Source organism: Mirounga angustirostris, unplaced genomic scaffold (genome assembly GCF_029215605.1).
Source record: "Mirounga angustirostris isolate CCGP_5_RB_7025 unplaced genomic scaffold, mMirAng1.0.hap1 SCAF_11, whole genome shotgun sequence".
Taxonomy (NCBI): Eukaryota; Metazoa; Chordata; class Mammalia; order Carnivora; family Phocidae; genus Mirounga; species Mirounga angustirostris.
In genome coordinates this window covers 83230060-83374238 of record NW_026991719.1, presented here as the reverse complement: position 1 = coordinate 83374238, position 144179 = coordinate 83230060, and the positions used below count along the sequence as shown (strand labels likewise).

General features: G+C 41.5%; 5 protein-coding genes and 1 long non-coding RNA gene across 11 annotated transcripts in view; 3 read left to right on the top strand and 3 right to left on the bottom strand.

Moving 5' to 3' along the window:
- LOC123833941 (glycine receptor subunit alpha-4) overlaps positions 1-10050 on the top strand; it is a 20096-nt gene extending 10046 nt beyond the window's left edge. The window contains exons 7-9 of the mRNA XM_045862774.1: positions 1-214; positions 3852-4001; positions 9760-10050. The exon at positions 1-214 is cut by the window's left edge and continues 1 nt beyond it. Coding sequence (XP_045718730.1) covers positions 1-214; positions 3852-4001; positions 9760-10050 — 655 coding nt within the window. The remainder of the gene's footprint in view (positions 215-3851; positions 4002-9759) is intronic.
- Positions 10051-27676: 17626 nt separating this feature from the next.
- Positions 27677-40016, top strand: MORF4L2 (mortality factor 4 like 2). Of its 2 annotated transcripts, none has more exons than XM_045880925.3 (4): positions 27677-27810; positions 30567-30655; positions 36984-37088; positions 38466-40016. In XM_045880925.3, the coding sequence occupies exon 4, from the start codon at positions 38490-38492 to the stop codon at positions 39354-39356; it is 867 nt and encodes a 288-aa protein (XP_045736881.1). In that variant the 5' UTR covers positions 27677-27810; positions 30567-30655; positions 36984-37088; positions 38466-38489; the 3' UTR covers positions 39357-40016. The 2 variants fall into 2 exon arrangements, with proteins under 2 accessions (XP_045736881.1, XP_045736872.1); XM_045880916.2 differs by lacking the exon at positions 27677-27810 and adding an exon at positions 29061-29196.
- A 29133-nt stretch (positions 40017-69149) lies between these two features.
- TCEAL1 (transcription elongation factor A like 1) lies at positions 69150-71114 on the bottom strand. Of its 4 annotated transcripts, none has more exons than XM_045871199.3 (3): positions 71052-71114; positions 70539-70616; positions 69150-70181 (listed from the first exon to the last, which is right to left on the bottom strand). In XM_045871199.3, exon 3 carries the CDS (start codon positions 70167-70169, stop codon positions 69690-69692), a length of 480 nt encoding a protein of 159 aa, XP_045727155.1. In that variant the 5' UTR covers positions 70170-70181; positions 70539-70616; positions 71052-71114; the 3' UTR covers positions 69150-69689. The 4 variants fall into 4 exon arrangements, with proteins under 4 accessions (XP_045727155.1, XP_054362675.1, XP_054362676.1 ...); XM_054506700.2 differs by having other exon boundaries at positions 70527-70616; positions 71052-71100; XM_054506701.2 differs by having other exon boundaries at positions 70527-70613; positions 71052-71096.
- On the top strand, positions 70501-107541 carry LOC135361949 (uncharacterized). The gene is made up of 3 exons (XR_010406223.1): positions 70501-70635; positions 73523-73686; positions 107307-107541. It is a non-coding gene; the product is annotated as an uncharacterized LOC135361949 (long non-coding RNA).
- Positions 107265-113627, bottom strand: TCEAL3 (transcription elongation factor A like 3). 2 transcript variants are annotated; one of them, XM_064574429.1, is made up of 3 exons: positions 109462-113627; positions 108515-108564; positions 107265-108153 (listed from the first exon to the last, which is right to left on the bottom strand). In XM_064574429.1, the coding sequence occupies exons 1-3, from the start codon at positions 109468-109470 to the stop codon at positions 107523-107525; spliced, it is 690 nt and encodes a 229-aa protein (XP_064430499.1). In that variant the 5' UTR covers positions 109471-113627; the 3' UTR covers positions 107265-107522. The 2 variants fall into 2 exon arrangements, with proteins under 2 accessions (XP_064430499.1, XP_064430500.1); XM_064574430.1 differs by lacking the exon at positions 108515-108564 and having other exon boundaries at positions 109462-109583.
- Positions 113628-119178: 5551 nt separating this feature from the next.
- On the bottom strand, positions 119179-121496 carry TCEAL4 (transcription elongation factor A like 4). The gene is made up of 3 exons (XM_045880902.3): positions 121347-121496; positions 120693-120762; positions 119179-120362 (listed from the first exon to the last, which is right to left on the bottom strand). The coding sequence occupies exon 3, from the start codon at positions 120333-120335 to the stop codon at positions 119355-119357; it is 981 nt and encodes a 326-aa protein (XP_045736858.1). The 5' UTR covers positions 120336-120362; positions 120693-120762; positions 121347-121496; the 3' UTR covers positions 119179-119354.
- Positions 121497-144179: the final 22683 nt, after the last annotated feature.

The following is a 144179-nucleotide window of genomic DNA, read 5'->3' as shown; positions in this document are numbered from 1 at the left end:
GAAATTCACCTGCATTGAGGTAAAGTTTCACCTGGAGCGGCAGATGGGCTACTATCTGATTCAGATGTACATCCCCAGCCTACTCATCGTCATCCTGTCCTGGGTCTCCTTCTGGATCAACATGGATGCCGCCCCTGCCCGTGTGGGCCTAGGCATCACCACTGTGCTCACCATGACCACTCAGAGCTCTGGCTCCCGGGCCTCTTTGCCTAAGGTGAAGAAAGATGCAAGGGAACTTGCTTGCCATAGAGCTCCCCATTTCCCTTTCATCCCCTGTTCTCTTCTGCTCACTATTTGCCTTAGATTTAAGGTAGACGAGAGCCATTGAGCAAGAACAGGTGGCCAGAGTTTTCTCTTCCCCTACAACATACGGCTAATGATATTGCTAAAGATGTGGAAGCTGGGGTTGTGGGTGTTGTCTGGCTAAGAAATGAGTAGAGACAGTGCCTGACTAACTCTGAATTTCATCAGGAAATACTAGCATGTCCAAAATCAAAAGACCCTTAGCAAGTAGAGAGTCCCACTCCCTCATGGTACAGATGAGGTAAATACAGCCCAGAGAGATAGAACGACCTTTTCAAGGTCATGCCCCATAAGAAAAAAATATATATATAAGGATTTTAAACCAACATCTGTCTCTTACTATGTCAGAAGCTGGACACGATTACAAAGACCTCTAGAGATAATGTCCATTCTTTTAGGGTGGGGAAATTTTGAGGTAGCAAATAGCAGTTAAAGTCAGTGGACTCTGAACATCTGTGGCCACAGAGAGATTTGTGCTTATGAGACTGGGCCCAGGTTCTTCCTGCTTTGTGCCTTCATGTAGGAAATTTAGGGGTCACGTCAATGTCCTTACACTCAGCAAGGCTCTGAGAAATCAGGGAGTAAGCTTATTCATTCATTCAATAAATATTTATTGAGCATGTACTATGTACCAGGCACTGTTCTAGGCCATGGAGAAATAATGGGAAGCAAAAACAACATAGTTCCTTGTGGATCTTACTGTGAACATATGCCCTCTCATTTTGATTTGATGGGAACCAGGCCCTGTGATCTCCCATCTCCCAGTGCTTATTCCTAAGAAGGTATTTACGGGGGACTTAAACAGGGGGTAATCTGGGCATCCATGGTGAATTTACAAATTTGCCACGGGGGTGGTGTAGTGGTTAAGAGTAGGAGATTGGAGTCAAGCAGATTTTGGTTTAAGTCCCAGCCTCAACATTTACCAATGGCAATCTTAAGTAAATTCCTTAATGTCTCAGTCTTTTTACCTGTGACATGGGAATAAGAATATTATCTCTTCCATAGGGTTATTGCAAGAAATAAATAAGATATTGTATTAACACAGACAACAGTGTTTAGCACCTAATAACCACTCAATAAATGTTCGTTATTGTTATAATTGTTAGGTGTTTGGGTGAAAAGAATGGAGTGGTGGACCTAGGGCTAGAGCAGCCAGTGAAGTTCCCAATTATTTTTGAGTTGCTGGGAAAATTTTGAGGTAATCCAAAGCCTCTAGTAATAAACAATGACAAAGCTCAGATTAGGATCAGGTGTCTCAGAGGAAGTTGTCAGAAAGTATTTCTTATAAATGTGTTTCCTAAATGGACAGGGTTATTGAAGAGGCTCTGAAAGACAGATGGGGCTTAGGCAAGGACCAAAGGACCAGGAGGGGCTGTGATGGCCGTGGTGTGGTAGTAGCCTTGTAGGAAGACTAGAGGCAGAAAAGTAGTTCAGATCTTAGAAATGTGTCCTAGTTTATTGCAGCTGCCACGCAAGAAGGAGATTCTTCTCTAACCCGGGGAGGTTGCAATTAGTGCCTTATTCTTGCCAAGAGAACTTCCTTTTCCAGTCCCCTCCTGTGAACAAGCACAATCTGTCTGCTCCTAGGACTCACTTAGTTTCCTCATTCGGAAAAAAATGGACTTTGTTGGAGGGTTGTTTGTTTGCAGTATTTGGTGCCTTCTCATCAGATTTTGATGACCTTTTTGTGGCCTCATTGGCCAGTAAGCAAAATACGTAGGCATTCACCCCAAACTAAATAGACTCGTTGGCCAGCCCACAAAGCAAGGGACTGAGTAAGTCAGGGAGCTTCTGCTCCCTTGAGTTTGTACATTAGATTTAGTGGGAGCCCTAAGGAAAGAGATGGGACAAATTCAGAGGCTTCTGAAAGGTACAGCAATTTCACTCCCCATACAACTCCATTATTGACACACTCATTACTAATAAGATTTTATTTCTACTGCTTCAGGTGTCCTTTTCTTTTGATGGTCCAAAGCCCTTTGTGGACCTCCCTTGTCATTACCTCATTATGGATTTTCATAGCACTTACTCAACACAGTGAGACTGGGAGATGATGAATGAAATAGGTTGCCCTCTTAATAGGTGGCAAAGTGGAAACACCAAGGGATACTTAATCAGGGGTGCCTAGCAACCCACCACTACCACCTTAGCGGAACTGCCTTAAAGGAGATAGAGCAGGTTTTCTCATCCTTAGCACTATTGCCATTTTAGACCTTATAATTGTTGTGTGTATGTATGTGTATGTGTGTGTGTGTGTGTGTGTGTCAGGGGGGAGTCCTGTGCATTATAGGATGTTTAGCATTGTCCCTGGCCTCCATCCACTAGATGCCAGTAGTAACCCTTCCCCAAATTGTGCAACCAAAGATGTTTCCAAACATTGCCAAATGCCACTCAGGCGAGGAGGCGGAGTAGGGGGGCATTGCAGGTTAAGAACCACTAAGGTGGAAGTGTTATCCAGTGAGACCTGCTCCTTACCTGGAGCCTGGAGCACCCTCACTGCCCAACATAGCTGGTGAAAGAGGTTGTCTGTCATGAAACCAACTCCTACTGGGGAGCCCTATGAGGTGGGCTCAGCAGCTCAAAACTATATAGGGAGTCCATCTGGCTGAGGAGGTGAAAGGACTTCATAAATCTAAGTTCTGTACCTCTCCCAGCCCCATCCAGCTGAAGCCCCATTCTAGGAGAGGTAGGTGTTCAATCTTCATGAGGGAAATGGGAGAGAAAAGTATTTAAAGGCTTCCAAGGCAGGTAGTGGGAGGAGAGCCCTAAGAACCAGATAGGTAGATGCTAACAGTGCCTTGAAATTAGAGAAGTGTCCATAGCCGGGGGTTGGATGGCACTCCCTTGGGCCACTGAGTTCAATTCTTCAGCAGGGCCTCTCATAAAGATCAGCAGGAAAAGCCACAGTCAAGAGAATAATGGGGGTGGAGGAGGGAAAGGAAGGAATTCCTAGTCTGATACTGAGACTGCAGCCTAGGTGAATGTCAGTGCCACTAAATTGAAAGCCCAGAGCCCCCAAATCCTAGTGCCACCTCCTCACTGGGTAATCTCGGCTAAGACTTTTCCTCTATAGGCTTCAAGTGTCCTCACATGTTTCACATGGGAATAACAAACCCCGCCCAATTTCCATCAGAGCTGTGAGGACCCTAGGAGATAACAGAAGGCAAACAAATGCAGTGTTCATGTTCGTTGCTGTTTATTGAAAGAAGAGAATCAGAAGAAGAAAAGAATGAAAAGAAAAATAAGAAGCAGAAGCAGGGACAGAAGTATGAAAAGAACAAAGAAAGAAAGGAAAAGAAGTATAGGGAGGAAAGGCAGATAGAAGTGGAGGGTGGAGAGTGCAGAGAGGTGAAGGATGATGGGTAGCCCAATCTCTTTGACATGGGCCCTCAGGCAATGGGACATATCGTGGAAAGCTTCTTTGAACACCAGAAGAAATTCAGGATGAAACTGAAGAATAGCAGGCAGTTGGTATGGGCTGGCGAACCACTGGATGGGCCATGGAAGGGCTCCAAGAAGGTTGATTGCTCTGTTGGTGGATGTTACAGGTGTCCTACATGAAGGCAATCGACATCTGGATGGCTGTGTGCCTGCTCTTCGTGTTTGCTGCACTACTGGAGTACGCTGCTGTCAATTTTGTCTCTCGTCAGCATAAGGAATTCATACGACTTCGAAGAAGGCAGAGGCGCCAACGCATGGTAAATATAACTAGGGAGGGGCCCACTTCCTTTCTCCTTTGGACTCCTTCCTCCCTATTACTCCTCCCACAAACCAAGACTCTATATAGGGCTACAAGGACTAAAAAGGCAATCAGGAACCCTGGATTCTAGTCCTAGGTTGGTCATAGATAAACTAAGTACTTTAACCTCTTCGATTCCATTTCTTTATCTGTCCAATGGGACATTAATCCCTGTAGGGCAGTCTGGTAAAGTGATTAAGAGCATGGACAAACAGAGGCCCTGGCTGGCTCAGTCAGAAGAGTATTCGACTCTTGATCTCAGGGTCATGAGTTTGAGCCCCATGTTGGGTGTAGGGATTACTTAAAAATAAATAAATAGACTTTTAAAAAGAGAGAGAGCATGGGCACAGTGCCCGGCACATAGTAAGCACTGAAAAAAAGGTTAGCTCACATTAGAGCCTTATCAAGTTAGTCAATATGAGATTATTTTGAGAATTAGTAATGGTTGTTCCTGGCTCTCCCCTTACCCAGGAGGAAGATACCCCAGGTTGCCATACACTGATTGGTGGTTAAGAATTCAAGAGTCAGGCACGGGGACCTTTCTAGGGGAGCATTGTAAAAGGGTCCCTACAGTTAAGCTGGAATTGGAAAACCACTACTTGCCTCTTCTGGCCGTTGGATTTCTTCGCCTTGTTCTTCATTGGGCACATCAGAGTTGTTGGGTGTATCAGAGTTGTTGGGTGTGAGTTGTTGTTCTCCCTCACTCTTGTTTGTTAACCCCATTTCTTCTACAGTAGAATGATCACCTGGGGAAATAGAGAGCTTGATGCCCTGAACAACAGGCAGTTGGCCCCTCCCCATTACCCAGACAATGGGTGCTAGGTATGTTGTCATGACAACAGAGGTGCCTGGGCCACTCACCTAGAAGCAAGTGCCCAATTATAAGCAAAGTCAAAAGCCTTTGCTGAGCTACATACTGGCCCCTTAATCATCAGACACAGTTCTGGTCTACCTTGAGCTCTGACTCCTTGTTTTCTGCCCAACCTGGAGGCTGTCAAGCCAGAGGAGATGCACTATGACTTCTGGGAGGTAGAGAAAATGATGATCTGACCCTGCTGGCTCCAGCTGGGGCCACTCTAGCACTAAAACTTTTCTCTCTTCCTAACACACACCTCCCACCTCAGCTGTTCCTGGGGTGCCCCAACCATATGTCCACACTAAAAATATCTTTAAAACTACCTCCGGGAACTCATGTCCCTGGCTAAGATGCCTTTCTGGTGAGAGCAGGGCTCCTGTCTCATCTATTGGTTTATCGGAATATATCAATTCTTGCCTGGACCTTAGTCAGGCTCTGTGAAACACGCCCTCTAGTGGATTGATCCACAATGGCATCTCCTTGAGTAGGACTCCTTCAAGAGCCTATTAAATAAAGGCTTTCTTATCCCATGCTGAGGGTTACAAAAAATATACACAGACTTGACAGAAGGGAAAGAAAAGAGAATGCTCCCTTTTCTAAGCTAACTCTCCACCCCCTCTTTAGCTGTGTTAAACCTGCCTGCAGGTACCAAAATCTTCTCTTGATAGGGGTTCTGATCTTGATGCCTTCTCAATGCCTACCTTGAAAAAGAAGAGCAGGCTGCCAACCAGTCTCCAGTGTCCCTTTGCCAGCTAAATTGCCTGTGTGGGTGTTCCAGCAACAGCAGGCTGCTGCAGTTACTGTAGAGCTACTCCAGGTTGACACTAGTCTCGCCCCCTCCCCGCACCTCTCCAACCCCCAACTGCCTACAGTTCATCCCCTCCTGGTCATATATAAATAAGCTGATCCTGATATCATAATGGAGTCTGTCATAAGCAGTGCTCAATTATTGCAAAGTTGTAGCAGCGGCCTAGGCCCTGCTTAAGCTCTTGGATCCTGCCAAAAAGTGGGCTGGGCTTATTATTAACGTAAATACAACCTGAAAATCAAAACCTGTGCCATTAGCCCATGTCCCTTTTCGAGTTTCTTTAAAGCCATTTCCATCCCAGTGGAACTGGAGCAGGAGTCCTGGAGGTCACTGAGCAAGCTGGAAAAGTTGATGCAGAGTTCATCTATTTCTAGAACCTCTCTCTGCGCCCTGCCATTCCAGCTAGAAAAGCAAGTCTTTGGTCTGAGAAGAGCCTCTTAGGGAAGGGGAGAACATCCATATGATTTTCAGGGAGCCTTTAGCCAAGAGCAAATTAGGAGTATTTTAGGAGCCAGCCAGCTATTCACCCAGCTCCAGGTTTAATCATGTTCTTCTCTAATCTCTCCTCAACCACCCATCTCCACCGCATGGTGGTTTCCCTCCATGTCACTGTCTAAAGTAGTTTAATTTCTTTTCCATATATATCTGCTTTGTCTTCCCAGCTAGCCTATATGCTTCACAGGGAGGGGTCTCTCTTTTTTTTATAACCTCAGCAGGCCTTTGCATCAGGCTCTGAACATAGCAGCCACATTACCTACTCCACCAATCTTTGTAGGCTCATTGGCGAAGGCTCTCTTTCAAGCTGGACAGAGAGGAAGCCTTGCCATTATCAACAGAATAACTTGAAAAATGGAAGAAATTTCAAAATACTGCCGAGTCCTCTCAGGGGTTTGGTCCCAGAACCCTGCTTGCCTCTCTCCATCCCCCCAGCACCCCCCATTCTTCAATCTGTTCTTTTTATTCACTTCAATACATATCACTGAATACCTATCACCCTTTCCCATCTCCACACCTTACCTCCCACACTGTGCATTCCTTCCCCAACTTGGCTTTGGACTATCTTTACTCTCTAGTTCCCCAGCCCTCCTCCCTATACATAGCTGCAACAAAAATATTCTATTTCAACAGCCATGGAAGCCACAAAGTGGTGTTTAAGTCTCCATTGTCTCTCCCCAACAAACACACACACACACACACACCCCTCAGAATTTGGCTTAAATAGATAATACTCATATCCAGAACCCCCACCCTTGGGTTTCAGGCCACTTGTCTTTGCTCTCCCAACTGCAAATGGTACAATATGTTAAAATTAAAAAAAAAAGCCAAGGGCAGCTTACTCTAGTGGTCACATTTTTTCTCCCATGTGAGATAGCTTTTTTTCAGCCTGGGAAATATTTCTAAATAATTCCCTTTAGATTTACTATGATTGGAGAAAAGGAAAAGTAATTAAATCTATAGAAACAGAAACAGCAGTTGGATTCAACTTTCTCTTTCAGAGCCTTTTGCAAACAAATATATTCCACACTTTTATCCTCTAGCTGAGGGGCTGAGGAGATCAGAATGAGCAGTGGGGAACTGGGGGTGTGAGGGACCCTGAAATGGAAAACAAAAGAGGAAATCATTTTATTTACTCCCTCATTTTTCTTTTTTTTAAATATTTTATTTATTTATTTGACAGAGAGAGAAAACACAAGCAGGGGGAATGGCAGAGGGAGAGGGAGAAGCAGGCTCCCCACCGAGCAGGGAGTCCGACAGGGCTCCATCCCAGGACCCTGAGATCATGACCTGAGCTGAAAGCAGACGCTTAACCAACTGAGCCACCCAGGTGCCCCTAATCCCTCATTTTTCAATTACTTGGAAGATATCTTGTTTACCTCTGGTTCTTCATTTCTAAAATGGGTCCAGCACAAACTATGTAGGAAAAGTGTGAAAATGAACTAGAAAAACCAGGTGAGATGAGCCAAGGCCTCTGGTGACAGATTATGGAAGTAATTTTGAGCAGAGAGCTAAGGCTGCCCCAACCACAACTCAGGGTCAAAGCACAACCACAGTAGTGAATTGCCTCTGATCTACACACATACAACTGTCTCCACAGAGATTGGCAAAATTAAAGATCGGGTAGCAAAGCTCTCTGGTTGGCTGACTTAGATTCTTTCCTATGCCAAAAGTGCCACTTTTTCTAGAGGCTAACGGGCATCAGGCCATTGTGCAGGGGTGGGGCAAGGAGTGATCGTTTTTCCCGCCAAGCACTTTGTAACTGAGTAAGACTCTCTTCTGAGTAGACTCTTCAGTTTGAGACCCTGAAAGGATGCTGGCTTCATGAGAACAAAGCCATTCCCTGTCCTATATTCTGAAGCATGTGGCTCATCAGTCCATTCATTCATTCAACTGATATCTACTGGGTGCCTACTAGATGCCAGGCACTGTGCTGGGGACATGGCAGTGAACAAGACCAATGCCCTTTCCCAGGTTTGTCCTATGAGCCCACAGGAAGCAGAGAAAGAGATGGGATCTGTTGGTGAATCTGTGGCCTGAGCTTGCCTGCCCCCTGATGCCTAGTGACAGGCTCAACCTTCTAGCGATGTAATAATCAAGGGCTACTGGGACCCACCAACATCAATATCTCACCTACGAAGTCACTTTTCAGTGTGTTACCATCGTTGCAGAGGTCCCATTATAAAGACCCTATGATGTCCTTCTAACTGCACAATGTGTGTAAAACCTACTTTATCCACATTTTATGTGTATCTATGGCATATCTATTCAATATACATGTATACCATTCTGTTTTAGCGCTGAATATCCTGAGTCTCAGGAAGCACTCAGTCCTGGGCAAATCAGGAAGGTAGTTGGTATCATCCCACAAGGCGGCATTTCACTTCAGGTGATTTCTTAGCTAGCTGAAGCTTTTACTACTGTAAACATCAACACTTTCAAAAATTGTAACCATCTTTGAATGAAGTATTTTTAGGTTCTGGTATATATTTACCTGTCCTATGTCTAATTTCCAGGCTGTGAACCATCACTTCTGATGGCAATGTGTGCTTTAGAAGTAGACAAAATTAGGCATGTCTGGTTTGTATATAAACTAAGAGTAAATAGGCTCTGAGTGGGGGCCTGAAGGCTCTCATATGAGTAAAGCTCTCTCTATTGATCACTCAGGGGCTTTGATCCTTTTTTTCCTCTCTTTATTTCTATGTCTCCCGTTCCCTCTATTTCTATCTCTGTCTCTGTCTTTCTGTTCTTACTTCCTGGCTCTCCAGCTGTTATAGCTACTTAAGGTTGTCAGCTGACTACTGGATAAATGAACTTTGTGTAGTCTGCTACATTTCTTAATGCTGATATAAAATTTACTTCCTCAGTGTGAATGTGTTCATTATAATGCATATATTGTACATAAATGGAATGTGTATTGGGTAATAAATGTTACCTTAGATGTACTGACCCCTTTGTCAAAATCTGCTAATTTGCAGAGAAGCACATGTATTTGCAATAGATTAATCAGCTTTACCCTAATTTGGATGACCCACTAGGTTATTTAAAACTTCTGTAATTTTCAGCTTTGAGTTGAGATAAACAATTTTTTAAAAGATACTGTATACAAGGAGAATTAATTCTGCAGCTTTTGAAAGTCATTAAAGTCAAGTTCACCAAGTCTAAATAACTAAGCTGTGCATTCTAAAGGTTTTATTGTTCTGTTTACTCTGTTGGTTACCAGTCAGAGATAACTTGAATTGAGATATCTTTCTGACAGTGGGTTGGCACTTCACTGGGTTTTAGATGGCTGTAAATGATGTTATGCATTTTAAAAAGGCAGCCCGGGGCTTATCTGCAAATGAAATCATAATATATACTATATGTACCATGTATAGCTGCTTAGCATACATCTATCGAATGAATAGTTCTGTGGCCATAAAAAAGCATGCAGTGGGCCTGTGTACCTAACCACCAGTCTGCATAGCATCACCTATGAGATATATGTGTGTGGCCTGGTCTCTATCCTTAGATAGAGCTGTAACCTCAAATTCTGTCTTTTTTTCCATTTAATTTCAGGAGGAAGGTATCATCCAAGAAAGTCGCTTCTATTTCCATGGCTATGGCCTGGGCCACTGCCTGCAGGCAAGGGATGGAGGTCCAATGGAAGGTTCTGGCATTTATACCCCCCAACCTCCAGCCCCTCTTCTAAAGGAAGGAGAAACCATGCGGAAACTCTACGTGGACCAAGCCAAGAGGATTGACACCATCTCCCGGGCTGTCTTCCCTTTCACTTTCCTCATCTTCAACATCTTCTACTGGGTTGTCTATAAAGTGCTACGGTCAGAAGATATTCACCAGGCACTGTGAATAGGGTGAGGGCTAGGGAGTCCTGATGTTGGCTTCCTGCTTCCTCCTGGGTGGGCCTTCTCCCTCCATTAGATTCCATCAGGGGCTTGGACAATTCATTTCTGATCTCCCACTCAGAACCTCAGTGGCCAGTCCCAAAGCTATGTGGGTCTACACTGCATGGTGCCAATGGTGGCTGTACTTAGAAAGATGGCTCCTCTGCTCTAATCTGGTTTTTCTCCATGCTATCCCATTTCTCATGAGAGTAAGGTTTGGCCATGTTCCTGGGGCAAGGATGACCTTCTTCCCTTGCTGGAGCCTCTCTGTTTTCCAATTCTCCAGTAGAGAATATTCAGATCATTGCTACTATATTCTGCCATTTGTTATCTTAACCTGCACCATTCTTTGCCCTGCCACCCCCACCCAGAGCCTGGCTTTACTCTGCTCTCTGTCACTACTACCACAGGCTCAAATAGGGAGTCTTTCCCATCCACAAGTGCTGCCCTGTGTGACCCAGTCAGTTTTCCTTGACTGTGGGAGGAAGGCAAGGTGACAGGTTCCCCACCTCTCAGCAAGGTTGGAACAGTCATGAGCTGCACTGAGGTAGGGCATTGGTATATGACTCAACAGAGAGGTCTTCAGATCTCATAGGATACTCAACACTGTCAGAATGGGGGCAGGAATCTTGGACTCTCAAAAAAGCCACCCTTCCACATCCATCTGAACTTCCAGGTCTCAGAAATATTTGTTTTGTTCCCTACCTAATATGGTGACAAAGTGTGTTTGGCTGTTGGGGAGTGTAAAAAGAGAAAAATGCTTACTCTTTAAGAAACTTCTCAACAATGCTATAAAACTTTCAAGAAAAGTGAGATCCAAGGTAGTAGGACCCAGGAGGAGTAAAATATAGAAACTATCCTTGGAGAATCTTTTGTTGGCTGGACTTTCGTTTGTTTTTTCTTTTTCTCCAAAGTCTCCTTATTTCCCAGGGCCCCTCATTTTTAACTTGCTCTGTAACCTTCTTTTAGTGAGCAAATAATAGTGCCATTCAACCTTGTCCAGGATAAAGTGGGCTTCAAGCTTCCCAGAAAGGAACTAGGCATATAGAGGACCCCTATCCTGGACAAACATTGGCTTGACCAACCTCAGGGTAGTAGTTGTAGAAGTTAAAGAGCCATAAGTTGGAGTTATTTCTTTACCCTTCTCTTGTTTCCCTTCTCATTCCACAGTGAAGAAGGGTGCCAGTCAGTTGAAGCTACCAGAAATGTCAGAATAGAAAGGGTGTGGAAGAGCCCATTTCAGGCCTAAAATACCACTGGGACATGGGGAAGCATGGGCCTGGTATGCTGAATCTTTTGAAGTGACCCAACTATGAAGAACTCAAAAAGGGAATATTAAAGTACAGGGCTAACAGCTGGAAGACAGGTGATCAAATTATCTCTTAAATATCTTGCCCTTTTCTCTGGACCTAGAATAATTAACTATGTGAGTCCAATCTCTCTCCCTCCCTCTCTCCCTCTCTCCCTCTGCTTCATTCCTCCCTCCCATTTCCTCCCTCTCATCCTCAAAATTGTGTTCTAAGTTGAAAGTAAATAAATCCAATGACCAAAGCAAATTCTGTAGTCAAAGCAAGCATTCGCCTTTCTTTCCCCTTTGTCCTATTGAGCTTGTCTGCTCTTTCCTGTTCACTGAGATACTCCTCTTGTCTATCTCTTGGCTTTGAGGAGAGAATTCTGGGCTGACCAGGGTAGCTGGACCAGGAGTTAACCTTGCTGATGATATTAATTATAACTCTGGTGCCAATGAGATTCAAAACTAAAGGACTGGCTTAAGGGAGGAGATTAAATTAAGAGGGCAGAGAGTCCCTGTTTTCCCATTTCTGCTCAGGTAGTGCCAATCAATGAGAGGCTACAAGCAATACCCCTTTGAAAAGAGCAGAGAGTATCTCTTTGATACTCTCCATGGCAGGGCTGGAGTGTCAGGCTGCTGCAGCCCGAAGGCGGGGGTAGTGGGGGGTGGACTATGGAGATGAGCTTACTGCACAGAGCTCTACTTGTTATAGATCTTGTCCAGATGGGCCAAACTGCACAAATCTGCCCTGTTGGAAGTCTCAAGAACAATGCCCTGGAGACAGCTACAGCACGGAGCAATAGAGCCTGCCCAACTGGGACTCAGATCAGGGCATCAGCTGGTGCTGGGAGCCAAAGAAGCCAAAGTACCAACCAACATAATAGCCCAAAGGAGTCCACAAAGCTACTCAGAGGCAATGCCAGGTGGAAGGTACTGTCCCTTCCCATCAGAGCCCCCAAGGGGAGAAGGGAGACACATGGCGTCAGAATCAGGTGCAAATGGCTTTCATTTTCCTCCTCCTTCCCACACATGCATGGGGGGAGATGGGAAAGCTGGGTCCCACTGGAAACATCTGACACCTAGCAATCCATTCAATCATGACATTCTTGAACTTGGACCCTTTTCACCACAGTGAGTTGGCAGGAGGTGATAGAAGAGACTCACCTGAAGGTCACTTCCATTTACCCTCATAGTACTTACCCCTCCAGAGACCTGGAGGAACTACTGGAACCTACTTTCTGACTGAGTCACATATAAAAGTGATTTTAAGTTTTAAAACAACATTTTTTTCTTTTTTCTTTTTTTTTAAGTAGGCTTGCCATCTAACATGGGGCCTGAACTCATGACCCTGAGTTCAAAAATCATGCTCCACTGACTGAGCCAGCCAGGCACCCCAAAACAGCATATTTTCTAAAGGGGAAAAAAAACTTCCTACATAAATAAAGTGTTTTAGGTGTTTTCACTAATTCATTGTTAATCTTTAATGTCAGTTAAATATTTTATGCATATATTTTTTCAGAGAAGAGACTTTATTCAGTTGTTATTATGGCTATCTGCACCTCCATCTTCCCTTCAGTTTGCTCCACTCTTTGGAAAACCAGTGTTCTGTCTTTCTCTTTCCCCTCAATCCACTAGCAAGACCTCTTGCTCTCCCAGAATTCACAGTCAAATCAAAAAGAGCTTTTCATGTGGAAGAAAGGTAGTGAATACAATTTATTCCTTTTACTTTCTCCCATAAGCCTTTCCCCCCATCTATCACCAAAGAACTGATACTCTTCTAGTTGAAATATTAAGTTGACTCTTGAAATTATATTCTCTTTTCACTGAGCCATGCAAATATACCAACTTTGTCCAGAACCTATCACCTCCTGGGAATCTTTATATGTGTCCCCACTTTCCTTTCTTCATTCTCAATTTACTATTATCAACATTGTAATTATTATTATCTTATTTCTGGCTATCAAAATCTTAAATTCAAATCCACTATGTTGAGATTAAAGATCTTCCTAGGCTCTACTGCTGATGAAAGACAAATCAGCCAACCAGGAGAACAATAAGGGATTAGGAACCCAGGTAGTATTATCACTTGCTGAATGGAAGAAATGTAGAATAAGGTCTTTGACAGCAGGGACTGCATTTTATACAGCTTTTTAGTTCACACAGCTCCTGATACATAGAATGCTCAATATGTATATATAGAATGAAAACATGACTTCTCACGTGGTTTATTAGAGACCACATTTCTATTCATTCCCTTTCCATTAACCTATTGATTACAGAAAAAATAGACCTGGAAGGGGACTTATCAAAACAGAGAGAATTCACACACACATGTGCATGCACACACACCCAAGCTGGTCCTTGGATATAACAGAACCAAAGTTAAGAAAACATCAAAACCTGGTAAATTACATTGTTGAATAAAGAATGATAATGATCTGATTAAACATTAATACTATTCCAAATATGAAGACTAGTGTCAAGCTATGTTTCAAAAACCAACCAACAAATGAAAACTCTGGCAGTAACAAGTGAGTACAGAAGTGGGGATTTGGGCAGTACAACAATATGCCTCTCCTGATCCACATGCTGTTCCCACCAGAGAGCCAGTCATCCCTAAAGGGATGTTCTTCCCAGCCCCACACTGCTTGCTCTATTATACTTCACATCTAGGATAACATTTACAGTCTATAGACTTGGGCTAGTGGCATCAGAACAGCTTGTTAGCAAATCTTAGGCCAGGAGGAGGAAAGACACCTGAGCCAGGAGCTTTCTCATTCAGAGTATTCTCTGCACGGAAGGACAGAAGTATGGCTGCTGAAAAGGCCACCTGAAAAAGTCACATGAGAACTCAGCTGTTGCCACTCTACCCAAGTAGTTCTGGTTTTTTTCAGTCTCTGCTTTCAGCATGAGGCTTTCTACAAATGCCCAGCCTGCATTATACTGTGTGGTACATTACAAGGAAGTACTTACTCTCACTATCAATTCTCTGGAATAAGGGCAATTCTTAGGACCACTTAAATTCAAGGAACATTTTGCCTTACAGATCTGGATCTAGAAAAATATGCACATATTCTTTATTTTAATAGCTTCCATTCATGACAGTGAAGTGATTAAAAGCATGGTTTTGGTACCAGACAGAGCCTGGGTTTGCAATACAGGTCCAATCCTCACTAGATACAGGGCTCTTGAGCAAATGACTTCACCTCCCTCAGCCTCAGTTTCCTCTTCTAGAAGGTCATTTGAAGGCTCTGAAAGATCCAGCACACAGTAACTATGTGGCCTTGAGCAAATCATTGAACATTCTGTTAATCAATGTCCACATCTGTTAAATGAAGGTGATTAATAGTGTCTGCCTCATAGGGATGTTGTGGGAATAAAAATGAGATAACTCAGGCGAAGTGTTTAACTCAGGCGAAGTGTTTAACTCAGTGCTTGGCACATAGTAAGCGCTTAATAAAGATTAGCTATTATATGAGCAGGCCGCATCATCATAGTTTCTCTTTTATACCTGTCAAATTCCTAGCATATGGACCAGATTGGAACTTCAGATTTCCATTTTGTGTGTCTCATTTTGCTGAGTCCACACTCACAAAAAGGGTCAAGTTAAAATCACCTCTCTTTTATATTTTCAATCTCTACTGTCACTGGGTTCTTCCTGCTAGCATATAACAGGCTTACAAATTATGTAACCATGACAAGTTGCTTAATCTCTTTCTGAGCCTTAGCTTTTTCAAAGAGAGAGAAGAAGAAGGAAGAGGAGGTGGAAGAAAAGAAGAAGGAGCAAAGCGGGGAGAAAAGTAGGGATGAGAGGGGATGGGAGGGGAGGGGAGGGAGGGAAGAGAAAGAGGGAAAATCTCTCCCATTTAAAATGAAAAATAGGGGGGTTGTCTGGCTGGCTCAGTCGGTTAAGCATCCAATTCTTGATTTTGACTCCGGTCCTGTTCTCAGGGTCAAGGGATTCAGCCCCGACTTGGGCTCCCCACTCAGAGAGAGTCTGCTTGAGATTCTCTCTCTCCCTCTGCCCTTCCCCCTGCTCTCTCTCTCTAAAAATAAATAAAAATAAAAAATCTTTTAAAAATATAATGAAATTAAAAATCGGGGCACCTGGGTGGCTCAGTTAAGCATCCGACTTTTTAAAAAATTTAATTATTTGAGGTGCAGGGGGTGGTGCACAACAGGGCAGAGGGAGAGATAAACACAAGCAGACTCTGTGTTGAGTTCAGAGCCCGACACAGGGCTCGATCTCACAACCCTGAGATCATGACCTGAGCCAAAACCAGGTGCCCCAAGCGTCTGACTCTCCATCTCAGCTCAGGTCTTGATCTCAATGTTCTGAGTGCAAGCCCCATGTTGGGCTCCACACTGGGCATGGCTCAGTCAGTAGAGCATCCAACTCTTGATTTCAGGGTTGTGGATTTGAACCTCACATTGGGTGTAGAGATTACTTAAAAACAAAATCTTTTTAAAAAATGAAAAATAAAATCAAAACCACCCTTCATTTGACCCTGAGTTTCCCTATACCCATTGATCTATTGCTCTCTTTCCATTCATCACCAAGTTTCTTAAAAGGGTTATCCTTATTAGATGTTTCCACATGCTCATGACTACCATTTACCCCTTAAAACACTGTAATCTATCCTCTGCTTCCTCCCCTTAACTCCCTCCTGAAAATGCTTTTCCCATGTTCTTCACTCTGCCTTCTTAATTGCTATGTCAAGTCAATACTTCTCTGTCCTAATGTTTCATGACTTCCTGTAAGATTTGTCAGAGCTGTCACGGCTTCTTTGAAATTCTCTTCTTCCTTGGCTTTCATTCTCCAGTTTCTTCTCTTGCTCCTCTGGCCATTGCTTCTTGGTGTTCCTTATTCTCCAGGATTTTATCTTTGACTTTCACCTCTCCTTGTTGCCCACTTACTGCTTGGCTGTTCTCAACTATTTCCATGGCTGTGATAACCTGTATGCAAATGATTCTTGAATTTCTGCCTTCAGTTCAGACTCTCCATCAATCTAGTCCTATTTTCCAATTCTCTATTTAATCTTTCTACTGGATATCCCGCCAATACTTCAAATTCAACATGTCTATAGCCAAACAATTCACAATTTCCTTCAAACTTCCTCCTCGACTCCCTCTCCCAATCCTTCCAATCTTGATCAGTGGGACTACCCAGTCACCTAAGCCAGAAACCTGGGAGTTATCCTTGACAACCCCCTCTTCCATAGCCCTCAGATCAAATCAATCACCAAGTCCTGTTGAGTCTACCTTTCAAATATTTTGAAGTCTGTCCCTCTTTCTCTATTCTCCTGACTCATCTTGGTTCAACTCTTGATTCCAATATTACTTTGTATCCTTCACACTATTGCCAACTTGACCTTTCTAAAACATAAATCTATTTATGACACTTCCTTACTTTGAATCCATCAATAGCTCCCTATTGTCCTCAGGAAAAAAGTCCACATTCCTTAAATTGACCTCCAAGAGATTTTTTTGCTCTGGCCCCTGCCAGTTCCTCCAGCCTCTTCTCTCATCAATCCCCTTGCTCCCTAAATGCACCCTGCATTTGGCCATGCCAGTTCACCCACAATTATTTGAACTCAGTAATTCATCCTGTTTAATGTTCTGTGCCTTTGCTGTTCCCTAGGCTTTTAAATGCCCTCCTATGACCTCTTCCACCTGAGATCCCTACTCATCTGTCAAGACTAACCAGATATCACATTTTCTGTGAAGCGTCTCAAACCCTTGTCACCTCCACACCCAGACAAATTTGGGTTCTCCAATAACACTCTGTACATAGCTCTTTATTTATACTTGTAAGATTATATATTACTTGTCTGTTTCCCTCACACATATATATGAGTTTGAGGTCAAGGATTATCATGTACTTATTTTTGAATTCCCCACACCAAGCTCACAGCATGAAATGAATTAGTGTTTGCTAGATAATTTCTTTTAAGTAGTGAGCACTGTGGTTCTTCAAAAAAAATTTTTTCAAGCACCCAATTGCAGCATCAGTTCTCACCAACTATACTTACTTTGCACGGGTTGTCATGAGAGACTATACTATCAAGGTAACAAGCATGCTTGTAGTCTTTTTCTTTTCAAAGAAGTTAGGTGGTATGTCATTCTCAAAGTAAACCTTTGAGGTAAAATAACCATGTATCCATGCAAGAGATGAAGAAATGAGGCTCAGAGAGGCCAAGTGACTTACCCAAGTCTCACGATGAGTTAGTGACAGTGGCAAAACCAAAATACAGGTTTCCCATTTTTCAGTTCAATGCCCCCATTTACTGGGCAAGGGATTTTCAAAGTCAGCTTCAAGAAACCTTAGAACAGGCAGTCCCAGGAGCACCTGGGTGGCTCAGTCAGTTAAGTGGCTGCCTTCGGCTCAGGTCGTGATTTCAGGGTCCTGGGATCAAGCCCCCCATCGGGCTCTCTGTTCAGCGGGGAGTCTATTCTCCCTCTCACTCTCCTTCTGTGCTCTCTCTCTCTCAAAGAAATAAATAAAATCTTAAAAAAAAAAAGAACAGGCAGTCCCTCTTCTCCTCCCGCCACACACTATACACACATTTTAGTCAGACTAACTCTACTTTCGGCTGATATATTTAGTTCACCATAATATTTTGTTTGGGGTAGGGATAGGGGAAGCAAGAAGAGAGGTTACTCCTGCTTATAAAAATATGAGAAACAAAACTACGTCATCTACAACTTTCAGAGGTAATTCATTTAACAGGTCAAGGGGTGTTAGAACTGTATTATTTGAATAATAGTATATAGGAAGACTTATTTTTTTGAGAATAGTCCAAAACGAAAGACAGTCATGACAAAGGAATCTAGCAATTGGGCATCTTTCTGATTCTACGCTGTCCTTCAAATTATCAACCCACAGAAGTCCTGAATCTTTATTAGCCTCCCTCCCCTTTCACTTACTGATAATGTTTTGCTGACTGATCATAGTCTTATCAGTCTTCAATTTAGCATTAATCCTAACTACTTCAGGCAGTGAGAATCATTATTATAAAGACAGCCCTGACCATCAGAAGGGCAAGAATGCTTGGGAACTTTGGTCACAGCAGCACATTTGCTATCTTGACTACATTTACCACTATTCCCACACAGAGAAACAAACAATTGGCTCTTTTAGAAAACTAATCTCTCATGGGATTCCCCATAATGCAACTGGGTCAATGGATCACAATGTCTTGGAATCCCAGAACCTGGCACAACAGAGCTTGAAGGGCCTTCTCAGATCATTTAGTCTGGTCTGCTTATCAGACAACATGGGGACACTGAGGGCCCCCAGGCCCTAGGTGTAATTCCTTTTTTTTCCCAACTTAATTAAGTTATAAAGGGAAAGAATGGAATAGAAAGCGAAGGACCGAAGTGTGTCATATCATATCAGCTTCAGAGGCACATTTCTGAGACTGCTGTGACACATAGACTACAGACGATTTAAAGGCCAAAGGTAGGGTGCCTGGGTGGCTCAGTTGGTTAAGTGACTGCCTTTGGCTCAGGTCATGATCCTGGAGTCCCTGGATGGAGTCCCGCATCAGGGTCCCTGCTCGGCAGGGAGTCTGCTTCTCCCTCTGACCCTCCCGACCCTCCCCCCTCTCATGTGCTCTCTCTCTCAGTCTCTCTCTCAAATAAATAAATAAAATCTTTTAAAAAATAAAAAATAAAGGCCAAAGGTAATCTGTAGCTGAAGAAATGGCCTTTGTGATGACCATTCAATCCTCAATCTCTGCCATGTTAATCATTGGCTGATACCCATATTAGATATCCACAGTCCCCATAGAAAGAGGATAGCTCAAATCTTGGCACCTGTTAGGCTATGACAGGTATAAAATTGTCATGCCAAGGGGTGCCTGACTGGCTCAGTTGGTAGAGCATGTGACTCTTGATCTTAGGGCTCTAAGTTTGAGCCCCATGTTGGGTGTAGATATTACCTAAAAATAAAATTATTTTTAAAAATGGTCATGCCAAGCTCCAAATTCTACAAACTCATTGTCTTCCAGGGTTCCCTTGTGAATTTATTTGTGAATCCCTTAGGCTTATACTTCTTTTAGCCTTTCCGTAGAAGAAACATAACCTGTTATGACCACTTAAGTGGCTTAAGCTTCAGGTTTGTCCTTTAAGGAAGGATACAATATGGTTTCAGAATACATTGCTATCCTTCTATGAAATATACTCTACTGACTTCTTCCTGCCCATCTCTTAGGATTTCAAATTCCAGATGTATGAACCCTCTTTATCCAAGGCCACCTAACAGAGAAGAGCAATGAATTATGGACATTTATCTCATTCATGTCTATCTGCTACTTCCGTATTCTCTCTCCCTGATAGCCTGGTGATGGATTCATATTCAGGGTAAAGGATTTAAGGGAGAGAGAGTCAAAACCAATGAACGTATTTTCAAAATGTTACTAATACCATTTTTTGATATTATCCCTCAACCAAGAGATAATCAGTTAGGACTACAACTACAAAACAGTTTCCCTTTCTTCCCTTTACTCTTCCTTGGAGCAGGGCAGAGGTGCACTGCCTTTCCGACATCCCCATTTGCTATCTTCCTAACCATTTGGGAAATGAATCTAAGATGAAAAGCAGCCATCCCCTGGCATTCATATCTACCCCAGGGTGAGGGTGGGTACTTTCTGATTATCTTTGGAAGGTTTCTTGGAGTGATATTTTTGTTTCAGATCCCCTCAGGGGACAGAACAACTCTTCAATTTTTATGGGAAAATCTAATTCATTTTCCTGTCATTCCTTGAGTTTCTCCACTCTGGTTCACTCAAGGGGTACACCTTGGAGACCTGTTTGCTTTATTAGGTCCAGCCTCATAAGGTTAAGGAATGGCTATTCCCTGGATGCCCTTACAGACATTCTCCACCCTGCCATTTAGTCTCCTCATGGAAGGGTAAAAGTCTAGTGTGGGTCGGCATAAGCATCCATTCTCTGAGTGTGACTCCTGGTTTTACAGAGGATCTAACCCGGAGATTCAGGCTCTTAATGCCCTGAAAAGTCTCCCTAATCGAGCCCAGGTAAGGCAAAATCCCTCACTAGAAATTTGAAGCTATGAAATGAGTGATCAGTATGAAGAGTGCACTCAGTTGTGAACTCCATTAAGGTAGGAATATCTTCTTCTTCTGTAACTAAGAGCACAGTGCTTAAAACAATGGAGGTGGACAATAAATATCAGCTGAATGAACAAACACAAGTGTTAAAGTAAGTGCTTTTGGTTCTAGTGCCAAATCTCTCTGGTTGGAATAATCAATGAGTAAGTTTTCTTGTGTTTTTGGAGGAGTAAGTGGTATCAGGACCAGGTATGAGAGAATATGAGTCACAAGATAATCGGGAGGCTAGGGCTTGGGGTAAGCTGAGGTTGGAGCTCTTTGGGTTTTGTCTGAATAGTTTTTTTGTTGTTTTTTAAAAGTCAGTGTTATGTAATTATTTCTTCATTCCATAATCAAAAACTTTTAAAGCGTTCTCTTTGCCCCTAGATGTAAGAACAATCTCTTCAGGCTGGCTTTCACCTACCAATATTGCCTCATCTCCCTTGGATTCATTCATAAATTTTTGTGGAGCACCTACCACAATATGCCAGGCATTGTACTAAATATAGGGCAACACACAATGAAGAAGAAACATAGCCCTGGCCTCAGAGGGCTTATATTCTGGTGGGGGAGACAAACTTGGACTGTTATTAGAGAATAATAAAATGGAGAAAATGTGGAAGTATTATGGAAATATTTAAGAGAGGGACTTGACCTAGTTGTGGTTGAATTTTGGGGAAGGGATGTCCTGGAAGGCTTCCCTGAGACAGAGACATTTAAGATATGACCTAAAGGGAAAGTAAGAGGGTTGGAAGCAGGAAGGACATAAAGGGAGGCAAAGGAGAATGAAAGGGTCGAGGAAGAGAGTTTTAAAGAAGGAAGTGTTGTAACAGATTTGCATTTTGCAAAGAACATTCTGAGTGCAGTGTGGGAAAAAAATTGTAGGGAGACAAGAGTAAGTCATTAGTTGGAAATAGTCATAGCTTAAAAAGTGGAAAGTAGTGGGTGCTAGAGGAACATAAAGCAAGGGTACTTAACCTGGAAATCAAGGAAATCTTCCTGAAGATGTGACATTTCAAGTACCCAAAGTCTGGGTTAGCTATGGTGATGAGTTCGGGGGTGAGGAGTTGAAGAAAGTCTCTGACACAATAACTTTTTGCTTTAGCCAAAGCAGTCCTCATTTTTGTAATGCTCTGGCCCCAGCCTGGAATGCCAATTTCCTTTTCGTTCTAGGCAAATCACGTCTATCATTCTAAGGCCATCTCAAATCCCACCTTGTCTGATCATGCCCAGATATGGCTTCTCTTGCTTCTAAAGTCCTATCCCATGTTTGTCACTTAGCATTTAAAGATACACTATTTAGTATTTTTACTTAACTTTTCACATATCCCCAACTCCCTGTAAGATCCTTGAATTTATGAACTGTCTTCTATTACTTTGGCATCATCCTGGGTACCTAGCCCAGTGATGGGTACATTATGTTACTCTTATTAAATGAATGAATGGCTGGCTCAGTCAGTGGAGCATGCAACTCTTGATCTCAGGGTCATGAATTCAAGCCCCATATTGGGTGTGGAGCCTACTGGAAAAAAAATGAATGAATGAATGAATGAATGAATGAGTGAATGAGGCACTGTAGTCCCTGCAGGGCTCCTTTAGTAACTCACTATTATCTGTGAAGCTGACATCGAAAGGGGTCTGCTTTCTCTGAAAGATTTCTGTCACTTGCATCCAAAGACCTAAGATTTGAAATCGACAGCTCCTTCCCACTGGTCACTGCTTCTCACCCCCTTCCAATCCTGCCCCCCTCCCACCACCACCACCACCACCTTCTATTGTTTCTTCTGTCTTCTGGTTGTCAGCCAGGATGAGAAAATGGTCTAGCTGTCCTCAGAGACTTACGCCAGCCTGGACGGCTCTGCAGTGCCATGAAGGGCCAGGACTTTTGTTTACAGCTGGGACCATGGTGAGGTGGTGAGCACAGCTGACAGCCCCACTCTGAAGCAAACATCAATCTTCCTCTGTCCTCCCAGCCAAGTTTCACAGACCAGCTCTATTGAAAGCTGGCGGCACCCGCCTGGGTCTCACTGATGACCCACCCACAACTCTGGCCTAGGAGCCGCTGGGTGAATCTCGGCTTTGTACCTTTTTAGGAACTGCCCTTGCTCTCTTCTCTGTCCCCAGTTTCTAATCATGTTACCTCAACATTCAGGGCCTTGAAAGAACATGTCCTCCTAGGTCCCCACACCTTAAACAATGCCCCACCTCTCCAACCATGTCTCACTCCCAGCAGTGTACCAATACCCTTCTTTGCTCAGTGGCACAGTAAAAGCACAACGACAAGAACCAAACCACATAGTTTTCAATCTGTACTTTATGGAGCCTACCTTTCCAAGCTCAGCAGACAGGTTCCAGGTCCTTGGGTATGAGTGCATGTATGCGTGCGTGCACATATGTGTCTGTGTGTGTGTGTGTGTACTCTGGAGTCTTCAAAGAATACCTTTTGAGATTCTAAGTGGGGTCTTCTTTGCCACATATTCTGCTCCCTGGGCCCCTCCTTTCTTGGTAGGTTTGCCCTCTCCAGCACTCACCTGGGATGAGAATGAAGCCTTTTTATACTACTAGCTGTCTCTTGCCCCCAGGTTCCCTTTGCCTGTGATTCTCTGCCTGCTGGCTAACACCGCTTCCATCAATTACCTGATGCCTGGTTTTCCATGGTTTTCAAACTCCCCCTACTCCCAAATGCCCAAGGGATATGATACACTTCTTTCACTAATAGTGGCTGATTACAGCAGCTTCTTCAGGGGTCTGATGGAGGGGGACTACAGGCCAGAGGAGGTTCTCCTTCTTAAAGATCTTATCAGAATGTCTGATGCACAGGCCTTTTCAATTTAAAATCTCCCCTCCCCAGATTTTTACATGGCACATCACTACCAATGGGGTGTATATTCCACCCCACCCCTAGGTTAATTAGTACTCTTCTAAAGAGAAACCTATGTGTGTTCTCCTCCTGAATGATGGAGCACTTTTTTGTTGTTGTTTTTAAATGTTTTATTATGGAAGACTTCAAAAAATACACAGAAATAGAAATAATAGTATAACGAACCCCCATGTACACATCATAAAGCTTCAACAATTTGAAGATGCAGCACTTTAAGTACTACTGGTTTGTCCTCCTTAATATGGCAGCTGAAGTTTTCAAAAGACATAGCTTTCTTCATTCCCAATAAAATGGGGACTGTGGGTGCAGGTTATAAGCATAAACAAGTTATCTCTGGAAAACTGGCTCAAGGCATCCTCTTGAGGCAATGATCAGATTGTAGGAGTCAACATACACTGGTGATAATCAGTCCTCATCTCTGTTGGTTGATGTGTAACACGGATAACTTAACATGATGATTCCAAGTAAAGCCTGTGGTTCACAAAATCACAAATTTCAGTATATTGCATGCTAAACTACTGACTCAGGAAGGGGAAACCAAGGCATTATGTTTAGGGTCACCCAAGGACTACATTGGTTAGATTTAGGGTCTCAGTCATTTGAAGTAACCTCTTTCTACTAAATGGATGGGTCAGGTGAAGCAGGGGTGGGTTGATTGTAGGAGGAGACAAGAGCTAGAAGAGAATACCTTAAAAGGATAAAATTTTCCCATGACTATTTCCATCCTTTGCCCTGTCATAGGCTAGCAAACTAGACTGATGCAGAGTAATTTGCTGAACTGGTTTGTGAAATCCCTATGGAATGAGGCAGGTATAAATAGATAGAAAAACATTATTATTAAAGAAATACCATTTTGCTTAGCCTTGAAATATTAAGTTTTTTTAACTTTTAAATTAACCAAAGTCTTTTAAAAATCATCCAATAAACTAGTAAGAACCAAATGAAAAAATATCAAAATAACCTAAGAATGCAACAATTTCATCTACTATCCAGAAGCCATGAGAGGATACTGGTGACCCTATCTACTCTCTCCAGAAAAGACTGACACTACCTTTCAGACCTAGGAAGGCTCTTAGCCACCAGGTAAGGGCAACAGATACCGTTAGGCAGGGCAGGGTGCCCCCTGCACAAGGGTACCCAATGAGAGGAAACACGCAGAGGTTGAAATTCATTCTTCCACTGCCCTGGTGGGGCACCACCCCTGAGAAAGAGAGATATTTTATCTCCAACACCCCTGAGAAAGAGAGATATTTTTCTCATTGTTTCACTGGAGTGGACACTTCCCTACAATTTGTCTGCCCCCAGGTGGCTCAGGTTTCTAATGAGCACAAAGGCATTGTATGAGCAAATGGGGATCTTGAAAATTAACGGAGAGATCTTGGAGCCATTTGGTGTTCTCTCTGAAGGCTGGGACTGTAAACTCTCTGTCTGGACTTGGGTCTTGAAGCCAAACAAAAAGTAATTTCAGCTATCTTTCCCTTCCAGTTGAAACGGATTGTGAAGACAATGGTTCAGCTATAAATGCAAAAGGAAGAAGAGTAACTTGCATTTTCTGAGGACCCACTAAGAAGCAGGAATCTGCTGAAGCTTTATCCTACTTAGTAAGTGGAAGGGGCAGGAGAGTTTTCACATTGCAGAGGGTAGCATTGCATAATGAAAACAAAACAAAACAAAACATGGGCTTTGGAGTCAGAAAGAAGTCTGAATGCTTGTGAATGCTTGCTCTGCCATTTACTAGTTGGCAACTTGAAGTGAGTATTTAACTTCTCTGGGCTTCAGTGAAGATTCCCTAAGATAATAAATGTAAAGAACTGAGCACAGTGCTGACTGGCACATAGAAGGCATTCAGCTCCTGTCTTTTTCTGCTACTACCCTGACTCCAAACTTAATTCACATTATTCACATCCTCAGCCTTGAGATCTCATTCAACAGAGTAGCACATAAGGATGGGTCCATTAGAGAGAATATTGGAGTGAGAGTTAGGAGATGTAGGTCCCAATGCCAGACATATCCTCTGTTACAGTACATTGAGTAAGTTACTCCCTTCTCCTGACTCCGTCAATAAAACAGGAGAACATACCTAGCCCTAATGCTGAAAGGAAAGAGCAAAGGAAATCACTTTTCTTGGGCACCTGCCATGAATTATACATTATGCTAAGTCCTTTTACATACTTTATATACTCTAAATCAGCACTGTACCATAGAGCTTTCTGGGATGGTGGGGATGTTTTGTATCTGTGGATGTCCAAGATGGTACTAATACTAGCCTTAAGTAGCTATTGAGCCCTTGAAATGTGGTTAGTACAACTGAGGAACTGAATTTTTAATTTTACTTAACTTTAATTCAAATTTAAATACCCACGTGTCTAGTGGCTACTGTTTTGGATACTGCAACTCTAACATTATGAAGCAGGAATATTTGCTCCCACTTAATTTATGGTAAAACTGAGGCTCAGAAAAATTAAATAACATGAAAGTTACATAAACAGTAACTAAACAAGATTCAAAACTGAGCAGTAGAAAGTTTAGCAAGGTAATACTGTCAGATATACAAGGAATTACCCAGACTCCACCACTTACAAGTTGTATGACCAAAGAAAAATAATTATAGTCTCTAGAACTCACTTTCATCATCTATAAAATGATGATAATCATCACCTAATTTACAGGCCTATTGTTGGGATTAATGTGTATAGAGCTATACAGTGTGGCCCATAATAGGCTTTCAACAACTGTGTTTCCTCACCACCTTGATTTCTCTCCCACACTTAGATAAGGTTCAGACATAAACTAAAAAAGAGAAGTGTAGAGAGAGCATTTGGGAAATATAAAAGCAAGAAGGAAAATACTCATGAGCTTTACATGATATCTTATTATAGAACAGATATGTGGGAGGGTATGAAATCATCAAAATATTTCCACTTATTTGGTTTGCTTTCCTGCCCTGTTCTTGGCGCTCTAGTCAATGTTATCCAAAGCAGGGAACAAGGTATCTGTTACATATTTTGAGGCCCAGAAAGACAAGCTATTATAGCTGAAAAACAGAGTACTGTCAGGGGCCTGGGCTTGAGAAGCAGGTAAAGTTCAAATCCTGACTCCCATACTTGTACACACCAAGAAAACAACTGAACACCTCTATACGTTATTTAATCTTAAAATGGGTCTGATAACATGCAGGATGCTGTATACCTGAAACTAATATAACATTGTATGCCAACTATACATCAATGAGAAAGGACAAAAATTTTTGATAAAATATGCAGGGTGTCTCAATAAACAGATCATTTATTACCTCGCTTTACATTCTGTAGCACCCTCTAGTGGAGTGTACAAAAATCAGCATGGCATTTCTGCCTTCCAAAACCGTGGTTTTAAACTTCAGTGTACATTGGAATCACCAGAAGAGTGTAACACAGATCACCAAACCATAGGATTTCTTATTCATTAGGCTTGAGGCGGGGCCTGAGCATCTGAATTTCTGACAACTTCCCCCAAAGTGATAGTAATGCTAGCGGTGTGTCTCAAAAACACTCTTTGAGAACCACAGCTCCAGATCTCGCCCCTCCCCTCTGTGTGTGCATGAGCACATATGCAGGCACACAAATGTGTATGAATGGCAATTGAAAGATATACTAATTGTTGTTTTTTGAATTTTATTCATACCCATCTAATAAGGATTTTGTGAGGAATAAAAAAATATCCATGTAAAGGATATAACACAGCATCTAAAATATAGAAAGCATGCAAGAAAATGGAGTATCACAGAACATAAATCGTTTGCCCAAGGTCTCACAGCTAATAAGTGGGTAATCAAAATTAGGTCTCTAACTCCAAAGACATAACAAAGTGTAGCCATACCACTACAAAAAATAGGGTGCAAACACACATATTTAATAAAAATTTCAAGAGAAAAAGATCAGTTTTCCATAACAGGGTCCAAGTTTTTATCTGTCTTTATTGACTAAACAGCCACCTATATTTTCCACTGGGGAATGTTGTTAGCATTGGAAAAGAAGATGCACAGAAAGGATTCAGATCATCAGCAACAGGGCCTGGGGTCACTCATCAATTCTGACCCCCCCAAAAAGGCAAGGAGAGGACTGGAGGGGGGAATTTTTTTTTTAAGAAGCAAGGAAAAACATTTGGATCTAGGGCCATAGTCCTCTGCCTGGTTGGGCTATTTTCAAAAGTTGATTTGATTTTTTCCTTAGCAATTAAAGGTATACGTGATCCCTATACATTGTTTGTGGAGTTCAACAAATCAGGAAGAGGGGAAACAAAATCCCATAATTCCAGGAACTAAACAGCCAATCCTTTGCTGGGATTTGGTGGCATCTAGTGGCAGACTCAAGAGGTATAAACCTCACCCAGAGAACTTTCTGGAAAACTAGCTGTGTGCGTACTTGCCTGAAGGACACTGTGCTTGGAGATCAGGACAAAAAGGTAAGAGAGCCTAAGCCCCTACAGAAATTCGGAGTCTGTGTGTGTGTGTGTGTGTGTGTGTGTAAAGAGAGAGAGAGAGAGAGAGAGAAAGAGACTGGAGGGGAAAGCTATCACATTATATTACCGGCAGAAAATTGTGTTTGTGCCAAGAGAATGGCAGGCCACTTTGGGTGGGGGGGGGAGGATACCAGGGAACAGGAAAGAAGCTGCACCTTGGAATTGCTAACATGGGGATGGGAGCGTTTGGCTCTTAACTATTGGAAGGCTATGGTTTAGAACAGGATTTTGGCAACAGAGAAAAACGTGGGAAGAAAGAGTATTTTTAGGGTCTGAAATTAAACCGCTAGGAGAGGCCAAAATATTTCTGGCAAAGCCTCTTTATTGGTTATGGTCGCCTTGACTTACTTTCCTTTTCATTAGAACAATTTTCAAACTTATACAAAAGTAGAGACCATTCCGTACACAGCGCGCGTGCACGCACACACGCACATACACATGTGCGCGCACACCCATGCACGCCCCCGTCTGGGACACACACCGGCCCCAACGCTGTGTCCCAACGCTAGGGGCGCACGCCTGCGCACACCCACCACCACCGACGCCACGAGGGCTGCCGCGCATACATCGCAACCCCAAGGCTACGCGAGCTCGCCCGCACACAGACAGGCCCCAACACCACGCCCCCACACACCCACCACCCCAACTCACACACACATTAAAACCCCCGCTCCGCTTTTATTTTTCTTTACTCCGACAGTTGCGCAAGAGGTTGGGGGGCGTGGCCCCAAATTTGACCTCGCGCTTCCCCACTCGCGGGAACCTTAGCTCATTTCCGCCCATCCTGTTTCCGCAGGCCACGTAGACACTTCCTTTCCCAGTGGGAAAAAAAAAACCCATAATGCCTCCCTGCAGGAAAAAAAAAAAAAAAAAAAAAAAAAACCTCTGGTCAGGGGAACTCTGGGTCGTGAAAATAGGCCACGTGAACACCCTGCCCTATAGACTTATGACCCAACGGCTGTCGCGCTTTTGGAGGGCGGGCTAAGAACCTAAGAGGGCGAGCGTCATTGGCCAGAGCCCGCACTAAAGGAGAAAGATGATTGGCTTGCTTCAAGCCTTAACCGTGAAGAAGCAGGTTGCTAGCACCCGCCTTTACTGCGGCGAAGTGTCATCGCTGACGTGTTAGGCCTCGTCCAATCATTTGGTTATGGAACATTCTAAAACTTAGGCAAGACGATTGTGATTGGCTGGAGGCTATAAGCCCGCCTCCATGGTGACGTGTCTGCCTATGGATATCAGTTGCCAGAGAAACCTGGCTTTACTATGGCGGTTGGAGGGACGGCAGTGATCACACGTCGGCTGCTGGAAAGAACTGGATTCTCGTTTCAGGTTTCGGGGTGGGGGTGGGGTGAAAGGGTTGACGATTTCTTTTTATCGTCGCATATATTGACAGGATTAACTAATGGTTTCACAGTTGGGCAGAGCTGCATTCAAATTCCTCCTCGCCAACGCCCAGCTTGGGCTGGCTCCTGTTCTTTCAGCGTCTCGGTTTCCATGTTTGTAAAATGGTGATAATAATAGTATCTACCTCAGAGACGTGTACCTCAGAGGCTCGTACTGTGTGTTAGTGCGTATAAGGCACTTAATACCAATCCTGGTTCCGAAAGCTATTCGCTGTTGTTGTGGAGTGAAAAACCCGCATAACAGAATGAGAAAAAAACATAAATTATGTAAAATCGTTCATTATAGTGTTTTTCCTGCCCATCAAATTCTTTCCTATAAGAAATTCGACCTATAAAAGAGACACACCAGTCTTTGCCGGTGAAATAATTTACTACTTGAGAATTAGTTCGAAATAGCGGGGATTGGAATTTTCCATATTGAAAAGTTTAAAAGGCGGGGGTTGGGGGGAGATGGAGAACGAGAGCGATCAAGAGATGAACCACATGCGATGAGTAGGCCTTGTTTGGATCCTCATTCGAACACACCAACTAAAAAAAAAAAAAAGCTGTTTAAGATGCATCGGGAAAATTTGAAGACGGGTTTGATGGTTTTTTAAGGAATTGATGTCGATATTTTAGACGTATAATGGCATTAATGGTTATGTTTTCAAATTATCTTGTAGAGATAGGAAAATATTTGCGGATTAAGTAATAAAATGTCTGGGAGTGACTTAAGATACGTTGATGACTGGGATTTGCTTCAAAATAATCTCAGCGGTAGGGGGAAGTGGGGAGGGGTATAGATGAAACAAAACTGGCCCTAAGTTAATAATTGTTTGAGCTGAGTGATGGGGCATATGGGGTTCCTTATATTATTCCGTCTTCCTTGGTATATGTTTGACATTTTCCATAATAAAATGCAGAAAATCAGCTATTCGGTGAGCCTAAAAAAATCGGAGTGGGGGGGAGCAGTGGGTGGGGTTATAGATGAAACAAGATGGCCTTCAGTTGGTAATTGTTGAAGCTGGGTGATTGGTATAGGTTTATAATACTCTTCTTCTACATTTTTATTCATTTGAAATTATCCTTCATAAAAAGTATAAAAAAGACAGTTACTTTATCAAAAATAAAGATAAATGCACAATACAGTAATTTTGAAAATAAAACCACAAGAAAGGAAAAAGAAACATTTGTACATTGTTTATCAGCTGTGGTGTCCTTTGTGTGTGATAAAATGCATTGGTTAATGGAGGAAAAAAAAGGATCTCATATCTTTTTACTTTATGTCCTTTTCTGTCCCCTTCTTTGACCTTCCAGGCCATCATCAGAAAAGCTAAGTTTGCTGTATAGTAAGGATCAGAAGATCTGATCCAGGTTGCAGAACCATCCCTGATTACAGAATCTGGGTAAGTGCCTCCCTTCTCCTGGCCTCAATTCTCAAACAAGATAATTCCACATAACCTTCCTAACTGTCCAGGAATATTTTGAAGATTAATAAGCGGCTATCTGGGAAAGCACTCTAAATTCTAAGAAGGAAAGGATGGGTGCTTCCAGTATAGCAAGTGCCCAAACAACAGAGGACTGTATAATCTTACATTCTTTGATAAAAGATGCTACAATTGATACCCTAGAGTTAGTTCCATATATATGTGTATATATATGTATAATTCTTTTTTAAAAAAAAATTGTGGCATCTCATGTATAGCATAATTTAGTGGTTGAAAGCAAATACTGACTTCCTTAATTTGAATTCTGTCTTTGCCACTTACTATGTGATCCTGGGCAAGATACTTACCTCCTTTTGTCCCTAAATTTCCTCATGTGTAAAATAAAGATGATAATAGTTCCTTCATAGGATTTTTGAAGGGATTACGTGTAAAGTACCAGGATAGTGCTTGGCACATATAAGTGTTTGCTTTAATAATGATTACGGTTCTTAGTCCTTGTGGTACATCCTGGTTTACCTACCCACACATACACTCTTAAACTTCTAAAAGCAGTGGATTCTTCTGTTCGGAAATGTAAAAAAATTAATACTGTTGGTTTTTTTCCTGATTTTTCCAGAAGCAGCAGTTACCACTAGAACTGAATTCTGAAATTATGACTTCTGGCTTGTCCTAACAATCTAGAAAGATACTGAGTATATTGATCGTATTTATTTACAAGGGAATTTCCAGGAGCTATAATTTTAACTAGGAAATCATAACCATATTCAGTCTGCTAACAGCTTTTGTGTCATTCCTCCTTTGTCTCAGACTCAAAAAATATGTTAAACATAAAGGAAGTGTTCCAAGATCCAGAAGAGAATGGATATAAATGTAACTGGCATGGTATATGTGTATTTAAAGGTTTATTCCAACAAACCATAGGAGATGTTGTTCACACTTCATTTATGACACACCCATACCAAAATGTTAGCCTTTGGAGTCTGCATTCCTAAGTGGCCCATCACTTGCATGAGGGGATGAAGGAAGGTTTTTTCAGTGACTTGAGAGCTTCATTTTCCAATGGAGTCACTATATTTTCCTTCTATTTTTTTTTTTTTCTCTTCTGAAAGCTGGGTTGCAGAGGAGGGCACTGCCCTGGCGGAAAAGATGCAGTAGATGGGTAGGCACAAAACCCCTTTGCAGGAGGCCATTTGGAGAATGATTAAGGGCAAAAGGGAGGGAGTGGGGCTGTTAGGCCAGTAGGAGCTCAGAGAAGGCAAGGTCCAGAGTATCCTGAAATGGAGAAAGCCTCAGAGAGGAAAAGGACCTTGACCTGCACCTCCAAGAATGGGCAGAACCTAGGAGGGGGGAGGGAAACCAGTCTGAATGGTATGCCTACAAAATGTATTATACACAGTGATAATTTACTGAGAAGTCCAGCTGTGTGAGATCTAAGGATAAGAATAGATTAGAAAATCATTGAATATGTGTATTTTAATACAGATTTTGTCATGTAATTGGTATGTGAATATATTATCCTTATAATGAAAAGTGTAAATATTACAGAGTAGGCTCAGGTTTCAATTTCTTCGCCTCCAATCTCTTACTCTTTCCAGAGTTAACCACTATTCTCAGTTCTATTTCCTCCTAGATCTCTAAATTATGTACCTGTTTAAAAACATACATGGATATATATATAAAATACGTTTTGTGTTTTCTTTTACATAAATATGGTATCACGCTATAGGTATTGTTTTTGCAACTTGCTGTTTTTATTCAGCGAATTATCTTGGATGTCTTCATGTCCATTCAGAGCGTTCTTTTTGATTCCTTTTGCAGTGGCATTGTTTTAACTAGCATGATAATCCATATTATGGATAAACCACATTTTATCTTTCCACCAAATCACTAGTGATAGACCTCCAGGTTGACTCCAGTATTTGCTACTTCAAATATTGCATCAAACATCCTTGGAAACCATTTACAAGTGTTATTCTAGGGCAACATTTATGTCTTTATGATAATTAAACCAATGTGATACTGGTGTGAGAACAGATACCACTATGACAGACCAGGTGACCTAGAAATAGTGATAACCTTTAACAATTGAATAATCAGAAATCATTGGGAAGAGAGTACCTTAAAAGACCCATGTACATCTAGGAATTTAGAATGTTCTATAATAGCATTTCAAATCAGTGGGGAAAGGATGACCGCTTTAATAATTAATATTAGGAAAAGTCACATATTTGGAAGAAACTATAGAAATACCAAGAAATACAGGAAATCATTTTTAGAATATTGATTTGGGAGCATTTTCCCTGGATGTGACATAAATGCCAAAGTTCACAAAGGAAAAGGTTGACATACTTGTGTGATTATACACACACACACACACACACACACACACCCAGACCCAGACCCAGAGAAGGAAAATGAGTTTGGAAAAAATGTTTCCAACATACCCAAGAATACTTAGGATTTAATTCTTAGAAATCAGTAAAGGAAGCAAACAACCTAGTGTAAAAAAGAACAAAAATATTCACATAAGCAAAACATACATGAATGTGTGAAAGATGCTCAGTGATATTAACTACATACTAGATAAGCAAAAAATTGTTTTCCAGAAGATGTTTATCCCATGTTGCTGAAGGTGTAGGTGAATGAACTTTAACATTTTTGCTGGGAGTACAAATTAAAGTGGTTCTTTACAAATTGAATTTGCCTCTATCTCATCAAAGTTATAAGTATACCAATCCTTTGAACAGTTCCACTTCTGAGAATAGTCCTGAAATCCCTAATGCTCTAATATATTTGTACACTTATGACTATTACAGCATTTCTGTAAAAATGAAGTACTGGGAACAACCTAAATGTTAATAAGGGACTGGCTAAATTCTGGCACATAGAGATTATAGAGTAATGTGGATATTAAAAAGAATGAGCTAGGTATGTGTGAACAGAAAGATGCCCATGACAAAACGAGAAAAGGTGTGGGGCAATATGTCTCACCAAATCAAATACAGAATACACATTTAGTTTTAAAGGTTGTATATGGTATGAATATGCACATAGGATTTGAAAGCTTACACAGTCATTCTGGGATTGGGGAGGGGAGGTAAAGGGAGAATTCCCCCATCTTTATGTATTTTGGAATTTATACATATGTAAAGATTACCCGTAAATGGTACCACAGAATTAACTAGTTGGGGAAAATAATGCAGATTTTCAGTTTGTAACTTAGAAAATAAATTCTGGATGGATTAAGAAAATATAAAACCTCCATTAAAATGACATCTTTTAACAGTGGAAGGGGAAACTAACATTTCATTATATAAAACTTTAAAATCTTAACATCAGGCACTATAAAAAACACTAGGGGAAATACAACTCTTGGTATATAAAGAGCTCCTATAGATGTTAAAATCACTAAGAATCAACTGAATGGGCACAGGACAAAAGCGTATGTTGCCAATAGAGGCTTTTTAAATGTTAAACATCTCTAATAAAACAACTAGACATTTTATCAAATTCTGTAAATGAGCCTAGCCACTGCTGACCAGAGTACAAGTGATAGTTTTACACACTACTTGTAAGGTTCAAAACTGGTACAGCTTGGGAGGAAGTTATTTGGCAACGTGTTATTATCTCTTGACCCACTAAATCTGCATCTGGAAATAATAAAAGGAAATGACAAAAATGCTGTAATAGTTTCTGCAGGGTAAATTGAAGAGGAATCACTTTCCATTAAGGGTGTTTAGATTAAGGTATGACCATTGATGAAATACACAGCTCTCAAGATCTACATATATTATGTTACATGGGAAAAATAACTAGTTGTGATACCACGTTTTTTAAAAGGGAAGGTTAAGATTTGATAACCAGTATAAGCTCACCTCTGTTTAAGCATTTACACAGAAATTTAGAAAACTAGGGCAAACCTACGAATGTGTTTTCTCAGCGTCTGGCCTACCCCTAGAGCTGACCTGTAGAAAACAAGTGGGAAAATACTTGATGACTCGTCCCTAATTTGTGCCTCCATTTTCTTCATGTGTTGAATCACTTCCTCACTTTGAATCGCTATTGTATACCCACCAGGGACCTAAGTGCTGCTCCAAAATATATGCTATATGTGTAACACAAGACCTGTGGCAAATAGATTAATGGTGTGGTTCTATAAGCAAAACTAACATGAGACATTTAAATATTGAACTCTGAAGTAACATCCGCTTCGTATGGTATTGGAGATGGGAGAGAAACACGGATTAGAGTTGGAGATTTAAGGAGGAAAGAAGACTTCTGTGGTATTTAGATGGAGACAAGGGAGAGCATGATGGGAGCAAAGAGTAGGTATACTAAGCCAGTAAACAACCGTTATAAAAGCCTGAAACTGAAGACAAGCTGGCAAACTCAAAAGTTTAAAATGGCCCCAAATTAAGTAATCTATAGTGCAAACTTCACTGTCACTGATCATGGAGCAGTGTTAAGCTGGGAAGGGAGGTACAAAGTGGAAAGCTACCCAGAAACTTGTGTTACAAGTAGGAGCCAGACATCAAAAGGACAGGTATTCCCTTCTTTTGATGTCTGGTTTCTGACTTCCAGGTAGTAATAGTTGCTTGTTTGATCTGTAGGATACTCAGATGAAAATAAAGGTACTGAGACAACTTCTATAAAGGCTGTTTCCGTGGCTTTATTCACTGGTCACAAACCTTGACTCGTGCAGGTATTTTTCTGTATAATGTCAGATATTTCATGGAGACTTTGTAAGAGTGATAGAATTTGTAGAGAATGACAGAGCTCACCCAGTTAATTAGAACCAGGTAGAATTCCTTTTTGTAGTTTTCCTATGAATGAATATATGAGATCAATGCCAAGGATGTACAGTAGGTTCAGCTATCATTTTCAAGTTCCTCCTCAGTAAGGAATTGCTGATGACTGTAAGACTTCCAAAATACTGCCCATCCAGCCTGGCCTCACTTCTGTTATACACAGTCTGGCTGGCACTGAGCCATCTTGGTTTCTTTAGTTGGTATTTTAACTATCCTAGTGGAAGCTCTGCACTGTATTAACTCTGAGGTGGGTTTTCTGAATTTTGCCTGTATTACTTAATTCTCTGATACCCTCATATACCATGTCCCCTCTGTCGGGGGCACAATGAATGTTCGTTTAGAAACATCCTTTTTGTAAGCTTCGATAGCTTACAATGTAATGCCATGACATACTGGCCACTGATCTTCACAGGATGTGTCTGTTTATCCCTCTCAGGAAGGTGTCTGATTCCCACAGGGTCAGTATCCGTATTCACAGATTTTGATGCTCTCTTGAGGGAGAGAGCCCTTTGCCCTTTTATTTTTTACTCAGATCTTTGTGTCCTTTTAGTGAGAGGATCTCATTTGGTTAGTGAAAGCTCTGGCACTCAGGCCTCTCTCCCCAGTAACTGCTTTCTCTGATTCAAGGCTCTGGTTGTCTAGCATTTCTTACCTCTTATTTCCCCCCCTAGGGCTTCCCTGACGCCTGCTTACATCGTTTTAAGGGCTAAGGATTGGCTGAGGAGCTTTTTATGTGGGTGAAAGTCATAGTTATCAGAGAAACCTGCTTTAAGTCTGATCCACCACCATCCCTCATTTTTTCCCAGCGGTTACCCTGATTTTAACAGTGTGGTATTGATTCATCTAGATACTTTTCCTATGCATTTATACGTATCAGTTTAAAACAGGAGTTTGATCACACTCACTACGTAAGAACTGTATAGGACTGATAGTTATTTCTCGACCTGTGCTATCTCTTCAGTATCCTATTGTACATATTATGCCTTATGCCTGTTTACCTAATAATGTAGACTCAAGCATCTTTCCATATTCATTCGTGGTTCTCTGCTTAATTCATTTGAATGTTCTTCCAGAGTGTGCATACATAATCTGTATTATGAATATATAGGTGTTTCCAGTTCTTCAATACTAAGAGCACCACTGCAGTGAACATCTTTGTATCCATATTCACACGTATTCCTGCAAGATACTGTGCTGTTTAGCCAAATTGTATTTATAAAGTTTTTAAGAAGAACCTGTGAAGTCAAGGGATAGTTTTGCCTCATTCCATAGATGAGGAAAAAAAGGCTAAGAGAGCTTACATACCTTGCCCAAGTCCTCACAATTCATAAATGGCAGAGACTAATTGAAGTAGAAGTATGTCTAACAGTGGAGCTCATATATTTTCTCTGATATTACAGTCAAAAAAGTACGGGTTTTTTTTTCTGTATTATTTCATAAAAGTTCATCTTCATTGTAGAACCTGTTTTCCTTTCTAGGTTGTGTCTCCCACCTCATCCTTCCAGACCATCCCAGGAGATCTAGGAGGTTCCATCTGGGAAAACACTAGGAGTTCTTGGAAGGGAAAGAAGGAAGAGGATTATGTAAGTCAAAAAAAATTGCTTCATCTGTCACACTATAAGAATCATAGAACACTATTTTTTCATCTTTATCTCACAGTTCTCTCTGCTGCATTTTATACTGAGTATTATTCCTTGCCCATCTTAAAACTCTCAACTTCCTTGGCTTCCAAAACAACATTCTCCTAATTCTTCTATGGGTGCTCTGACCATTTTTGTTTTGTTCTTGGTCTCTCTGCTCACCCCTTAAATATCATTCTTTTTAGGTTTTTCCAGAATTTCATACTTTGGTGCAGTTTTTCTTCCTCTTCTCTCCATGAATGATTTTGATGGCTTTCATAGCTTCCAGTAGCAGCTGTATGATGATTACTCTCAGATCTCCATTTCTGGCTCTGACCCTCACCTGAGCTTTAAAGTTAAATGTCTAACTGTATACCTCACACTTCGTAGATCCAGTACTGAACTTCTTTCCTCTCTAATCCACTTCCTCCTTCTTTAGATGCACTCTCATTTGGTGATAATACTAATGACCTAATCACCCATTCTCAAAACCTGGGAATCAGCACTGACTTCTCCCTCACTGATTTATCACCTCCTCCAACAAGCTAATACTGAAAGCGGTGTCATGTACCATTTCTCATGTGCTCCAAAGTACTCTGTGCTTATAACTGTCATTGTACTAACCTTGTTTTTTTAATTGCCACTTTAGATATTTGAATCCCTAGCACCTAGCATAGTACCTGTCCCAAAACAAATATGCATTAATGTATGATGACTAATTGAATGGATGAATTATTTCTTTCCTATTACTTTATTGCTGATTCTAAACTAACCATTAAAATCAGTGTTTTTATTAATTCATTAATTACCTAGGGTTAAAATTACAGAGCCACCTTTGACTTCTCCCTCTTCATTTACCAAGTTCTGTATTCGGTTTCTCTTGACTCTGTCATCACCCTAGTTCAGGCCTACCTGGACTCCTACAAAAACATTTACTGTTACTCATTTTGCCTCCAGTCAACTAATCTTTCTTATTTCTTTCATCTTGTCATTTCTCCTGTTCAGAGTCTTTAATTTCAATTCTGCTGCCTTCTGCAGTTTTATTCCATTTAATTCATTCTTTTTCTAAAATTATATTCCTGTCTTTTGAGTGGCACCAAAAAACTAACTTAATGGGCAAGTCCAATGAGTGATCGGATGGGAGGGTGAGAGTAGTGGTTGGTAGTGACGATCAAAGAGAGGGTGGAAGTAGTAAGTCACTTACAGATGATCCTGAACTAGGATTTGAAATCCAAATTCCCAGAGAATAGTTTCTGTTTTACTTTGGTGGGCCTTTAAGAAGCAGTGTGTGTTAAAGGTCACAATAGAAAACAACCAAGTAAAATCCTTTATATATTACAGTGGTTGGAATAAAAACAGGGTTGAATGAGTTCCAGAAAGCAGGGGTCTCAAACTCGTGGACAACAATCTGCAGAAGAAGACAACTTCAAAAAACCAACTAGAAGCAATATGCAAAGAAGTAAGATGAGAGGGGCCTCCTCAGGAAAGAAGACTGCTGGTCCACAGCAGAAGAATCTGGAACCGGCTCTCCCAGGCAGATGGGGGGGTCGCTCTGCAGAGAACCCCCCTTCGGGATCCGTGAGGAAGACAAGAAAGAACAAGCAGAAGACTCCTGGAAACGGAGATGGTGGCAGTACCAGCGAAGCACCCCAGCCACCTCGGAAGAAAAGGGCCCGGGCAGATCCCACTGTTGAAAGTGAGGAGGCATTTAAGAATAGAATGGAAGTTAAAGTGAAGATTCCTGAAGAATTAAAACCATGGCTTGTTGAGGACTGGGACTTAGTTACCAGGCAGAAGCAGCTGTTTCAACTCCCTGCTAAGAAAAATGTAGATGCCATTCTGGAAGAGTATGCAAATTGTAAGAAGTCGCAGGGAAATGTTGATAATAAGGAGTATGCGGTTAATGAAGTTGTGGCCGGAATAAAAGAATATTTCAATGTGATGTTGGGCACTCAGCTGCTCTACAAATTTGAGAGGCCCCAGTATGCAGAAATCCTCTTGGCTCACCCTGATGCGCCAATGTCCCAGGTTTATGGAGCCCCACACCTACTGAGATTATTTGTGAGAATTGGAGCAATGTTGGCATATACGCCCCTTGATGAGAAGAGCCTTGCATTATTGTTGGGCTATTTGCATGATTTCCTAAAATATCTGGCAAAGAATGCTGCATCTCTGTTTACTGCCAGTGATTACAAAGTGGCTTCGGCTGAGTACCACCGCAAAGCCCTGTGAGGGTCTACTGACCACTCACTGTTAACGTCTGGTATCTGTAAACACTCTTTTTGTTCTTAGTCTTTTTCTTGTATAATTGATGTTCTTTAAAATTGTTAATGTATAACAGGGCTTATGTTTCAGTTTGTTTTCTGTTTCGTTTTAAACAGAAAATGAAAGGAGTACAAGCTCCTTTTCTCATTTCAAAGTTGCTACCAGTGTACGCAGTAATTAGACAAAGAAGAAACATTCAGTAGAACATTTTATTGCCTAGTTGACAACATTGCTTGAATGCTGGTGGTTCTATCCCTTTGACACTACACAATTTTCTAATATGTGTTAATGCTACGTGACAAAATGCCCTGATTCCTAGTGCCAAAGGTTCAACTTAATGTATATACCTGAAAACCCATGCATTTGTGCTCTTTTTTTTTTTTTATGGTGCTTGAAGTAAAACAGCCCATCCTCTGCAAGTCCATCTATGTTGTTCCTTAGGCATTCTATCTTTGCTCAAATTGTTGAAGGATGGTGATTTGTTTCATGGTTTTTGTATTTGAGTCTAATGCACGTTCTAACATGATAGAGGCAATGCATTATTGTGTAGCCACGGTTTTCTGGAGAAGTTGATATTTTAGGAATTGTATTTCAGATCTTAAATAAAATTTGTTTCTAAATTTCAAAGCAAGTAACTTGCAGTGTGCCTTTAATATTACCGAGGCTGACAAGTCAGCAGGCTCAGGAAAGGTCTAGATGGTATCAGAGAGTTCTGACTTCCAGTGAAAGAATTCCTTTTTCTGTTGGGTGTGGCAGCCAGGAGTATGCTGTCATGCCAGTTCCCCTCCCCTGCCTTCTCACTGTGGCTTCTCAAAGTGTGATCGCTTTCTAGTGCTGCTTAGAAGAGGCGGTTTTGTTCCTGATGCACCTTGCCCCTATGTAAGTTGGGCTGGTATAACAGAATATTTAGTGGGTACTCTTAACAGTCCCTTACACTTGTGCAGAGCTTTGCTCTTTCCCACAAAAGGAAGCATGGACAGCCACCTTCAGAAATACTTGTAGAAATACCACTATCAGAAATACTTATAGATTTTGGACCAAGGATGGCCACTTACCCTGATTCCAACATTGAGGTCCTGTTCTGTTTTCATAATCCCTTAGACATAACAGTGGGAATCCAGAGTAGGGGATTTGTGGAGGAGGGTTGATGTTGGAGGCCTATAATTATAAATCCATTCTATATGGAAATTTCCCAAACCAGGTTTTGTCCCATGATAGTGTTTTTTACTTCTTTAGCGTGCAAAAAAAAAAAAGTATTCCATGTTACTGCAGAAATTTTGGAAAATACAGTAAGAACAAATCTAGAAATGAGAGTCCTGTATAGGGGCACCTGGGTGGCTCAGTTAGTTAAGCATCTGCCTTCAGCTCAGGTCAGCATCCCGGAGGCCCGGGATCGAGCCCGCATGGAGCCCCCTGCTCAGCAGGGGGTCTGCTTCTCGGTCTGCCCTTCACCCTGTTCTGCCCTTCACCCTGCTCTCACTCTCAAATAAAATCTTAAAAAAAAAAAAAAGTCCTGTATAATCCTACTGGATCAGTCAGGGTCCCAGCAGGAAATAAACGGGACTCAAAATAAGATGATTTGAGAAGTTTAATAGAGAAATTTTTTTCCCAAGTTGTCAGCAGAGGAGTAAAATCATGGCGTGTATTAGTTTGCCAGGGCTGCCACATCAAAGTACCACAAACTAGGTGACTTAACAGAAATTTCTTTTCTCATAGTTCTGGAGTCTAGAAATCCCAAATCAAGGTATTGGCAGGGTTGGTTTCTTCTGAGGCCTCTCCTTGGCTTGTAGTTGGCTGCCTTCCTATGACTTCACATGGTCTTTACCTCTGCACCTGTGTCCTAATCGCTTCTTCTAAGGAGGCCTAATAACCCCATTTTAACTTAACTACCTCTGTAAAGATTCCATCTCCAAACGAAGTCCCATTCTGAGGTACTAGGGGGTTAAGATTTCACAATTGAGCCTGCCATATGGTGTTACCTATAAGCAAAGAAAAGTAGAGTAGGAGGGTAGGGAGCAGGGTGAGGGGAAGGAGTGGAAAGGGAGAGTGTGCAGGAGGGGTGGGAGAGGAACGGGGAGGGGAGGAAGTAGGAGCAGTGAGAAGGGGGAGGGAGGAGGGAGTGGTTACTGGTTGGTAGACAGCTATATGGAAAGGGCCACCTGACAACTGTGATCTTCAGGACGCAGTTAGCTCACAGAGACCTCAGAGAATCCAGGATGGGGGCATAAAAAATACTTGAATTAATGCTTCTGGGCATTACCCTTTAACCAAACTGGAAGCCAAAGGGCATGGAAAACGTTTGATGTAATCTACCTTGGTAAGCTTGGACACAGAGCAGGGAGGAAAAATGGATCAGAGAGGACAGCTAAGATTTCTAGCACACGCACACCTGAAATAACCATAGTTCATACTTTGCCATATAGTCTTAGAACTATTATGCCCTCTGAGGGACCTAGGGCCTGGCCAACTAGAAAAGTTCTTAAGGACTCATACATTCAGAGGACAGTTGTGTAATAGTTCATAACACTCAGAAAACACTGTATAAGAGTTTGTTTCCTTCGTTCTTTGAAACTTTGAATAGGAGGCCTAGCAAACAGTTGGAGCTTAGCTCACACGCTTGAACTTGTTAGAAATATCACATTTTAAAATTGCCTTTAGGGGCACCTGGGTGGCTCAGTTGGTTAAGCGTCTGACTCTTGGTTTTGGCCCAAGTCATGCATGATCTTACGGGTTGTGGGATCAAGCCCTACATCTGTGCTCTGCACTCAGCAGGGAGTCTGCTGGAAGATTCTCACCTTCTGCCCTCCCCCCTGCACGTGCATGCATGTGCACTCACGCTCTCAAGTAAATAAATCTCTAAAAAAATAAATTGCCTTTAAATGAACATAAATAAGATCCTGACATTCAAATGTAGCACATTGCTGGGATGCCCACTTAAGTTGTTACTAGGGATTCCCTATCTCCATTAGTTGTACAAACATGCTATGGTCTGATCTAGCATGAGATTCCCACTGTCATCAGATACCTGATCACATTGGTTAGGGATCAGATGTTCATTTACTAAATTGGCATGATTTCTTCAGATCCATTGCTCCTGCCGCTTCTATCCGGGCCTCTGGATTAGGGGAATCTTTGTAAGACTAGGTGCGCAGCTTTCCTGAGCCCACCATAGTCTTCCTTGGATCCTGATTCGGAAAACTACTCATGTCTCCACTACTGGAAGGACCCACAAACCCTGACCTCTCTTCTCTTGTTGCCTTCAAATGCCCTCCATTCCCATCCAGAGACATCTGGCTTGATGTTACCAAGTAATACAATTCTTTTCAAGACATAAAAGCCACCGGCTTCAAGCAGCTTCTACTTCCAGCTCTGCCACAAATCTCCCTCTCCTGGATCTCTGTAAGAAATGGGAGGAGAGAAAAATTTAAGAACCCAACACACATGTTAATATCCCAAAGACCGATAATTCAGTCATTTCCAGTTAAGTTCATATGTGGTTTCTTTTTACTTTAGCTAATTTCTTCTTGTTAATTGCTTTATTTTTTTAAAGACAACACCTTAGGAATATTCAGGAGAGGCCTAAAGTACTTTATTAGGACCTAAAACAGGCCATCTCATTGATTAAAAAAAAGAAACAGAGGGCAATTATAATAAATGTATGCAAACTATTACCAGAATCTCTGTTGATTTAGCAAGTGTCTCTATTTTGAAGCCACACAGGTGATGTAGTTTCATCTAGCCATCTTGATGACTAAATGGCTTCCTTCTGAAACTGAAGGGTGGATCTGAGAGTTTATTTCTCCCATGAGATTCAGCACCTAGCTAAAGTGGTGGTTCCATAATAAATAGTTATTATAATTGTTATTTATTGTTTTCATCAATATCATTATCAACATAAATAGGCCCGTTTCCCACCCAGGAGAATGTATGCGGATTGGTACGGAAGGATGTTGTGAAATGACTCTCATGACACCCATCAAACACCTAGAAAGCAAAGAAGGTAGCCATTAAATAGGAGGCTTGTTTTGCCTAAGACAAATTTCTGGCACAGCATAAAAGTTCAAGGATGGTAATTCTCTCTCCTCTCTCCCTTCCCAAAAGGAAAGGGTGAAGACTATATTCCTAAGATCTGTGGTTCTCAACCTGAGGTCTCCAGACTTTTTTTTTTTTTTTTTTTTTTTTTTTGGTCTCCAGACTTCTAAGGGACTTTAAGGATACCATTAAGAATTGAAGACCTCGGGGCGCCTGGGTGGCTCAGCCGGTTAAGTGTCTGCTTTCGGCTCAGGTCATGATCCCAGGGTCCTGGGATCAAGTCCCGCATCGGGCTCCCTGTTCCGCGGGGAGTCTGCTTCTCCCTCTCCCTCTCCTTCTGTGTGTGCTCTCTCTCTCTAGCTCTCACTCTCTCTCAAATAAATAAATAAAATCTTTAAAAAAAAAAAAAAAAAGAATTGAAGACCTCATGAGACGCCTGGGTGGCGTCTGCCTTCAACTCAGGTCATGATCCCAGGGTCCTGAGCTCCCCCGCATGGGGCTCCCTGCTCAGTGGGGAGCCTGCTTCTCCCTCTGCCTGCTGCTCCCTCTGCTTGTGCTCAAGCTCGCATTTGCGCTGTCTCTCCCTCTCTCTCTGTCAAATAAATAAAAATCTTAAAAAAAGATTCTCTCTCCCCCCGCCCTTCCCCCTGCTCTCTCTCTCTCTCAAAAAAAAAGGAATTGAAGAGCTCTTTTCTTGACTTTCTTCTTTTTTTCTTAATTCATTAATTCATTATGAAGGTAACACTTAGCTGAGCTTTCTCTAGAATCAAATGAGATAATATATTTAAACGTGCATCATGAGCTATGAATGATAATGGTTAACAGTCTGTATATAGAAATTTCAGTTATTAGTAATTGTGCCTTTGTTTTTGTGAAAAAAAAATTCAAAATATAAAAGTGTTTAAGGAAGAGGACAGAAGTTGGAGACAGTCTATATTTTGTTAAAAATATAATTAAACAATTTAGAAAAAGTCTTTTTTTTAAAGATTTTATTCATTTATTCGATAGAGACACAGCAAGAGAGGGAACACAAGCAGGGGGAGTGGGAGAGGGAGAAGCAGGCTTCCCGCTGAGCAGGGGGCCTGATGGGGGGCTCGATCCCAGGACCCTGGAATCATGACCTGAGCCGAAGGCAGACACTAAAGGACTGAGCCACCCAGGCGCCCCAATTTAGAAAAAGTCTTAGGATAAGCATGAAAAGATTAAAAATAGAATGTGTTTATCAAATTAAAAAATAAAAATAGAATGTGTAAATTCCAAATTTCCAAAGAAAACTCCCTTGGTCCAAGAGAAGGCAGGAAAAGAGAGAAAGGGGAAAATGCAAAGAAAAAAACACGATAAACAGAAAACACAAAATAGGAAGGCAGAAGTACATCTACATCAATAATAATAAATGCAGATAGATTAAACTCATAGTAAAAGAAAATCTCAGATTGGATTTTTTTTCAAGGCACAGAATCTAGTTTCATGCTTTTTCTCAAAGATGCCCTTAAAATTATCCAGAAAAGTTCAAAATAAAAGGATGGAAGAATATATATTAGGTAAATACCAAGCTAAAGAAAGCTGGTGTAGGAAAATTGATACAAAAACACAGTAGCATGGCACATCACAAACATCATACCAAGCAGAGGTAGTCAATCTACTGAGCAAGAACAACTGTGAGATATAACCAAAATGCAACTTTACTTTTGTCTAATACTTTAAGCTTTGCCCAGGCCCCATGGCTTTGCTGCTCACTCCAAAGAGCCCTACAGTCACTTTAAATAATAAATCTAGCTTCGTTTCAGTGACTAGAACCCCCAGTCCCTAAAAAAAAAAAAAAGAAGAAGAAGAACCCTCTGAACTCAAAGTTAAACCTCTCCTCCCTCAGCTAGCACCAAATTCAGGTGGACCTCCCACCTTTGGAGTAAGGGATGTGTTGGGTTTCTTCTCTTTTCCCATCCTCCCCAGCTTGCTAATTTTGACTTCAGGCCTGTCTAGGGTTGAAGGGAGGGAGTAAACAGAAAGCTATGGTTGTGTAGTAAGTTGGCTTCATGCTTTCTGGGTCTAGCTGACATTTAAAGCAGACTCTCATGTGAGGCTCCCCCACTGCAACTTTTGTGTCAAAAGCTAAACATTCTATTGCTGTTTCCTCTTCAGCTCTGGGTTTTCCAGCTGTCCATTCCATACAGTTTCTCTGATGGAATCCCTAGCACCCCCAAACAGTTTTCTTCAGCAGGCCCCTCAATACTAAACATTGTACTCCTGCATGACCCACTTTTGATACATGAGAAACGCCCATATATCTTTTGCCCCCAACAAATTGGTAGTATAGACATCCTAATACAGTCACCTCTCCTTTGCTCCCACCATCACCACAGTGGCATTCTTTAGCCCATAAGATTTCTCATGCTGGATTCGGATCCCATTTCATTGTGCCTCCAAACTCCAGGAGATACATATCAAGCTTCTTGGGGCCCAGCCGAAAGCCTTGGGATGAAGGAGAAAGCACCCCAACTCTTCCCCCTTGGACACCCACTCCAAAGAAATCCTCCTCACAAAAATTCCTTCTCCATATCTCCTCTCTCTTGACCCTTTTAGTCCTCCTTGTAAGTTTTAGAGCTGCTTCGTTATTTCCTTTGAAATCCTGGCTTTAGACTTTCCTATCTGTTAAATCTTGGTGCAAAAGAGGAAACTTCCAACTTAACATTCCTCATGCATATTTACACCAACCAATCTCCCAGTCCTGGAAGGTTACCATCTAAAGTTTAAAAAAATTTAAATGGTAGGAGTATGGGTTTTGGAGTATAATGAACCTAGGTTAGAATATAGGCTCCACAACTTACTAGATTTAGGGCCTTGGAAAATACACTCCCCGAGTTGTTTCTTCTTCATGTAAGGAAATACTGCTACCTGCCTTACAGGGTTCTTAGGGGTTTTTTTTTTTTAAGATTTTATTTATTTATTTGAGAGGGGTAGGGAAGGAACACGAGCTGCGGGCGGAGGCAGAGGGAGAGGGAGAAGTAGGCTCCCCACTGAGCAGGGAGCCTGATACGGGGCTCGATCCCAGGACCCCGGGATCATGACCTGAGCTGAAGGCAGACACTCAACCAACTGAGCCACCCAGGCGTCCCTCTTATAGGGTTTTAAGAGACTCACACCAAAACTCCAAACACTGCATCTGGCCCTTAGTGGGCACTCAAGCAAATGTTAGGTTCCTTCCCATCTTGCCTTTTCCCTTTCTTGAAAAACATAGCTTTGACACTCTCTACCATAAAGAACATTTGTAAATGTAACAAGGGGAGATACAGGTATGCTCTTCAGTGCCATTTCTGTATTCCAGAGTAAGCTGTCTAATGGATACGGTATAGGAAAAGGGACGATATGATCATACCATTCTCATTTTGGGAGTTACCCATCTAATGCAGTTGAAGGTAGGGGACATAATCATGTCATTGAACTGGTTCATGTGTTTTCCTGAACCTGAATTTTAACTTCTAGGTTGAAAATCAATAAAGCATACATACTTCGAGCTCCAGAACTTTAGATCGAGAGTTCAGTGCCAAACTCATCAATAGCTATAGGACCTGGTAATACCCTTCCCCTCTTCTGCCTTAATCAATCAAAGATGTAAAACAGCTGATGTTATTTAATATGTGTGAGACACTAAGTGGTCTGTATAATAAATCACGTAAACCTCACAACAACCCTAAGAGAAAGTAACGTGATTATACTCTTTTAAGAAAAGGGGCACAGAAGCCAAGGACACAGAGCTAAAAGTGGTAGACCTGGGACTCAAGCACAGTTAGTTAAGCTCTTTATTATACTAGCCTGCCTCTTGGAAAAATAGTACAACTATTGAGAAATGTGAAACTTGAAATCTCATCTGTGAAAGGACCCTGACCCTGTCACCAGTTCAGGCCCTCCTGGAAGCAAATACCAAGACAAGAGTTGACATACAAGAGATTTATTGGGGGAAACACCTATGAAAGATACAAGGAGAAGGAGCAGGAGATGGGGAGAGCCCTTAGACTGTCAGGTCTATCTCACACCTGTGAAAAGAGAAGTAAGGAGGGAGGATTAGGCAGAAAGAGTCCCAGACTGTAGTGCAGTAAGGAGAAAGTCTGTACCAGGCCAATGGAGAGTACAAGCAAAGATCAAAGGAATCGTCCAACGAGCAGAAATGGCCCAGCTCTAGCTGCGCAACTGTGCTCCGTGATAGTGTGGGAGCAGTCTGGGGAAAGTGTGGCCTTAGCATAAATGTCAGGGGAGCTCCAAAGGTTCTTTGGAGGAAACAGCTGTGTGTCTCCATGGCTACCACAGACCTGGTGACTTTTTCCTGGCAGTCATCCACATACCTTCTACTGATTGGAGCCTGAATTTTTGCAAGGAACCTGAAGCCAATCCCTTCTATACAAAGCCACCAGAGGAGCTCCCACTCTCAAGAACTGTCACCTAAAAGCCTGGGTATCCTGGTTAGCAGAGGGCTCTATCCAGGGTCTGGGAGCCTCAATGCTTTCTGCTCTGGAGTTGGCTAGGCAAGTCACTTCTTAGACATGTGATGGGGATACCAGCCTTCTGTGTGAGCAGGGAAGTGGTGAGAACCCCAGAGCACCAGGTTCTGGAGGCTGCTGACCACCCACCATTAATGCCTCCAAAAGCATCTTCACACCAATTTACAATTGGATGATGGCCCTGGCCCCCAAGTCACGGGCAGGGCCTGCAATGCATAGGGATGTTCACACAAGAGGTGAAAACCCTTTTCTCCTAAGCTGTTGCCACATGCCTTTGCAAGTTCCCTTTACCCGGAGTCTTCTCTGACTCCGGGCCTGGGCTGACACAGACATCAGAAGCACTGCATGCACACAGCAATGTTCAGGGCAGAATCACCGACACAGGCTGGGGCACATCTGAGGCCCTTTGGGGAGTCTGCGCAAGGAGGGTCGAAGAGGGATGGGTGACGTCTTGTCTGAGGTCTAACCCCATTTGTGGAAAAGCTAATTCACTAGACTCAGAAGAAGAGCCAGCTCCTTCTGCTTCAGCCCCAGGTTACCTGGTCAGACCCAGGTCAGACATCTACCTACTCAAAGACCGTCCCAACCAATGCTTCCAATTAGGAATCCTTGGGACTTTATCTCCTCCCCTTCAAAAAGTTCCCAAAAGAGAAGGGCGAAAGGGGGAAAAGGCCAAGTGCTCTGACCTGCAATGGGGACCGCTGTTGCCCTCCAGATAAGTGTGGCCAGGACAATTTGGCCACCAGCCTCAGGGGGGTTGGTGCCTGCTGCAGGCTGGAGCAGAGAAACCAAAATCAGACCCACCCTGGAGAGACAAGTGTGACTTGGATGAGCCTTTCCACCTCCTACCTGAGCACCGCCCCTCTGAGCACCAGCGGGGTGGATTCTTCCTGTCTTGTCAGACTGGCACAGTGAGCCTCTGGAAACTTCTCTCGCTCCAACTGGAATCCAGCCCAACCAGCATCCATCAGGCTGCCATTGCCATGGCCTTGAAGAATGGTCTGGAAATGTGAAGATCTCCCAAAATGGCATCACAGTGAAAATCAAAAGCCAAGGGCACAGTCATTCTTGCTTTGCTTCACAGAAAATGTTCTATTATCACACGTGTCACTTTTTCTTTACAATTTGTAATTTTTTGTTTCAGTGCTTTGGAAAAAGCATTCCCCTTTGAATTCTTACGAATATTTTCTTTTAGTTTCTTTTTCTCACTTTATAGTTTTTATTCCCTCTGGGCACACAGAAAACCATACTTCCTATCCCCAGGGCACCCCCAGCCTCTTGCTGTTGGATAAGGCCACACAATTAACTTGAGCTAGTCAGCCCTGTGCAGCAGTGATTTCTATTACTTCTAGACTATTATTTTAAGGAGTGAGAGATCTCCATGACACTCTCCACATGCCAATGACCAGCGATATTCCAGGTAGTGGAGCTTCTGTCAGCTGGGATCCCTGACTATGGGAAGCAGAGCCCTCTCACTCCTGACCTTCACCAACATATGTTGGGCATTTATTGTGTGCTAGACGTAAACCTTTGCTGCGTTAAGCCACAGGGGCTTGGGGGGTGGTTACCCCAGCATAAGCTTAGCTTAACCTGACAAACACAGCAATGGCTCTCAAAATTTAGAGTGCAATAGTCACTTGTGAAACTTGTTAAAATGCCTATTGTGTCACAAAAATATACTGGGGGACAGATTTATGGCTTAGTGATGATTACTCTTTTAGCTGATTTAATAGATCCTTTAAAACTGTATACATTTTCATTTTTAACCTTATAATAGTATTTGTTACCCAGGTAATAGATACTCTCTTTGGAAAAACAGAAGACACAAGCAACAAGGAAAAATTAACATAAAAATACAGACTTCTGCCACACAGAGATACTGCTAACCTTCTGATGTTATTGTGTCAGGAATTTTCTTGTGAAAAAAGACCATCTTTTCCCTACAGGATAGGAATGGAAAAAAGAATCCATACTACTCCTTTCGAGAGAGCTCTATCAACTCTCCTAACAACCCCCACCCCGCGCGAGCGCGCGCATGGGCACACACAGACACACACGCGCGCGCAGGAGTGTACACCTCGGGGCCAGAGCGTAGGGACTGCCGTCCCAGAAAGGATTGTCCGCCCGCCCCCACCCGTGGGGGCATCCCGGTATCAGCCACGCTTGCGCCCATCTGCTGGTATCCGGGGTGCTTACCTCGCTTTCTCCATCTTTCGCTCCACACGTCCACATCCTCCGCACTAGGAAGCTGACACCCACGCAGGGTTCCCGCCCACCTCCCCAGCATTCCCCATTGCCCACCATTTTCTGAATCTAAATGGCTAGAGGGCGTGGCTGTGGTGTGAGAAGTGCAGAACAGGACCTGCGGGGGGTCCTTTTACCCTCCCTTTTCCTTTCCAGTGACTTGCAGGTGCCTCCCACCTTCACACTGACTTGCGGGGAACCCAGGCGTGTTCCTTCTCTTTTTTACCTGGGCCAGAGACCAGCCTGCTTTCAATGCAATAGGGAGCTGGTACCCAATCCTGACCGCCCGTTCCCTCCCCAGCTCCCTCACCCAAGCCCACATTTTTTTGCCCCCGAATGAACCCGCGCAGGGGCAGAAAGGGGGTATAGGCAGTGCAATCCTGACTCGCTTTGGTGTTCGTCCTCGCCTTTGGCTATCCTCTGCCCTTTCAAACCTCCTTAGATCCAGGGCAGGCAGTAGTCTCCTGTTCTGTGTGGGGTACAGTAGCGCACCCGCCTGCCTCCAACGTAATAGGGAGACGGTGCTCAGGCGGGAAAGAGGACTCAGACTACAGGGACTTAAATTCACGTCTGCTTTTTGCCCAACGAAGCCAGTGTTATCAGTGAGCTCAGGTCCCCCCAATTAACCCTCCTTACAGCACTGCAGCAGAAGCCTGGTCGCCCCTCCCCAGCCGGTCTCCTCCCTCCCCCACACAATTTGACTTAGTCTTTTCGGTCTTTGCCAGAAACATGAAAAGTGTATCATTGCCCTGGAATTTATACTTGCCTTTCTCAGATTATCAGAGAGGATCAACCCGTTGGGGTTAATCGACCATGTCTCCTTTTTTTCTCTCCTGCTCCCTACACTGTCCACCTCCCCTCCCCCAAGACCCAGAGATCTGCCATATCCCTTGCAGTCCTGCCCAGGCACTTAAATGGGATTGAGGAAATAAGGCTCCATGTGAGACTGAGAGATTTATACTAGATTTTTTAAAAAATATTTGTCAGTTCTGTTCTATACGATTATTATCATTACTGATAATAGTAATATCCACCTACATCCAGTTTGTCATTAGAAAATAGAAAAGAGGGGCGCCTGGGTGACTCAGTTGGTTAAGCGACTGCCTTCGGCTCAGGTCATGATCCCGGAGTCCCATGATCCAGTCCCGCATGGGGCTCCCTGCTCAGCGGGGAGTCTGCTTCTCCCTCTTCCCCTCCCCGCTCTCATGCTCGCTTTCTCGTTCTCTCTCAAATAAATAAAATCTTTAAAAAAAAAAAAAAACTACTTTAAAAAATTTTTAAAAAGAAAGAAAGAAAGAAAAAGAAAGAAAGAAAGAAAGAAAGAAAGAAAGAAAGAAAGAAAGAAAGAAAGAAAGAAAGAAAGAAGGAAAGAAAGAAAGAAAAAATAGGAAAGAGCTATTTATTGTCATTTGGGAAGCAGGTGGTAGATTCAAGTGGGGGGTTGGTAAACAAATAATCCAGCCACCTGTTTTCCCTGCTCAATAACAACACAAATATCGATCCTTTAGGCAGCCATTTATTTGGAAGTTTGAAAGGTACAGAGCAGCTGGAGGCTCCCCTTGTGGGGGAGGGGCGGTTTTCCATGAAGTCAGCCTCTGAGGTCATATAATCTCATAATACCAAGGACACCTTGAAATTTCAGATTTTAAAAGCTGGTCACAATGTTCTGGTCTTCAAAATTATTATAATTCAACCTCCACAGTTGATCTATTTCCCACTTCCCTACCACATTCACATCCCTGTTAACCCTTTCCAATTGCAACCAAAAATTTTCTACTTAACACCCCAGGGATAGATCTAGGTTGTGGGGCCTGAAACTTACAATTTGGGGGACCCTCTTTAAGAAAAGAAGCATTAAAAAGGTATGTGTGATGCAGGCAATTAGGTACCAAAGTTAATATTTATTTATAATGAGCAAAGAAATGACAAAATTTGGACAGCTGACATATGTGAAACATCCCAATTTCCATAGAAATGTTGACACAAAATGAACAAACTTTTTAGAATTTCTAAAAGTAAGAAAGAGTTTTATTCAAGCCCAAGGTAGGACAGCTGCCTGGGAAACATGCTCTTTGCAGGAAAGAAAGTGTTCAGGAGAATGAATAGTTTTTACAGGGTTATATACTTTTTACATCTTAGAAAAACTCAAAAGACTATAGCATATTGGCAGGAATCATGAGTTTTATTGTAAAGAAATGCAGGGTGTGGGAGCAATGATCAATATCTCAAGGACAAGATGGTTTTCCTTTAGGCTACTCTTTCACAAAGCAGGTGTACAATGCATGCGTAGTGGGCCATAAATCAGGCTTTTGGTTTGAACAAAGTTTATATATAGTCATGTTGACTTAGAAATCTAAAATGACTTCCCTTGTTTATCAAGCCTTTATAAAGAGTTTTTCTCTCATCCCAAATAACATTTTTATTGACTGCCTGGTACACCTCTGACCTTTTCCCCTACAATTTTTTTGGCTACAAATCCCTTGATCCTCTCTTCATATGACATCTTTGTTATATCATTTTTCCTAGAGAAAATGTTAAGATAATTCAATCTTTCCTTTGCATGGAAATTAAATTATTATGATTATGTGATTATAATCAATTTATTATGATTATTGATAGACGTTTCAACTTTACTACTCATTACTGGTGAAGGCAAATTTTTAGTATTGTCAAATTTGAATAAATTGCTGTCAACCTCTCTCAAGTTTCTTTCTTATGTGGGCTTAAGATTTATTTTAAACTTTCTTGTGCACATTCTTATCTTAAATATTCTTAATAATGATGCAGTGTCATGCCAGTGTCCTGAAGGGGAACAGAATTTGCCACCCCAAAATGTGTCTCTTTGGCATATTTGGCATAAGGATTATTTTAGGCTGATTATTCTTTAAAAAACAGCATCCAGGGGCGCCTGGGTGGCTCAGATGGTTGAGTGTCTGCCTTCTGCTCAGGTCCTCGGGTCGTGATCCTAGGGTCCTGGGATCAAGCCCCACATAGGGCTCTTGGCTCAGCGGGGTGCATGCTTCTCCCTCTCCCTCTGCCTCTCCCCCTGCTCATGCTCTCTCTCTCTCTGTATCTCTGTGTCTCAGGGTGGGGTGGGAGGGATGGGCTGACTGGGTGATAGACACTGGGGAGGGTATGTGCTCTGGTAAGCGCTGTGAATTGTGAATTGTGAATTGCAAGACTGTTGAATCTCAGATCTGTACCTCTGAAACAAATAATGCAATATATGTTAAGAAAAAAAAAGAAGAAGAAGAAGAAGATAGCAGGAGGGGAAGAAAGAAGGGGGGGAAATCGAAGGGGTAGACGAACCATGAGAGACAATGGACTCTGAAAAACAAACTGAGGGTTCTAGAGGGGAGGGGGGTGGGAGGATGGGTTAGCCTGGTGATGGGTATTGAGGAGGGCACATTCTGCATGGAGCACTGGGTGTTATGCACAAACAATGAATCATGGAACACTTCATCTAAAACTAATGATGTAATGTATGGGGATTAACATAAGAATAAAAAAATTAAAAAAAAAAGAAACTCAAAAAATAAAATAAAATAAAAAACAGAATCCTCAGGAAAAGCTCTGAAAACTGATTAGAACTTACCCTTTTGAAAGAGGCATTTACATCTATAAGGGAAACCTCAATTTGTAAGGGTGTCTCCCTTCTCTGTATACCAGGAAAAAAAGGATGACTAATTCTCTAAGAACTCTTGGGGTACTTGGCTGCCTAAGTTGGTGGAGCATGACACTTGATCTAGAGATCATGAATTTGAGCCCCATGTAGGGTGTAGAGATTACTTAAAAAAAAAAAAATCTCTAGAAACTCTTATCAATGGGGAAGGCAAAGACCTAAATCTGCCTAACAACCTTACTCTAGTTTACTGTGCTTTGCCTGGTAACTTCCCTTAACTGACTCCCCCACTCCCAACATCTTCCTTTGTCTTTAGCTGGAACTGGTATTTAAGGCGGTGACTTGGGCCATTTTGCGGAGTTACTCAGTTTTTCTGGGCTTCTCCCATGTATACAGGAGATATACATGTTATTAAACTTATTTGATTTTCTTCTGTTAATCATTTATTACAGGAACCGGGGTTGGGGGCGGATCTCAGCCAAGAACCCAGAAGGGTAGAAGGAAAATTATTTTTCTTCCCCTACCTCCTTCAAGGCCATCCAGCTGGACTAAGAATTACATTTACATGAAACAGATTAACAGGGGGAAAATAAAAGCTTTATTATGTGCACACAGAGGCCCAGGAATGAAATTGAGACCTAAAGAAATGACCAAAGCGGCTACTTTTTATACTTTTTAGACAAAAAGACTAAATAAATCTGTGAGGAATTGATAGGACAGAGAAAACTTAACTTTGGGAGCTTTAAGAATTTGGGCTGGGGTAGTAAATTAGTAAAAAGTAACAAGAGTTGTTTCTACAGCCTTCTCAGCCCTGAATTCCCTATCTCTGGTGATAAGGATGTTTCTTTACCCACTGGGACAGGGAGGGGACCTTTCACATGGGAGGCTTATTTTCTGTTATCAGGAGGACAGAGGAGGGTCTGAGCGTCCTTCTTGCACAAGCTGTTTCTTAAGTAACTTTTATTTAAAATAATCATATGCCAGGGGTGCCTGGCTGGCTCAGTCAGTAGAGCATGTGACTCTTAATCTAGAGGTCTTTTTTTAAAAAATATTTTATTTATTTATTTGCGAGAGGGAGAGAGAGAGAGAGATTGAGAGAGAGAAGGAGTGGGGGAGGGGCAGAGGCAGAGGGAGAAGCAGGCTCCCCGATGAGCAGGGAGCCAATGTGGGGCTCGATCCCAGGACCCCAGGATAATGACCTGAGCTGAAGGCAGACACTCAAGCGACTGAGCCACCTAGGCACCCCTTGATCTTGAGGTCTTGAGTTCAAGCCCCATGCTGGGAGTAGAGTGTCCTTTTTTTAAAAAAAGGAAATAGATAAATCAGTCAATCAATCAATCATATGCTAAAATGGCACATTTTAGGGCAGCCTGCCCTTGGCCCCTACAATGGTATCTTAGTCAATGTCAGTATTTCATGCCAAATCACCCAGAAATTAATATGAACCTGTATAGATATGATTGGGCAAAGCCACAAACATGGTTGGTGTAAGAAAGACAGGAATCCATTTTTGATAAATCATATTGTACATACAGGACAGCAATGGAAGTCAAGACTAAAAAAATATCTTGGGATCAGCTAATGAAGTCGGAAATAGTGTCAAATGCTGGTACATGGCTGGTGTTAAACAATCATGCCTTTAATTTGAGTTATAAGATTTGTTCATGGGGGCGCCTGGGTGGCTCAGTTGGTTAAGTGACTGCCTTCAGCTCATGTCATGATCCCAGAGTCCTGTGATCCAGTCCCACATTGGGCTCCCTGCTCAGCGGGGAGTCTGCTTCTCCCTCTGACCCTCCCTGCTCTCATGGTCTCTCTCTCCCTCTCATTCTCTCTCTCTCTCTCTCTCTCTCTCTCTCTCAAATAGATAAATAAAAATCTTTTAAAAAAAAGATTTGTTCATGGTTCACTAAGCGTATGAAATGCATTAAGAAGGCAGCATTAGGCTCATTAGCCTTAGACTCACACCAACCCTGGTTTGAATCCTAGAGTTTCTACTCACCACCTTGTGCAGCCTTACTAGTAATTACTTAATTATACCTAGAAGGGACTGAGAAACACATGGATCAATTATCCAATTAAACCTAAACTAAATGTAATTCCAAATCACTTCCTCTTAGCTTGATGTAAAACATGCCTGCATCTATCTCACCACCAAAAATGCAACAGGAAGTAGGAGTGGAAGAAGACAGTAGTCTTAAATTGCAGTCGACATTCTTGCTCCAACTAACTTTATAAAAATATATGAGACATAGCATGGCCCCTATATTAGTTTTCTATTGCCATGTAACAAAATACCATACTTAGCTGTTTAAATTAACACCTATTTATTTGGCTCACAGTTTGGTAAGTCAGAAGTCCAGATGTGTTATAACAGGGTTTTCTGCTCAGGATCTCTTAAGGCTGAAATCAAGGTGTCAGCCAGGCTGCATTCTCATATGGAGCTTAGAGCCCTTTTTCAAGCTTACATGATTGCGGCAGAATTCATTTTCTTGTGGTTGTAGGATTAATAAGATCATACTTTGCTCTTAGCCAGTAGCTGGAGTCATTCTCAGCTTAGATGTCACATTCCTTGCCACATGGCCCCTCTATCTTCAAAGCCAAAAGTGGAAAAGCCCCCTCATGTTGAATCACTTTCATGCTTCAAATCTCTCTGACATGAGAATGGGCCATCTCTTTAAGGGCTCATCTGATTAGGTCAGGCTCACTTAGTGACTGCCCTTTGATTAACTCAATGATTTGAGACTCTGATAGCATCTGAAAAATCTCTTTTGCCGTGTAATGTAACGTAATCACAGGTGTGCTACCTCATATTCACAGGCTCCATCTAAAATCAAGAGGAGGGAATTAGGGAATTATGTAACTGTGAAGGTCACTGAGGGGACCATCTTAGAATTTTGCTAACTATAACCCTTCCCAGAGGCCTTATACGGTGCCCATATGAATCCAGGGGCCATGAAACGTAGGTGTCATTAGCTTCAAGGTGAATTCACCTCTGCATTACCTCTACCCATTCTGAGTTTTTCACTTCACCTATACAATTGGATCCTGCTAACGGGACACCTAAACCTCACAGCCATACACAATCATGAATCAGTTACTGCTTATAGTTCTAACAGAAGTTATAAACTAAAAAAAAAAAAAAAAAAAAAAAAAGAAGTTATAAACTAAATTGACCAACACCGATTTTGCATTTAGCTAGACTGGGGATGGTAGAGCCTTATATCTTGGGCATGCAATGAAAAGCAGTCATGATTTCTTATATAGTATGTTAGGTTGAGGCTAGATAGGGTGGGAGAGACACAAAGGCCAACCACAAAGAAATGGTCCTTGTTCTCTAGAGACCTTTGGGAACCTCATACTTTGCCTGCTATGTGCCCCACATGAGGATGGTTGCTTTGAATAGGCTAGTGGGTTATTCCACACATGGCCTCCCAGCAGTCTGTGAGGTAGGGATTATTAGCAAGTCTCCAAATAAGAATTTGGAGAGAACAATGTCCAGTGTGGATTGGAGTTATGAGAGAAAAATTCAAAGGAGCAGTAAATGCCCAAATCAATCTTCATGTTGCCATTCTCAAGTGCTCTGGATGGTAACCCCACAATCCATTGAATAACCTTAGATTCTATATCTTGACATTCAGGGCTCTTCAGGATACAACCTGATTCACATATTCTCAGCTTTGCCAACCATTTTTCCTCTGCTCCAGCCAAAAGAGACCCCTAATCAGTGCGTGACCCAAACATACTTTATACTTACCCACTCTGTGCTCTTGCTGTACCATTATCCTAAAATGAGAAATTCCCTCAGACTTGATAGTATAAAGGAATAGGAATAGGCAATATAAAGGAAAATACATCTCATAAAGGAATTGTTCTTTGGGATATTTCAGGAACATACAAGTAGGGGCCCCTGGGTGGCTCAGTGGGTTAGGCATCTGGCTTTGGCTCAGGTCAGGATCCCAGGGTCCTGGGATCGAGCCCCGCATTGGGCTCCCTGCTCAGCGGGGAGTCTGCTTCTACCTCTGCCTCTCATTTGTGCTCTCTCTCTCTCTCTCAAATAAATAAAATCTTTTTTAAAAAAAGAACATACAAGTAGACCACAGGTCTGAGAGCCATGAGAAGCCAGCCCTGTGACAGCAAAGGCTTCCCGCCACCATTGCTTCTGGAGAAAACCAGCTAGTTTAGTTCAACCTAGAGAAAAAGGGATTCTTTCAGAGCACTATAGACCCATTGCTTGGTTTGTAGTCTATGTCTGATTTCATCACTTATCGTGGTACATACATGATCTCCTTCACTTTGAACACTTTTGATCCCTTCTTCCATCCTTTCTCATGCTTCCCCTTTTGCTATAAGTTCCTCAATTTGTTTCCATGCACTTTTTTTTTAAAGATTTTATTTATTTGACAAAGAGAGAGCGAGAGCAGGAGCACAAGCAGGGGGAGTGGGAGAGGGACAAGCAGGCTTCCCACGTAGCAGGGAGCCCGATGTGGGGCTCGATCCCAGGACCCTGGGATCATGACCTGAGCCGAAGGCAGAGACACTTAACAACTGAGCCACCCAGGCGCCCCTTCAGTGCACTTTTTGAATAAACATTCTAGAACTTTTCTTCTGCCAAACTGAGTATAGTTGGAAATATTCTCCTCCCAATGAAGTAGATCTTCATCAGCCTTGCTCACACACAAAAAAAAAGAAAAAGAAAAAAGCCCTTAAGTGCACTGCATTGAAAACTCCTTCTCTGAAAAGCAAACACAGAAGAGAGGCATTTCCAGTGCAATCTTAGAGAGAATGTCAAAGCTTACCACCTGGGGCACCTGGGTGGCCCAGTCAGTTAAGCATCTGACTCTTGGTTTGGGCTCAGGGTCCTTAGATCAAGCCCTGTGTCAGGTAGGCTTAAGATTCCTTCCCCCTTCCTCTGCCCCTCCACCATCCTCTCTCTCTCGAATAAATAAATACATCTTAAAAAAAAAAAAAAAAAAAAAAGCTTACAGCCTGGACATTAGGCCTTGGTGAAGTGGCTCACTGAGTAGCAGATGTGTTATCTTGCAGGTTAGTCCAAAATTTTTTCCGACACCTGACAGGATTAGGAGTTTAAAAAGCAGTGCTCCCACAGTTCTGGGCTCCTCTGACTTGGTGAGAATTTCATGTTACAGGGGCTGCCGAGACCACCGACCTTTGGCCATACCATAGTGACATACAAGGCACAGATTGGGTTGCTGCATTCACTCACATGCACTATCATCTCTTTTATATCCCTTGCATTGTATATTTGCTACTTTAATAGTGACCAAACTCATACCACTTTGAACCAAATCCAAATCGTCATTCTTGCACATCTCTGAATTTAGACTAGATTAAAAATTTATTTATTTTTTAAAAAAGATTTTATTTATTTATTTGAGAGAGAGAGCATGAGCAAAGAGGGAAAAGGAGACTCCCCACTGAGCAGGGAGCCCGATGCAGGACTCAATCCCAGGACCCTGGGATCATGACCTGAGCCGAAGGCAGACGCCTAACTGACTGAGCCACCCAGGTGCCCTAGACTAAGAATTTAGAAATATGGGGCCCCCGGGTAGCTCAGTCAGTTAGGCATCTGCCTTCGGCTCAGATTATGATCCCAGGGTCCTGTGATCCAGTCCTTGGTCGGGCTCCCTGTTCTTTGGGGAGTCTGCTTCTCCCTCTCCCTCTGCCCCTGCACCTGTTGTCTCTCTCTCACTCTCTCAAATAAACAAAGAAAATCTTTTAAAAAAAGAAATATAAATTTGTAAATGCTATATGGATACAATTTTATAAATACGCTTTTGACCTATTTTACAGATGAGAAAATAGAAACAGAAGAAGATTAAATATATGCCTAAATTCATCTAGCAAGCCAGGAAAGAGATTGGCCCTGGAACCATGTCTGTGGAATCCCAACTATTCTTACTAGATTCCTTGACTAGCCTATATCATTCAGGAGGGACTTGTTCCCCACATCTCACCTTCCAGAGTTTTTCAGAATATGTTACAGGGGTCTTCCCCTGGTGAAAGCTGCTGACAGAAAAGTGGGCTCCAGGCACGTTTACATGCAGCCAGGGTGGAGAGTACAGGCCTTTTCAGGTAGCAGGAGCTGAAGGAGTCAGAAGGCAGGCAGGGCAGCCCTGCAGGCAAGGGGGAGGGCAGTCAGACCCTGGCAGCTGCTGCCATGGCAACGGTGTCCAGGGCCCTGGCCTTCCTCTGGGGGATCTGAGGAAGCCAAGGGTGAATTTCTGGTGTAGGGATTCCCATTCTCTGGTGAGGCTGCCCTTCTGTGGCAGAAACAGAGCCCTCTCCATCTGAGCCCCTCCAGAGCACAGATTCCATGCAGGTCTGGTTTCACTTTGCAGGGCCTGTCCGCCTGGAGTCCAAGAGGAATGCCCTCTCCAGCTCAGAGGTTCCCCCTGCTGCCACCGCCTCTGCATTCTTTCCTAATGACACCCATGGCAGCATTTTGGTCTCAAGACTAGCTGCTGTGGATTGCAGCAGGCCCTGTCCAGCCTGTAGCTCTCAGGCTCTCCCCTACTTTCGTCCCGGGGGAAATAACCAAGTGGGAAATGCAGAGACAAGAGCCTTCTCTTTTCTGCTTCTGGCCTCATCCTGACTGGGGCTGGACACACACTCACTCACACACACCCCCACACACACTCACACCACACACACACACACACTCACACACTCTCTCTCTCTCTCTGTTCCCACTCCTATGCCCAGAGAAACAAGGAAGGGGCTCTGAGGAAAGGCGGGGTAGCAACTCAGGCTGCTGGGAAACACTCGGGGGCTGGGAAGGCAGGTCCGACCTGGGCCAGAGGGAGGCAGTACCAGGCTCTGGGCTGGACAGGAGGACCCAGGCTGTCACTTACTTGCTGGAGGGCTCTGGAGGCCCAGGAGGCTTCTCTTCCTCTTCAGGCCTCTGTTCATGTCCTCCTCCTTCTCCCTAAAAGGTGGAGCAAGGGGTTGTGGGAGAACAAGGAGCGAGGTCCCTTCCAGCTCCAGGCTGCCTGCCATGGTGAGGAAGGGCTTCTCTTAGGAACAGCATTTGGTCTGAGTGGGGACCTCTCCAGACTGTGGTGCTGCTTTTCCCACGCTCCAGACAAGGTCAGAGCGCAGAACGTGTGCTATGCTGGCCTTCCCTGCCGGTCTCCAACGTACACACTCACAGCCTTACTCCTGGCCTCAGGGACTCTCAGACGGGCCCAGGACAATCCCAGTCTGAGGTCTGGATGACAGAGATTGGAATAGAGCAGACTGATTCACGGTCTTGGATAACTGGTTCAAAAAACTTATATTTAAGGAGTGCTTTTCTGTCTTCTGTCCTGTATATGCTGATTAATAAGACACAAATGTCCCTGAGGAGTTCATTGACTAATGGGGGCGATAGATGTCTAAACATAGTTTTTGGTTTTGTTTTTTAAGATTTTATTTATTTGTCAGAGACAGAACAAGCAGGGGGAGCCGCAGAGGGAGAGGGAGAAGCAGGCTCCCCACTGAGCAGGGAGCCTGATGCGGGGCTCTATCCCAGGACCCTGGGATCATGACCTAGACCAAAAGCAGAGGCTTAACCAACTGAGCCACCCAGGCGCCCCTAAACGTAGTTTTAAAACATGATAATAATAAAGTCCAAGCCACCTGGTGATTTAGGAGCACCAGGAAAGGACACCTAATTCAGCTTGCTCTGATGACTGTCAGGGAAGTCCTCTGGGAGGAAATGATACTTTGGTTGAGTTTTAATGATTGAATAGGATTTTGCTTAACAGAGAAGGGGAGGCCCAGAAGTGGCAGGGAAAAAAGCTTGAGGCAAAGGCACGGAGGCTTGGCCTCAAGAGTCTGACTGGACCAGACCAGTCAAAGTCTGACAAGAATTCAGATGACAAATGTCCATTACAGAGGCCAGTTTGGCAGTGTACCCTAAATGTACCATATAACCCCACAGTCCCCCTTCTAGTCACGAATACCTGAGAAATACTTACACATATGCACAGGGAGGCATGCAGAAAACATGTCATTGCAGCATGTTTGTAATAGTAAGACATTGGAAACCATCTCAATCTCTATCAAGGAATAAACTACAGTATGTTCGTTCACACTATGCAATGTATGCAGCCGTTACATATGACCTAAATCTATAGGTCTAACTTGGGGTTTTTTGAGCACAGCAAGCAATTAACTCAATTCTGACACTGGGGGAGTGTCCAATACCATAGGTTAAGGGCTCAGTCCCACAAGACTGCACCCCACCCCCTTCAGATGCCAACCCTAAGTCCAGGTTGTCACTTGTGCTTCTCACCTACTAGATCAGAGGTTCCCATGACTCCAGCGGGGGATTCAATTAACTTGCTAGATTGGTTCACATTTACTTATGTTTTCTAGTTTATTACAGAGGATGTTATAAAGGATACAGAATGAATAACTGGATGAAGAGGTACAAAGGGTAAGGTCCAAAAGGGTCCCAAACGCAGGAGCTTCTGTCCTCACAGAACTGGGGTGTGCCACCCTCCCAGGATGTGGATGCATTCACCAACTTGGAAGCTCATAAAATCTTGTTGTTCAAAAGCTTTCATATAGCTTAGTCTGCAGCCTTCCCCACCTTCCTCTTCCCAAAAGTTGGTGAGAGGGGCTGAAAGTTCAACTTGGTCTTTCTAGTAAGCAGTGCCATCTTGAGGCTATCAAAGGGCCCAACCCTGGATCACCTCTTAGCATAAACTCAAAAGGGGCTCTTCATGAATGACAAAAGACATTCCCACCGCTCAGGAAATTGTAAGGGTTTGAGGAGTTTTTTGCCAGGAACTGGAGAAAAAACCAAATATATTTCTTGTTATATATCACAATAGGTAACAACATGGATAGATGGATAGATTTCCAAGACACACAGTTGAGTAAAACAAAACAACAACAACAAAAAACAACAAAAAAAATTTGTCGAATGAAATGTAAGGTATAATGCCATTTAAATAATGTCATTTAGATGCAATGAATATGTGTGTGTGTGCACGTGTGTGCAAGTGTGTGTGCATGTGATTTGTGTCTTCTCATGTGAATTACTTCTCCATGTACTTCGCTCATTTTCTATTGGGTGAGTAGAGATTTATATTTTTCAAAGATATCTCTAGATCTGTAATATGTTTTAAATATTTCATCCCAATTTCTCTTGTGCCATTTAATATTCTTTGAGATTTTTTTTAAAGATCTTGAAAGACATAATTCCTTTTTTTAAAAAAAAGATGTTATTTATTTATTTGACAGACAGAGAGAGAGAGCACAAGTAGGCCAAGCAGCAGGCAGAGGGAGAGGGAGAAGCAGGCTCCCCATTGAGCAGGAAGCCCAACACAGACTCGATCCCAGGATCCCAGGATCCTAGGATCATGACCAGAGCCGAAGGCAGATGCTTAACCGACTGAGCCACCCAGGTGCCCCAAAAGACATAATTCCTTATTAATTTTTCTGGTTGCAAAAGTGTGCTTATAGGGGTGCCTGCTGGCTCTGTTGGAAGAGCGTGCAACTCTTAATCTTGGAGTTGTGAGTTCCAGCCCCACGCTGGGTGTAGAGATTACTTAAAAAAATATATTTATTTTATTATTATTTTTTAAAGCATGCTTGGGGCGCCTGGGTGGCTCAGTCGGTTAAGCGTCTGACTTCAGCTCAGGTCATGATCTCAGGGTCCTGGGATCAAGTCCCACAGGGGGGAGGGGGAGCTCCCTGCTCAGAGAGGGGTCTGCTTCTCCCTCTGCCTCTGCCTCTCCCCTCTACCCTCCACTGCTCATGCTCACTCTCTCAAATAAACAAATAAAATATTAAAAAAAATAAAAAAATGTAAAAGCATGCTTGTAGCAAAAAATTCAAGCTCAACAAGAGTGGGACATGAGAGTGGGGGGTGTTCCCAACTTTTCTGACATCCAAAAATGAATACTATTAGACTCAGCAATAAGAAAGAAGGTCTGAAATTTTAGAAGTAAGGCCTAATGATTAAGAGTTCTGACTTAGGAGTCAGACAAATTTGAGTTCAAATCCAGATTCCTGGGCGCCTGGGTGGCTCAGTTGGTTAAGCAACTGCCTTCAGCTCAGGTCATGATCCCAGGGTCCTGGGATCGAGTCCCACATCGGGCTCCCTGCTCTGCGGGGAGCCTGCTTCTCCCTCTCCCACTCCCCCTGCTTGTGTTCCCTCTCTCGCTGTGTCTCTCTCTGTCAAATAAATAAATAAAATCTTAAAAAAAAAAAAAAAAAAAAACAAATCCAGATTCCTCCACTTACTGGCTGTGTGATCCTGTGTAAGAAACCCAGATTTTTTGAGCTTCAGTTTCCTTATATATATACTAAGGTAATAATGCCTTCCTCAATGAGTTGAAATGATTAAAGAAGATCCCAAATATAAAGTACCTGGCCCGAGGTAGTTTCTTGATCATTTTGAATTTTTCCCTACCTCCAAACAAAGCTGGTGTTCCTTCCTCAATCTTATGCTCTTTGGGGGACCTGTACATTCATGTGGCCTTCAGACACAGGCCTCTAAGATCAAAGAAAACAATTTTATCTTCACTATAATATATATACAATAAACATATCTTCACATCTAGGGGTGTGGTTGATGAAATATAGATGAATATCATGGCACATGTGCAAAGAAAAATGAAGGAATAAATAAAATATATGCTGTAAAATATAACTACAAATATATGAATAACACATAAAAGTATCTGAATAATATATTTTATTAACATAAAAGGAATATACACACAATGTAAGCACATACATGTCAATATTAACAATTTCTCTAAGTAGAGGAACTATAGGTAATTTATATTTTCTTCTATACTTTCCTACACACGCAGATTTTTCTGGTAGAAACATATAACTTCCACAATCAGAAAAAATACAAAACAGTAAAAGACCTTTCAGTTTAAACATACACACACATGCACACACATACTTATCTTGACTTGAGACAGGGAAAAACCATCTAAGTATACGTTGCTTCTTGTGCTACCTCAGCCCCCAAGAAGAGGTTGATACTGTGTCAGTCCAGTGTGAGTCAGGGTTGAGGTATTCCCCTCCCCAATGTCAACTCTTCTTCCCCCACCCTCCAGTAGTTTCTCTCTTTCCCTCTTTCCTTTGTTAGCTGTGTTCAACTCATAGTTCTGGCTCTGGTCACCAGATGGCGTGCTTACTTCTACTTTCTTAATACTATTTAAAACCAATATTATCTTGGTAAAGAGGTTTAAAGAAAAAGTTCATTTTTTTACACTTAGGGTATGAATCAGTACATTCAGTACAGTCCCACTTTCGTTTGAAAAATACATATTCACAGAAAAGGGTAGAAGGATATACAAGTGGATTCTTCATTTAATTCAATAAATATTCAAAGAGTCCTTACTACATGTCAGGTACCACAAGCCACAATCCATATTTCCATGCCAATCTCTTTTCCAAACTCTATCTAACTGCCTACTGGACATTTCCATCTAGAGAAAAATAATAATGTAAAAACTCACCCAAATGCACAAACCAACAAGGATACAATACTTGGTAAGTCTAAATCAATTATTCTCTAAGGCCTGAAAAACTACAATCTAAATTGGAGGCAGTGTGGGACACCTTGCTGGCTCAGTTGGTGGGGCATGTGACTCTTGACCTCAGGGCTGTGAGTTTGAGCCCCAGGCTGGGTATAGAGCTTACTTTTATTTTTTATTTACTTATTTTTTAAAAGATTTTATTTATTTGACAGAGAGAGACACAGCAAGAGAGGAAACACAAGCAGGGGGAGTGGGAGAGGGAGAAGCAGGCTTCCCCGCAGAGCAGGGAGCCCAATGCGGGGCTCGATCCCAGGACCCCGGGATCATGACCTGAGCCGAAGGCAGATGCCCAACGACTGAGCCACCCAGGCGCCCCTAGAGCTTACTTTTAATTAATTAATTAATTAAATTGTAGTGCATAGAGTGGGGAGAGGGCAGAATTTGATTCAGACAAATCTGAATTGGAACAGAGGATCTGTCTCTTCTTTATCTGTATAATTTTATTCCTTATTCATAAAAATAATTGAGTTTGAGATAGTATTTCTGAATGGGAGAGGAAAGAATCTCTGGGTATTTTACAAAGAGCCTGAACCTGATCTCTCAGGTATGCTACTTCATACTGAGGGGCTCCCACTCTCAAGCAATGTGTCATAGAAGTCAGATCATTCTGATTAAAAGAGGGCTTTCTCTAGGGTCTGGGACCCTAAATGCCTTTTGCTCTGGGGTTGACCAGGCAAGCTGCTTCTTGGATATGTGATTGAGATCCCAGCCTTCTGTTTGGGCAGGGAGTTAGTTAAGAGGCCCAGAGAGCCAGGCTGTAGATGCTCCTGACCCTCTACCACCAATGCCCTTGGCCCCCAAGTCACGGGCAGGGCCTGCATTGCATAGGGAGATTCACACAGGAGGTGAAAACCCGTTTCTCCTAAGCTGTTGGACCACATGCCTTTGCAAGTTCCCTTTACCCGGAGTCTTCTCTGACTCCGGGCCTGGGCTGACACAGACATCAGAAGCACTGCATGCACACAGCAATGTTCAGGGCAGAATCACCGACACAGGCTGGGGCACATCTGAGGCCCTTTGGGGAGTCTGCGCAAGGAGGGTCGAAGAGGGATGGGTGACGTCTTGTCTGAGGTCTAACCCCATTTGTGGAAAAGCTAATTCACTAGACTCAGAAGAAGAGCCAGCTCCTTCTGCTTCAGCCCCAGGTTACCTGGTCAGACCCAGGTCAGACATCTACCTACTCAAAGACCGTCCCAACCAATGCTTCCAATTAGGAATCCTTGGGACTTTATCTCCTCCCCTTCAAAAAGTTCCCAAAAGAGAAGGGGGAAAGGGGGGAAAAGGCCAAGTGCTCTGACCTGCAATGGGGACCGCTGTTGCCCTCCAGATAAGTGTGGCCAGGACAATTTGGCCACCAGCCTCAGAGGATTTTGTGCCTGCTGCAGGCTGGAGCAGAGAAACCAAAATCAGACCCACCCTGGAGAGACAAGTGTGACTTGGATGAGCCTTTCCACCTCCTACCTGAGCACCGCCCCTCTGAGCACCAGCGGGGTGGATTCTTCCTGTCTTGTCAGACTGGCACAGTGAGCCTCTGGAAACTTCTCTCGCTCCAACTGGAATCCAGCCCGACCAGCATCCATCAGGCTGCCATGACCTTGAAGAATGGTTTGGAGACATGAAGATCCCCCCAAATGGCATCATACAGTGGAAAATAAAAACAAAAAAGGTCAAGGGCACAGGATTGGTTTACCATTTTGTGAACTGATAACCAAAGAACTTTAAATTTATTTCTGATCCATTTTACTCATTGGAAGGAAGAAATGCAAGGCATTACATAATGCCAGTCGTGGAAAATACATCTTGCTATTTTCTTGTCCTCAGCTTTTTATTCTGTGTATGGTCTTGCTTCGCTGCAAGAAATCTAAATTTTATGTAGTAAAATTGATGAGGCTGTTTTTAGTTTCTTAAAAATATGCTTGGACAAGCCTTTCACTTTTTAAGTAAACTCCATACCCAGTGTAGAGCTTGAACTCACAACCCCCAAGATCAAGAGTCGCATGCTCTACTGATTGAGCCAGCCAGGTGCCCCAAGCCTTTCACCCTTTTATGTTTGTTTTTTTTTATATTTTTTATTTATTTGACAGGGAGAGACACAGCGAGAGAGGGAACACAAGCAGGGGGACTGGGAGAGGGAGAAGCAGGCTTCCCGCTGAGCAGGGAACCCAATGCAGGGCTCGATCCCAGGACCCTGGGATCATGACCTGAGCCGAAGGCAGACGCTTAATGACTGAGCCACCCAGGCGCCCCAGCTTTTCACCGTTTTAAATTCTGATAAAATCATCTGCTTCTTTTTCTATTTATGTCATAATTTATTTTTACGAAAACCAGGAGTATATTGCATATAGCAGTGGATCTCTAATTTGTGTGCTAATTGATAGAAAAGGAAATTTAGTGGGTCTGGGGTAGAGCCCAGGTCCCTGCATTTTTTATACGAGAAATGCTAATATATAAGATATGCAAATAATTTTAATGTTGAATTTGGGGTAACAATTCCTCCTCCCAGTGATCCTTCTGGAATTGCAAATCATACTTTCTAAAGAAGTAAACACATTGAAGCTACACAGTCAATCAAACAGAAACTCAGGGTTCATGACTGGGTCATAATTTAAAAAAATTATTAACCACTATCCATGTTTCTAGAATTAATAGGATCAATAAAACAATCTTAGGTGTTATAAGGGTAGTTTGAGAAATCATAATCTCTGATACACACATGCATATATATGTATATACATATATAGTACTTTAATGACTTACAAAGTACTTTTGAATGCTTCTTGGTGATGTGGGGTAGGGTAGAAGGGACATGCCCTAGCTTTAACCTAAGTCTTAATTTCCTCTTTAATTTATACAAGCTGAGCAAGTCCGCTGAATTGGTTAAGGCAAGTCTGCCGGAAAACCCTTGGGAGGGAATTTGCCCTGAGGCAAATGTTAGGCACCTAAAACCGTAGTCATTTTTGGAGATTATTTGGGAGGGAGGTTCCAATTCAGAATACACAGCATTATGGCTGGCCCACAAATTTGTCTCCTAGCCCAAGTCTCAGTGAATTCATGTTTGAATGAATTGGGGAAAAGATGAGGCTTTCAGGAAAAAAAGGGACTATTTTGCTAAGAACTCTTTAAGACCTTGAGGTTTAAGCAGCACTGGGATGCTATGCACCTGGATAAGTATAATATTAAAGCTGAAGGAGGGGCATTCTCCATTTATCTGTAGGAGATACAGTTCAGCTTTGGCCCAGGAGGGACTCCAGAGCAATCAGGGAAAACTTCGCAGCTGGAGGACCCAGGCACCTTAGCTGTGGGGCAGGGGGGCTTGGAAGGAGCAGGACCCAGAAGAGGCAGCTGTGCCCAGCAGTTGTGACAATATCCAAGGGAAGAGAATAGCAGGACAGAAATAGAATGTGGCACGCAGCTGGGATCTCACAGGAATTATTTCTGGGTGTAAGTGAAATCTCCTTTGGGTTCTATCCCCTGTATTTGAAGGGTATCTCTAGGAGTTGGGGGTCCTGTATGGGCAGATGGGGGAAAACCAGGCAGCTCTAGGATCTTCATTTGGCTCCACAGCCACCTTGTAAGTCAAGCATCATTCCTCTTTCAATGGGAAAAGAATGACCCTTAAATAAAAGTACCTGGTTTGTTTTTCTGCCTGAGATTTAAAAGAAACATGGGATTGGGGCACCTGGGTGGTTCAGTCCATTAAGCTCAGCTCAGGTCTTGATCTCAGGGTTGTGAGTTCAAGCCCGCATTGGGCTCCATGCTGGGCATGGAGCCTACTTAAAAACAAACAAACATGGGATTTACTTTTCTTTAAAGTTCTGAGAAGTATTTATTAAGTGCCACATTGTCTTTATAAGCTGATTGACAGTTTTTAAAGTTTTTCCCATTATATATTTTTTGCAACAAAAGTAAAATGTTTGTCTTGAAAAATGAGAAGTTCCGATGAAGCAAAAATGAAAAACAAACCAAAACACCTATTACCGCAGATAGCCACTGTTAAGCCATTTAAGTATATACTTTGTTTTCTCTTTGCATATTAATATATAAATATACATTTTTTACAAAAATGGGATACAACATATACTTTTCGAAAATTTTTTTTCACTTCACAATATATAATGTACATCTTTTCATGCAAATGGGTGAGACTCATGATTGAAAAAGGGAAACTTGCAGCTTGTGGGCGGGGAAAACCCAATTTTATGCCAGTTACAAGTGAAACACCTAGAATAAAGCCACGCGAAAAGTTATAATTGAGATGGGCAAAGGTATATGAGAAAATACCACCTTCAGGTGGCAATACTTATATCAGGCAAAACAGAATTAAAGGTCGAACACATTAAATAGGATAAGGACGGTTCCGTCTCGCCTTCCAATGCATAACCATCAATTTGTTGCGTACTCTTTTCATTTCTTCCATCTCCTCTGCTACCTTTATCATCTCCTCATTGCTTAAATTTCTGCCGTGTATGTCCCCTCTAAATTGCGGGCGAGAGCGAGCCAGCCTCTCTTTAAAGCTTCCTTCTTCTAGCTTATGTTTTCCAACTCCACAAGGAGGCTGCTCCATGGGAGGGCGCTCTTCAAACAGGTCCCTTCTAGAAAGGCGCTCCTGAGGAGGGCGCTCCTCGGACACCAGCATCTCGGGAAGGAGCTCGGGAAGGAGCTCCTCGGGAAAGAACTCCTCCTCCGAGGACTGCTCCTCGGAAGATGGTTCCTCCGGAGACTGCTTTTCGGGAGAGTGCTCCACAGGAGGCTGCTCCTCATCCGTCTTGGGTGCGCTCTGTGGCTGTTCTTCATTTTCTTGGCAGGATTTTTCCATGTTCAGGATGGTCTTTAGGTAGTTATTCATAGGAGACAAGCAAGGCAGAGTCAACCCACTTGGTGGCTGGATCAAAACCCCGGCCCCGGTTCCCATACCTGCCTTTCCCCGTGTCGGGGCCCAGGTTCCCCAACCTACGCTTGCCGAGGGGCTCTCCGGCCCTGGGGACCCCGCCGCGTCCCACCCCTCGCAGCCTCCCTCGCCCCCTCCTTCCCGAAAGCCCACCGTTTTCCCAGCAGGCCTTGCCACAGGCCTCTCCCGCAGTGGCAGTGGCAGTGGCAGGGGCGGGGCGGTGGTGCTGCCGACTGCGTTCCCGTCAGCGTCCTCCCTCGCACCCCATCCCGGGCCACTGCCCACCCTTTCCCCGACCTGGACCTCTCCTGGCGGTTTGCTCTAGGCGTCCTCTCCTCAAGGCGCACCGCGGTGACCTGCAGACCTGCAGACCTGCTGACAGACGCAAGACAGGGTAGGGGGCGGGGAGTGGGGAGGAGGGAAGGACTGAGTGACACCACACGTCCCTTTCCTGGGCATTAGCCGCCGCCCCCACGCCGGCCCCCTCTGCTACCCCTCCCCCAGGCCGCACCTCAAGCTTCATCCTCCGTGCCCCACCACCCCGCACCCCGCAGTGCTCGTCATTTTTTTTCAGGCGGCAAGTGCAAGCAAAGGATTACTTAGAAACTATTTCTAAGTGACTGTGTCCCCCAGGGGCCCCCACTCATCTCCCCACCTCACCCCAAGACCACCATTTTCTGCACCGAAATGTGGGCGCAGGGGGCGGGGCTGGGTCTAGGAAAAGGCCTGGTACTCTCTGCCATCCCGATCCCAGAGGTTACTGGGCAGCAAAGACCCTCATACCGATTTAAGAAGACCAAGGGGACTTACTTCCTTCTGCTCTTCCCCTCGACCAAAGGGCAGGAGGCAGACGGTGTCTGGACAGGCAAAAACGACCAGGAGAGAGGGACTTGGGCAGACATAGGCTCCTGGTCACGTGAGGGCCGCGCGTCACCGCCGAGCTCAGATCCCCAGTTACCACTTTGACCGCGGGCGGCCGTGCTGCAGCCTGCCAGTATTTCCTAACATGCAACACATCAGGCATCGTCACTCACCTCTTTGTTTATATTTGCCTTTTCCTGGTTACCAGAGACGGTCAGCATCCAGTCTTGGGAGTTACTGCCTCTTCTTCTCTGCTGCTTACCCTGATACCACCTCTCTCCCTTATTCTCCCGTTGTCTGCCACCAAGGCCCATTATTTCCCCTACGGGCCAGAGCCTGCACTGAAATTTGACTATTTGTCCTTAATGAATCGATACCATATGTCACCTTTCCCAGCTTTAATCCACATCTCTAACTCCATCAAGTCCGTTTAGGCTCTATCAACATGGTTTACTTGTCACTTTTATGGAAGATAAGCTTTCACTTTTCCATGACTTAAGGATTTTTTTGAGCCCCCAAACCTGTATTACAAATAGAGGCTCCAGTCTAAATTAATAATCATTCAGTTCTAGAACTCTAGAGTTGTTTGTAAAGTATGCAAATTAAAAACATGAATACTTTGATTTTCATAAATCAAAATACACATTTGTCCATCTAAGTACAAATAGTCTAAAAACGTATTTGTTATCTGTAATGGGAGCATTTTTGGTGGAGACTGTGGCATTATTATATATGTGTATATATGGATACTATTTTTTAAAATTTTTAAGTAAACACCACCCATGGGGCTTGAACTCATGACCCCAAGATCAAGAGTCACATGCTCCACTGACTGAGCCAGCCAGGCACCCCTATATGTATGTGTGTTTGTCTGTGTGTGTGTATACACACACATTTTTATATATATGTGTGTATATGTATATATATATGTATATATATATATAAAGAGATTTTTCTGGGACTCTAAATCCTTAACCAGCCACCTCTTGGTGTTGCTGGTCGAGAAAGTGTATGCTAATTCATTAAATCAGCAAGTATCTGGGTCCTGAGACAGCTGTACCCAAAAGATTCAGCACAGAAGATATTCATATCCAACTATGTAATAATTCTGTTGACCACACACTGAGTAGCAGGATTAAAATCATATTAACATATTCAATTGTCATTACAAGTATGTATGTTTAGATCTAATGGTGTTTTATGATCTTCAACCTCATGCCTGCATCTTACTACTCATATCAGCCTGGATGCTACCTTCTCATGCAGGTACCCTTTCTTCCAGAGAGTAAAGTATACCTCTCCTCTCTGTATTTTATAGTTTCAGGGTCGGTGGCTATCAGATCTGTGAGGATCCTGGGATCATTTTCTTTTTTTTTTTTTTAAGATTTTTATTTATTTGACAGAGAGAGACACAGCTAGAGAGGGAACACAGCACGGGAGAGGGAGAGGGAGAAGCAGGCTTCCCGCTGAGCGGGGAGCCCGATGCGGGGCTCGATCCTAGGACCCTGGGACCACGACCTGAGCCGAAGGCAGATGCTTAACGACTGAGCCACCCAGGTGCCCCTCATTTTCTTTTTCAAACCCAGGCTGTCTAGTAAGTTTCCAAACAAATTCATATGGGAATTTTCCTATTTTAAGAGCTTTTTGTCACTTTTTTCCAACATCTAATTTACTTTGTGTTGAGATAGCAAGACAAATATTAGTTCACTTTTGTATCTTTTCCATAAATGTTTTACTTTTCAATTTTTCAGTGATGTGTGTCTTTTAAAATCCAAGTTTCACTATGCCTTTATTCTTTTCACCAAAGGCTGGCTTCATCATTTGTATGGTTTCTTTCCAAGAGGACCCCCATTTTATTCATTTCTTCACTTCTATCCTTTTCCCCCTTACATCCTGTGATGAAGAACTCACTACCTTAAAAGACACTGATTGAAATTTCATACAGCTGTAGTCATTCAGAGTAGTTTTTCTTTTATTGAGCTGATACCTGCCTCCCAGTAGTTTACATACATTGGTGTTGGTTCTGCCCTCTGGAGTGATACGAAACAAGAATGAAGTAACAAAAGTGCCTTTTACCCTTGATAGCCTGACACTGCCAGAGTTAATGTTCTAGTTCTTTCCCCTTCCCAGTTGTGAGGCACACTGGGCAATCTACTTGAACTTTCTGTGACTCAACTTCCTCATCTGCAAAACTGGAGACATAATAATACCTACCTCATGGGATTGGGAAAATGAGTAAGTAAGTCCGTATATGTAAAGGACTTGGAAAGGTACCTAGCACATAGAAAGCACTCTGTAAGCATTAACTATAATAATAGAAATAGTAATAATATGACCTAATGCTAATATTACTATGAATTATTGTTTATTTTAAATTTTTATTTTAATTTAATTTTTTTAAATTATTGTTTTTTCTTAAGGTTCTATTTATTTATAGAGAGAGAGCGAAAGCGAGAGAGATCACAGAGGGAGAGGGAGAAGCAGACTCACCACTGAGTGGAGAGCCCCATGCCGGGCTCTATCTCAGGACCCTGAGATTATGACCTGAGCCGAAGGCAGACGCTTAACTGACTGAGCCACCCAGGTACCCCTTTAATTATTGTTTTTTAAATTAACATTAATTCAGCATGTATGCCAGGTATTGTGCTAAGCATTTTCAATATGCTATCTCATTTAATCCTTAAACAATTATATTCTCACCAAGACTTTTTTATTTAGGCTTAACCTCCCCAGTTATTTCAGTTCTTTCTGATATGATATACTTTTTCAAAGTCTCTCACCATCCTACATGCTCCTGAATTTGTAAATGCCTCTGAAAATACTGAATGTTCTGCCTAGTGTAGAATGGAGTGATCTTATCACACCTTCATTCTAGAGTAACTACTATACATCTGTAGATGCATCCTAAGATCATACTAGATTTTTAGATGCCATATCACAGTTAAATCCACTTTAATTGCAATCACCTGACACCCCCAAATCTGTTTCACACATCCCTGTTAATACACTTATATAAATCTTTCTAATTTCTAAAATTTTAATTCCAATATAGTTAAATACAGTGTTAAATTACTTTCAGGTGTACAATATAATGATTCAACAATTCTATGTCTTACTCAGTGCTCATCAAGATAAATGTACTTTTAATCTCCTTCACCTATTTCACCCATCCCCCACACCCACCTCCCCTCTGGTAACCATTCGTTTGTTTTCTATAGTTAAGAGTGTGTTTTTTTGGTGTATCTCTTTTTCCTTTGTTCATTTGTTTCTTAAATTCTGCATATGAATGAAATCATATGATATTTGTCTTTCTCTGACTGGCTTATTTCACTTAGCATAATACTCTCTAGCTCCATCCATGTTGCAAATGGCAAGATGTCATTCTTTTTTATGGCTGAATAATATTCCATTGTATATATATATATGCCACACCTTCTTTATCCATTCACCTGTTGCTGGACAGTTGAGCTGCTTCCATAGTTTGGCTATTGTAAATAACGCTGCAAAAAATGTAAGGGTGCATATATGTAAATCATTTTAATTTTAACCCAAGTATAGAAACGTCTGTTTTTCTGGGCTAAATGTTGTCTTGTTAGATTCACTCCCTTATTCTTTGAATCCAAATTCTATCATTCAGTACATTAGCTACAAAATGTTAATTTAAAGCATGCCATTAGTACTAAATAGGCTGATAAATTCAGCAAGTTAAGGAAAGATCTAGGGGAGATCTCAGCAAAGAGCTCTAACTACAAATGAAAAAATTCCTTTCCCCTGTTGGGTTTGGCGGCCAGGAGCGTGCCCTGCCAGGCCTGTTCCCCTCCTTTCCTCTCTCAGTGTGACCTTGTAGGGTGGGATTACTTTCTAGTGCTGCTGATAGTAGGAGACACAGTTGCCCCTGAAATCTCCCAAACTAGTATAAATTAACCCTTGTTGAGAACTTGGCAAACATGGGGGTCAGACAAGGGAGGTATAAAGAACTAGAACCAGGAATGGAAGGAAGAATGAAGACAATGTCTTTGTGTTGGCTCTAAGTCTCTGCCTGACAGTAACTGATTTGGGGTTCCCTTGAGAGAAAGGGCTCTCAAGAGGAAATAAGATGAAGGTGGTTCTGCCATGGTGACAACCATTTGTTACAAAGGAATGTGGTCTGCCACTTGTGTGTGGTTGGGGTGGGTGCTATGAAATAACCCTTCTTCTGGATTTGATTCGATACTGCTAACATAGGGTCCTGTGAGGACATGTTGCTGGGCTCACAATTGCTAGGGAGGGTTTAAGTCTAAGAAATGCCATTTTATTTTATTTTTTTTAAAGATTTTATTTATTCGACAGAGAGAGAGCACAAGTGGGGGGGCAGCAGGCAGAGGGAGAGGGAGAAACAGGCTCCCCACTGAGCAAGGAGCCCGATGTGGGGCTTGATCCCAGGATTGAAATCCTAGCAGTATGATGTAAGAGATGAAACCTTTAACCACCTTGTAAAACTGCTCCTGGGCTGTGGGCTCCAGGCACGTTTACATGCAGCCAGGGTGGAGAGTATAGGCCTTTTCAGGTAGCAGGAGCTGAAGGAATCAGAAGGCAGGCAGGGCAGCCCTGCAGGCAAGGGGGAGGGCAGTCAGACCCTGGCAGCTGCTGCCATGGCAACGGTGTCCAGGGCTCTGGCCTTCCTCTGGGGGATCTGAGGAAGCCAAGGGTGAGTTTCTGGTGTAGGGATTCCCATTCTCTGGTGAGGCTGCCCTTCTGTGGCAGAAACAGAGCCCCCTCCATCTGAGCCCCTCCAGAGCACAGATTCCATGCAGGTCTGGTTTCACTTTGCAGGGCCTGTCCGCCTGGAGTCCAGGAGGAATGCCCTCTCCAGCTCAGAGGTTCCCCCTGCTGCCGCCGCCTCTGCATTCTTTCCTAATGACACCCATGGCAGCATTTTGGTCTCAAGACTAGCTGCTGTGGATTGCAGCAGGCCCTGTCCAGCCTGTAGCTCTCAGGCTCTCCCCCACTTTCGTCCCGGGGGAAATAACCAAGTGGGAAATGCAGAGACAAGAGCCTTCTCTTTTCTGCTTCTGGCCTCATCCTGACTGGGGCTGGACACACACTCACTCACACCCCCCCACACACACACTCACACCACACACACACACACACACACTCACACACTCTCTCTCTCTCTCTCTGTTCCCACTCCTATGCCCAGAGAAACAAGGAAGGGGCTCTGAGGAAAGGTGGGGTAGCAACTCAGGCTGCTGGGAAACACTCGGGGGCTGGGAAGGCAGGTCCGACCTGGGCCAGAGGGAGGCAGTACCAGGCTCTGGGCTGGACAGGAGGACCCAGGCTGTCACTTACTTGCTGGAGGGCTCTGGAGGCCCAGGAGGCTTCTCTTCCTCTTCAGGCCTCTGTTCATGTCCTCCTCCTTCTCCCTAAAAGGTGGAGCAAGGGGTTGTGGGAGAACAAGGAGCGAGGTCCCTTCCAGCTCCAGGCTGCCTGCCATGGTGAGGAAGGGCTTCTCTTAGGAACAGCATTTGGTCTGAGTGGGAACCTCTCCAGACTGTGGTGCTGCTTTTCCCACGCTCCAGACAAGGTCAGAGCGCAGAACGTGTGCTATGCTGGCCTTCCCTGCCGGTCTCCAACGTACACACTCACAGCCTTACTCCTGGCCTCAGGGACTCTCAGACGGGCCCAGGACAATCCCAGTCTGAGGTCTGGATGACAGAGGTTGGGGCAGAGGCAGGGTAGGCTACATAATTTGCTAGGCCCTTTGTAAAATGATAATGCAAAGCCCCTTGTTCAAAGAGCAAGGGAAAAAGTACCTTTAAAGGGACTAAAATATAAAGCTTTTCTTTCTCCTGTGGTCTCTCTTTTGACTTTTCATTTTTTTAAGTAGACTTCATTTTTTAGAATAGTTTTGGATTCACAGAGAAATTAAGAAGATATAGAGAATGCCAATATGTTCCACACCCAGTAGCACCTTACATTAATATGGTACATTTGCTATAACTAATGAACCAATATTGACATATTGTCATTAGTTGAAGTGTATACTTTATTAAAATTTCCTTTTTTTTTCTTTTTTAACTAATGCCCCTTTTCTACTCCTGGGCCCCATCCAGAATGCCACATTACTTTTAGTTGTCATATCTCCTTAGGTTCCCCTTGGCTATGACAGTTTCTCAGACTTTCTCTGATTTTTTTTTTTTTTTAAAGATTTTTATTTATTTGACAGAGAGAGACACAGCAAGAGGGGGAACACAAGCAGGCGGAGTGGGAGAGGGAGACGCAGGCTTCCCGCGGAGCAGGGAGCCCGATGTGGGGCTCATCCCAGGAGCCTGGGATCGTGACCTGAGCCAAAGGCAGACGCTTAACGACTGAGCCACCCAGGCGCCCTCTCAGACTTTCTCTGATTTTGATAACATTTACAATATCTAATGGGATTTGGCTGATGTTTTTCTCTTGCTTAGACTGGGATTATGGGTTTTGGGGAGGAACATCACAGAGATAAAGTACCATTTCATTACATCATATCAAGGCTACATGCTATCAATAGGATTTATGACCATGGATGTTGACCTTGACATGGTGCTTTTTATTTATGTAAAATTTTGTATTATTAGCATGAATTTTATAGTTCATCACTGTATTCTTTGATGCCAGTTTTAAGTGCAAACACAAGAGCATTTGACTCATATACAGAATCACCAAAATTGCACAATTCATCTTTTGTAGCTTGTACATGCATTTGTCTTACTTCTTACTGGAATAATGGAAATGCTGCACAGAAGTAAACTTTCTATTTCTTTTCTTGATACGTGTACATCTGCACATTCTACAAAAGGACTGAAAGGTGAAGAGCTGTGGGTTGCTCTATTTTTCCTTTCCTTCTCTTTTTTTAAAGTTTCTTTTTAATTTAAGTAATTTCTACACCCAAAGTGGGGCTTGAACTCACGACCCCAAGATCAAGAGTCGCAGGCTCTTCTGACTGAGCCAACTAGGTACCCCTCCCTTTCTTTCTTTGTCATCATTTTCAATAGAAGTGGTTGGCAAATACAGGGAAGTTACACATGCAAGAATGGCTATGATTGGGTTTCTTGGTCATTTGTGTCTCTTAGAATGCATTCTGTGTTGGAAGTAAGTTCTGAATGGAACCAAAACGGTCGCCACTCCTGGCAGTTAGCAGTCATAGAAGTAATATGCTCACCATTTACTTGCTCCAGTACATCATGTAGTATCTTTGTATGGTTTTGGTAACAGGATAATAGTGGCCTCATAGGATGAGTGGGGAAGTATTCTTTTTTTTTTTTTTTAAGATTTTATTTATTTGCGAGAGAGAGAATGAGAGACAGAGAGCATGAGAGGGAGGAGGGTCAGAGGGAGAAGCAGACTCCCTGCCGAGCAGGGAGCCCGATGCGGGACTCGATCCCGGGACTCCAGGATCATGACCTGAGCCGAAGGCAGTCGCTTAACCAACTGAGCCACCCAGGCGCCCAAGTGGGGAAGTATTCTATTTTTTGGAAAAGTTTATGAAGCAGTGGTACTCATTCGTCTTTATATGTTTGGTAGAACTTACCAGTGAAGCCATCTGGAACTAGATTTTTCCATCTCAGTAGCTTTATGTTTACTAATTCATTCTCTTATTATAGGTGTGTTCATATTTGCTATTTCATCTGGAGTCCGTTTTGGTAGTTTGTGTCTTTCTAGGAATTTGTCCATTTCATCGAAATTATCTAATGTATTGGCATACAGTTATTCATAGTATTCCTTCCTAGTCCTTTTATTTCTGTAAAGTCAGTAGATATATCCTCTCATTTCTGACTCTGGTAATTTGAGTTTTCTTTCTTTTTCTTTTCCTGGGTCATCAATCTATCTTTTTAAAAGATTTTCTTTATTTATTTGACATTGAGAGAGAGAACACAAGCAGGGGGAGCGGCAGAGGGAGAGGGAGAAGCAGGCTCCCCGCTGAGCAGGGAGCCCCGACATGACGCGGGGCTCAATCCCAGGACCCTGGGATCATGACCTGACCCGAAGGCAGATGCTTCACTGACTGAGCCACCCAGGCGCCCCTGGGTAATCAATCTAAAGATTTGTCAACTTTGTTAATATTTGTAGAGAATCAGCTTTTGGTTCTATTGATTTTCTCTATTTTTTTTTTTCTATTCTGTTTCATTAGTTTCTGTCTAGTCTTTTTTTTTTTTAATTTTTATTTTAAAGATTTTATTTATTTATTTGAGAGAGAGAGAGAGACAGCATGAGAGGGGAGCGGGTCAGAGGGAGAAGCAGGCTCCCCGCTGAGCTGGGAGCCCGATGTGGGACTCGATCCCAGGACTCTGGGATAATGACCTGAGCCGAAGGCAGTCGCTTAACCAACTGAGCCACCCAGGCGCCCTCTGTCTAGTCTTTTTTAATGCCCTCTTTCTATTCACTTTAGGTTTAGTTTGCTCTTTTTCAGGATGTTATGGTGGAAAGTTAGGTTATTGATTTGAGATCTTTCTTTTTCTTTAAGATTTTATTTATTTATTTGAGAGAGAGAGAGAGAGAGAGAGAGAGAGAGAGAGACAGTGAGTGGGGGGAGGGGCAGAAGGACAAGCAGACTTCCTGCTGAGTGTGGAGCCTGACATGGGGCTCGATCCCAGGACCCTGAGATCATGACCTGAGCTGAAGTCAGATGCTTAACTGACTGAGCCACCCAGACACCCCTTTCTTTTTTTTTTTTTCTTAATAGGCATGTACGGCAATAAATGTCCATCTAGGCATTGCTTTAGCTGCATCCCATAAATTTTGATATGTTATATCTTCAGTTGCATTCATCTCAATATACTTTATAATTTCCCTTTTGATTTCTTCTTTGATCCATTGGTTATTTAGGAGTGGTTGTTTAATTTCCACATATTTATGATTTTCCCAAATTTCTTTCTGTTTTTGTTTTCTACTTTTATTTTGTATTAGCAGAAAACATACTATTATTTCTAATCTTTCAAATTTATTTTGGTTTGTTTTATTGCCTAGCATATGGTCATTTCTGGAGTACGTTGTTCCATGTGCACTTGAGAAGAATATATATCCTCTTGCTGTTGGGTGGAGTATTCTATAGATGTCAATTAGGTCTAGTTGGTTTATAATGTTCAAGTCTTCTATTTTCTTTTTTTAAAGTAATCTCTAGCCCCAATGTGGCTTGAACTCATGACCCTGAGATCAAGAGTCTTATGCTCTACCAACTGAGCCAACTAGGTGCTCCAAGTCTTCTATTTTCTTGTTGATCTTCTGCCTAATTGTTCTATCCATTATTAAAAGTTGAAAGTCTCCAACTGTTATCATTGAATTGTCTATTTCTCTCTTCATTTTTGACAGTTTTTCTTCATGTATTTTGATGGTCTCTATTAGGTACATATATATTTATAACTGTTATATCTTCCTAATGGATTGACCCTTTTATTATTATAAAATTTCTCTCTTTATCAAAATTTTTTGTTCTAAAGTCTATTTTATGGGGCCCCTGGGTGGCTCAGTTGTTAAGCGTCTGCCTTCGGCTCAGGTCGTGGTCCCAGGGTCCTGGGATCAAGCCCTACATCGGGCTCCCTGCTCAGTGGGGAGTCTGCTTCTCCCTCTCCCACTCCCCCTGCTTGTGTTCCCTCTCTAGCTGTGTATCTCTCTGCCAAATAAATAAAATCTTTAAAAAAAAATAAAGTCATTTTGTCTGATTATTGCTATAGCCACTCCATTTTCTTGTGGTTGCTGTGTGTATATCGTTTTTATCCTTTTACTTTCAATCTGTTTGTATTTCTTAATCTAATATGTGTCTCCTGTAAATAGCATATTATTAGGTTTTGGTTTTTTTATATTCAGTCTGATAACCCTGCCTTTTTTTGGATAGCTTAATCCAATCATACTTTGTTATCACTTCAATAGTTAAATTTAGATCTGCCATTTTACTTTTTGTTATCTATATGTCACATATCTTTTTTGTCCCTTTATTCCTCTTTTGCATTAAGTGAATGCTTTCTAATGTTGCATTTTAGTGTTATTAATGATTTTTTTTGCTCTATATTTTAGTTATGTCCTTAGTGTTTGCTCTAGTGCTTACCATATATGTATTAACTTAGAATCAGCTTCAGATTTATACTAATTTAATTCTAGTGAGATCCAGAAATATTACTCCTATGTAACTCTATTCCACTGATTTTATTGTTATATATAATATACCTATACATCTTGCAAACCCAACAATACACTGTTATAATTATTACTTTGTGTAATTTTACATATTTTAGAGACTCGGAGGGAAGAAAAGAAAGCAAGTATATGCTTCTAACTTATGTTAATCTTTTTTTTGGTAAAGATTTTATTTATTTATTTGACAGAGAGAGAGCACAAGTAGGGGGAGCAGCAAAAGGGGAGGGAGAAGCAGGCCCCCTGCAGAGCAGGGAGCCCAATGCTGGGCTCTATCCCAGGACCCTGGGATCATGACCTGACCCGAAGGCAGATGCTTAACCAACTGATCCACCCAGACACCCCTGTTATGTTAATCTTCTTATGTATAATTTCTGGATCTCTTCACTTGGTTCCTTGGGATTCAAGTTACCATTGGGAGTCATTTTCTTAGCTAATATAGCACTTAATAGTGTGTCACATTTCTCTGAGGCTTTGTACCTTTTTCTTCAGCCTTTTTCTCTGTGTTGTTCAGATGGCTTAATCTCTATCACTCTATCTTCGAGTTCACTAATTAGTCTTCCAGGTCAAGTATACTGTTGAATTTTTCATGTCAGTTATTGTACTTTTCAACTCCTGAATTTCCATTTGTTCTTTTAAAATTTATTTTTAATTTTTTAATTACTTTTTAAGATTTTATTTATTTATTTGAGAGAGAGAATGTGCATGAACAGTGGGGAGAGGCAGAGGGAGAGGGAGAAGCAGGCTCCCCGCTGAGCAGGGAGCCTGACACTGGGGCTCGATCCCAGGACCCCAAGACCATGACCTGAGCTGAAGGCAGATGCCCAACCTACTGAGCCTCCCAGGAGCCTCATTTGTTCTTTTTTAAGAAGTAATTTCTCTTTATTGATATTCTGTATTTGATTTCACATTGTCATCATATCTTCCTTTCTTCTTCAATCATGGTTTCCTTTAATTCTGGAATCACATTTATAGTGGCTACATTAAAGTCTTTTTTAATCTGATATCTGGTCACTCTTACAGGCAGTTTCTGTTGCCTGCTTTTTTTTCCCTGATAGGTGGGGCATACTTTCCTGTTTCTTTGCATATCTCATAATATTTTGTTGGAATCTGGACATTTTAGATAATATATTGTAGCAGCTCTGGGTATTGGCTCCTCCTCCCCATTGGGGGCTAGTTTTTGTTATTTTTCTGTTTGGTGACTAGCTGGATTATTTTAGGTAACTTATTTTAGATACTTCAGCTAGTCTCTAAACAAATGTCTATGTCCACACGCAGTGTGAAACCTCTAACGTTGTTCCTCAGTGGGCACAGCTTTAGCTATGCCCACAGTCAGCCTGGGATGACGGCGGTTTGGCAGGGCTCTCTATGTCTATTTCCTGGACAAACGTGCCTGTTAAACACCACTAATTGTGTGCTGATTGCCCTATTGTTTTCAGCGATGCCCTGAGGCATAAATTGTTCTACAGACGGAGATTAGTTCTGCTCCCAGGTCTTCCCTTAGCTTTCTCTTTCAGATTTTCTTTGGTAAATGAGCTGACCTACAGTTCAGTCTCTATCTCCAATGAATCTACCAGTGTCCTCTCAATTGCTTTTCACCATGTGTGGTGTTATCTGGCACTACTTCTGACACCAAAGGCATTGTGTTTTTCAACACCATCCCGTTCTCTGATTCTCCAACACCACCTGGCTTTCCTACAGTGCAACCCAATTCTGGCACTAACTCACTAGTTAGTGCAGACCTCATAGGTTAAGGGCTCAGTTTTGCAAGAGTGCCCCACTTCAGATACTTGCCACAAATGGGGTGCCCAGGCTACCCACACTTCTGCCCAGGCAACTACAAATTTGTAGGTTCCCATGACCCCCTCCAGTTTTAGTACTTTGCTAGAACAACTCACAGAACTCAAGAAAGTGCTTTAGTTACTGGTACTGGTTTATTTTAGAGGATACAACTCTGAAACAGCTACATGGAAGAGAAACATAGAGCAAGGTATTGGGGGGTAGGGAGTGGTGCAGGATTTCCATGTACATTGATGTGTTCGCTAACCTGGAAGCTCCCTAAACCCTGTCATTTAGGGAGGTTTATGGATATTTCATTACACAGGCATGATTGATTAAATCATTGGTCATTGGTGATTGAATTCAATCTCCAGCCCCTCTTCCTCCAGAGAGGTTGGGGGAAGGGAGATGGGACTGAAAATTCCAACCTTCTAATAATCTGTTGGTCTTTCGGGTGACCAGCCCCCATTCTGAAGCTATCTAGGGGCCTGTGAATCACTTCATTAGTATAAACTCAGATGTGGTCAAATGGGGCTCATTATGAATAACAAAAGACAGTCCTATAATTTAGGAAACCCCAAGAGTTTTAGGAGCTCTGTGCCAGGAACTGGAGACCAAGACCAAATACATATTTTTTTATTATACCACACAGTACAACCTCCACTGTTTTCAAGAGCTCCTTTAGGCTCAATCTGATGTAGTTTTGGAATATAGGTGAGGTTCAGTGGGGTGGAGTCTGGAGCCGACGACCAAGAAAGAATTCTTGAGGCATCTTTTTTTTTTTTTTTAAGATTTTTTATTTATTTATTTGAGAGAGAGAGTATGAGAGAGAGAGAACACATGAGAGGGGATAGGGTCAAAGGGCAAAGCAGACTCCCTGCTGAGCAGGGAGGAGGCATCTTTGATGCAAAATGGTGGTTTATTAAAGCACGGGGACAGGACCCGAGGGCAGAAAGAGCTGCTGCCCCGGGGTTGTGAGGGGTGGCTGATTATATACTATGGGGTTGGGGAGGTGAGGACAAAGGGGGTGTCCAGGAGGACTGTCATATGTTAAAGACTCTCAGGATACTGGAGGCCTGGTTATTGTCAAGCCAAGGTTGTTTTTCCCCCTAATGAGGCACTAAAGCGAAGACAGTTGGGAGTTTTCTGGAGGAGTGTTACATTCCTCCTATCACACTCCTTGTTAATGGGCTTCAGGTTCAAAAGAAATTAAATTTTATTTACATTTCCTTCTGCCTCAGCCTCCCTCAGTTTCATGTAGGGGAGGGTGATGTTAGGGCTTCAGGAAACTGAGTTACGGGTCTCTGGAAGTTAGGTTATTGATAAGAAAGCTTCTTCCTTGTAAATCACTAGGACATTTGTAAACTGAGGGAGATCTTGTCCTGAAGGACTGTGATCTCAATAAGTTAACCATTTGTTTTTCCTTTAGGGCAGCCACGAATGCCTGAGGAATGTCACACATAACACATGGGGGCAGGGGGGTGTAGAGTGTCAGCTTCTGCTTTGTCCTCAGCTAGCCTTCTGCTCTCTCATCAGATCTTCTCCACACACTGTTGCAATTGAAGTCATTTCCTTTGGGAAGAGATTTAAAGCTCTCTGTTTGACAGCCTGCTTCTCCCCCCAGATAAAATACCTGAGCCATGGCTCTGGAGTTTGCAGTATTTATTTTATTTATTTTATATTATCACGAAATATACCTTCAAATAATATTATATGACTTCATGGATAATGGAAGAAGTTTACAACCATGTATTTTCCCCCTCATCCTTTTTTTCTGTTGTCTTATTTTTACTTCTACATATGTTATAAACACACAATACATTGTTGTTTTTTTATTGTATAATCATTTCTCATTAACAGTGTTATTGACTATAACTATGTAAACATAGTTTATATGCTATATAATTCACTCATGTAAAGTGTGCAAATCAGTGGTTTTTAGTATATCCATAGGGTTGGACAACCATCACCCAATCTAATTTTTTATTATCCCGGGGCTCGTGGGTGGCTCAGTCAGTTAAGCATCTGCCTTCAGCACAGGTCATGATCTCGGGGTCCTGGGATCGAGCCCTGTGTCGTTGTCGTCATCCTCATCCTCGTCCTCCTCGTCGTCGGGCAGGGAGCCTGCTTCTCTCTCTCTCTCTGTGGCTCGCACCGTTTGTGCTCTCGTTCTCTCTGTCCAATAAATAAATAAAATCTTTAAAAAAGAACATTTTTATTATCCCCAAAAGAAGCTTGGTATTCATTACCAATCATTTTCTTTCCCCACCCTACTGCCAGCCCCAAGCAACCATGAATCTACTTTCCATCTCTACAGATTTGCTGATACGGCAGTTTCTTAGAAATTGAATAATACAATATAGGGTCTTCTGTGGCTGACTTCTTTCACTTAGCATATTGTTTTCAAGGTTTATCCATGTCATAGCATGTATCAATACTTCTTCCTTTTTTTTTTTTTTAGATTTTGTTTGTCAGAGAGAGAGAGAGAGAGAGCACAAGCAGGGGGAGCTGCAGAGGCAGAGGGAAAAGCAGACTCCCCTCCCAGCAAGAAGCCTGATGTGGGGCTCAATCCCAGGACCCTGGGCTCACTACCCAAGCCCAAGGCAGACGCTCAACCAACTGAGCCACCCAGGCATCCCTGTACTTCTTCCTTTTATTGTCAAATATATTCTATTATATGATATACCACATATGGTTTAATCTACTCATCAATTGATAGACATTTGGGGTTCTTCCAATTTTTCTATTGGGTATTATAAACAATGCTGCTATGAACATTTGTGTTTAAGTTTTATGTAGCCATATCTTTTTATTTCTGTTGGGTATATACCAAGGAGTAGAATTGCTGGGTCATATGATAAGTCTATGTTTAACATTTTGAAGTACTGCCAATCTATTTCCAAATTGGGTACAGCATTTTATGTTCCCATCAGCAATGTTTAAGGGATCCAGTTTCTCATCATCCTTGCCAAAACTTATTTTCCATTCTTTTCATTTTGCTATCATATTATATGTGAACTGTTACCTCCTTTTGGTTCTGATTTGCATTTCCCTAATGATTAATGATATTGAGCTTTTTTTTAAAAGTGCCTATTGGTTATCTGTATATCTTGGAGAAATACTTACTCAAATAATTTGCCAATTTTTAAATTGGGTCATTTGTCTTCTTATGGTTGAATTTCCAGAGTTCTTTTTTTTTTTTTTTTTAAAGATTTTTATTTATTTATTTGAGACAGAGAGAATGAGAGAGAGAGAGAGAGAGAGAGAGAGAGAGAGAGAGCACGAGAGGGGGGAGGGTCAGAGGGAGAAGCAGGCTCCCTGCCGAGCAGAGAGCCCGATGCGGGACTCGATCCAGGGACTCCAGGATCATGACCTGAGCCGAAGGCAGTCGCTTAACCAACTGAGCCACCCAGGCGCCCTCCAGAGTTCTTTATATATTCTGGAAATTAGTTCTTTATCAAATATATGATTTGCAAGTATTTTTTCCCATTCTTTGGGTTGTCTTTTCACTTTCTTAATGGTGTCATTGGAAGCACAAAACTTTTTCATTTTGATAATGTCTAATATATCCTATCTTTTGTCACACATACTTTTGTTGTCATATCTAAGAAAGCATTATTAAGCCCAAGGTCATGAAGATTTCCTCCTATGTTTTCTTGTAAGGGTTTTATAATTTTAGCTCTTATATTAATACTTATGACCCAGATTGAGTTAGTTTTGGTATATTATGATGTAGCGGTCTAAATTCAATCTGTGGCATGTGGATATCCAATTGTTCCACCACTTTAGTTTCCAAACTATTCTTTCCCCTTCAGTTATCTTGGCACATTTGTCAAAAATCAATTGAGCTGAAATATGAGGGTTTACTCTTAAGCTCTCAGTTCTTTTCCATTGATCTATATTATCTGTCCTCATAGCAGTACCACATTGTCTTGATTATTGTCATTTTGTGGTAAGTTTTGAAATTGGGAAGGAATAGCAATATTATTCTTTCTAAGATTATTTTTTTCTGTTCTGGATTCCGTGAATTTGGAATTGTCTTTTTCTACATAGAAGCCAGATGGGATTTTGATAGGGGTTGCATTGAATCTGTAGATCAATTAGAGAATATTGCCATCTGAACAATACTGCCTTTCAATCCATGAACATGGGATTTCCCTTTATTTTAAGTCTTCTTTTTAAAAATTTTTTAAAGGTTTACTTATTTATTAGAGAGTGAGTGAGTGAGTGAGCGCAGGGGAGGGACAAAGGGAGAGAGAGAGAGAGAATCCTAAGCAGACTCCCTGCTGAGCACGGAGTCAACCCTGAGATCATGACCTGAGCTGAAATCAAGACTTGGACACTCAACTGACTGAGCCACCCAGGTGCCCCTTCTTTATTTTTTTAAAATAATGTTTTGTGGTTTCAATATATAAGTCTGGCTTTTTTTTTTGTTAGATATATTACTAACAATGTTTTTGTTTTTGATGCCACTGTAAATGGAATTATTTTCTCAAGTTCACTTTCAGATTGTTAATTTCTAATGTAAAGAAGTACAATTGAGGGACACCTGGGTGGCTCAGTCGTTAAGCATCTGCCTTCTGCTCAGGTCACGATTCCAGGGTCCTGGGATCAAGCCCCCACATTGGGCTCCCTGCTCAGAGGGAAGCCTGCTTCTCCCTCTCCCACTTCCCCTACTTGTGTTCCCTCTCTCGCTGTCTCTCTCTCTTTCAAATAAATAAATAAAATCTTAGAAAAAAGAAATACAATTGATTTTTATATATTGATATTGTATCCTGCCACAGTATTCCACTAATATATTAGTCCTCATAGTTTTTTAATGGATTCCTTAGATGTGCTATATATAAGATTATATTATCTTCAAATAGAGATCCTTTTGCTTATTTATTTCCTAACTGGATTCCTTTTTATTTCTTTTTCTTGACAAATTGCTCTGGCTAGAACTTGTAGGACAATCTGTAAAAATGGCCAGAGAGGACATCCTCATCTTGTTTCTGTTCTTAGAAGGAATATTTTTAGTCTTTCTCCCTTAAGTGTGATGTAAGTTGTGTGTGTTTTTGGTAGATGTCCTTTATCAAATTGAAGAAGTTCTTTTGTATTCCTAGTTTGTTGAATATTTTTATCATGACAGGGTGCTGGATTTTGTCAGTTGTTTTTTCTGCATCTGTTGAGATGATCTTGTGGTTTTTGGCTTTCATTCTGTTAATATGGTGGCTTATATTGACTGACTTTTGTGTATTATACTAAATTTACATTTCTGGGATAAATTTCACTTGGTCATTGGGTATAATAATTTTTATATATTGCTGGATTCAATTTGCTAGTAATTTGTTGAGGGTTTTGCATCTAATTTATAAAAGGTATTGGTCTGTGGTTTTCTTATTATACCTAGTCTTATTTTGGTATCAGGATGATACTAGTCTAATAGAATAATTGGGAAGTGTTTCTCGCTCTTTTATATTGTTAATGTAATCATAATCATATTGAAAAATTTATTATGAGGAAGAATACACTTCTAGAAATTCTGAAATATATTTATAAATTTGCCAATCCATACAATGTTAGTGTAATAGGCAGTACACAATTGCTTACTTCTTAGTTTTCATTAGAAATTACAGTTTCTGGGGCACTTGGGAGGCTCAGTCGGTTAAGTGTGATCCAGAGGTCCTGGGATCAAGCCCAGGTCAGGCTCCCTGCTCAGCGGGGAGTTGGCTTCTCCCTCTCCCTCTGCCCCTCCCCCTGCTCATGCTCTCTCAAATAAAATAAAATAAATCTTTAAAAAAATTTTTTAAATTACGGTTTTTAAAGATTAAGAATGCTAATCAATATATGTAAATTAAAAGTGCTAGAAATAATAAGGGTGAAAGGAAACAACCATGTATGAAAAGTAGGTAAGGAAAATAGGGTATTTTTTTTTTTTAATTATTTATTTAAGAGAGAGAGAGATAGCGAGCACGAGCAGGGGGGAGAGGGAGAAGCAGGCTCCCCACTGAGCAGGGAGCCAGATGCGGGGCTCCATCCCAGGCCCTGGGATCAAGGCAGACACTTAAGCATAACCAGCTGAGCCACCCAGGTGACCCGAAAATAGGGTATTTTTAAAAATTTTTATTTAAATTCAATTTAGTTAACATATACTGTATTATTAATTTCAGAGGTAGAATTTACTGATTCATCAGTTGCGTATAACACCCAGTGCTCAGTACATCAAGTGCTCTCCTTAATGCCCATCCCCCCATCCCCCTACCCCCTCCCTTCCAGCAACCCTCAGTTTGTTTCCAATAGTTAAGAGTCTCTTATGGTTTGCCTTCCAGTTTTTATCTTATTTTATTTTTCCTTCCCTTCCCCTATGTTCATCTGTTTTGTTTCTTAAATTCCACATATGAGTGAAGAAATCATATGGTATTTATCTTTCTCTGACTGACTTATTTCGCTTAGCATAATATAAGGTGTGTTTCTTGGGAAAGGAAAGGTATGAAGGACTTGTTTTTGTTAAGGGAAAAAGAGAGTAATTTTGTCCTAAAGTAGAATGACTGGTAGTTCCAGAATGAGAAAGAGGAAAATACAGGACAAAAACTGAATGGATAGAAGGTTTGTGCAAAAGGAATCTTGGGAAAGGAATTTTATGTGTGGTCAAGCTGGCTATGATTAGAATAGATTTATTTATAGGTTTTTAAAGAATGAGGCTTAATATCAAAAGTACACTGGTGCAAAATTCAAATTTGTTTTTCTCTCTGTTAAAAAGACAAAGTTTTCTTGGACTATTGGTTGGCTCTTGATAAGAGATTGTGAAATGTTTTTCTTTTCCTTTTGGGTAATCTGCCTGGGAAGAAAAGATTTTGTGTCTTACCAAAATAATTTCCTGTGCTTCCTGTTGTCTTTATTGAGGTCTTTGATTACATGAAAGAACAGAGTCTTCTCAATATGAAAAAAGTTATATTTTATTTACAACATTGTAACTTTCTGTATTTGCCTTTAAAATCTTTTATTGTCACTTTGGTTAAATACATAAGTATTGTTTCATAATGATCTGTGATCCTATTTAATAAAATGTTCAAATCTTTGACATTTTGGTCAACTTTTCAAAATAAAATGTTAAATAGAGCCTTTTTTACCTCAAGGTAACTTTGAGATTTTCTAGAAGTCCCTGGAAAATCTCAAAATATTTTTCTCTCACCTTGTAAAAGAGCAATGTTAAACTAATTAGGCTTATTTGGTGTATTAAATTACATGGGAAGCATTGCCAAATAAGAAGTGATGATAAGCCTTCTTTGGTTACATACATATGGGTATATATTACTATTATAAATATTCTAGAATTGTTTGAAGTTCATAGAAATTTGTCAGTATGCTCATTGTCCAATTATTATCTTAAATTGCTGTTTGCCACAGAGATAACTAAATCTCCTTTTCAAATAAACTCTCATCAGATCTTTAACCACAGCCATTTTTTAAGTCATTTTGTCATTTGCAGACAATTATTATTTCACTCTGATGCTTTTGCAGAAGTGTTTCACCCTCAGAGAGATTTAGGACGGGACTCTGATAAGTATTCTAGAACACATTATTCTGATAATTATAACATCATACCACTAAACTGGATAAGAATTTCTAGAACTCTAATGGAAAAATTGGATTCAAATAGAACAAGAATTAACATGGTATTTAATGAACTGGTGAGGATGATTATAATTTTTATGACTTTTTTTGAAACAACTCTGGTTCTTTGATGTTTTGTTTTCCAGATTTAAGGAAACCTTTTTGTCTTTTCTTTTAAGCTCCATAATTTGGTAAATTATTCTTTTATAAACAGAATCAAAATATTTATCTTTTTCCCTACTTGATCCTTCCAGCATTTGGAAACTCTTAGTCAGTTTTTTTTTTTTTTTTTTACTTCTGTGATAATAAAATAATTCGCATACATTCAACAAAAATCTGTTTTCCTTGTAACAGGACACAATTGAAAACATTGGTTATATTACTGAGACTTTGACTAGAATGTCATAGTTGAGAATGATCTGCATAAAATCAGATAGGACCAGACAGCTTTAAAGAACTAAGGTTGACTTTATGGAGCCAATAAAGCCCCTTGGAAAGACTGCCTGATGTCTTCCTTACAGGGTTTCCAGCTATATCAGGTAAGAAAGGTCACATCCTGAGGCCCCAGGAATACCAGGATATTTTAGGGACCTTCAGGGAAGAGAGGAATTCACCCAAATCTATAGGTTATTTCAGGGGACATCCGGCCAGTCCTTGGCTTGGCTTTCTAGCCTTGAGAGGCTTTTGAAAGTCTAATCTGGGGGCGCCTGGGTGGCTCAGTCGTTAAGCGTCTGCCTTTAGCTCAGGTCATGATCCCAGTGTCCTGGGATGGAGACCTGCATCGGGCTCCCTGCTCCGTGGGAAGCCTGCTTCTCCCTCTCCCACTCCCCCTGCTTGTGTTCCCTCTCTCACTGTCTCTCTCTCTGTCAAAAAATAAATAAAATCTTTTAAAAAAAGGTCTAATCTGATCCAGCAATTGCACTACTAGGGGTTTACCCAAAGAATACAAAAATACTAATTCAAAGGATGCATGTGCCCTGATGTTTATGCAGCATTAGCTACAACAGCCAAATTATGGAAACAGCCCAAGTGTCCATCAACTGATGAATGGATAAAGAAGATGTGGTAATACACATACAGTGGAATATTACACATAAAAAAGAATGAAATCTTGCCATTTGCAATGTCATGGATGGAGCGAGATTATGCTAAGCGACATCGGTCAGTCAGAGAAACATAAATACCCTATGATTTCATTCATGTGGAATTTAAGAAACAAAACAAATGAGCAAAGGGGAAAAAAGGAGAGGCAAACCAAGAAACAGACTCTTAACTATAGAGAACAAACTGATGGTTGCCAGAGAGGAGGTGGTTAGGGGGATGGGTTAAATAGGTGATGGGGATTAAAGAGTGAAGTTGTGGTGAGCACCGTGCGTTGTATGGAAGTGTTGAATCACTATATTGTACACCTGAAACTAATATTACACTGTATGTTAACTGACTGGAATTTAAATTAAAACTTTTTAAGAAGTCCAATGTGAGATTCCTTATGAATAGTTTTAGCAAGGAGACTTAAAAATAGCCTATATGGTCGGGTGCCTGGGTGGCTCAGTGGGTTAAGTGTCTGACTTCCATTCAGGTCATGATCCCAGGATCCTGGGATCGAGTCCCGCATCGGGCTCCCTGCTCAGCAGGGAGTCTGCATCTCTCTCTGCCCCTCACCCTGCTCTCGTGCTCTCTCTCTCTCGCTCACTTGTGCTCTCCCAAATAAATAAATAAATAAAATCTTTAAAAAAAAAATAGCCTATATGGTCAACCACTATTCTTCCTGTACTTCTATAAATAACCAGGCCAAGTTTAATAAGACTAGATTTATTTTTTTTAAAGATTTTATTTATTTATTTGAGAGAGAGAATGAGATAGAGAGAGCATGAGAGGGGGGAGGGTCAGAGGGAGAAGCAGGCTCCCCGCTGAGCAGGGAGCCCGACGCGGGACTCGATCCCGGGACTCCAGGATCATGACCTGAGCCGAAGGCAGTCGCTTAACCAACTGAGCCACCCAGGCGCCCCAAGACTAGATTTATTTTGCTAACAAATTAGTCTTACTGTGATTATCTTTGCTAGAAATATGGGTAATTGTAGAGAGAAAAGTTATGTTTCATAGAAAACTAACACTTTCGTGAATATTAGATTCTAGTTCTGTTTGTCTTTTTTTGAGGTTTTGTTATCTATCTGTAAACTGGCCTAGATTATGAATTTTTCCTATTTTTCTAAATACCTGGCTACAGTTCTCCAAACTAATGTTTACAACTTTCTCCTACCTTTCTGACCCGAAATCACTAAGAACAGAGTGCCCTGGATCCATGTTGAAAGGGATCATACTAGGTTCTCTTCACTACCCATATGGCACCAAACTTCAGGGCCTTGAACCTTAGGTCCACATCTCCCAGTTGAAAAGGGCTCTTTCAGGAGCTCTTGGGTCACTCAGTTGGTTAAGCATCCAACTATTGGTTTCGGCTCAGGTCGTGATCTCAGGGTCATGAGATCCACCCCTATGTAGGGCTTTTCGCTCAGTGCGCAGAGTCTGCTTGGGATTCTTTCCGTCTTCCTCTCCCTCCACCTGCTCCCTCTCTCTCTCAAATAAATAAATTCTTAAAAGTAAATAAATACATACATAAATAAGTAAATAAGGGCATCTCCAGACTCTTGGAACTGCACACCAGCTGGAGATCTAATATTAACTAGGGAAGTTCCTCCCCAGAAGCAGATGGCATCTCGAGATGGACAACCCTCCCAATACCATGGGTCAAGATCTTCTTTATTTTTTTTTATTTTTATTTTTAAAGATTTATTTATTTATTTATTTATTTATTTATTTATTTATTTATTTGACAGAGACAGAGTGAGAGAGGGAACACAAGCAGGGCAAGTGGGAGAGGGAGAAGCAGGCCTCCCGTGGAGCAGGGAGCCTGATGCGGGGCTCGATCCCAGGATCCTCGGATCATGACCTGAGCCCAAGGCAGACGCCTAATGACTGAGCCACCCAGGCGCCCCAAGATCTTCTTCCTTAATATGAAAATTGTATTTATTTTTGCCTTTTAGCTACTCACTTTTTCTGTTAATGCATAGGAAGATGATGTTCTTGGGGCACCTGGGTGACTCAGTCGGTTAAAGGTGGGATAACCAAAGGGAGGGAATTATTAAAGTAATTGAACAAGAAGATCATTAGACTGAGGTGGCACTAATGACAAGCAAACCAATTGTTAATCAAACCAATACCTAAACCAGGGGTTAAGAAGAACAACCAATCACAAACAGCCAATTAGGCTTCCCAGATAATGCAGCTACTTAAGATACCCAATTAAATAATTTCCTCATTTTGCTTCTGCATCTTCTCTGTAAAAATCCTGCCCCTAGCTCCTGTCTGTGGAGCACTCCTAACCTCTTCCAATTTGGCACTGTTCGATTTGAGCTGATGTTTGCTCAAACTCTTAAAAATGTTCATATGCCTCAGTTTATCTTTTAACAATACTTGGGGAGATTTGTAAAGTATTGGCATTTACTCTTCTTTAAACATTGGTAGATGTAAAGAAAAAACACACTCTTGTGTGTCTCCTCTACTCTCAATACTCTACTACAACACTATTTCACTCTGACAGCAGATGTGTGGGTTTTCCACACATCAGGCAATTCTGCAACACCTGCTGGGTGCCCTGTGTGTGAGCTACTCAATTCTGACACTGTCTACCAGGAGATAGCATCATATCCCACAGAGTAGTTCTACAACCCTGCACCCATCGCCACTTGAGATGCCAGTTGCAAGTCCAGGACACCTGTGCTTCTGACTGACTGGCTGGAGATTGGAGGCTCCCATGGCCCGCAACTCAGGTGTAACTAATTTGCTAGAGCAGTTCAGAGAACTCAGGAAACGATTTTTCTTACTAGATTACCAGTTTATTATGAAAGGATATAACTCAGGAACGGCCAAATAGAAGAGATGCATAGGGCAAGGTATGTGAGAAAGGATGTAGAGCTTCCATGCCTTCTCTGGGAGAGCTACTCTACCAGAACCCCCATGCGTTTGCCAACTGGGAAGCTTCTTGAACCCCATATTTAGGGATTTTTGTGGAGGCTTCATTACATAGGCATGATTGATTAAATTATTGGCCATTGGCAATTAACTCAACCTCTAGCTCCCTTTCCTTCCCCTGAGGTGGGATGGGGGACGGAAGGATGAGCTGAAAGTTCCACCCCTCTAATTATGGTTGGTTCCCTTGGCAACTAGCCTCCATCCTTCGGTTACCTAGGGACTTTTCAAAGGTCATCTCATTAATATAAACTGGTATGGTTGAAAAGGGCTCATTATGAATAATAAGACACCTTTATCCCTCTGATCACTTAGGAAGTTCCAAGGGTTTTAGGAGCTCTGTTCCAGGAACAAGACAGAGACCAAATATATATTTCTTATTATAAACCACAATATCACAGTAGAATTCACCAGTGCAGGTATCTGATCCTGGGCTTTTCTTCACAGGAAGTTTTTGGTGTTTTTGTGTTTTTTTTAAATAACAAATTTCATCTCTTTGTTATAGGTCTATTCAGACTTTATATTTTGTCTTGACTTGGTTTTGGTAGTTTAACTCCTTCTAGGAATGTCCATTTCATCTAGGTTATGTAATTCATTGTCATACAATTATTTATAGTATTGTCTTACTGTTCTTTTTATTTGTGTAAGGTTGATAGTGGTGTCCCCTCTTTCATTCCTGATTTTAGTAATGTGAATCTTCTCACTTTTTTCTCTTTTTGTTGTTCAGTGAGTTAATGATTTGTTGCCCTTGTTGTTCTTTCCAAAGAACCAAATTTTGGTTTCATTGATTTTCTTTACTGTTTTTGTGTTCCCTATCTCATTAATTTCTACTCTAATCTTTATTATTTCCTGCCTTCAACTTGCATTGTGTTCAGTTTGGTATTCTTTTCAGAGTTTCTTGAGATGGAAGACTAGGTTATTGAGATCTTTCTTCTTTTTAAAATATGGGTGTTTACAGCTACAATTTTTTCTCTAGGCTCTGCTTTAACTGTGTCCCATAAGTTTTGGTATGTAGTGTTTTTAATTTCTTTCATACCAAAGTATTCTGTAATCCCCTCCCTTTTTGGCCCATTGGTGTTTTTTTTGTTTTTTGTTTTTTTAAAGATTTTATTTATTTATTTGAGAGAGAGAGACCATGAAAGGGGGGAGGGTCGGAGGGAGAATCAGACTCCCTGCCGAGCAGGGAGCCCGATGCGGGACTCGATCCAGGGACTCCAGGATCATGACCTGAGCCGAAGGCAGTCGCTTAACCAACTGAGCCACCCAGGCGCCCGACCCATTGGTGTTTTAAGAGTGTGTTTTTTATTTCCTGAATATTTGTGAATTCCCCACATGTGTTCATGTTATTGATTTCTAATTTCATGCCATTTTGGTCATAGAACATATTTGTAGATTTCAATACTTTTAATATTTTGAGACTTATTCTACGGCTTAATATAATTATTGGGGGAAAAAAGTAGAACAAACCAAAGCAAAGCAAACAGAAGGAAGGAAATAATAAAGATTAGTGTGGAAATAAATGTAATAGAGTACAAGAAAATAGAGACAATGAAACCAAAATTGGTTCTTTAAAAAGATCAACAAAATTAACAAACTGTTAGCTACACTACAAAAAAGCAAGAAGATTCTCATTATTAAAATCAGGAACAAAAGTAGGGACATCATTGCTGACCTTACAGAAATGAAGAGGATTATAAGGGAAATCTATGAATAATTACAATTCGACAAACTAGATAATCTATAAGAAATGGACATTTTCCTAAAAAGATATACTGTACTGAAGCTGACTCAAGAAGAATTAGAAAATCTGAATAGACCTATATCAAGTAAAGAGATTGAATTAGTAATCCAAAAAACCTCACAAAGAAAAGCCCAGGCCCAGACAGCATCATTGGTTTAGTCTACTAAATATTTATTTATTTATTTATTTATTTATTTATTTATTTATTTATTTATTTCTGATTTTATTTATTTGACAGAGAGACAACAAGGGAGGGAACACAAGCAGGGGGAGTGGAAGAGCGAGAAGCAGGCCTCCCGCTGAGCAGGGAGCCTGATGCTGGGCTCGATACAAGGACTCTGGGATCATGACCTAAGCCAAAGGCAGATATTTAATGACTGAGCCACCCAGGCACCCCTCTAGTAAACTTTTAAAGAAAAATTAATAATAAACCTTTAATATTCTTCCAAAAAATAGGAGGACACTTTTCAACACATTCTATAATGTAAGCATTACCCTGATACCAAACCAGATAAAAATATCAAAAAAGACAACTATAAAACAATATGCCTTATAGATATAGACACTAAATACTAACAAAATAATCCAGCATCATGTATAAAGGATACCATGACCAAGTGGAATTCACCCCAGGAATGCAAGCTCATTTGACATGTGAAAATCCACCAATGAAAAATGCCATATTAATACAATAAAGAAAAGAATCACATGATCATCTCACTAGACACAGAAAAAGCATTTGACAAAATGGGAACTTCCTCAACCTGATAAAAATATAATGTAACTACATTATACGTCATGGTGAAAGATTTAATGCTTTTTCCTTAAGATCAGGAACAAGGCAAGAATTTTTTATCCTCATACTTTTATTCAATATTATACTGGAGGTTCTAGCCAGGGCGATTAAGCAAGAAAAAGAAATAAAAGGCATCCAGATTTGAAGCAAGAAGTAAATGTATATTCATAGACAGCATGATTTTGTAAATAATATTCCAAAGGTATGCACACACACAAAAGCTTTTAAAACTAATAAGTGTATTCAGAACGGTTGCAGAATACCATAACAACATACAAAATGAGTTATATTTCTATACACTAGCAATGAACTATCTAAAGATAAAACTTAAGAAAATGGAGCACCTGGGGGATGCCTGGGTGGCTCAGTTGGTTGAGCGTCTGCCTTTGGCTCAGGTCATGATCCCGGGGTCCAGGGACCGAGTCCCACATTGGGCTCCTTGCTCAGTGGGGAGCCTGCTTCTCTCCCTCTGCCTGCTCTGCGTGCTGCTCCCCCTGCTTATACTCTCTCTCTCTGACAAATAAATAAAGTCTTTAAAAAAAAAAAAGAAAATGGAGCACCTGGGTAGCTCAATCAGTTAAGTGTCTGCCTTCAGCTCAGGTCATGATCCCAGGGTTCTGGGATCCAGTCCCATGTCAGGCTCTCTGCTCTGCAGGGAGTCTGCTTCTCCCTCTCCCTCTGCCCCTCCTCCCCGATCCTGCTCTCTCTATCTCTGTCTCTCTCAAATAAATAAATAAAATCTTTAAAAAAAAATTAAGAAAATTATTCTATTTACAATAGGATAAAAAAAAGAATAAAATACTTGAGAATAAATTTAACCAAAGAAATGCAAGCACTGCACACGGAAAAATTTTTTAAATGCTGTTTAAAGAAATTAAGGAAGACCTAAATTAATGTAAAGATATTCTGTGTTCCGTGGATGGAACTGGAGGGTATTATGTTGAGTGAAATAAGTCAAACAGAGAAAGACATGTATCATATGATCTCACTGATATGAGGAATTCTTAATCGCAGGAAACAAACTGAGTGTTGGAGTGGGGGGTGGAGTGGGAGGGCTGGGGTGACTGGGTGATGGACACTGGGGAGGGTGTGTTGCTCTGGTAAGCGCTGTGAATTATGCAAGACTGTTGAATCTCAGATCTGTACCTCTGAAACAAATAATGCAATATATGTTAAGAAAAAAAAAAAAGAAGAAGAAGAAGAAGGTAGCGGGAGGGGAAGAATGAAGTGGGGGAAATCGGAGGGGTAGACGAACCATGAGAGACGATGGACTCTGAAAAACAAACTGAGGGTTCTAGAGGGGAGGGGGGTGGGAGGATGGGTTAGCCTGGTGGTGGGTATTGAGGAGGGCACATTCTGCATGGAGCACTGGGTGTTGTGCACAAACAATGAATCATGGAACACTTCATCTAAAACTAATGATGTAATGTATGGGGATTAACATAAGAATAAAAAAAAAAAGATATTCTGTGTTCATGGATTGGAAGACTTAATATTGTTAACTTAGCAATACTTCCCAAATTGACCGGCAGATTTACTGCAATCCCTATCAAAGTTCCTGCTGACATCTTTTCAGAACTTGACAAGCTGATCCCAAAATTCTTTTGGACATCCAAAATACCCAGAATAGTCAAAACAATATTGAAAAAGGAGAAAATTGGAGGCCTCATAGTTTTGTATTTCCAAGTTTATTACAAAGCTACAATAGGGGCACCTGGGTGGCTCAGTCAGTTAAGTGTCTGCCTTCGGCTCAGATCATGATCCCTGAGTCCCAGGATTGAGCCCCACATCGGGCTCCCTGCTCAGCGGGGAGTCTGCTTCTCTCTCTGCCCCTCATCCAGCTCATGCTCTCTCTCTCTCTCTCAAATAAATAAAATCTTAAAAAAAAACAAACAAAGGTATCATAATGAAGACAGTGTGGTACTTACATAAGGATAGGCATATAGAAAAATAAAATATAATTCAGAGTCTAGAACTAAACCCTCATATTTGTGGTCAATGGATTTTTGACAAATGTGCCAAGATAATTCAATGGGGGAAAGAATAGTTGATTTAGGAAATGGTGCTAGGGCAGCTGGATGTCTACATGCAAGAGAATTAATTTGAGCCCCTAAGTCACATCCTATGAGAACTCAAAATGAATCATAGTTCTAAGTGTAAAAGCTGAGCCTATAAAACTCTTAGAAGAAAACATATGAGTAAACATTTATGATCATAAGTTAGGCAATATTTTCTTAGACATGACACCAAAAGTATAGGCAACAAAAGATAAAATAGATGAATTGGCGGTGTAATCAAAATGAAAAACTTTTATGCTTCAAAGGACACCATTCAGGAAGTTAAAAATCAACCTACAGAATGAGAGAAAATACTTGCAAATCAAACATCTGATGAGGGACTTCTATCCAGAATATATAAAGGTCTTTTACAAGTCAACAATTAAAGGACAAGTAATCAAATTTATTTTTTAAATGGGAAAATGTTTTGAATATACCTTTCTCTAAAGAGGATATACAAATGGTGACTATGCCCATGAAAACATGTTCAATAATATCACCTGTTATGGAAATGTAAATCACACTACAGCGAGATACCACTTCGTATCAACAAGGATAGATAAAATAAAAAGACAGACAATAGCAAGTCCTGGTGAGAATGTGAAGAAATTGGAACCTCATACATTGTTGGTGGGAATGTACAATGGTGCAGCCATTTTGAAAAACATGTGGTAGTTCCACAAAATGTTAAACAGAGAATTACCATACAACCCAGCAATTCTACTCCTAGGTGTATACTCCAAAGAATTAAAACATGTGTTCAAACAGTAGCTTTTACACAAATGTTCATAGCAGCATTATTTATCGTAGCCAAAAATGAAAACAACCTAAATGTTCATCAACTGATAAATGGACAAATAAATGTGATATACCATCTAATGGAATATTATTAGGCAGTAAAAAGGAATGGAGTACTAATACATGCTGCAACATAGATGAACTTTCAAAACATCATGTTGAGTGAAAAAGCTAGTCACAAAAGACCACATGTTGTATGATTCCATTTTTTTTTAAAGATTTTATTTATTTATTTGACAGAGAGAGAGATAGCGAGAGCAGGAACACAAGCAGGGGGAGTGGGAGAGGGAGAAGCAGGCTTCCCGCCGAGCAGGGAGCCCAATGCGGGGCTCGATCCCAGGACCCTGGGATCATGACCTGAGCCGAAGGCAGACGCTTAATGACTGAGCCACCCAGGCGCCCCTGTATGATTCCATTTATATGAAATGTCTGCAATTGCCAAATCCATAGCGACAGAGAAGGTAGATTAATGGTTACCAGTTACTGGCTAGGGTGAGGATGGTGGTAAAGGAGAACAGGTAGTGTTTGCTAATGTATAGGGTTTCTTTTGGGGATGATGAGGATACTCTAAAATTAGATAGTGGTGATGGTTGCACAACTTTGTGAATATACTAATATAACTGAATTGTATACTTTAAAAAGGGCTGAATTTGGGGCGCCTGGGTGGCTCAGATGGTTAAGCGTCTGCCTTCGGCTCAGGTCATGATCTCAGGGTCCTGGGATCGAGTCCCGCATCGGGCTCCCTGCTTCTTGGGAGCCTGCTTCTCCCTCTGCCTCTCTCTCTCTCTCTCTGTCTGTCTGTCATGAATAAATAAAATCTTTAAAAAAAAAATTTAAAAAAAAGGGCTGTATTTTGTGGCATGTGAATTATATCTTAATAAAACTGGTATCTAAGAAAGTGTAATTATTTAAATTTAAATAATTTAAAGACAAAGCACTTTCTTTCTGTGGTGGAAGAGGCCCACTGTAATCAACCTTCCCCAAGTGGATGTCTGGTACCCCCTGGAAAGGGTACCATATTAGGGGCTTAGCATTGGCTTCTGCTATTGGCAGGTTCTGTACTCAGCTGTGACAGTAGTCAGATCAGGTTGGTAAGTGTTGCTGCACTCTGGCGTAGCTCTATTCTTGCTTCCATGGTCACTTTATGTGGGCTCATTGAGCAAGCACTGGGATTGCTGGGAGGAAAAACTGATGGTCATTTTTTTTTCTTCTAATTATTGAGAGCTTTCTCTGCAGTGGATGCCCCCAGTGGGTACACTCACTATCTGAATGTATAGATATGGACTATTTAGAAGGGAATGTGGCCTAGATGTCAAGATCCTCCCAGCGGTTAAAAACAGGCAGAAACTTGTTCAGGGCATCCACCATGAAGGATCCCTGTGTCCCTGTTTCTTCATGACCATCCAGATACCTTTTGTGAGCTGGTGCCTGAACACTGCCTGATCTTTCCTCCTTTCTTTTTTTAAAAAGATTTTATGTATTTATTTAAGAGAGAGAGAGCACAGAGGGAGAGTGAGAGGGAGAAGCAGACTCACCACTGAGCAGAGATCCTTACACGGGGCTCGATCCCAGGACCCCAGGATCGTGACCTGAGCTGAAGGCAGACGCTTAACCGACTGAGTCACCCAGGCACCCCATCTTTATTTTTCAATTGAGATAACTCAGTAGGTACCTTCAGACCAGCTGAGCCTGGTCTTTTCTCTTTTTTAAAAGATTTATGTATTTATTTGAGAGAGAAAGAGAGAGAGAGATGGGGGAGGGGCAGAGGGAGAGAGAATCTCAAGCAGACTCCGTGCTGAGGAGCATGGAGCCTGATGTGGGGCTTGATCTCAAGACCCCAAGATCATGACCTGAGCTGAAACCAAGAGTTGGATGCTTAACCACCTGAGCCATCCAGGCACCCTGAGCCTGATCTTTTCTATGCTGCCTCTGACAAATAATATTTTCCCAAGAGCCTGTGAAAACTGGTTAGCATAGGGCTCTCTTTCCTGGGTCCTAAACCCTAAATTTCTTTGGGATTAGATGGGCAAGTCCCTCCTTGAAAAAGTAATTGAGATAACCAGACTTTTGCACAGACAGGGAGGGGCTCAGAGAGCCAAGCTTTGAACAATTTTGACCCTGTGCCATCGAGTAACAATCAGGATGTTTTAACCTTGAAGAACAGTCAGTAGACATAAACAGTCCAGAAAATAAAACCACAAAGCAAAAAAAAAATTTTTTTAGAAATGAAGCTCTTAAGATTATTTATTTTGAGAGAGAGAGAAAGAGAGAGAGACTGGCGGAGGGGCAGAGGGAGAGAATCTTTCACACAGATTCCCTGCTGAGCGAGGATACCAACTCAGGCCTCGATCCCACAACCCATGAGATCATGACCTGAGCTGAAACCAAGAGTTGGACGTTTAACCAACTGAGCTTCCCAGGCGCCCCCCCCCATTTTTTTTTAATGAGGGCACAGCCTGGCTTAATCATTTTGTGAGTTGATCACAGAAAAAGAACTTTCTGACAAATTTTAGAAAAATTGAATGGAGGGAACACAAGCCATTAGATGTTCAGTTACTTAGTTACAAGCCACAGAAACCTGGCTAATTTGAGCAGAAAGAGAATGTATTAAAGGATATTAGGTGGCCTTGGGATGAGGATGGGGCTAGAAGAGGCAGATGATGATAAAGCTTAAAATTCCTGCAGTTAGGAACAACATCCAGAATTACACTTGAGAACCAATCTGATTTCTGTCCCTATAGTTTTGCTTGTTCCAGAATGTCTTATAAGTGGAAGCAAACTAGAGCATAGCCTTTTTTGGTCTGGCTTCTTTCACTTAGCCTAATGAATTTGAGTCATTCATGTTTTGGCATGAACCAGTAGTTTTTTCTTGTTTATCCATTCACCGTTTGGGGGATATTTGGATTGTTTCCAGTTTTGAGCTCTTATGAATAAAGCTACTAAAGTTTTCATTTCTCTTTGGTAAATACCTAGGAGTGGGATTACTGGGTCATATGGTAAATGTATGGCTGCCAAACTTTTCTAAAGTGGCCATGCCATTTTTTTTCCATTTATTTTAAGTAAACTCTACATCCAACATGGGGCTCAAACTCATGACCCCAAGATCAAGAGTGGCATGTTCTACTGACTTGAGCCAGCCAGGCACCCCAGGCCATGCCATTTTGTATTCCCACCAACAGTGAGAATTCCAGTTGTTCCATATCCTTGCTAGGACTTTTTAATAACAGCTTTTTGTTTTTGTTTTTGTTTTTAGTTTAGCCACAAGAGTAGGAGTGTAGTGATATCACATTACAGTATTAATTTTCATTTCCCTGAAAATTAATGATGTTGAACATGTTTTCATCTGATCATTTGCCATCTTCATCTTTTCTTTGGTGAAGTGTCTATTCAAATCTTTTGCCTATTTTTAAATTGTATTTTTTTTAAAGATTTTATTCATTCATTTGACAGAAAGAGACTCAGCGAGAGTGGGAGCACAAGCAGGGGGGAGTGGAGAGGGAGAAGCAGGCTTCCCGCTGAGCAGAGAGCCCGATGCAGGGCTCGATCCCAGGACCCCGGGATCATGACCTGAGCTGAAGGCAGCCGCTTGACTACTGAGCCACCCAGGCGCCCCAAATTGTATTATCTTCTTATTGTTTGTCTTACTATTACTGAGTTGTAAGAGTTCTTTGTATACTCTGGAGACAGATACTTTATCAATTATCTTCTTCCAGGTGGAAGCTTGTCTCTTCATTTTCCTAACATGTTAATGGCTTTTGAGGAGCCATTTAATGAGGAGCCTTCATTTAATGAGTCCATGCACAAGGGTGAAAATATTTTAATATTGATGTGGTACTATTCATAAATTTTTTTATTAGCACTTAGGTCCTTCCATGAAAGGTTTGCCTAATCCAAGATTACCCCTATATTCCTATTTTTTCTAATATTTTATTTTATGTACTTTTAAGGTAAAAATGTGGGGCTTGAACTCACAACCCCTTGGGTTCTGGACACCAAGATCAAGAGTTGCATTCTCCACTGACTGAGCCAGCCAGGCACCCATCTAACAATATTTTAAATTTTGTCTGCATTTAAATGTTTTATCATTAGCATTTGCCTTTTTCCATTTCTTAATAGGAAAAACTGGAACTTATTAAGTAGATAGTGGCAGAAAAATAATTTCAAAAGTCTTTAAACCACTACAACATTAAATAAGCAATATTTTACTCTGCAACTACAGATTATTCCATATTTTTCCTATTTTAAATGAAGTATTAATAATTTTAGATTTTGCATTTTGATCTATGAGCCATTTTGAGTTCGTATTTTGTATATGGTGTGAGGCAAGGGTACTTTTTTTTTGTATATGGATGTCTGCTATAGACTGAATGTGTAACCCCCAAATTCATATGTTAAATCCTAACATCCAATGTGATGGAATTTGGAGGTGGGATATTTGGGAAATGATTAGGCCATGTGGTGGAGCTGCCATGAATGGGATTCGTTCCATTATAAAAGACACCCCAGAAAGCTCCTTTGCCCCTTCTGTCATGTGAATACACCTCTTTATGAACCAGGAATCAGGCCTCACCAGACACCAAATTCGTCAGTGTCTTGGTCTTAGGCTTCCCAGATTCCAGAACTGTGAGAAATAAATGTTTGTTGTTTAAGCCACACAGTCCATGGTATTTTTGTTATAGCAGCCAGAACTAAGACAACATCTAATTGTTCCAGAATCATTTGGTGAAAAGTCTGTTTTTCTCCATTGAATTACTTTGGGATCTTTTTAAAAAATGAATTGTCTATATACATATAGACCTATTTCTGTAAAGTCTGTTTTATTCCATTGATCTATATGTCTATCCTTATGCCAATACTACACAGCCTTAATTACTGTAGCTTTATGGTTAGTCTTGAAGTCAGGCAGTGAGTCCTCCAGATTTGTTCTTCATTTTCAATATATTCTGGCTATCTTATGTCCTTTGCTTTTCCATATAACTTTTAGAATCTCAATTTGCTGGGATTTCTCTTGGGATGGCATTGAATTTATAGATCAATTTTAGAGAGAATTGCCATATTAACACTATTAGGTCTTCTAATCCATGAACAGTTATCTCTCTAAACTCAGGGTTCCTGACTCAATCATAATTTATTAAGTATATGTGTCAAGGACAGTGTAAGGGATATCAGGATGAATAAGAAAGTATTTTGATAAAGGAAAATACTGGTGGGTTAAATAAAATACCTAACATTGAGAGCTTTTAATATTTTTTAAGGATTTATTTATTTGAGAGAGAGAGAAAGAGAGAGCACACAGAGGGAGAGGGAGAAGCAGACTCCCCATTGAGCAGGAAGCCGGTTGCAGGGCTTGATCCCAAGTCCCCGGGATCACGACCCAAGCGGAAGGCAGATGCCCAATCAGCTGAGCCACCGGGCGCCCCATAGAGAGTTTTTAGTATTTTAAAGAGCACTATTACCCTTTTCAGCTGGAATTGGTTTGCAATGGAAAGGGATATTTTCAGCTTGAAATTCAATTGTGTAGCCCTCTCTGATGATGTGTGGACAGGTCCCTTGATTTTGTATAGCAAGCCAGCCAGGAGATTTTAGAAAACTCAGACTAAGAACGGTATGTAAATTGGGATGCCTGGGTGGCTCAGTTTGTTAAGCAGCTGCCTTTGGCTCAGGTTGTGATTCCGGGGTCCTGAGATCGAGTCCCGCATTGGGCTCCCTGCTCAGCGGGGAGTCTGCCTCTCCCCCTCCATCTGCCTCTCCCCCTGCTCATGCTTTCTCTCACTCTCGCTCTCTCTCAAATAAATAAATAAAATCTTTAAAAAAAAAAAGGTATGTAAATTTAGATATGGTTTCCTTGGGGTACTGTGGTGTAGTATTCAAACCACCATCCATTGTCTGGTCCATAGATTAGTCTCAGGACACAGCCCCCAATGGACCCCAAATATCCGAGTCCTCTGAAAAGGAACCATAAGCAAATACAAAATGAACTAAAAATGGTAATGACTCTTCTAAGAACTATGGAATACAGGGCAGCCTGAGGAGCTGTGGGGCAGTACCACCTGAGTAAGGACAACTCGCTTTATCCACACTCTTATAGCAGTCAAGTAGGGGCTTTGGCCCTTTTCGGGGATGATAGGGAATCAGAGGGGCTTTGTCACCACGACTCCGTATCAATAGCTGTTAGCAGAGGATACAGGGCAGAGCAGAGCAGGAGTGCCCAGCAGATATGGCAGTACCCAGAGAAAGGTGGCACCCTCTTCTCAGCTGCTTGGTCTTGTTCCTGCGCACAGGTGAGACCTACCTTCAGCCTTCCCCTGAGTGTTTGACAGGCCAGGGTCCTACTACTGCCAAGGTACCAGCCCAACATAGCTCACATACTCAGTATCTCATCTGATCCACTCAGCAGTATGTGAGGTTAAGTTTTAATCCCATTACATAGATGACAAGACTGACCCTTATAGCACTGGATCTGTTGCTATAACCACCAGGTTGATTTCTCGAGCTATGAGTCCCAGAGATAATGTGAGTTTTACTTACCATTTTACATTCTGACAACAGGAATTTTAAGTGTCTTCATTGCCCTCATAAACTCACTGAACACTTCAGTTGTTTATCATGTATTTGATTTCTAGGGTGTTTTTTTTTTTTTTTTATGACAAACATAATCCATCCTTTAGGAAAAAGTGGTTAGTGAGCAAAGCAAAAAGAAAGAATCACACAGGGGCACCTGGGTGGCTCAGATGGTTAAGCATCTGCCTTCGGCTCAGGTCATGATCCCAGGGTCCCGGGATGGAGCCCCACATCTGGCTCCTGACTCGGCGGGGAGCCTGCTTCTCCCTCGCCATCTGCCTCTCCCCTGCTCATGCTCTCGCTCTCTCTCTCTGTATCTCTCTGTTTCAAATGAATAAATAAAATCTTAAAAAAAAAAATCACACATGGTGGGAGCCATAGGACGGTAGAGAACTCAGAAGAAGGAGCAGCAGTGCCCACTGACATGGTTACAACTAGAGGAAGGCATGGGGATGGGTAAGGCCCACAGAGGAATGGCATGGAGGTACCTAACCATCAGGTAATTGGACTCATGTTTGAATACAAATGAGACCTTTTTTTTGGCTACCATACAGGAGAAACCATCATCTACTTTTTAGTATACACATTTTCAGAGCTTTCTCTATGCACAAATGCATTATGCAAACATTTATATTTTTACAAAAATGGTCTGATACTGTATATGTGGTTCTGAAAACTGTTTTTTCTTTATTGTTATTTTACAGTGTACCATGAACATTTCTTCCATGCACAAGGGTGAAAATTCCCTACTGAAAGACGGAGAACACTGTAGTTGGATCAAAAGGCTGCTGGTAACAAGAGTGACACCTAAAGCAAAATATCAGCTTAAGGTTAAAGCACATAGCCTGGCAAATGCCTGCCAGGGAAAGCAGCGGCAGCAATATTCTCATCAGAGAAAACAAAATTGAAGGCCAAAGGCATTAAAGATATGGGATATCATGTAAGCCTCTTTGGCCCCTACCTCCACCCCTCACCCCCCTGACACCCCGTTGCCCCCTTGGGGCAAACGGATCCTGTACATCTCTTTGCATCCAATGAAAACCACCCATTTTCTGTTTTTTCCTTAGCTCTTCCTGAGCCCTTGACATATCTCCACATTCTCTCATCATCTCCTCACTGCCCAAGTGCCTTTCCTGTAAGTCCTCCTGATAGTCCTTGGGGGAATCATCTGTCCCCCTGTCTGTTTTTCTTTTTGCTTTCCTGGGCACGTAATCTTCAGCTGGGCGCTTCTCGGCAGCCCGTGGCTCACTCTCAGGCTTTGCCAGGGATTCTGGCTTGCCCTCACCGTGTGGTTTTCCCTCATTTTCAGACTTGCCCTGCTTTTCTTGCTTTCCCTCATCTTCTGGTTGTCCCTCATCATCTGGCTGTCCCTTATTCTGGAGCTTTCCCTCATGCCCTGGCTTCCCCTCCACGTCCAGCTTTTCTTCCTCATCTGATTTTCCTTCATCTTCAGGCTCTACTTCATCTTCTGGCGTTCCCTCGATTTCCAGCTTTCCTTCATTTTCATTGTAGAGTTTTTCCATGTTGAGATTTTCCCTTCTTTTCCTTGTCCTGCGGGGTAGGGTGGGATAGGGGGTTAAGAGAAGTCAAAAGAGACAAGGGAGACTGAGGACGTGGAGGTGGAGTGCAGGTGCTGATGGTACTGGCATCCTTCCCCTTGGCTGGGTTCCCTTGACCTGCCCAAGCCCTCCAAGGGTGTCTTTTGCCCACCCTTTACCCCACAATTCATCCCACACGTGAGAGCCAACCATTTCCCTGGCAGGCCCTTTGCACCATCCCTCGGTGTGGCCGGGTGGGTGCAATATACATGGTGGTGAGATGGGCAGTGGGACCTTCAAATTCTGCCCAAACTGTGCCCTCCGCACCCTCCCCCCACCGTTCCTGTCCAGTGCCCCTCCCCCGTTTCACTCACCTGCAGGAATTCTGAACAGGTTCTTCCTCCTTTTCTAGCCTTGCAGAGTGCTGGGGACAGACAGACAGACCTATACACAGGAGACAGGGCCAGGGCCTGTGCGCTCAGCCAACTGAAGTTTCTTTCCTGAACCTGGGCCCTCCTCAGGCAACATTTCCCTCTCCTACCTCCCCCACATCCCAGCCGCCATTACTTTTCAGGCCTCAGGCTCCAAGCCAGGATGCTTTCCAAACTGTTTGGGTGTCTGTATCCCCCTCCCCTGAAGGCAAGCCGCCCACCCCCACCCCCTTTCCGCGGAGGTCAGTATTTCCTTTTAGGTGCAGAGTGTGAGAGGGGGTTATTTCTAGAATATGCCTACATTTCACTGTCGCACTGCAGGGGCGCCCCCCCATTTCAGGTCCAAAAATGCATGGAGGGCGCACAGGAGGGGCGTCGAGGAGGCGGCGGGGTGCTCTCTCCCCACCTGCCCACGTCCGTGCTGCATCCCCCTCCCCACCGACCTCCCGGACCCCTCCCCACCCCGCGCTGCTCACGGATCCTACTGCCATCCACCTCCACCCCAGCCCGGGGCCGCCAGCAGCGCCCACCTTCACACTGACCTGCGGGGCCCGGGGCAGGCCTGCGCCTCCTCGGGCTCGCCGAAGCCCGCTCGCCCCTCGCCCGCCGCCCGGGCAGCTCAGGGAGCTGGTTCCGCGCGGGCGACGGGAGCGGAGGGCGCAGGGACCGGACCGCAGGGCGGGCGAGCGGGCGGGCGCGGGGGCTGCTGCCCACGTCGGCGCCCAGCCGGTCACGTGAGCGCCGCGTCACCCGAGCTCGGTCCCCCACCCCGCCCCCTCACCCCCATCCCCAAGGGACCGAGCAGCCGCACACGGTGGGGGGCGGGGTGGCAAAGGGGGAATCAAGGCGAGAGCAGGAGCCCGGAGGCTTCCCGACCGCAGGTGCTTCACCTGGCGCATCTCAGGTCCTCGCACAGCATCCCTCTGCGAGGTACGTCATTGCCAGGTGTGACCGCTGATCACAGGGACGGTACCCGACTTTGCCAGGAGCGCTCAGCAGCTGAGTCCCACAGGCTGCTTCCAAGAGCGGCTCTGCCTGACTCCAGAGCCCAGGTAGTAGTGCCCACCGGGAAGCGGCGCTGCCACCTTGAGTAGCTGTGTTCCTGGGCCTCTTCTCTCAGTCCACACGTTCTCTCTCCCTGAGAGATTTCTGTTCATTTCCCTCTAAGCACAGATGATTCTCAAATCTCCATCTCCAGGCTGTTCCCTCCCCGAGCCTTAGATCCGTTTCTTTGCTTTCCCACCAGCAGTATAGGAGAGTGCTTGGTTCTTTACACCTTTTCCAACATGTGTTGGAATACTTTTTCATTTTCACTAACATGATAGGTGAGTAGTAGTATCTCATGGCATTTTATTTTGCATTTTTTTGACAATTTAAATATCACTGTAAATTGTTCACGTCTTTCCACATTTTCGTTGGGTTGTTGGTCCTTCTCTCATTTTCAGTATCCTTTATACATTAACAATATTAGGCCTTTATGTTATATATGTTGCAAATATTTACTTCCAGCTTGTTAGTTGCTTTTCTACTTTGTATATGGTGTATTTCTGCCATACATTTAAACAGTAGTCAAATTTATCAAACTTTTCTTTTATTCCATCTAGATTTTGATTCATAGTTAATTATTTTCCTCTGTGAGGTCAAAGAGGAATTCACCCATTTTTTCTTTTAGTACTCATATGGTTAACTGTATTTGTCCCAAGGGCATCTGTGGTTAGGAATAGAGGTTAAGTAATACACCAGTGCCAAACTGTGTTGAATCTACTGCTGACTCAAGGCAGCTAATCAAAGACCCAAGGCTCATTATAAGGGAAGGGATTTCCTAACAAACCATCACCCATATAATGCTGGGAACCTCAAATATTTCAGTTTAAGGGTAATTATAAACTGGAAATAAACTAGCTCTCACAAAGTCTTTTAGTTTGGCCTTGCAACATCTAATTGGACTAGTAAACTTTAAGCTTTAAACAAAGATTATGGTGGTTCCAGACAGGAAGAACCCTTATAAGCCCTGACCAATGCAAATAAAATCTTCTCTGGAGTAAGTGTCCATCATCCTAGGCCCCAAATTATTTCAACCAACAATTGTTCATGTACAAAGTCCACACAGAAAGATAACTAGGAATACAAATAAAAAAAGACATCATAAATATGAAGCGGTAGAGACAACAGCCAACACAAACAGATCCATTAGTTTTGAATGATCTGAATCATCAGATACAGACTATGAAAACACAATGCTTAGTGTATTCAGATAAATAAAATCCAATCTTGAAAATTTCAACAGGGTGCCAGAAATCAGAAAAAGTGAAAAAAAAAAAAAAAGGGAATTCTAAAACTACAAAAAAAAAAAAAACTTCAGCTGAAATTAGAAATCCAGTGGATGGCTTTAACAGCAGATTAGATGCAGCTCAAACGAGAAGTAAAGAACTAGAAATTATGTTCAGAAGAAACTATCCATAAGGCTGTACAGGTAGTCAAAAAGATGGAAAATTCAGATGGGAGGGCATGGTAAGACCTAACAAATGTTTACTTGGAGTTCCAGAAGGAAAAGAGAAATGGAAATGTTCAGAGGCAACCTCTGAAGAGACAACTGAGGATTTTTCAGAACTGATGAAAGACACTGATCCATAGATCTAAGAAGTCCAAGATATCCCAAACAGGATAAGAAGAAACTCACACATAGATGCATAATAGTGACCTTTCAGAGAATCAAAGACAAAATCATAAAAGTAGCCAGAAAAATAGAGTACACCTTGAAAGGAACAAAAGTTAGGCTGATTGATGGCTTCTTAAGAGCAACAATGGAGGTATGAAGACAGTAGAATGGTATCTTTAGCAACTTGAAAGAAAATAATTGCCAGCCAAAAAAATTAAGAACCAGGAAAAATACCCTTCAAAATTAAAGGTGAAATAAAGACCTTTACAAATAAACAAAAAAGGAGAGTTTGCCATCAGCAGGCATGAACCAAAGGAAATACTGAATGCTACAGGGCATTTTTCATGTGACAGGAAAATGATCCCAGATGGAATACTGGAGATAAGAAAGGGAAAAACAACAATTAAAAAGACAAATATGTATGTAAACTTAAATCAATACTACATAAAACTAGAATCTTAATTCATATCGACAAATGACATATGAGTCAAGAAGGCTAAAGTAAAAGTACAAAATTAATATTAGCCTTTGATTAAGTCAAGACTGTATGCTCTAATTGCCAGAAAGCCATTAAGGTAAAACTTCTAAGCTAATAGAGGGGCAAAAATAAGAAAATAATCCTAAAGAAGAGAAAACTAACATACATTAGATGGGACATAGAAAAGGAACTTGCTTACAATGGTTAACTTACATCTATTAATATCAGTGAGTACATTAAATATAAATGGTTTACATGAAGCAATTGAAAGATTTTCAGACTGGAAAAAACACAATGTTATACTGTTTACAAAAGACATCTGAAATATAAAAATACATAAAGACTGAAAGTAAAAGTATAGAAGAAAATTATAACATGAAAACAGTAACCAAAAGGAAACCATTGTAGTTAAATAACAAAATAGACTTCAAAGCAAAAAGCATTACAAACCATAACAAGTGTCACTTTATGGTATTTTAAAATTTATATGCACTTATTAGATTGACCTCAAAATAAATAAATCAAAATTTGACAGAACTACAAGGAGAAATAAATTTTCCATTTTAGCATTAACACTTCTATCTCTGTAACTGTGGAAATATTTAAAGTGTTGAAAGGAAAAAAAAAAAAACCCACCAAATTAAAATTTTATATTCAGCAAAACTGTCCTTCAAAAGTGAAGGAGAAATAAAGATTTTTCTCAAACAAAAACTGATGACCAGCAAACCTTCCCTTAAAGAAATGTTAAAAACTTTTCTCTAGGCAAAAGAAAATTGATCAGCAACTCAAAATAGGTCAGCAACTCAAATCTTCATAAAGAACAGTAGAAGGGAATACATGAAAGTATAATGAAATTGTTTCCTTTTTCTTATTCTTAAGTGATACAAAAGATAAATGTTTAAAGTACTAATATTAACAATATATTTAGTGATTATAGCATATGAATAAGTGAAATGAATAATGAATACTCTGTAATAGGGTACCTATACTACATATAAGTGAAGCAGAAGATGGTTTTTTGAAAGTAAACCTAGTTAAAAATATATATTGTAAAATTGAGGGAAATAAGTAAAAATTTTTTTAAAAGAAATATAATTGATACACTAAGAGAAGACAAATGGAATCATGTAAAATACTCAGAACTAGAGAAGGCAGAAAAAGAAGCCTTGGAAACAAATGGAAAACAGTTACACATTGTTGATATTAATCCAAATATATATCAAGAATCATTTTAAATATGAATGCTCCAAATACACCCACTAAAGACAGAAATTGTCAGAATGGACAAATAAAATCCAACTATATGTTTTGGACAAGAGGCCCATTTTAAAAATAAAGACTGGGTGCTTGGGTGGCTCAGTGGGTTAAGCATCTGCCTTCGCCTCAGGTCAGGATCCTGGGGTCCTGGGATCAAGTCTTGCAACGGGCTCCTTGCTCAGCAGGGAGCCTGCTTCTCCCTCTGCCTGCCGATCCCCCTGCTTGTGCTCTCTGACAAATAAATAAATAAAGTCTTTAAAATAAATAAACAAATAAAGACTCTGAAAGTTTACAAGGAAAGCAATGGAGAAAGATTATATACCACCATATATACTAATCAAAAGAAATATGGACAAAAAAGGATGCTGGAGGGGTGCCTGGCTGGCTCAGGGGGTACAGTATTTGACTCTTAATCTTGGGGGCATGAATTCAAGCCCCACAGTGGGCACAGAGCCTACAAAAAAAATGCTGGAATAGCTATATAATTTCAGATAAAGCAGACTTGAGAACAATTAAAGTATCAGAGATAAAAAAAAAGGCACTACATAATGACAAAGGGATCAATTATGGAAAAAACCAAACACATAATAATCCTAAATACGTATGTACCTAACGAAAGTGTCAAAATATATGAGGCGGGGCGCCTGGGTGGCTCAGTCGTTAAGTGTCTGCCTTCCGCTCAGGTCATGATCCCAGGGTCCTGGGATCGACCCCGCATCGGGCTTCCTGCTCCGCGGGAAGCCTGCTTCTCCCTCTCCCACTCCCCCTGCTTGTGTTCCCTCTGTCGCTGTGTCTCTCTCTGTCAAATAAATAAAAATCTTAAAAAAAAAAAAATGAGGCAAAAACTGATGAAACAGAAAGGAGAAACAGACAAATCTATTAGAGTTGCAGACTTCAACACCCCCAGTCAGTAATTGACAGATTAAGCAGGCAAAATATCTGTACGGATATAGTTGACCTGAACAGCACTATTAATCAACTTGATCTAAATGGCATTTATAGAACATTCCATCCAATATCAGAACACATTTTTTTTCAAGTTCACATAGAACATTCACTAAGAGTCCATATTCTAGGCCATTAAATACACCTTAGCAAATTTAAAAGAACAGAAATCATAAAAGTATGCTCTCATTGGAATTAAAGTAGAAATCAGCGACAGAAAGATGGAAAAACACAAAAATTTGGAAATTAACACAATTCTAAACACATGAGTCAAGGAAAATTTCAAGAGAAATGCAAAAATATTTTGAACTAAATGAAAATAAAATTAACCTATCAAAACTTTGGGTATATAGAAAAAGTAGTGCTTAGAAGGAAATTTCTAGCTTAAATGCGTATGTGAGAAAATGAAAAAGATCTAACATCTATAATCTAAGCCTGCTTCTCCCTCTCCCACTCCTTCTGCTTGTGTTCCCTCTCTCACTGTTTCCCCAGGAGTGGAAGAGGGAGAAGCAGGCCTCCTGCCGAGCAGGGTGCCGGATGCGGGGCTCGATCCCAGGACCCTGGGATCATGACCTGAGCCGAAGGCAGACACTTAATGACTGAGCCACCCAGGCGCCCCCCCTTCATTATCTTCTTAATGTCCATGGAATCACTAGTGATAACCTCACTTTCATTTCTGATTTTGTTAATTTGGATCTCCTTTCTGTTTTCGATAACCTAAGTTTTCTCTTCAGGAAACTAAAGAAAGGTAATTTTAAGCCTAGTGCAAGCAGAAGAAAAGAAATTAATATTAATAATCAATACAACTAAAACAGGAAAAAATAGGAAAAAAAAATCAACAAAACCAAAAGCTGATTCTTTGAAAACATAAAAAAAAATTGATAAATCTCTTGCCAGGATAATCAAGAAAACAGAAAATTCTAAAGATTTTATTTATTTGACAGAGAGAGACACAGTGAGAGAGGGAACACAGCACGGGGAGAGGGAGAGGGAGAACCAGGCTTCCCGCGGAGCAGGGAGCCCAATTCGGGGCTCCATCCCAGGACCCTGGGATCATGACCCAAGCCGAAGGCAGACACTTAACAACTGAGCCACCCAGGCGCCCCAAATAAATAAAATCTTTAAAAAAAAAAAAAAAGAAGATAATGAAGGAATTCTATTAACAACTCTATGCCTACAAATTTGATAACTTAGATACAATGAACCAATCTCCTTCAATGATACAAACTACTAAAACTCACACAAGGAGAGAACAATAACCTAAATAGCCCTGTATCTATTAAAGAAATTGAATCAATAATTCATAACCTCCCAAAGATAGAAATCACCAAGACCAAATTCTACCAAACATTTAAGCATCACCAGTAAACATTTAGAGATCACTAGGGAATTCTACCACACATTTGGGTAAGAAATAATGCCAATTCTCCACAATGCCTTCCATAAAACAGAAGTAGAGCGAACGTTTGATTTATTCTCTGAGGCCAACATTACCCTAATTCCAAAACCAGATAGAAGGCATTATAAGAAAGGAAAACTACAGACCAGTATCTCTCATGAACACAAACACAAAATCCTCAACAAAGTATCAGAAAATCGAATCCAACAATGTATAAAAATTATGCACCTAACAAGTGGAATTTATTGTAGGCATGCAAAGCTGATTTAACATTTGAAAATAAATCAGTGTAATCCACCACATAAACAGACTAAATAAGATATATCATATGATCTTATCACTTGATACAGAAAAAGTATATGACAGAATCCAACACCCATTTATGATAAAGGTTCTCAAAATAGAATTAGAGGGGAACACCTCAATTTAATAAAGAATATCTACAGGAAACCTGTAACAACATACTTAACGGTGAGGAGGACGCTTCATCCTAATATCAGGAACAAGGCAAGGTATTCTTTTCTCATTGCTCCTATTAAACATCATCCTGGAAGTCCTAGCTAGTGCAATAACACACACACAAAAAGGAAATAAAACACACACAAAAAGGAAATAAAACATATACAGATTGGAATGGAGGAAATAATACTGTCTCTTTGCAGATGACATGATTGTCTATGTAGAAATGCCACAGCACTGACAAACTCCTGGCTACAAGATCTGTAAGGCTGTAAAGCTAATATACAAGAGTCAATTGCTTTCTTACATGCCAGCAATGAACTGGAATTTGAAATTTAAAAATATCATAAAAAATAGTACTCCCCAGGGGCGCCTGGGTGGCTCAGCTGTTAAGCATCTGCCTTCGGCTTGGGTCATGATCCCTGGCTCCTGGGATCGAGCCCCGCATCGGGCTCCCTGCTCTGCAGGAAGCCTGCTTCTCCCTCTCTTACTCCCCCTGCTTGTGTTCCCTCTCTCGTTGTCTCTGTCAAATAAATAAATAAATCTTTTTTAAAAAAAAGTACTCCCCAAATGCAGAATGCGCCTAAAGAATCTAAGTGTGTTACAAATCTATGAAACAACCCCACTGAAAGGGATGGAGGAATAAGGTGTTGACATAGGGTAACTTTGGGAGTGGAGTCTATAAAACTAAAGGCAAAAATTTGTCTCTATATAAATAAATATATAAAAATAATTGAAGCTGAAAACATATATAAACATGCACATATACACACGGGTTATTATGTATCAGTAGATCTCCTTGCTGTCAACTGCGAGGGCCTAGAAGCAATGATACCCCAATAGTAATGAGTACCCTTAGCACCCAGATCTTGGTTTTGATACCATTCTCTAACCAAAGGTACCAGGGCCCCTTGGAGAAATGGCAAATTCTAGGACTTGGACAGGAACTATACAAGACTACACCATCTTGTAGTGCCAGAAAGTATTAAACACACACATACACGTGCATGCCTGCACACATACACACACAGTGATGGGAGGAGGTATGTTAAATAAATACAAAAGCCAAGTGAAAGAGCTCGCAATGGCCAAGTTGGAACAATTAGAGCAATGAAAGTATGTGAAGTAGTATTAGATTATAATCCAAAGTATAAAATATTGATTGCTGGATCGTAAGGTAGTTATATTTTAACTTTCTGAGGAACAATGGAATATTACTCAGCCATAAAAAAAGAATGAAATCTTGCCATTTGCACCAAAGTATAATGCTAAGTGAAGTAAGTCAGTTAGAGAAAGACAAATACCATATGCTTTCACTCATATTTGGAACTTAAGAAACCAAAGGGAAAAAAATGAGAGAGACAGACATAGCAAGAAACAGACTCTTAATTATAGAGAACAATCTGATGGTTACCAGAGGGGAGGGTGGTGTGGGGATGGGTTAAATAGGTGATGGGGATCAAGGAGTACATTTGTCATGATGAGCACTGGGTGATGTATGGAATTGTTGAATTACTATGTTGTATACCTGAACTAATATAACATTGTATGGTAACTAATTGGAATTAAAATTAAAACTTAAAGAGTCCATACTGATACCCTCAAGTAGGTGGAACCTAACATCCCACTCAGTCCTTCTCAAGTATGGGCTGTGCATAGTGACTTTCTTCCAAAGAGTACAGTATGGAAAGGGAGAAATAAGAGTAACTTTACCATGGTGAATCCTGACAAACACTACCTCAGCCAGGTCATGAAAGTTAACCACAGTGGTAATATTGATAGTATGTACCCTTTTTAAAAAAAGTAAACTAGACACCCAACGTGGGGCTTGAACTCATGACCCCAAGATCAAGAATCACATGTTCCATGGACTGAACCAGCCAGGCACCCTGTTTACACGTACCCTTTATATAATGTAGTGAGTATGGCACTTACCTATCTGGTCCTCTTCCCAAAAGCACTTAATGCCTGTGTAACCACAAGAAAAAAATCAAGCAAACTTGAATTGTGGAACATTATACAAAATACCTGACCAGTACTTCTCAAAAGTGTCAAAAACAGGGAAAGTGAGAAACTGTCACAGCCAAGAGGAGCCTATGGAGACAAGATGACTAAATGTAAGGTGGTAACCTGGATAGGATCCTGGAACAGAAAAAGGACATTAGGGAAAAACTGAGGGAATTTAATATGTACTTTGGTAAATAATAATGTATCAAAATTGGTTGTGACAAATGCACCATACTAATGTAAGATGTTAATAAAGAATACTGTGAATGGGGTATACAGAAACTCTGTACTAGCTTTGCAATAATTCTGAAAGTCATTAACTCCTAAAATAAAAGTTTATTAAAAAAAACACTAAAAGCAAATAAAAGGCTAATGAAGAGCTGGGGCAGGGCGGGGGGGGGGGAAGGAATCACATAGGTAGATGGATCTGTTGAAATGGTAAGGCAGGGCTTAACAGGAACTTCCTGAGAGACAATTCCTCCTAAGAAAAAAGTGTCAGCAGACAAGAGATTAACAGGTGAGAATAGCACAGCATCTGGCCACTCAGATTTTTCTGGCTCAATCTCCAGTATCAAAATCCAGTGAAGATAGTTGTATGGAAAAACACACACAAACTGACAAAAATTCTGGAAAGGAGTGTTTTCTAAAAACTTTATATCAAGGCCCAGTGACAACTGGGTACTACCCACCTGAATTAGGGTAACTCTGCCGTAGGTAGAGAAGAATTCTCCACCTTTCTGTTGAGACAGTGTTGCTTTAGTCCATCATGGTCTCCAGCCCACCAGTAGCAGGGGGGCTTCAGGAGGGTACAGAGCCCCTGAGAACGGGCACAGTGCCCAAGACACATGGCATTACCCAGGGGAGAGTGGCACCCACCTTTTATCTGACTTATTCCTAGACACAAGTGAGACCTCTTATACCTCCCCCAAACATCTAACAGAATTCTGGTTCTGCTAGTGCAAGGCAAAGGGTAGGAGCCAACTCAACACAGCTCATACTCATTTCCTCATCTGATCTTCTCCACAACCCTGGAAGGCAAGTTTACCCCATTCGACAGATGACAAGACTGTTTGTTACAGCAATGGATTAGTATCGGCCAGGTTGAGTCTTCTAGCTTCCAGTCTCAAAGACAAGTTTTACGAAACATTTTATATCCTGACCAAGAATTTTCGGTGTCTCCACTGCATTTATGAGCAATCTGAACAGTTGTTTTGATTGCTTGGTATATACTGTTTTCATGATGAAAGTAATCTATGTTTTTTAGGAGAAAATATACAAGGAACAAAAAAGAATAGAAAAAAAAAATCACCCACAGATCACCAGGACATAGCTTTCAGAGTTTTCTCTACATAAATCACTAGGTAAATACCTTTGTAGTTTTACAAAAATGGACTGATGCTATATATGGTGAACTTTTTTCTTTTTAATTTTATAATATGCCATAAACATTTTCCCATGCAATGGACAAAAATCTGCTACTGAAACATCGAAGGCTGCAGTTGGATAACAGGGTGATAGCTAAAGCAAGTATCAGCATAAGGTTAAAGCACAGGGCCTGGGCAAATACCTGCCAGGGGCACTACACAAAAGGAATGTCTTCAAAGCCCCTCTGTGGGGCCCTGCACCCACCCCTGAGTTCCCTTGGGCCCCTCGGGTGGAAGGGGTCCTGTAAACTTTTTTGCATCCACATAAACCCCCCCAATTTCTGTCTGGTTTTCTTCACCTCATCCTCCACCCTGGCCATCTCATCAAATTCTCTTATCATCTCCTCATTGCTCAAATGCATATCGTGTATGGCCTCCTTATATTCCTTGAGGCACTGAGCCAGCCCCTTGTTGGTTTTTCTTTTGGCCTTCCTAGGTACATCATCCCCAGCTGGGCGCTTTCCTGCAACCCTTGATTCGATGGCTGGCTTTTCTTCTTTTGACTTTTCCTCATTCACTGGCTTTCCCTCATTCTCTGATTTTTCTTCTTTTGGCTTTCCCTCACTCACTGGTTTTCCTTCTTCTTTTGGCTTTCCCTCACTCACTGGTTTTCCTTCTTTTGGCTTTCCCTCACTCACTGGTTTTCCTTCTTTTGGCTTTCCCTCGCTCACTGGTTTTCCCTCTTCTTTTGGCTTTCCCTCACTTACTGGTTTTCCTTCTTCTTTTGGCTTTCCCTCGCTCTCTGGTTTTCCCTCGCTCTCTGGCTTTCCCTCGCTCTCCGGCTTTCCCTCGCTCTCCAGCTTTCCCCCCATCCCTGGGTTTCCCTCCATCTCTGGGTTTCCCTCCATCTCTGGGTTTCCCTCCATCCCTGGGTTTCCCTCCATCTCTGGCTTTCCCTCGCTCTCTGGCTTTCCCTCGCTCTCTGGCTTTCCATCTTTTGGCTTTGTCATACTCTCTGGCTTTTCTTTATCCTTTAGTATTTCCTCATCTTCTGTCATTCTCTCGTTTTCTAACTTTTCCTTGTCTTCCAAAGTACAAGCTACTTCTGGCTTTTCCGCATCCTGTGACTGTTCTTTGTATTCCATCTTTTCTTCGTTCTCAGTCATTCCTTCATTTTCACTGCAGAGTTTTTCCATGTTGAGCTCTCCCCTCCTTTTCCTGTCCTGGGGTGGGGAGGAAGAGGAGACAAGGGAAACTGAGGGCTTGGGGGTGGAATGCAAGTCTGGATAGTACAGGCATCTCTCCCCTTGTCAGGGTTCCCCTGACCTGGCCCGCCTTTAAGTGTGCTTTCTGCCCACCCTCTCCCCTCACACACGTGAGCCAACCATTTCTCTGGCAGGCCCTGCCATTTTCTCTACGTTTGCTCAGCACGGCAGAATGTGTATAAACGCGTTAGGAGGTGGGCAGTGGCGCCCCATATTCTGTGGGTGCTGTACCCTCCACACTCCCCACCCCTCTGGGTCCCTGTCCAGAGACCCCCTTCCTTCACTGACCTGCAGGGATTCTGAACAGATTCCTCCTCCTTTTCTAGCTTTGCAGAGTGCTGAGAACAGACACGCAGACCTGCAGACAGACAGGAGACAGGGGCTGCGCGTTTGGGTGGATGCACAGCAACTCGGCCCCTTTCCTGCATCCCGGCCCTCCTCATCCAACGTTTCCCTCCCCCACCTCCTCCGCCCCCCGCACCCCAGCCGCCATTTCTTTTCACGCCTCGGGCGCCAGACCAGGATGTTTTCCAAACTAATTTTGGATCTCTTGTGTCCTTCTCCCCCGGAGGCAACTCGCCTCCCCACCCTCGAGGTCAACTTTTTTTCTCTACGCATGGAGTGGTAGAGGGGGTTTATTTCCACTGTCTCACCGGCGGGGCGCCCCTTAGCTCACCAGCTCCGGCTCCAAAATGGACGGAGGGTAGCGAGAAGGAGGTGAGGCGAAAAGGGGCCACGGCCACTAGGGGTGTCCACTCTTCCCCCCCCTCCGCCGATTGGTCGCTAGCTCCCCCTTAGCCATTTTCCCACCGCCATCTCTATCTGCACTCCGGCCAGCTTCCCTCAACCCGGACCCCATCCCCACCCTTTTTCCTCTCCGTGTTCGTGCCTCACCCCCCATTCCAGGGTTCCGCAGGCGGCGACGAAGGCCCTCACACTTACCTGAAAGAACCTGGAGCAACAATTAGGAGCTCGCAGACCGCTCCGGATCCGACCGCAGGGGAAGAGGGCGGGCCCGCGGAGTGGTGCCCACATCTGCGCCCCGGCGGTCACGTGAGCGCCGCGTCACCCGAGCTCGCCCCCCTCCCCCCGCCGCCCCGCCCACCGGCCGGCGACTGCCAGTCACCCCACCGCTCTCTGGAGCGCTTCCCCTCTCACCTCTCTGGGCCCTTTTGTCCTTTTTCTCTTCTTGAGGTGGTCAAAGGAATAATTTTAATAAAAACCACAGAGGCTTTTTTTAATGGGTTGGGCGGTCGGGGGAGGAGTCTTGACCGTGTTGCTCTTAATTTCCATTGAAAGAACTAGAGCCAGCCAATGAAATCGTATGACTGTGAACTTTAATGTGGTACATAGAATATTGCACTTTATTTTTTATTTTAATTTTTTAAAGATGTATTTATTTATTTGGGGAGGGAGGGGCAGAGGGAAAGAGAATCTCCAGCAGACTCCCGGTTGAGCTCCGAGCCCATGAAGGGCTCCTTCGCACCACCCTGAGATCAGGACCTGAGCAAAAATCAAGTCTGAGGCTTAACGGACTGAGCCACCCAGGTGCCCCAGAATATTACACTTCAGAAAAAATTAGGAAAAATGTTCCCCTCGAGATAAAATTGTTCCTTTTTCCTGACATGCGCAAACATAAATTTTCTAATTATTTAAATCTAAAAATAAAATTATATTTGAAGCAGAATAAAGGAACAATTAATTTTTTTTATAAGGGAGAGACTAAATATACAACGGACAATGACCTGACCATACATGACAATAGAACTGGGACCCACAACCTCTGCAGCAAGCAGGCCAGGAAACCAAACCATAGCCTCTGAAGCAATCTTCAGGACTTGATCAATGACTGCCAACCTCCCTATTTTTGCCTCCCCCCCCCACCCCGCAAGAGAAATCCAAATATCCTCTCCAAACCAATCATATAAGATGGACTGCTTTTAGCTAGCCTGCTTCCAGCTTCCCCACGCCAACAACTTCCAGTTAGAGAATACTTAAAGTCTTCTCTTTGGTCCGAGCTAAAGCTTTTCCACTCCCCAGAGACTTTCAGTCTCTGCCAAACACAAGTAATGGTGGCCTACTCCCTTGTTATAACAAGTTCTGAATAAGTAGTCTCTGTTTAAGTTTTTTGTGTGGAAGGCCTTTAAAAATATAATAAAGACATGAACAATTAAGGAAAACGTTGATAGATTTGACTACCTGAAAATGTGTACCAATTTCTTAAGGGATTGGGGACACATGCACTCTTCCCTGCTCTTGGTGAGTGGGATGGTAAAAAAGTGTTCTGAAAAGTAAGCTGGTAAATTGTTTTAAAATAAAAATGTTTGATATTTTGGTTCAGTAATTCCACTTCTAATATTTACCCATGGAGAGAATTAATAATGTGCTAAAATATAATCTTATGTTTTAAAAAATGTTTTGTATTATAAAAATTCCCATAATAGCTGTTTATTAGGCATTTATTCTTTGCTGGAACTAGGGCTACAGTATTAATTATGTAGGCTTTGTTTACAATGGAAAAAATGGAATATCACAATTGTCTATCAGTACAAATTTAGTTACATAATCTTATTAATACATTTGTTTACATTTGGTTAAAAAAATAATTAAAATGTTGTGTTCTAAATACACAGTGGAAATTATTAACTATTTATAATCCCCAATTACTATGGGTGTTGGGACACAAAGGATAACCACAGGATGTGGCATTGACCTCTAGAGAATGCCACCTATGTGCCAGGAACTGTGTTAGCTACTTTATCTTACCTGGTGCAGAATTCATTTATACCTGATAAAGGAACTCACACTTCAAAGAAGCAGAATGATTTATAAAGCTATAAGCTTAACTCAGTGTGATATTGGAATAAGCATAGCAGGAGGAATGAAACACAGAGATCCCACTAACATACCCAAGTATAAAGGTTTTTAGTATGTGATAAGAATCCATCTCTGGTCAGTAGTGAAAAATAGGTTATTATGGAAATTATATTTGTATAATTAAATAGTTAAAGAAAAATGAAGATCCTTATTTTCTGACATACTATCAAGTTCTTATAGGCCAGTACAATGAAATAAAAGGCATCCAGATTGTAAGGAAAGAAAGAAAACTTCCTTTATTTGCAGATGGCAAGACCGTGTATGTAGAAAATCCCAAGAAGTCCACTAAAGAACTATGAGAACTAATAAATGAGTTCAGATCAATACATAAAAATCAATTATATTTCTATATGCTAGCAGTGAATGATTTAAAATGGAAAGTAAGAAAACATTTCCATTTAAAATAGCATCAAAAACAACAAAACACTTAGAAATAAATTTATTAAAAAGTCTAAGATTTGTACACTGAAAACTATAAAATACTGTTCAAAGAAATTAAAAAATAAATAAATGGAAAGACATCTTATGTTCACAGATTGGAAGACCTAATATAAAGATTCCCAAATTGATCTACAGATTCAACACAATCTCTGTCAAGATCTCAGCCGCCTTGCTTGCAGAAATTTACAAGCTGATCCCAAAATTCACATGGAAATGCAACAAACCCAGAATAGACAAAACAATCTTGAAAAAGAAGGGCAAAGTTGGAGGCCTCACGCTTCCAGATTTTAAAACACTATAAAACTATAGGAATCGAGATAAGGTGGTACTGGCATAAGGACATATAAATCAACAAAATAGAATTTAGAATCCAGACATAAACCTTCACATTTATAGTCATGGATTGTCAACCAGAGTCCAAAGAAAATTCGATGGTGAAAGAATGGTCTTTTCAACAAATGGTGCTGAGACAACTAGATATCTACATGCAGAAATGAATTTGGACCTCCCCTTCACACCATATACAAAACTTAACTCAAAAATAAATCAAAGTCCTGGGGGCACCTGGCTGTCTCAGTCAGTAAAACATGCAACTCTTTATCTCAGGGTCCTGAGTTCAAGCCCCACTTTGGGCGCACAGCTTACTTAAAAAAATAAAATAAGGGGCACCTGGGTGGGTCAGTTGGTTAAGCGACTGCCTTCGGCTTGGGTCATGATCTCAGGGTCCTGGGATGGAGCCCCACATCGGGCTCCCTGCTCGGCGGGAGGCCTGCTTCTCCCTCTCCCACTCCCCCTGCTTGTGTTCCCTCTCTCACTGTCTCTTTCTATGTCAAATAAATAAATAAAATCTTTAAAAAATTAAAATTAAAAAAATAAAATAAATCAAAGTCATACATGTAAAAACTGAAACTATTAAACTCTTAGAAGAAAATAGAGATGTAATTCTTCATAACCTTGGATTAGGCAATGGTCTCTTAGATATAACACCAAAATCTCAAACAACAAAAGAAATATAAATAAATGGGACTCTATCAAAATGAAAAATTTTTGTAATTCAAAGGACAACATCAAGAAAGTGAAAAGACAACCCACAGAATGGAAGACAATTTCGAAAGTAATATATCTGATAAGGGACTTATATCTAGAATATATAAAGATCTGTTGCAACCCGATAAGAAAACAGATAACCCAATTTTACTTTGGGGATTTTGAGGCTTTTTAAAATTGAAATATATTTGACCTATAACATCACTTAAATTTAAGGTGTACAACACGTTGATTTAGTAAAGTATATATTATAATGTGGCGATAATTAGCACCTGTGTCATGTAACATAATTATCGCCTGCTTCTCCCTCTGCCTCTCTCTCTCTGTCTGTCTCTCATGAATAAATAAATAAAATAAAATCTTTAAAAAATAAAAAATAAAAATGGACAGAGGAACTAAGTAGACATTTTCACAAAAGCCCAAATGGCCAACAGATACATGAAAAGATGCTCAGCATCACTAACCATCAGGGAAATGCAAATCAAAACCATAGTGAGATATCACCTCACACCTGTTAGAATGGCTATCATCAGGAAGACAAGAGATAAGTGTTGGTGAAGATGTGGAGAAAAGAAAAGACTTGTGCACTGTTGATGAAAATGTAAATCAGTTCAGCCACTATGGAAAACAATGTGGTAGTTCCTCAGATATTTTCTAAAAAATTAAAAATAGATCTAGCATATGATCCAGCAATTCTACTTCTGGGTATATACCTAAAGAAAATGAAAACAGGGGGCGCCTGGGTGGCTCAGTCGTTAAGCGGCTGCCTTCAGCTCAGGTCATGATCCCAGCGTCCTGGGATTGAGCCCCATGTCCGGCTCCCTGCTCCGCGGGAAGCCTGCTTCTCCCTCTCCCACTCCCCCTGCTTGTGTTTCCTCTTTCGCTGTGTCTCTCTCCATCAAATAAATAAATAAAATCTTAGAAAAAAAAAGGAAAATGAAAACAGGATATTAAAGAGATATCTGCACTCACTTGTTTATCACAGCATTATTTACAATAGCCAAGATATGGAAACATCCTAAGTGCCCATCAACTCAATTTTGAAATGAGCAAAGGATCTGAATAGACATTTATGCAAAGAAAATATAAATATGGCCAATAAGCACGATGTGTTCAACGTCATTAGCCATCACGGAAATGCAAATCAAAACCACAATGAATAACACTTCATACTCACAAAAAGACAGATAATAGCAGGTGTTGACAAATATGTAGAGAAATTGGAACCATCACACACTGATGGTGGAAATGTCAAATGGTGCAAGCACTGTAGAAAACGGTGAAAGAACCCAGTCACAAAAGACTACATATGGTGATTTCACTCATATGTGGAATTTAAGAAACAAAGCAAATGAACAAAGAAAAAAAGACACAAACAAACAAACAAAAAACCCAGACTTTTTTAAAAGATTTTTTATTTATTTATGCAAGAGAGAGAGAGTGAGCAAGAGAGGGAGCACATGAGCAGGGACAAAGGGAGGAGGAGAAGCAGAATTCCCTGCTAAGCAGGGAACCTGACACCGGGCTTGGTCCCAGGACCCTGGGATCATGACCTGAGCGGAAGGCAGACACTTAACTGACTGAGCCACCCAGGCGCCTCTAGACTCTTAAATATATAGAACAAACTGGTGGTTACCAGAGGGGAAGTAGGTGGGGGCAGAGGTGAAGGAGATTAAGAAAGAATACCTTATCATGATGAGCACCGAGTAATGTATAGAATTGTTTAATCACTATATTGTATGTCTGAAACTAATATAACACTGTACATTAATTATACTGGAGATAGATAGATAGATAGATAATTATAACCTCCCAGACACTCCACACTAAAAAAATAAAATAAAAAGACGACATATGGTATGATTCCATTAATATGAAACATCTAGACTAGGCATATTCTTAGTGAGAGAAAGATTAATATTTGCTTAGGGCCTGGCTGGAGGAAGTTAGGGGAAAATGAGTAGTGACTGCTAATGAATATAGTTTCTTTCTGGGGTGATGAAAATGTTCTAAGATAGATCATGGTGATAGTGGCACAACTCTGTGAATAACTAAAAACCATTGAATTATGCACTCTAAATGGATGAATTATATGCTATGAGAATCAAAGCTGTTATAAAAAATCTGTCATAATTTTGATGATTTCAAAGTATTTTATTATATAGATTTTCTATTCAACAGATTGAATTAAGCTCACATAATTTTTTTCTCTATTAGGGATGTTTTTGTATTTATATATTGGTGCATTTCTCTGGTCATTTTCTTTGGATTTATTCTTTTTTTAAAAGTAAACTCTAAAAAATAAAATAAAATAAAATAAAATAAACTCTACACCTAATTTGGGGCTTGAACTCATTACCGACAGATCAAGAGTCACATGTTCTACCAACTCAGCCAACCAGGCACCCCATCTTTGGATTTAGTCTAAGAAATTGAATTGGCAGATCAAAAGTTATGAATAATTTAAGGTTTCTTAATACACATAGCTAAAATTTAACTATGTTGTTAATTATAAAAATTTCAGGGGGCACCTGGGTGGCTCAGTCAGTTAAGTATCTGACTCTTGATTTCAGCTCAGGTCATGATCTCGGGGTCCTAAGGTTGAGCCCTGTGTGGGGCTCAGTGCTCAGCGAGGAGTCTGCTTCCCTCTCGCTCTGCTCCTCCCCCTGCTCGTGCACTCTCTCTAAAATAAATAAATAAATATTTTAAAAATTTTTCAGAAAAATATAAACATATATAATGTAGAAAGTAGATCTGTATGCTATGTATTAAATTTTTCTATGCTTATTTCATACACACAATTTCTATATTTAATGGAATTATACCATATATATTGTTCGACTACTTGATTCTTCCACTTAAAAGTGTATCTTCAGCTCACACAGTTCACTGTGCACGTGTGCTGTCGGCTCCACAATTGGCAGCTCGCTACATTTGTGCTAGATGTAAACCTTGTGATCCTCACCGCCACTACTGTAATAGTTTAGAAGGCTTGATAGAATGAGTGCATTAGTCTGAAGAGTATACATTGGATAGGAAAGAATTTCCTTCTTTTGTTTCTCTAAAATCTTTCCGCCTTATTTAGCTTGAGGTCTTTGCAGCTTGGTTCATGGATTCCAGCCTTGCCCATTGCACAGTATATACTGATCCAGCTGATAAACCAGTGACCTATGTCAAAAGCACTCTCAATATTACATTTGGCAAAAAGTTTTGTGCTTTTCACATAGCTTGTTGCCATGTAAAAGGGTTAACAGCACATTTTTTAAAAATAAATTAAGAAGTATTTATAGGAAAAAAAAGTATATCTTCAGCACATTCCCATGTCAGTATACATAGAACTACCTATGCATTTCAATTGTTGCATATGATTCTACTCTTTAGATTTATCACATTTTATTTAATCAAACCCCCATCGATTAACATTAAAAATGTTCCATACTTTCACTATTAACATTGCTCCAGTGAACACACGCACACACACACAAAGATAGCCTTTTCAGAGAAAGAACTGTAGACCATACAAAAATAGAACTTGGGGTGCCTGGGTGGTTTAGTCGGCTAAGCATCTGCCTTTGGCTCAGGTCATGATCCCAGAGTCTTGGGATAGGGTCCTGCATCAGGCTCCCTGCTCAGCGGGGAGCCTGCTTCTCTCTCTCTCCTCCCCGTGCTCTCTCTCATTATCTCTGTCTCTCTCTCAAATAACTAAAACCTTTAAAAAAAGAAAAACAGAACTGCATTTTACTAAGTCATTTAATTTCTATCATACTAATTACTGCTGCTTTAAAATGCCCATGTTTGGGGGCGCCTGGGTGGCTCAGTTGGTTAAGCGACTGCCTTCGGCTCAGGTCATGATCCTGGAGTCCCGGGATCGAGTCCCACATCGGGCTCCCTGCTCAGCGGGGGGTCTGCTTCTCCCTCTGACCCGCTTCCCTCTCGTGCTCTCTGTCTCTCATTAAAAAAATAAAATAAAATAAAATGCCCATGTTTGTCAATATGACATACAGATGTTTTTCAAAGTTATCTGGACATATTGGTCTCATACACATTGTATTATATAAAAAGTCATTTTAAGAACTTGAATCCATTAGGATATGTGTGGGGGGAGGGGAGGGTGCATGTGTGTGTGTATGTGTGTGTGTGTGCCCGCTATGGATGTTTTGCATTTGTAATTTCAGATTTCAAATGGGAGCACTAGGAGAACAACATTAAAATGCACCATAATTGGGCTGTGGATGGGACACTCGGAGTGGAAGTGTGAGAGATACACATGAAATCTGGAAAAGAGAAAGGAAGATGAAGTTTGATGTTGAAGACCAGAGTGGGAATTGAATACATGTGATTATTCCCTTCACTGGTGATTGAGGGAAAAGGTACCTAGTGAGCAATCATGGTGTAATGCTGTGGTTACCGAGATGAAGTAAGGGAATGGCTACTGCTTCACTAACAAAGTATAAGCAACAACACGGGGGAAATAGCAGTAATAGGACAGGCATATACAAATGAAACCTTTTCAGTGCTATTCATATTGTGAAATTCTTTGAAAAGCATAAGCAAGGACCCAAACTCAGTACAGAAATATCTAAATCCAAAAGTTCAAGAAACAACAAGTATTCAGGACCCCTCCCAACTGAGGCTGCCACTCTTAATTCAGATTTATCTGACTTTGTTCTTTTCAGGCATAACCTTTTGTTCTTGAAAGGTCAGAACTTAGTTACTTACAACCCTATGGGTATTGTGGAGCATCCGATTAGTGCAGCCCCACGCTTCTGAATCAGCCTCTGATGGACCTGCAGCCTCTGAGCCACAGCCATTGGCCCTTTACGTGAGGAGGTGTCTCAAGATGAGCCAATACGTGTCTTCCTTGGTTATTCCACCTGGGAGACTGAGAGGGAAGCACCTCCGAGTTTTTTTGTTTTTTTTTTTTAATGAGCTCAACCTGTTTATTCTTAAATTCAGCAGCCATAAAGCCACTCTGTCAGATTGCTGTCGAGGTTTGTAAATGTTTCTTCCAATTTCTGTGTTTATGCTGTTGTGGGAAGATAACAGTTTGTGGATCAGCACCAGCCCAGGGGTGATGGAAGATGAAGCAACTTGCCTGAAGGGTGCTCAGTGTGAGCATCTGAGGAGGGGCTTATTACTCCAGGTACGGAAGGACTTGCTCCCCCTGCAAGCCTGCTGCTGAATCCCCCTGAAGTTTGTCTTTCCCCCTGTAGCCATGGACAGAAGGAGGTCCCTGAGGTGGGCAGCAGTCCTCCAAACACAGCAATGGAGACATCACTCCCTATTCTCCTCATCTCCCCAACTATGGGCACCCGCTATTTCTGTTTTATGTCTCTATGGATTTGCCTGTTCCGGACATTTCATAAGAATGGAATCATACAATATGTAGTGTCTTCTGACTGGCTCCTTTCACTTGCATAATATCTTCAGCTTTGTCCATGCTGCAGCATGTATCAGTACTCCATTTTTTTTAAAGATTTTATTTATTTATTTGACAGAGAGAGACAGTGAGAGAGGGAACACAAGCAGGGGGAGTGGGAGAGGACAAGCAGGCTTCCCGCTGAGCAGGGAGCCCGATGTGGGGCTCGATCCCAGGACCCCGGGATCATGACCTGAGCCAAAGGCAGCTGCTTAACGACTGAGCCACCCAGGCGCCCCCCCATTCATTTTTTTAAAAGATTTTATTTATTTACGAGGGGGGCGGTGGGGGGGAGGAGCAGAAGGAGAGGGACAAGCAGAGTCTGTGCTGAGCACCAAGCCCAACGTGGGGCCTGATCTCAGGATGCTGAGATCATGACCTGAGCTGAAACCAAAAGTCAGACGCTTAACTGACTGAGCCACCCAGGCACCCCAGTACTTCATTCATTTTTATTGCTGAATAATATTTAATTTATACCACATTTGTTTTTCCATTCATCAGTTGATGGCCATTTGGGTTTTCCTCCACTTTTTTGGATATTATAAACAATGCTGTTATAACCATTCTTTTATAAGATTTTATGTGGACATAGATTTTCATTTCTCTTAGGTCTATATTTCAGAAGGAATTGCCGGGTTACATGTTAACCCTATGTTTAACCTTTTGAGGAACTGTCAGACTGGTTTACAAAATGGCTGCACGATTTTACTTTCCCATCAGCAACAAAGGAGAGTCTCACTTTCTCTTCCTCTTCAATAACACTTTGCTATTGCCTCTGCTTTTGATTGTAACCATCCTAGTGGGTGTGAAGTGCTATCTCACTGTGTTTTTTTTTTAAAGATTTTATTTATTTATTTGACAGAGAGAGACACATAGTGAGAGAGGGAACACAAGCAGGAGGAGTAGGAGTGGGAGAGGAAGAAGCAGACTCCCAGCGGAGCAGGGAGCCCGATGCGGGGCTGTATCCCAGGACCTTGAGATCATGACCTGAGCAGAAGGTAGACACTTAATGACTGAGCCATCCAGGCACCCCCTCACTGTGTTTTTGATTTGCATTCCCAGTGACTAATGATGTTGAACATCTTTTCATGTGCTTAGTGGACATTTGCACATCTTCTTTGGAAAAATGTGCGTTCAGATCCTTTGCCCATTATTTCATTTGGTTATTTGTCACTTTATTACTGAGTTGTAAGTGTTCTTTATATATTGTAGATACAAGTCCCTTATCAGATATATGCACATATATTTGTAAACATTTTCTTTAAATCCTCACCAACACTTAATATTTCTTGTCTTTTTAATTCTGGCCATTATGAATGGAGTAAGGTGATATCTCATTGTGATTTTGATTTGCATTTCCCTGATGATGAGTGATGTTGAGCATCTTTTCATGTGTGTATTGGCCATCTGTATGTCTTTGGAAAAATAGCTATTCAGGTCCTCTGCCCACTTTAAATTGGATTATTTGTTTTTTTGCTGTTAACTTTTATAAATTCTTTATATTTTTTGGGTATTAACCCCTTCTTGGATATATTGTTTGAAAATATCTTCTCCCATTCAGTTGGTTGCCTTTTTGTTTTGTTAATGGTTTCCTTCACTGTGCAAAAACTTTTTATTTTGAGATAGTCCTAATAGTTTATTTTTGCTTTTGTTTTCCTTGCCTTAGGAGACATATCTAGAGTAATGTTACTATGGCTTATGTCAAAGAAATTACTGCCTATGTTCTCTTCTAGGAGTTTTATGGTTTTAGATTTTACATTTAGGTCTGTAATACATTTTGAATTTAATTTTTGTGTGTGGTATAAGAAAGTGGTCCAGTTTCTTTCTTTTGAATGTAGCTGTCCAGTTTTCCCAGTGGCATTTATTGAAGAGACTGTCTTTTCCCCATTGTATATTTTTGCCTCTTTTGTCATAGATTAACTAACCATATAAGTGTGGGTTTGATAGATGAATGAATAAAGAAAATCTGGTATATATATATACTGTGGAATATTACTTAGCCATAAAAAGGATGAGATTTTTGTCATTTGTAACAACATGGATGGACCTAGAAGGTATTATGATAAGTGAAATAAGTCAGGCTGAGGGGTGCCTGGTTGGCTCAGTAATTAAGCATCTGCCTTCGGCTCAGGTCATGATCTCAGGGTCCTGGGATTGAACCCTGCATCGGGCTCCCTGCTCTGCAGGAAGCCTGCTTCTCCCTCTCCCACTCCCCCTGCTTGTGTTCTCTCTCTCACTGTGTCTCTGTCAAATAAATAAATAAAATCTTAAAAAAAGAGAAATAAGTCAGACTGAGAAAGTTGAGTACCATGTGATTTCACTTATATGTGAAATCTAAAAAACAAAACAAATGAATAAGCAAACAAAAAGCAGAATCAGACCTATAAATACAGAAAACAAACTGATGGTTGTCAGAGGGGAGGAGGTAGGGGGATGGCAAAATGAGTGAAGAGGAGTGGGAGATAGAGACTTATAGTTTGAGAATGAATAAGTCATGGGAATAAAAGGTACAGCATAGGGAATATAGTTGATGGTTTGTTATTTTTTTAGTTAATGGTTTTATAATAGCATTGTATGGTGACAGATGGTAGGCACACTTGTGGTGAGCATAGCATAAAGTATAGAGTTGTTGAATCATTGTGTTGTACACCTGAAACTAATGTATCATTGTGTGTCAACTATATACAAATAAAAATAAATAAAATGCCCCCTCATGACTTTTTTTTTGAGATATATATTTTTCATATTAATTTACAATTTAGCTTTATATGACATAATGGGTTTTTTATTGTAAGTTTTAAATTAATCAAAATAAATACATTAAAATTCTCCATTTTAATATTTAATACAGTAAATTTTGACAGATACGACCCACATAAAAAAAATTAAACTCCCTGGTAACCACTTTTCTACTTTTATCTCTATGAATTTTACTACTCCAGGTACCATGTATAAGTGGTATGCAATATACAATATAATTTTTAAATCTTAAAGTGCTCTGAAACCAAAACTGCTCCAGGTATTTGCAGTGTAATCATATCACCTGAAAATAACTGGCCTCTTTTTCAGTGTTTTTTTCTGCAGGAGGAGATGGCTGTCCCTTCCCTGCCTCATAAGACAAAGTTTATTTGCATATTTGTAGACAGGAGTTATTTCCACTGCTCTAAGTTGCCCAAAGCTGGCAGTTATAAAATAGCTCCCATAGAATCAAAGTCAAATAACACAGAATGGTGTACATATAATTTTCCTTTGAAGAACAATTTTTCCCTATCATCTCTCCAGTTTTGATAAACAATAATCTCAAAAATTATTCTTGATCACAAAATAAGGCTGACCTGATTAGATTTGACTTTATTGTTTACTTAGTTGCTGCAAGAATGCTAATTTACTATGTAGCCCTTCTTTAGTTATCTTTGCTGAAAGTTTTCATGCTAATTATCACATTAGATATTTTTTTATTGTGGTAAAATAGACATAACATAAAATTTAACATTTTACCCATTTTTTTGGTGTACAGTTCAGTGGCATTAAGAACATTCACATTGTTGTAAAACCATCACAATGATCCATCTCCAAAACTTGTTCATCTTCCCAAACTGAAACTGTAACTTCCCATTATCCCCGCTTCCAGCTCCTGGTAACCACTTTTCTACTTTTATCTCTATGAATTTTACTACTCCAGGTACCATGTATAAGTGGTATGCAATATACAATATAAGTGGTATACAAATACACAGTATTTTTCCTTTTGTGTCTGGCTTATCATAATGTCCTCAGGGTTCATCTATATTGTATTATGTGTCAGAATTTTATTTCTTTTTAAAGCTGAATAATATTCTATGGAATGTACATACCACATTTTGTTTATCCATTCATTTCTTGATAGATACTTGGGTTGTTTGCACATTTTTGCTATTGTGGATAATGCTGCTATAAACATCAGTGTATAAATATCTATCTAAACCCCTGCTTTCAATTCTTTTGGGTATGTACCTAGAAGTGGAGTTGCTGGATCATATATTAATTGTATGTTTAATTTTTTAAGATTTTATTTATTCATTTGAGAGAGAGAGAGAGACAGAGAGAGCACAAGCAGGGAGAGAGGCAGAGGGAGAGAGAGAAACAGACTTCCCACTGAACTGGGAGTCCAGCTCGGGGCTGGATCCCAGGACCTGGAGATCATGACCTGAGCTGAAGGCAGACGCTTAACAATCTGAACCACCCAGGTGCCCCTGTATGTTTAATTTTTGAGGAAACACCATGATGCTTTCCACAGTAGCTGCACCATTTTACATTCCTGTAAGCAATACACAAGGTTTCCAATTTCTTCACATCCTCAACAATACTTGTTATTTTCTGTTTTTTTGATAATAGCCATCCTAATGGGTATGAAGTGGTATCTTGTTATTGTTCCGATTTGCATTTCCCCCATGATTTGTAATGCACATCTTTTCATGTATTTATTGGTCATCTGTATATTTTCTTTTTTTAAACTTTTTTTTAAAAGATTTTATTTATTTATTTGTCAGAGAGAGAGCGCGCACAAGCAGGGGGAGCAGAAGAGGGAGAGGGAGAAGCAGGCTCCCCACAGAGCAGGGAGCCTGATGTGGAACTCAATCCCAGGACCCTGGGATCATGACCTGAGCCGAAGGCAGATGCTTAACTGACTGAGCCACCCAGGTGCCCCCATCTGTATATTTTCTTTAGAGAAATGTCTATTCAAGTCCTTTGCCTATTTTTAAATCTGGTTACTTGTTTTTTGTTGTTGTTGAGTTGTAAGAGTTCTTTATATACCCTGATATTAACCTCTTATCAGATATCTGGCTTGCAGATATTATTTCCCATTCAGTAGGTTGCCTTTTCACTCTGTTGATTGCTTCCTTTGCTGCACAATTTTTAAGTTTGATGTAGTCTCATTTGTCTATTTTAGCTTTTGTTGCTTGTGCTTTTGGTGTCATCTCTAAGAAATAATTGCCAAATCTGTGCCATGAAGATATTCTCCTATGTTTTCTTCCAGGAGTTTTATAACATCAGGTCTTAAATTTGGGTTTTAAATCCATTTTGAATTAATTTTTGTATGTGGTATAAGGTAGGAGTCCAACTTCATTTTTTTTGCATATGGATATCCAGTTTCCCCAGAACAATTTGTTGAAAAGACCATTCTTTTCTTATTGAACGGTTTTGGCATTCCTGTCAAAAATCAATTGATCATATGTGCGAAGCTTTATTTCTGGGTTCTCTGTTCTATTTCATTGATCTAAAGGTCTGTCTTTATGCCAGTGCTACACTGTTTTGATTATTGTAGCTTTGTAGTAAGTTTTAAAATCAGGAAGTGTGAGACCTCCAACTTTTTTTTTTTTCCAGATTATTTTCGTTCTTTACGTCCCTTGAGAGTCCATAATAATTTTAGGATAAATTTTTCTATTTCTGCAAAAAAGCATCAATGGAATTTTGATAGGGATTTCATCAATCTATAGTTCACTTTGGGTAGTATTGACATCTTAGCAATATTAAGCCTTCCAAACCTGATTTTTATGTATTGATTTCATATCCTACCACTTTGCTGAATTAGTTTATTAGTTCTAACAGGTTTTTTTGTGGAATCTTTAGGTTTTTCTACATAATAGAGCATGTCATCTGTGAACAGAGATGATCTTACTTCTTCCTTTCCAATTTGGGTGCTTTTAATTTATTTTTCTTTTTTTTAAGATTTTATTTATTTTTTTGACAGAGAGAGAGACAACGAGAGAGGGAATACAAGCAGGGGGAGTGGGAGAGGGAGAAGCAGGCTTCCCGCCAAGCAGGGAGTCCGATGCAGGGCTCCCTCCTTCCCAGGACCCTGAGATCATGACCTGACCCAAAGGCAAACACTTAAGGACTGAGCCACCCAGGCGCCCTTTAATTTATTTTTCTTACCTAACTGTCCTGGATAGAACTTTCAGTACTATGTTGAATTGAAGTGGTGAAAGTGGGCAAACTTGTCTTGTTCCTGATCTTAGAGGAAAGGTTTTAGTCTTTCACCACTGAGTACAAGGTTAGCTGTGGGTTTCCACATTGTACTTTTAAAAGCCTCTTATTATTTACCTATCCTAAGGCTAGCAAGAAAAGCCAAGAAACTCTCTCCCCTAGACTTCACCTCCAAGGTGTGTAAATTGGGGGAAATTCTTTTCTCAGGGTTACCAAACTATCTCAGAGTTCCTGGCCAGCCTATAAGGCAGAGTTCCTTTCTTACCTAAAAGACTGGAGACCCTGTTAGCCAAGTATCAAACCAGTTTTCTTCAGTGGGTTCTTTAGGGTCAACCTTAATTCTCTAACTATAGCTGGCCATACCTGATTAAATGAATATCATTCTCAAATATGGTATTTCAGGCAAGGCCTTAGTTGCATAACCAAAGTTTCTAATTATATCCTGTTAAAAAGAAGCATGCATTTTTTTTTTGACTGGTCTCCAGAGCATTTATTCTTTCCCAGTAGGAAGGGTGCAGGGGTCCAGTGGTCTGAGGGGTCCAGGCCCCTACATGTACCACATGAAGCCATAGTTGGCATTGAGTATCTCCTTGTTTATGCCCAGCCCATGAGCTCACCCATCATGGGGGGGTCACCCAGTGCACTGTGTGAACACAGACTCACCCACCTTCCAGTCAGGCACGTCCTTCATGATGACGGCCTCCTTCTCCAGGTTCTCCAGAAGCATCTTCAGGACCATCCCATCCTTCTCTACTTGCAACAGAGGCCTCCAAGTCCTCAATCTGAAGTCACCTGCCTTCACGTTTCCACTTCATCCTGCTCTAGTATCCTAAGAGCAGTGTCCCAATGCCCACAGCAAACATCCTGTCACCCAACAGGTTCTACTTGTAGTCAATGGGGCCATAGCCCATCCCCCCCTTGCCCACTGGCGGGGGCATGTCCTATTTCATCTTCATTGCTACCATGCTCCAAGGAGCACACACTATTACTGAATCTGTGCAAATCATTATATTGCAATTAAAAGTAAGAAGACCCAATTAAAGTTTGTAAATTCTACAGAGGGTTGGGGGTCAGTGAGAAAAAAAGTCATTTACAAATGTTTTATTTCAATTTACAAATGCAGGATGTAGTAAATTGTTAAGGGTTATAGATAGTGTCAGAAAGATGTAGGGCCACATTATATATCCAGAACATAGATGAAAACAGTATCAACAATATTCCAAACAAAAACTACAAGCATCCCTCATCAGGTCATTCAGTCCTATATAATTAACTCTTGTTCTGCTGGATCTTGGGTTAGTAGTCTCATGGACCCATCTGCTTCTGAACTAAAAAAGCATTCTGGAAATCAGGACTCAGTCCATTGGTATGGTTTAAGTTGCTGAAACAAAGACTTCAGAAGTCCATATCCACAAATGTACTCTTTCAAGTCTCAGTAGGCTAAAATAGTCCTTTTTGGGGAAACAGCTCCTTTCTAGCACCACAACAACTTTGCATGTATCCACATCGGCCATGTAGGCTAAGACTCAAACCTCAGCTCATCTGAGTCATGGAAGAATGCGTTTTATTGGTTTTCCAGAGCATGAGAGCATGGAAGCCTTCTGAGAAGCTGTTACCACAGCATTTCTCACTTGCCTTCTTATCTAGCAGGAGGTTATCCTAAGAGTTCCTTGTTGCCTCCTGGATTCTGATGAGGTGTGAGTCTTTCTGCCTCTCTCTTTTGAGGTACAGCTATAGGCTATAAAACTGTGGAGCTGCAGGACAGTATTGACTCCCCAGAAATAGGGTGTCCTATAATCCATGTTGCAGTCTTCTGGCCCCTTTTTGCGTTTTTTTTCCCCAATACCAGGGACAAGAAGAACTGTTACCTTTGGCTACTCATCCTTTTAAAGTCTATGTAAGTAACGCACTGTCTGAATCTTAAAAGGGCTCACTCATAGTTTTCTTTACTAGGCAAATTTTCATCCTCTTTGTGTTGAAATCGATTTCCGCCAAGCTCTGAAGCAGTCCTTTCCTGAAGACGTGAACTCTGGCCTGTAGCTGATTTCAGAGTCTTTGGGCAAGCATCAGAGTTAAAAAAAAAAACTATTTACAGATATGACATTTTGATTTATAATATATATTTGGTCTTCGTCTCTGTTCCTAGCACAGAGCTCCTAAAACCCTTGGAATTTCCTAAGTGAAGAGAGCAATAATAGTATCTTTTGTTATGTTAATGAGTCAATTTGGAAAGACCTGAGGTAACCTAAGGGTGGGCTGGTTGCTAGGGGAACCAATCTTGTGATTAGAGAGTTGGAACTTTCTGTCCCACCCTGCACCACCCTTTGGGGAAGGGAGAGGGACTGGAGATAAGAGTTCAATAACCATTGGCCAGGGGTTCCTGGCTGGCTCAGTCAGTAGGGCAAGAGATTCTTGATTTTGGGGTCGTGAATTTGAGCTCCACATTGTACGTAGAGATTGCTGAAAAAAAAAACCTTAAAAAATAACCAATGGCGGGGCGCCTGGGTGGCTCAGTTGGTTAAGCGACTGCCTTCGGCTCAGGTCATGATCCTGGAGTCCCGGGATCGAGTCCCGCATCAGGCTCCCTGCTCGGCGAGGAGCCTGCTTCTCCCTCTAACCCTCCCCCCTCTCATGTACTCTCTCTCTCATTCTCGCTCTCTCAAATAAATAAATAAATCTTAAAAAAAAATAAATCTTAAAAAAAAAATAACCAATGGCTAATGATTTAATCAATCGTGCTTACATAAAGAAGCCTCCATAAAAACCCAAAAAGATGGGGCCCAGAGCTGTTCTGGTTTGGTGAACACACGGAGATTTGGAGAGGGTGGTGCCCTTGGAGATGGTAAGAAAGCTCTGCACCCTTTTCCCTATACCATCCCTTATGCATCTCTTCCATCTGGCGTTCCTGCGTTATATCCTTTTATAATAAACCAGTAATCTAGTAAGTACAATGAGTAGGTAAAATAAGTAAATAAAATGTTACTTTGGAGGTTGGAACCTCCAAATCTATAGCTTATTAGTCAGAGGCATAGGTGGCAACCTGGACTTGAGATTGATGTCTGAAGTGGGGTGGGGGGGGCTATCTACTCCAGGTAGATAGTGTCAGAATTGAATTGAAATGTAGGACACCCAGCTGGTGTTGGAGAATTGTTTCATGGTGTGGAAAAAACATGGGAATTGGAGTCGGAATTGAAGTACATGACAGAGGCTTAAAATGGCTGTGGTAATTCATTTTATTTATTTTTTAAAGATTTTATTTATTTTAGAGAGAGTGCGAGTGGGGTGAGGGGCAGAGGGAGAGGGAGAAAGAGAATCCCAAGCAGACTCTGCTGAGTGAGGAGCCCAACGCAGGGCTCCATCCCAGGACCCTGAGATCAAGACCTGAGCCAAAACCAAGAGTCGGACGCTCAATCCACTGATTCACCCAGGTGCCCCTGTGGTTAATTTATTGATGGTAATTTTCTAAAGGGAAAAAGCTGAGGAGCTTATAACAAGAATAATATAATTGACAAGGAAATTTTGTTTTTGTGGCATACAAAACAATGATAACAAAGACAATTCACAAAGTTTTAGACAGAATGTGTTTAAGGATCATTATTATGCATATTTTCAATGAAGACAATGAATGTTACATCTGATTTGCAAAAAATAGATGAACATAATTTTTATAAAGGAACAAAAATCTCAAGATTTATAATAATCCAGGGCACCTGGGTGGCTCAGTAGGTTACGTGTCTGACTCTTGATTTCAGCTCAGGTCATGATCTCAGGGTTGTGAGATCAAGCCATGTCAGGCTCCAAGATGGGTGTGGAGCTTGCTTGGGATTCTCTCTCTCCGTCTCCCTCTGCCCCTCCCCCACACCTGCACTCCTGCTCGTGTACATGTTCTCTCTCTCTCTCAAAAAAAAAAGATATATAATAACCACAGGACATAACATACACAATATACCATGAATATACCAAGCATGCAGTAAGAATATACATCAAGGGGATGTCTAATAGATTCGGTAAGTCTAGAGTAGGTCCTAAACATCTATATTTTATTTTATTTTTATTTATTTTTTTTTCAAAGATTTTATTTATTTATTTGAGAGAGAGAGAATGAGAGACAGAGAGCACGAGAGGGAGGAGGGTCAGAGGGAGAAGCAGACTCCCTGCCGAGCAGGGAGCCCGATGCGGGGCTCGATCCCGGGACTCCAGGATCATGACCTGAGCCGAAGGCAGTCGCTTAACCAACTGAGCCACTCAGGCGCCCCCTAAACATCTATATTTTAATAAAAATTCATAGGTAAGTCTTTACGTTCCTTACTATATGTGAGACCTGATGCTTAGTTCCGAACCTGTTTTGAAAGCATAAACAGAACTATAGTTGTATTAGTTGCATTATTAACTTAGCTCCACATTTTGTTTTGTTCCCTACTTATGCTTTATGCACCTCTTAACCTCATGCACAACCAATCATTAATTTTGCCTTTTTTACCCCTAGTCCCTGTTTACCCACTGATTGTAGAAGCCTAGTGGGGACTGGACAGTAACATCCGTCTTGACGAATCTGATCATACCAGGTCCCATATATCACCTCATTGTCTGCAAGAATGCTTACCTCCAGATTGTTTCCAGGTCTTTCCCCACCCTCAAAGTTTCAAGAAACCCCTCTTCTCATGTATATAAGCTGTCCCTAGGCTCAAGGCAAGGCAGCCTTGGGAATGATCCCCTGCCTTCTCATTGGGCTGCCCTTCCGATAATAAAGTTTTCTTTACCTCAAAACCAGTGTCTCAAATATTGGCATACTGCACACTGGGTGTACAAATGAGTTTGAGTTTTGGTAACATATGTATGTGGGTTTACCTAGGTATTGTATAACTTGCAGTTTCCACCACATATTTTGTTTCTGAGATTCACCTACATTCTATTTTTGACTGGTATATTGTATTTCATTTTTGATTGTACCATGATTTATTTATCCAGAATAACCTGTTGATGGATGTTTGAGTTATTTTCAGATTTGTGCTTTTAAAAAGAGTGGTGTAAAGGCCTTTCCTGTACGGGCCTCCCTGGGCACACATGACAGTGATTCTGGGTCCCTTTGAGGTGTCATCAGATAGGCACAATCTGCTAGATATGATCAAATTGCTCTGTAAATTGATGCAAGATCATAATCCAACAAATTGTGTATGAGAGTCCCCATTGCTCTGCATAGTCCATCTAAAGAGGAGGTGGAGTGCCTGGTTTCAAACACAGGACTTTGAATCAAGCACATGGGGATTATGATAGCATTTCTTTATCTTAGTAGTTGTCTGACCCTGGCATGTACTTAACCTCTCTGAGCCTCACTCTTATAATCTGTAAAAGGATATCCTGATACCAATCAGAATATCTAGAATGTATAGAAGAGACTGGCAGCACATGTTTCTTTCTTTCTCATTCCTTTTCCCCTCTTTAAGAGAAATTTCATTTTCCTTAAGATTGTCACTATGTCTTAGAGAGAATTTTGAGAATGTTAAAAGAAAAAGGAAAACAGACACCCTCAGCTACATTATATAACAGATTTAGGGTCATTTCTGTGATAAAGAATGCTATAGAATGAGTTGTCTGTTGGAGTCAGAGAAAAAGACTTAGTATTTTCTACTGAATGATTATGCCTTTGCTGTGGCCTTTTTGGGTCCAGTAGGTTCAGTTCAGGTGTATTCATGAGCTGGGAGGCTGGGACCTTCTTGGAGCTCCAGAAAGATGAGGCATTTGGTGGCAATGGATCCACAGGGAGGGACCTGGGGCAAGAGTCAGAAGCGCTGTCTGAGTCTCAGTGCCTGAGCCTTCACCGTTGACAGGACCTTGTGTGAGTTATCGCCTCTCTTCCCTCCTCAGCTACCAAAGAGAATTGTACCAGGGGGCCAGGTCAAAGAGGGTATGGTACCTGGATTGAGTAACAACTATATTCCAGGCACTATGCCATCTGCTTTACTTGCATTTTTCCCTTTTTGTCAAGCACTTTTGCTCAAGTGGCCTTCATGGTGCAAAATCCAGCATCTTGTGAAAGAACAATATTGGGGATCTAAATTAGATGGTAAGGAGGTAAAGAAATCCTCTCTGAGAAATTACATTTAAAGGGTAACCTGAAGTGTGAGTAGGAGAGAGCTAGGGTGGGAGAGAATTCCAGGCGGGGAGGGGCAGCATGTGCAAAGGCCCTAGGGTGGGAAGTAGTTTGGCCCTTTTGGAATGGAGAGAGGCCAGTGTAGCAGAGTGAGTGTGAGAGACGGAGTGGCCCCAGATAGGACTAGTAAGGAAGGCGGGGGCCAGAGCACACAGGGCCCTCTAGGCCATGGTCAGGAGTTTGCATTTTACCTGCAGAGCCCTGGCAAGGCACTGGAGAGTTTGGAACCGGGTGAGAGTCCACTTGCTTTTTGGTAGCCAGGAAGTTATTGGACTCTGAGAGTAGGAATACCATCCTTCCTTGCAAACAGAGCAGAGCAGCCATGAAGAGCAGGCTTGTGGATAGAGCCTGTGTTGCTGAGGTGACAGGACTGTGTCCCTGTTACTATGGAAACCTGATGCATGGCTAGCGACAGGCTGTGGGCTGGCAAGTGAGACTGCTGATTCTCCCACCCCTGTGAATGTACTGCATAAGGTAAAGAGGTCTGGGGGGCTGCTGATCCTTCATCAGTCTATAAGCCTTGCTAAGGGAGGACAGAGGTCACTGAGACACACAGCCCACTTTCCTTGTCTGGGTCGGAAACACCTAGAAATTCCTTTTTCACAAAAAGATTTATTTATTTATTTATTTGAGAGAGAGAGAGAGAGGTGGGGAGGGGCAGAAGGAGAGGGAGAGAGAGAATTCCCAAGCAGATTCCCTGCTGAGTGTGGAGCCCCAAGTGGGGTTCAGTCCCATGACCCTGAGATCATGACCTGACCTGAAATCAAGAGTTGGACGCTCAACCGTCTGAGCCACCCAGGTGCACCTGAAACACCTAGAAATTCTTATGTTCATGACAAGAGACCCATATTCCTTTATGACATTTTTTCTATTATAATAATAATACTCAGGCACAGTTCCTGATCATTTGATGTTCTTTAAAAGATACTATTATTATTCACTCAGGGCATAACATTTTCCCTTAATGAACTATAATTCAGAAGGAATATAGAGCACATTTATTTAAATTTTAGCTATATCCACTGAACATTGTATTTTTTGCATTTTTTTCTATCATAAACTATGTGAAGCTAGTTATCATTCCTACATTAATTTTAGTGGAACAAAGTGTTAGACAAATATGTTTTAAGTGTATTTTGAATACCATTTTTATACTTCTCCTCAGTACCCTTACTGCCTATCAGAATACCTTCCACATATGCTATTTCATAATGGATTATAAATAGAAATAATTTATGTGCAGTTTAAAATGCCTCATAGCCACAGTGAAAGTCTCTTACCTGACCAGTATTCCTCCATCCTGTTTCCCAAAGGTAGTCACTGCTATCATTTGATTTTACTTGGTATTCATTTTTCTATGCATACTGAAATATACATACATGAATAGATACATGGCTCTTTTCATCAATTGATTTATTTTTCAGATATGAAGTTGGAATCACAGAATTAACACTGATCTACTTATGTTCTTCATTTAACAAATGACTATTTTTTTTAAAGATTTTATTTATCTTTTTGACAGACAAAGAAACAGTGAGAGAGGGAACACAAGCAGGGGGAGTGGGAGAGGGAGAAGCAGGCATCCCACCAAACAGGGAGCCCGATGAGGGGCTCGATCCCAGGACTCTGGGATCATGACCTGAGCTGAAGGCAGATGCTTAACAACTGAGCCGCACAGGTGCCCCAGTGACTATTTTTAAAATTATTTTCATTAAGTTATGATTTAGAAAAAAATTCACTCCTTTTTGTATACAGTTCCATTAGTCTTGAAAAATACATACAGTTGTGTAACCATCACTACAATCAAGATATACAAGAGTTCCATCTTGTCAAAAAATTCCCCTGTTCCCTTTGTAGTCACCCATTCTCCCCA

Excerpts from the sequence above, each read along its gene's own strand:
- TCEAL1 (XM_045871199.3), bottom strand. The coding sequence starts at position 70,169 with ATGGAAAAATCCTGCCAAGAAAATGAAGAACAGCCACAGAGCGCACCC.
- TCEAL3 (XM_064574429.1), bottom strand. Across the intron at positions 108,154-108,514 it reads CCTGTTCAGAATTCCTGCAG|GACAAGGAAAAGAAGGGAAA; the intron begins GTGAGTGAAACG and ends CCTACCCCGCAG.
- TCEAL4 (XM_045880902.3), bottom strand. The coding sequence starts at position 120,335 with ATGGAAAAACTCTGCAGTGAAAATGAAGGAATGACTGAGAACGAAGAA.
- MORF4L2 (XM_045880925.3), top strand. The coding sequence starts at position 38,490 with ATGAGTTCCAGAAAGCAGGGGTCTCAAACTCGTGGACAACAATCTGCA.